Source organism: Hyaena hyaena, unplaced genomic scaffold (assembly GCF_003009895.1).
Source record: "Hyaena hyaena isolate Hyena2069 unplaced genomic scaffold, ASM300989v1 scaffold_406, whole genome shotgun sequence".
NCBI classification, from domain to species: domain Eukaryota; kingdom Metazoa; phylum Chordata; class Mammalia; order Carnivora; family Hyaenidae; genus Hyaena; species Hyaena hyaena.
Window position 1 is genome coordinate 224,332 of NW_024081038.1, and position 141,810 is coordinate 366,141.

The 141,810-nt window shown below is 51.0% G+C and overlaps 1 protein-coding gene across 2 annotated transcripts; it reads left to right on the forward strand.

Annotated features, from left to right (window-relative positions):
* The first annotated feature begins 904 nt into the window (after positions 1-904).
* PDE2A (phosphodiesterase 2A) lies at positions 905-94,181 on the forward strand. Of its 2 annotated transcripts, none has more exons than XM_039252062.1 (31): positions 905-1,163; positions 28,788-28,857; positions 62,103-62,192; positions 65,995-66,083; positions 73,268-73,377; positions 74,214-74,269; positions 79,707-79,766; positions 80,352-80,505; positions 80,665-80,717; positions 80,908-80,982; positions 81,084-81,125; positions 81,661-81,729; positions 81,967-82,097; positions 84,800-84,911; positions 85,388-85,427; positions 85,568-85,631; positions 86,059-86,131; positions 86,281-86,458; positions 86,691-86,803; positions 87,457-87,534; positions 88,407-88,529; positions 88,977-89,047; positions 89,328-89,450; positions 89,800-89,887; positions 90,144-90,191; positions 91,188-91,262; positions 91,405-91,504; positions 91,745-91,857; positions 92,256-92,294; positions 92,431-92,537; positions 92,757-94,181. In XM_039252062.1, exons 1-31 carry the CDS (start codon positions 1,093-1,095, stop codon positions 92,965-92,967), a joined length of 2,826 nt encoding a protein of 941 aa, XP_039107993.1. In that variant the 5' UTR covers positions 905-1,092; the 3' UTR covers positions 92,968-94,181. The 2 variants fall into 2 exon arrangements, with proteins under 2 accessions (XP_039107993.1, XP_039107994.1); XM_039252063.1 differs by lacking the exon at positions 905-1,163 and adding an exon at positions 40,020-40,081 and having other exon boundaries at positions 28,784-28,857.
* The last annotated feature ends 47,629 nt before the right edge of the window (positions 94,182-141,810 follow it).

The window sequence follows — 141,810 nt, forward strand, 5'->3', positions numbered from 1 at the left end:
TTTCAGCTCAGGTCATAATCTCACAGTTCGTGGGTTCGAGCCCAACATCGGGCTCTGTGCTAACAGTGTGGAGCCTGCTTGGGATTCTCTCTCTCTTTCTCTCTCTCTCTCTCTCTCTCTCTCTCTCTCAATAAACAAATAAACTTAAAAATTAAAAAAGAAGTTTTTAAACTGCATGCTTCAGCATCAACTCCCACAGTGTCCCAGCTAAGCAGAGCCACTAAGGTAGACTCTGTGACAAGGCTCTGAATCCAAAGCCCGGAGAGCCTCCTGTGTACCCACTCCATGCTGGGGATGCACCGCAGTACATGATACTTGCTCAGTAAGGGAGCCCAGCCCTTCCTTGAGGAGGATGAGAAGCGTCCCTCGACCCCGAGAGCCTCTGTAATGGGCTAGCATTGTCCATCTGTCCATCTGCCCCTCATCCCTATTCTAGTCTGTGCACAGTGCAAATCATTCATCCTCATACCTCTCTGGGTTCCTCTAACTCTCTCTCGCTCTCTCACTCTCTGTCTCTCTCCCCTTCCCCCATTTCTATTTCTGCTTTTTTTTTTTTTTCCTTTTCTTTTCTGTCTTTGTTCCTCTGTGTGTGTTTTCCCTATGTCTCTCTCTGATCTCTTTATATTTCCATCTTGATCTCTCTGGAGCTCTGATCCCTTTCTTCTCTCCTTCATGTATTTCTCTCCTTCCTGTTTCTCTCTGTCTCTGTTTCTGTCTCTGTTCCTCTGTTTGTGAGTCTTTCTTTTCCTCTCTCCCAGCCAGAGTCTCTCTACCCCTCCCTCCCTCTCTCCCTCTCTGTCTGGGCCTCTCTGTTTCTCCTCCCTCCTCCCTCCCCCTTCTGCATTAGCAGACCTGCTCCAACCTCCTCCCAGAGCCAGCCTAGCGGCAGAGGCAGTGGCAGCGGGAGAGGTGGGAGCAACTGGGGCAGCGGCAGCACTGGCTTGGGGTATTGAGTCCAGGCTGAGTTGGGGACAGGCTACTGCTCTTGGTCCCTGTGCCCACTGGGCCAGGCACCCTGCCTGGAGCCCCGGGCAGGGTGGACAGGGCGAGGTGCCACCTTAGTCTGGCTGGGGAGGCAGACGATGAGGAGCGATGGGGCAGGCATGCGGCCACTCCATCCTCTGCAGGAGCCAGCAGTACCCGGCAGCGAGACCGGCTGAGCCGTGAGTACTATCGAGGGGCTGGGGTTCGGATGAGCCACTGCAAGACATACTGGGGACAAGGGTCTTGGGAGTGCCTCTGAGGAGCTGGGGTTGGCGTGGAGCTGAGCCACGTGGGAGAATCGATCCTGCTTCTGGGAGCCCGGTTGCTGGACTATAGCCTGGGGGGTGGGGGCGGGCTATGCACAGGGTTGGGAGTATCTGGCATCGACCTAGGGGGTGATGGGGATGGTGTCTCATAGAGGGGGCTGGGGGAGGGGTTGGTAATGAACCTAAATTATCCTTTCAGGGGCTGGGGGTGGCGTGGGGTCTACAGGGAGTTCCAAGGAGCTCTGGGGAGCTGAGATAAACTGATTCAGACCCCAGAGAAGGATAAGATGTCTGTGACCCTGTGTGTGTGTGTGTGTGTGTGAGAGAGAGAGAGAGAGAGAGAGAGAGAGAGAGAGAAAGAGAGAGAGAGAAAACAAACATGAATATGAATAAGTGGACAACTGCCTTTCATGAGACTGGGATTCACAGCCACTAGTTTAGGCAACTTTACCCCAAAACATCTGTCCCAGAGAGAGCCATGGGGCTGGTTGAATGAGGCCCCTGTGTATCAGCCTTATGTGCATCCACGTGCATGGGTACATGTGCAGATGAGTGGAGTAGGGGGTTCTGTGGAGATGCCCCTCCACCATCTGAGGGCTGCTGAGGTGGGTGGCAAGGGATGTGGGTCTCCAGGTCAGTGGAGGAGCAGTTCTATGCCTGCACATGAAGGTGTGTGTATGTGTGTGCAGGTGTGAGGTGCAAGGGGGACTTGGGGAGTGTGCAAGGGCCTGAAGAGTCCTTGGTGGCTGGATGTGCAGCAGGCTGTCACGATGTGTGAACAACCCTGTGTGACTGTGAGAGGTCATCTGCACACGGGTGAGTGCAGGTTGTCATATGTGTAGGTGTAGGTGGGTGTGTGTTTGAGTTTATATGTTGGCATACATGTTAATATGTGTGTTGTGTCTGCAAAATAAAATGAGTCAATATTGAGCACGGTGTTTGATTCCATATGCATTCCTGTTTGTGTGCTTGTTTGTTAGTGTGTGAATATTAGTGCTGCGCTGTGTGTGTGTAGCATAACTGTTTGGGTGTGGGTGGTGTGCATGAGTGTACATCGGTGCTTGTGTGGCTGGTATACATGTGTGTGTCTTTATGTGTATGTTCATCCAGCTATGCGTGGGTGGCTGTTTCCTTCCCCTGGTGGTTAAGGACACAGCTGGGATATTGTGGCCCACTGAGGCAGGGCGGGGATGGCTGAATGTGCGACCACCTCTGTGAGCCCAGGACAATTCATTCTACACCCTGTGGGGAGATGCAGAAATGAAATAGGCAATAATGGCTCTGCCCTCTGGGGCCTCCTAAGCTTCCTAGACATAAAATGGCTTGAGAATAATTAAGCATAAAGATCAGGATCAAGCTAACAGGTGGGGGTGGAGTGGGAGCAGCATAAGCAAAGGCCCTGCGTAGGGATCTGGCATATCCCTGGAGCAGTGAGGAGGCTGAAGGGGTAGGCAGCAGCCAAGTCCTACAGGACTTTGAACTCCAGACCTCTTGGGCTTTATCCGGAGGGCCCTAGGGAATCTGAGAAGGTTCTGTGTGATGGAGGGACAGAATCCTGTGGGTTTTAGAAAGCTGCCTCAGTGGCACTGTTAGGTTGAACTGGAAAAGAGAGATGGGGTAAGGAGGCTAGGGTGGAGGCCAGGCCACCGTGGACATTAGGGAGGTCTGGGGACAAGTGGGCCAAGGGGCAGATGACCCGGGCCTTTCTGAAGGGAGAGGTTGGAGGGCTTGGGTAACAATGGGATGGGGGACGTCAAGGTGGCTTGGCTTGGACTCAGTGAGAGATGCAGTGGCAGGACCTCAGAGAGTCATGATGTTGGAGGGAAAAGCTCTTGGAAAGCTGAGGCCAACAAGGTAGCAGGAGAAATTCCCCCAGAGTGTGCAGAGGGTTGGGCATCATGAAGCCACCTGTTCCCAGATGGGGAAAATGAGGCCCTGTCTTTGTCAACCAGCTCTGGCTACAGGGCCGAGGCTGAAGCTCTTCATCAGATACAAACCTCGGCCTCTTTCCTCAGACCCTGCAGGGGACCTGTTGGTTGCCTGAGCTGGGTCGGCTCAGTGAGGGTTAATTGACTTTATACTCTCCACAACCCCCAGTTGCCCCTGCCCACCAAGCAGCTCCTGCCACTCTTTCTGCTTCCCACTCCAGCCTCCTGTCCCCAGGGACTGCTGATGGCTTGGCTGGGATCTAGCCAAATAGGGGAGGCAGAGCTCCCAGCAGTACCCGCCTTCGGTCTTAATGGCCTGGGAGTCTCACCCTGAGCCGGGCTGCTGTTGGATCAGGCCTGCGCTCCCCAGGCTCCTACTGCTTGGGCCTGTACAATCTACCCACCTGGCCTACTCCTATTCCTGCATTTCTGCGTCCATCCATTCATTGATTCAGTCAACGACTCTCCAATGCCTGCTTGGTGCCCATGGGGCTAGTCACTGGGGACACAGAATGGGCCCAGACCCAGACCCTGCTCTCAGGGACCCCTGGTTTGATAAGGGAGGCAGAAGTGGAAACCTATAGCCTTGCAGTGTGAACAGTGCTGTGAGGAGGGAAGCCCCGGGAAGAAACTGTGGGGCCCACACCAAGCTGGGGCTTCAGAGGAGGAGGCGCTTGAGCTGCACCTTGAAGGATGGATGGGAATTGCCCACGGGAAGAGCAGAGGGAACAGCATGGAAAGATGGGTAGATGTGAGAGAGTTCTGTGTGATCAAGGGACAGAAAGGGGTTGGGCTGGCAGGATAAAGAAGGGAGTAGAGAAGAGGAAGGAAGGGCCAGATTCTGTAGTCTCAAATTCCAAAGAGGCTTGGGCTTCTCCTCATGGAATTGGTTGCTGAGGAAAAGCTTCTGAATAGGAAGCCTCCCCTAGGAAGCCCTCCTTGGTCCACCCTCCCTCTGACCCCATAGCCCACCCTGAAGTCTCCCTGATAGTACAGCATCAAGAATATGGCCCAGTGGTGGGGCACCTAGGTGGCTTAGTAGGTTAAGCGTCTGACTTTCGCTTAGGTCATGATCTCGCGGTTCGTGGGTTCGAGCCCCACGTCGGGCTCTGTGCTGACTGACAGCTCAGAGCCTGGAGCCTATTTCAGAGTCTGTATCTCCCTCTCTCTCTGACCCTCCCTGCTCACGCTGCCTCTCTCTCTCTCCTAGAAATAAAAATATTAAAAAAAAAAAAAAAAGAATATGGCCCAGTGGTGTCTGGCTGGCACAGTCAGTAGAGCACATGACTCAATCTCAGGGTCATGAGTTTGAGCCTCATGTTGGCCATGGGAGCCTACTTTAAAAAAGAAAAAAATGTGGCCCAGACTTGGTCTTTCCCTGTGATGCCCCTGTGTGGGGTCCTTACCCAGCCAGGTAAGTAGCAACTCTAAGATAGGAGTCACCTCCTCATGGTTCCCAGCACAGGGCTAGGTACCTAGACTCAGTGCAGCCTCCCAGTGGGAGAGGACATGAAGAACATCTGGGCCACCTTCTAGCTGTTGCTTTTCACCTTTCTACAACTTGCCCACAAATCTATCCAGGCCTGCTTACATACCCCCAGGGACAGGATGCTCATCCCTTCCCTCTCGGGCAGCCCTTCCCTTGGAGTGGTTACATCTGCCCTGGGCTCCTTTACAAGGCCTGGCTACTTGGCCTTGTGTCCTTTCTCCATCCTGGGTCACTGTCTTTCCCCCTAAGCAGGGCCAGGCTGGGACATAATGGTTCAGGAGTGGTAAGAACACATCGTGGGCAGAGAATGGAGAGAGATAAGCAGCCCTTATTCCAACTACAGATGGTAAAACTGAGATGATCCAGTGCCTGACCCCTCTCCAAAAGGAACAATAAGGAAGCAGGCGTGGCTAAGAAAGGGAATGAGGGTAGACAACAGGAAGAACTTCCTACCAGCACAGAGGGGTGTGGAATCTCCTGACTTTGTGAGAGTGGGCTATAGGCATGAGGGGGAAGTCTTCCAGGACAGGAGGGAGAGCTGGAGACTGAGGCACTCTCCACTTCTGCCCCTCCTGCAGGTGAGGGAAGTCATCTAGGGAGAGGGGGACTGCAGGGCTGAGAGAAACAGGGGAGGGAGAGGGGGATCAGGATTCATTCATTCATTCATCTGGCATTTACTAGGTTGCTACCCACCCAAATGTACCAGCTTTGCGGGGAGATAGACAGAACAATGACCACATGGAGGGAGGCCCATGATCTCCCCTACCTCTGCCAGTGGCAGGGGAAGATATTGAAGAGGAGGGGCTAGGGGCGCCTGGGTGGCTTAGTCGGTTAAGCGTCCGACTTTCGCTTGGGTCATGATCTCGCGGTTCGTGGGTTCGAGCCCCGCGTCGGGCTCTGTGCTGACTGCCAGCTCAGAGCCTGGAGCTTGTTTCGGTCTGTGACTCCCTCTCTCTCTGACTGTCCCCTGCTCATGCTGTCTCTCTCTCTCTCTCTCTCCTAGAAATAAATAAAACATTAAAAAAAATTAAAAAAAAAAAAAAAAAAGAAGAGGAGGGGCTATTGGAGCTGGCCTTAGAAGGAAGAGTCACTTCTTAAGGCAGAATTGACAGTCCCACAGAAAGAGTAAATACCATGTGCAAAAGGCCTCGAGGGGAAAGCAAGCATGGTTTCGTTTATGTGAGGACTATAGGAGTTCAGAGTGGCCTAAGCATGAAGTGCAAGGGTAGGGGAAGACGGGCAGAGGAGGAGAAAGAAAGAAGTGAGGGAATTGAGGTTAGACTATAGGAAGCACTTTCTGTAGCCAAGGTGCCCCCAGCACCTTTGACATGTAGGCATCATTGTGAATTTGCAACTTCTTGGTCCCTCCCAGTGCCCCCATCAGGGCCTGCTGAGTAGCTCCTCCTTGCTTGAGAATGGGGTGTTCAGTGAACAGAGACTCTGAAAATCGGGGAGAGGCAGCAGTTGAATGTGAGCCCCTTCCAGAAAGTGGCATGCAAATGAATGCAAAGTAATATGCAAATAAGCCAGCTTAGGCTTGGCAGCTTTGTCTGAGAGGATGAGACATCACCCCCTTCCATGCTGGCCTCCCACCCCCTCTGCCCCAGCCCCCCAACCAGAACAGCCTCATCTGCTGCTTCGACTGCCCTAGCTTGTCTGAGCCACAAGATTATGGCCTCTCGGTCGGGGATCATGGGCTCCCTGTCAGCAGCCCCATCTTCTCGGGAAGTCGATATATTTAGTAACGGATGTTTTCAACACATTTATCTCCCATTGTTCAGCTGCCCGCTCCCTGGGAAAGGCCAGGTCCCCAGTGACATGACCCACTTCTTGAATTCCCTGAAGTCACCCTTCTCACTGCCCTTTCTGAAAAACAGGGGGCAAGTGGGGCTTGGTGCAGCAGAAGGGATTTAAGTCAGACATCTGGGAGGACTTCCCAACAGTGTAGTTGCTGAAATATGTGGACCCTGAGGCTTCTGGGTTCTCACTCTTTAGATGGCTTACCTGGGTTCAAAGCCAGAGGAGGCTTTGAGAATAGACAGAGAAGGCGGTAGACAGGTGGAAGTTCAAATAGCAGCACCAGTACTCTGTAGCTGTGTGGTCCTGGGCAAGCTACTTACCTTCTCTGAACCCCACATGAATAGTGGAGTGGGAATAATAATGCTGTCTTGGCAGGATCACCATGAAGAATCTGGAAGTGGAGAGCTTCATGGCAGGCATGCAGCAGGTGCTCATGAAGGTTAGCTGTTGCCATTATAAACCACCCACACTCACCTACACTTTTAGAAAGATTCAGTGGGGGCCTGGAGGGGGAGAGACCAGAGCTAAGAGCCCAGAAGCTGTCATCATGTGGGAGACACAAGGAGGTCTGAAATGGAGCTGCGGTGGTGGGAATGGTGAGCAGTGTGGATGCTCTGTGGGAGGGGCCAAGGCCCCTCAGAGACATGTGACCACCTCCCTCAGCTACCCTGACCGGTCTGGGACTAATCCCCCAGGGAATACAATGGCGGCAAAGCCCCCCGTGAGGAAGAGGTTAAGCCAGTGGCCACACCCATGGCACTCTGTGAGTCGTTCTGGGAATTGTAGTCTGACATGAATTTGCAGTAAATACAGTTAGTATGGTCTCCTTGCATCCAAATCCACACCCTGCTGCTGAGGCAGGCAGGAGACAGGCCCTGGAGGGTGCTGGGGGGTGCAGGGCCCAGGAGTCGAGCAGCCTCGATCCCACCTTAGGGGACCCCTCCGCCTGCTGCATGTTGGGGACTGCAGGTGGGGGTAGGGATAAAAGGATTAAGCCATAATTAGGACTCTTCACACATCTACACAGAAGTTTACAGCTTCCAGAACACTGTTTTCACATCTATGATCTCATTTAATCCTCACCACAAACCCAAGAGACTGCTGTTTTCTGGATGAAAAAACAGAGGACCTAGAGGGAAAATCACTTGTCCAGAGGTATTCAGCCAGTGACTGATGGGGCCGGGCTTGGAGCACATGTCTCTCTGCCCCCAAAGTTCCTGCTCTTTCCATGGATTATTGTTACAGATGGCAAAGGCCAGGCACTGAAGGACAGGCAAGATATAGACAATTAGGCATCTCATCAGAGGACCAGAGGAAACAAGACCTGCCTCGAGGAACAGAAGGCAAAGGCTGAGCCCCTTGGGATATGAGGCTAAGAGGTGGACTAGGCAGACCCCAGATAATTAATTCCAGGCTGAGAATTTGGACTCTTTACCATGGCCCACCAGGATCTTCCCAGGACTTTTGAGCAGGGACAGGCCTGATTAGAGCTTGACTTTGGAAAGATTGATCTTGCAGTCTGGGCTGAATGGTTAGGACAGCCTGAGGCTTCCAAAGTCCATCCATGGTGCTCTTAGCACTTTGCTCACACTTCTTCCCAACTTCTTCCTCCTCTTCCTCTCCTTTCTCCTTCTTCTACCCTTCTCCCCTCCACCCTAGCCTGGGGAGTGAGGACTATGAACCTTAGAGCTGTGCTGTAATGCCACCTGTCTCCAGTGGGGGGTGCTACCACACGCAGTCAGTTGCAGCCTTGGTCTTGTGTTTGAAAGGCCAGAGGGAGGGAAAGGCTGGAAAAAGAACAGAGGTGAAGGGTGGAGCAAGGGTAGCCCATTGTTCTTCACCTCTACCGGCCCAGGGTGAGAAGGCCCTACTGAAATGGCACAGGGAGGAAGGAGGGTTGCGGACAGACTGGACTCCACACAGCAGGAACAGACACTTTGAAGGTATTAAGCAAGGGGACAAGATATTTTCTTTTCACAGTTCTGGGACAGGCTTAGTTGGAAATGGATCTAGAATGACAAAGCAGTTGGAGTCTGGGTTTCTATTGGATTGTGATTTGCTTGATCCTGAGATGAGGGTAAGATTGGTTGGTTTTTCTGTGTTTCTGTGTGTATGTGTGCACTTGTGCCTGAATGTGAGCTTCCAGTTGTGCATGTGTGTTTATGGATCTGAGAGTGTAAGAGTGTGTGGGTCAGTGTTTGTATAAAAGTGTGGACATATTCATATGTATGAATATGTGAATGTCTATTTTTATGCCTGGTTATTGGTAAATGGTTATGTGTACATGAGTGTGTGCACCTATGTATATAGTGTTATGTACACGTTCTAATAAAACTCTATGTGAGTGTGTATCTCTGTGTATGTGGCTGTCCATGTTTGAGTGTAAAGGCACGGATGAGTGAATGTGTGTGAAGGCACTGACCTGGCAAAGCCACGCCCAAGGTCTGGATACTCAAAACTCTCTCCTGAGTCCTCTGCCTGAAGGTAGAGACAAGACGTGTGTGGACTTGGGCTGGAGGGGCTGTCATGTGGGGGCTGGGCTTCTGTCAGGAGAGGCTGGAACCCCCTACTAGCAGTCAGGGCCCTAGAGGAACATGGTGTCTTGTATTAAAGCTGAGGCTGAGCAAGCCAGGACCCAGGACCCATCTCCATCACATGGAGATGCTGGATATGGCCATACCTGCACCCCACTAAGCTTTCCAGGGACTCCCAGCCCAGTCCTCCTGTATAGATGCAGCTCCTGAAGTCCAGAGAGGGGTAGTGCTTGACTCGGCATCACACAGCAGGATCCAGGGTGAGATGGCAAGTCTTGGAGCACAAAGAGGGGTGTGTCTGGCCTAGACAGCCTCTCTCTCTCCAGCATCTGGAGCAGATGGGGAGCTCAGAGTAGAGATCCAGTTCTTTGGCATGAGGCCACCTCCTGCACCTGGGCATTTCCACTCCTTCTAGGCCTCAGATGCTTCCTTTGAAGTCTCTAGCAGAGTGTCTGCCTGCTGTGAGGCTCCTTCTGGGAACTTGTGAAGTCTGTCGTTCCATGGAGCATGGTGGTTCCATGGAGAGGAGTACAGCAGTGGAGTGGGATCCGGGGAGGGGCCTCATCTTTGCATCAGATGCTTTTTTAGGTTTCTGCTATTGTAACATCCAAGGCGTTCCCCATAATCCCTCCTTGGGCTTTTAGTACTGGAGCAGAGCTGGGGTTGTGCAGGAGTCCTAGGAGCCCAGCTTGGCTCAGTGAGAGGGCGCGGGCAGTCCCACAGGGAAGGGGCACCCCTAAGGGGGAGGGATGAGCTTCCTGTCCATAGTGCAGGGAGGTGTGAAGGAGGGGAGCCGCCGGGCAGCCTGGTTGGGGAGACTGCAGGAGAGACTCCTGTCCTGGCAGAGAAGTTGGCTGCGAACTCTGAAGTCCCTTCAAACTGTAGCCGTCATGGAGGCACCAGAGAAGGCATCCAGTTAGTATGGGGAAGCTTGAGCCCCCACAGTGCTTGACCTGGGCAGAAAGTGGAAGCAGGGAGATCCACTCTCCTGGGAAACTGGAGAGACATTGTGTTCCAGGAGGTTTGGGATGGGAGGCAGGGGGCTGGGTTTGAAGACACCGGTGGGGTTGGGTGTGCCATGGGTTGGAAACGGTGGCTTTGCTGGCATCGCTGGCAGAAAGGGAGCAGACGGGCAGCTAGCTTCCTTTGGGCCGAGTAGTGCAGGGCTCTAAGGCTGGAGACCCAATGAGAGGCTCAGAGCTGGGCTCTGGGTGGCACAGGGGCAGAGGCTTTCTGGTGCTGTGGGCTGGGCAGAGACTGGGGAGAAGAAAGGAGAAGCGGATAGCTGGGCACTGCATCCTTCCAATGCCAGAGAATTCAGTCATCTTAAAACTCCAAGTAGGGAGCAGTCTGTGGACTAGATGGAGACAACTAACGATTATCGAGTGCCCTTTATATTTTTCAAATTACCTTGTTTAATCACCTCAACAATCCTTTAAGGAGCTCGCACTGTTTTGTAGAGGGGAAACAGATGACACACTTATGCAGTTTAATTGAAGGCAGTTTGATGAAGCAAGCATCTTGGAGACAGAGCAGGATGAAGGGAAGCCACAGGGCCCAACGAAGTCCTTTGGACTAGCGTCCATGAGGCCCATGGGGCAAAGAGAGTGCTGCAGATCTGGGAGCCAGGGCCATGGATAAAGGGCTGCTCTGCAGACCTGTCAAAGGAGACGATTGGAGGTCTGGAGGGACAAGGGACAAATGGGTGATGGGAACCTGAAACCCAGAGAGGGTGCCAACTTGCCCAAGGTCACACAGCTAGTCAGTCTCAGAGCTGGAGCCAAAGCCAGGCCCTGCTTCCGCACATACACTTTGTTGTGTTCTCTGAAGCTGGGTGGGACCCAGCTGCCACTAGTGCTTTCTGAGTGCATCCCCAGGCACCTAGCTGTCTGTTCTTGGGTTGGAGCTACTTCTGCCATGACTGCCCTGCTCCCTACCTGATCTGTGCTAGGGCTGCTGAAGAATGTCATTCTCAGGATTCAGTGTGCTGAGCCATCTGCTCATTGACCCCACCCCTCCTCAGCGGTGCCCTCGTATGCCCTGCCCTGTGCTTGTCACCCTGCCCATGGAGATGGACCAGACAGTCCTTGCCCTCCCCTTTGTTAGAGGCAGGCAATAACCCTTATGGGGTGAGTGCAGGGGAGGAGGAAAGCCCACACTGGGGCTGCTGCTCAGAGACTTCCTGAGGAGGTGGCACTGGGTCTCAGCCCTGAAAAATGAATGTGAGTTTTCCAGGTGAGGGAGGAGAGGAGGGTGATTCTAGGCAAACAGCCTGCACAAGCCAAGGTGTGAAGAACAACAGCAGGAAGTCGAGGTGGCAGGGCCAGTGCTGCTGGGCTGGAGGAAGGGCCCGTGGTGGGGGCCCAGCTCATGCAGGGACACCAGGGACGGCGTAAGCAGGGTCATGGCTGGCTTTGGATTTAGGAAGTCCCAAGTGAAGGGTGAATTAGTGAGGAGGCTGGTGTGGAGACCCAGGTGAGAGGCAAGATGGCTGCATCGAAGGTGTCTGAGGACAAGTAAACAGTGTAGACAGGTCAGAAGAGGAGTGAGAGTCCCCAACCCTCTGCTCACCCAACTAGAGCTATGGCCCTAGTTCTGCAGTATCCACCCACTAATGCAAGGATGGGTGACAACTCTAGACTCTCTTCCAGGATCACCCCTCCCTGCCTCATCCTGCCTGTGGCTTCCACACCCCAGAGCATCTGTCCATGGCAGCTATAAGCCACGCTGCAGACCGTAGCCCCCAAGAGCAAAGCTGTGGCACTGCCGCCTTGTCTCTTGATAATGCTTATGACTTGCCCACTGCCAAGTCTAATAAAATCCTCCCTTTTAAGACCTTCATTGTGGGGCGCCTGGGTGGCTCAGTCGTTAAGCATCTGACTTCGTCTCAGGTCATGATCTCATGGTTCTTGAGTTTCAGTCCCACATCGGGTGAGCTCAAGTCCCATTCTGGATAAAAAAACACGAGCCCGCTTTGGGTGAGCCCCACTTCTCTCTCTCTCCCTCCACCTCCCCGCCCTTCCCCCTTGTGGTATTCTCTCTCTCTGCCCCTCGCTCATTTGTGCCTTCTCTCTCTCAAAAAAAAAAAAAAGAAAGAAAGAAAAAAAAAAGACCTTTATCCTGGAGTTTGATCTCAATTCCTCTTGCTGTCCAGAGCCCGGGCCTTAGACCCCCTAGGAAATGAGTGGATGAGATGGCTCCCTCCTGGTGCTGGGGAGCAGTTATGGGCTTTGGCCCAGCCAACTCATCCATGTGCCAGTGTGCCAGTGGGGACCCACTTTCAGCCTCCACTGGGCCTCAGGTCATTGACTCATTATCAGCATTAATTGGCATCTCCGGTGCAGCCTTCCACTCCACTAAGTGCTTGACAATCATGAGGTGCTATTGTGTACAACTAGACTTCAACTCTAGCACCCTCCTGCCCCAGGCTTCTGGTTCTAGCTGCCTGAGCCAAGTGACCAAGTGTCCCAGCCACAAACATACAGCTTCAGGCATGGAGAAACAAACAAGGAGAAAAACACTCAGCAGACACAGAAGCCCACATACAAAGAAGCAGACCACAGTACAAAGCATGGAGAGACCCACAATGAGCACACATATAACACAGACATCAATATATACTGAGGAACAGAGACTGGAGAAATCTTTTTTTTTTTTTTAATGTTTACTTATTTATTTTGAGAGAGAGACAGAGTGTGTGCGAGCGCACGTAGGGTCAGAGAAAGAGGAGAGAGAAGGGGCTGGTGGCTTGGTTGGCAGAGCATCAGCTCAGGTCATGATCTGGTAGTTTGTGGGTTCAAGGCCTGCATTGGGCTCTGTGCTGACAGCTCAGAGCCTGGAACCTGCTTCAGATCCTGTGTCTCCCTCTCTCTCTGCCCCTCCCCAACACATGCTCTGTTTCTCTCTGTCTCAAAAATAAATAAACATAAAAAATGTTTTTAAAAAGCCCTGACATTTCAACCCAGGTATACACACAGATGTGGATTCAGCACACAGAAACGCACACACTTGGCATAAATACAGACTGCCCATCAGGAAGCCAGACGCAGCTAACTTTGGTTCCCCTCACTGTGCAGCCAGCCTCTCTGACCTCTGGGCATATGCTCTTCCTTTGTCTGGAACACTCTTCCTGGATGCTCCCTCCCTTCACAGGGTTAATTCCTATCATTCTTTAGGTCTTGGCGTCTCTTCCATACTCCCCAACCTTGGAGCTCTGCCCCGCTACACAGCATCCCTGTTTTCCAACCAGTCTTTGACAAGTTTGGGGATGAAACTTTTGCCTGTGCCTGGTGAGGTGGTGACTGTGGTTGTGACAGGCGATTGGGGCTGAGAAACCAAAGACAAATGCTGGGGGGCGAGGACTAAGTTAGGAATAACAACAAAGAGCCCTGGCTGCTCAGAGCCTGAGCAGGCATTTTAGCCAGATGTCCTCTGCCTCATTTTTTTTTAGACTTCTGCCTGATTTCTTTTGTGTTTCTTCTAGGTTTGCTGCCCAACCCAGTTCCCTCCTTCCTAAAGCCAGCCCTGGGTCTTGCCACCTCTTTGCACTCACACATGCTCACTCATTCACCCTCTTCGCTTGGATGTACCCTGTTTATGCTTCTAAGCCTAGGGAGAACCTCAGATTCAAGGCCTGGGTTCAGAGGCACATCCTCCATTTCGTGGTCTCCTAAGCCATGTCACTTAGTTTGATAAAGGGAAGTGTAGAGGGGAGTGGTTATGAGCACAAGCCTTGGGGACACTCTCCTGGTTCAAGTATCAGCTCTTCCACTTATTGGCAGCAGGACATGTGTGAGTTCTGCCACCTTTGTTCCCTCATCTGTAAAAGGGGGATGCTAATAGAGCCCACCTCATTAGGGCTGCTGCAAGGATTAAATGAGACAAGTGTGTGATGTACTTGGCATGTAGTTTGGCTCCCCTTTGGGCTGTGTGAGAGCTGAGGGAGAGCTAATGAGATCAAGGATGTGCAAGTGCACCCAGGAGGTGCTCAGTGAGTCCTTGCTAATTGGAACTGAGTGAAACAAACATCCCTGTGAACACCTACTATGTGCCCTCCCTGGCTGGTTCTTTGCACCTCCCCTCCTCAGTTTCTGCATGGCTGCTGAGCCTGCACTGCTGGTATCTATGGGGGGGAGAAGGTGGGGGTGTGACTTCTTTTTTTTAATTTAATTTTTTACGTCCATCTTACTGAAGTATAATTTACATACAATAAAATCGCCAATTTAAAGTTTATGATTCGATGAGTTTTAGTAAACATATATAGTCATAGAACTACCATTTCAATCAAGAATAGAATAGTATTCCCCCAAACTTCCCTGTGCCCTTTGCAGCCAATCTCTTTGGGGAGGGGTGACTTTTTACAGGGCCATGAGAGGTCCTGGGTTTTCCTTGAGCTGTCAACCTGGGCACATTGACTGGGGATGCTTCTAATATGCTGGGAGATGCCAAGGAACTGATTGCCCTTTCTGGGTCTTGGTTCCTGTGGACTGGCAGAGGTAATGAGGCCAAGGAGGGGAAGGGATGCTCAGGCCATGATCTCCTGAGGGCAGACTCTGGGTCTGAGGGCTGGGTCAGTTGGGAGTGGTGGCCTCAGAAATGCACAGAGTATGTGACAAAGTAGAGAGTTGGTGTTCCCACACACCTGCCTCTTGATCAGGTGAGCCCTGGGGCTCTGATGGGAATGGCTATGTGTTGGTCCAGACTGCAGCAGGGGCCTGCCAGAGAGGACTCCACATCTCTTCCTATCTGGGGGCTATAAACCCCTCCGTGGATTAGCAATTCCTTGAAAAGAAGGGGGCACTTTTGTTCCTCAGTTCTAGAACCAAATATTAAAGCAATTATGTAACTAGCAATAAATTACTTAAAGTAGTGACTCACTCAGCTTAATTAGAGCGAGAGCAGGGAGGGATTAAGGTATTTTTAGAGCACACACCTCATTCTCTCCTAGGGGGGAGGCCTCTGTGCAAGGTGGGGGTGGCGAAAAGGCTGGGAGCTCATGGAAGCACCCCAGGTGTCTGCAAGGAGATGAAAGCCGATCCTCCACCCCACTGAGATCTCAACAAAGAGAGGCCAAGTCAGAGCTGCGCAGGAGGGATTCAGATCAGACTCAAGGAACACTTTCCAGAGGTGCTTATTGGAGAACTGGGGACAGGTAAATTAGATTACAAACTCTTTGAGGTCAGGGACTGGGTCTGTGATCCGCCTTCCTGCCTTTACTGATTACTGGCTCTGTGTTTCTTTTGTCACCCCAAGCTTCAGTTTCCTTCACTGTCAAATGGGCATAATAACATCGCCTTCATTCATATTCTAAGGATCAAGTGGGTTAATGTGTGTAATGCAAACTCCAGTGCTGACTTAACAGGACAAAAATCTCCAAAAAGACAGGGACTAGGTCTGTTTTGTTCACGATTTTACGTGAAGAAGAAGCTCTCTTCACAGGGCCATACATAGTAGGTGTTCAATTAATGTCTGTTGAGTGAGTGCCTATTAGTTTCATTCCCATTCTCCTACTCCAAATGGGTCCTTGTTTCAAGGTTTGTGGATGAAGGAGTGGAGGGCAGGGGTGCCTCTCAGGTGGAGACTGGCCTCTCTCCCCCAAGCTGAGGAACAGATGACTTAGAACAGAGAAAGACCAGACTTCCAGAGACTGGCTGGGGAGAGTTCGGGACCAGGGACAGCTCCAGCCTATCCTAATAGACTTGGTCTTCCTGTTGCAGGAAGCTGTGCCGGGATGGGAGGGTCCACCCAGTCTACGTTCCACAGCTCTAGGTGGCTGGAGGAGCCAGCAGTCCAGTCTGACTGGAGAGACCAGGACCCTCACTCACCATCATTGCGAGTTCAGGGGAAGGAGGCTGAATGTGGGATGGGGCATCCTGAAAACTTCCCGGAGGAGGGAATGGGATTGGCTGGGAAGATGTAGGCAGAGAGAATATCCAGGTGTGTGTAAAACGGAATAATAATTTTGATCCTATGGGGTTTCTCAGAGGATTAAATGAGTTACTTTTAAGGAATGCCTGGCACTTGCCTGCTTGGAGAGGGGACAACGTATGGGCTCATTTCTTCCTGCTTCCCTCCATCCCTTCTCAGCCCCTGTGATTTGAGGAGGGACATTCCTCTGCCTGTTTGGGGACAGCAGGACCTGGATAACTGCTCAGAGATGCTGGGGTACGGGGCTTCCTATTCTGGCCTTCACTGACCCCCCGCTCTGAGGTTGGACTGAGCTGAGCACATAGTAGGTGCACAGGACAGACTGAGGGAAGATCTGTGATTCTCCTTCCTATCAGGGCATTGGGAGGCTGAGGGAAGGACATGGCAGGATTGGGGTGATGGAGTTTAACCCTGGTTCCCGCCCCCCCCCCAGGCCCATAGCCCCAAGACTCCTGCCCCTAGTGGCCGCTCTGATCAGTTTTGACCAGCTCTCCTCACACCTCGCTGGCCTCCCAGGGCTCTGGCGATGAATTAGTGATGACAGCTTTGCACCATCACTATGACGACCGGGCATGTTCTTAGCCTCCAGTCAGGGTGCAGTGGCAGAGGCCAGAGACCCCTTTGGCTCCAGGCCTTTGTACTGTTGTGTGTGACAGGGCTGGGGTCCAAAGGGAGGGCAGTGGGGAGGGGAGCAGCGGATGGAGGAGGGACCAGGGCATCAGGGCTCCATCTGGAGAATTCCTTCAGAGTGTTAGATCCAAAGGAACCTTAGGGACAGTTGTTTCTCTTCCTCCCTGCTTTCTCTTTCTTCTCATTCCTCCCTCCCTTCCTCCCCCTTTCTTTCCTTCCCTTTTCTCTAAGCCTCATCCCTGTTCAAAGCCTTGAGCTGCCCACCTCTTCCCCCTCTCCTGGGAATCAGGCCCAGCCCAGCCCTCACTCTGAGGAGCCCAGAGTGAGATGGAGACAAAGACCCATCCTGGTCTTGGCTTCAAGGAATGTGTGTGGGAGCCCCCACCCCAGACGCTGTGCAAATAGCTTTGCAGAGGGAGTGATACTTCTGGCCCTGTTGAGTGAGGATCTTTTCCAGTGCAGAGGCAGAGGATCAGAGGTGAACAGGTAAACCATGAGCCCAGAGGTGAAATATAAAGAGGGATAGGAGACTGACAGAAATGCAGAGCTGCCTACACGCAGGAGGTGTAGCAGGGCACAGAGGAGTACTGGAGCCTGGGGAAGGACAGGGAGGGAATGGCTGCAATGAGCAGCTTGCAAGCTGTCCCGTAAGGAAAAAGGAGACCCTGAAGAATTTTTGTTCTTGTTGCTTGTGTGATTTTAGGGTTGGGAAAACTGAGGCCCAGAGAGAGAAAGTGAGTTGGTCAAGCTCACTGAGGTCCTTAAAGGCAGACTGAGGCTGTGGGCTCTGTCAGGATCCTACTCTATAGACCCCAGCTAGGACCTCTTGCACCAGACTTGCTAGCCAGGAGTTTTCCAGGTAAACCACCACCTCCAAAAGGGGAGGAAGGCCCATGGGTGACTCACCCTTAGTTTGAATGAAATTTGCAAAGGCAAGAGCTGTGCTTATGACCCTCCCTGCCTCTTGTGTGGTGGGGTTAGTGGGGGAGGGCATTCAAGGAAGGACCTAGGAAGCCAGGGGCTTGGCTGGGGTCAGCAAGCAATCAGGGTCAGAAACTTGGGTGTTTGGGCTCCCAGCCCAGGCACTGTGCCATATCCCCTTACTTGTATCCTCAGGCATCTTTGGCTGAATTGTGTACCAGTAGGAGGTAAGGGCATCTCTAAGGCCCTCACATTCTCCCCAAGGCTCTTCTTGGTCCTGGAACCTGATATTGGGCCTGATGTGGTTGGAACTTACCAGGGCAGAGAGAGCCATTTTAGTCCTATTGTCCCAGGGCAACACTCAGGATTACTGAACAGGTCCGTGCTAGGCTGGGCCTGGCTGCCTGGCCCTAAGCCTGTCTACACACCCCCCACCTTGCAGCTGTCCCCTTGCCTCTCTTTCACCCCCCTATGCAGCATTGCTGGGCCTGCCAGCTTTGATGGATGGCCCCACAGCTCAGCCTCCCTCCCATTCCTTTCCGGATGCTGGGCTGTTAGCCTTCTAATCACCAGTCCTGCCTGGTAGACGCCAAGCCATCCATCTCCCCCCGCCACAGCTTCACCCAGCACAGGTGGGGTTTTGTGGGGGGGGAGAAATACGGCAGTTCCCCCATCTCGGAGGTTGGGCTGAGAGTGTGGCTGAGTCAAGGGTTAGGGAGCAGCCCACACCCCCTTGCTGGAATATCAGATATCCCTCCTTCCAAGGGTACCTGCACATGCATTCATGCATACATGCTCACAGTAATGGTAAAAAAAAACAACAACAACAAAAAAAACTTTCATGTATCAAAAAAATACTATATACTCTCACTTATCCTATTAGTTGGGTACTATTGGTAACCACACTATACAGATAAGGAAACTGAGGCTCAGAGAGGTGAAGGGACTTGGACAGGGTCACATATCCAGGAAATGGAGGAGGGGATTTGAACCCAAATTGAATAGCTTACATTGTGTATTTGCAACTCCTCTGCTATACTGACTTACTTATTATTCATGCACACATGTACACACAAATACATGTACACGTGCACACGTGTACACGTATGACCACAAACCTCAATGTTAGCCCTTGCACTACCCATCTACCTGGACCAGGTTCCTGAGGAGTAGAGGGAGTGCTGGGCTGAGGGAGAGTTGAGGAGTCCCTGCTCATTGCCCCAGGCTTTCCCCAGACTCACCCTGGCAGCGACATTGAGCAGCTGGAGGGCTGCATGGAGGAGGCAGCCCCCAGACATCAGGAACAGAAGGCTGGGAGGCAATCAATCGATAATGCCTGCAGCACTGCCTTCCAGGAACTGGGGCTCGAGGGACTGTGGTGCCGTGGGTCGATTGTCTGGGCTGCAGCCCAGGCCCAGCATGCCTGCATGTGTATATGGAGTGTGGCTGGCAGCCTGCCGCCTCTGTGTGCCCCAGCTCCATGTCTCTCCCTTCTCCCCTTCTTTGCCCTTCGCCCTGTTGTCCCACACCTCACCCTTACTCCCCTGTCTGCCACTCATCATGGGCACTGCCGCTGAGAATCAAAGTACCAGTTCCCAGGCACCTATGTTTCACCTTCTGCTATGGGGCCACCCTCACCCCAAGAGAATGTTTCCAGGGTGGGTGCTGCGAGGTGTGAGGAGGGCAAGCAGAAAAGCCAGAGGCCAGGAGCTGCAGGAGTTGGGGACAAGCCCTCAGAGCCCTAGGAGACAATTTAATGAGATAATGAATGTAAACTGCTTCACACCACCAGAGGCACATAGTAGGAGCTTTAGACTTTGTCTTGTTCCTCCTTCAGGAGTGTGGAGAGAGCAAGGCTGGTGCCGGTGGGGGTGGATGGGGCGCTTCTGAAGGCACATGAGCTCCCACAGTGGCTGTCAGGTGCAGCTGACAGTGTTAACAATCCCAGGAACAATTAGCAGTGAGAGAGAGGGGGAGAGAGAGAGATTAGTACCTGACACCTGATGTGGGGGACTGTTACCCATACGTGGGGGGAGGGTGTCTGGTGCCAGGAGGAGTGGTAGCCAGAGCCGGGCTTGAGACCTTCTCCACCCTCCTTCTGGGAAGGGCTGCTGAGCAGGCCTTGGTCACCATCCTCCCCCTCCCTTCCTGGAGTAACTGCCTCCTCCCTGGGAGAGAGGCTTCCACAAGACCCTCCAACTTGACCTGACTCCAAGAAACCTGGGGTCAGGCCCCAGTTCAGGTGCCTGCTGGCTGGTGGTGATTCGTTAGGGTGAGTCACTCTCCTTTTGGGGGCCTCTGTCTTCTCCTCTATAACAGGTTACGGTGAAGATCAAATGAGATGTCGCCTGTTAAATGCCTGCCACTTCCCTCTCCCCAAGGAGCCAGGCCACTTCGGGTTCCCCGGAGTCTGCCTCGCCTAGTCACAGCCCTGAGAGGGACAGGCGTGGGCCGTCTCTCCACCAGATGCTGTCTGTTCCATGCTTGGGTCCCCAGTGCTGGGACACAGGGTTGTTGAGGAAGAAGGAAATAAAAGGGGTCCCATCTTAGGTTCTGTCATCTTCTTCACTCTGGTGGGGGGACACGTGTGCCTCTCCGTACTGACCGTACATCCATGGGTAACCAAGGAGCGGTCAGGTGAGGGTAGGAAGGAGCTCTGGACGGGGATTCCCAAGGCCTGCCTTCCTAGAGTTTCACATAGTGCCTCACTGCCTGATCTTGGGCAAGACCTGTCCCTGGAGCATCACAGGGACCTGGGACCTCTGACCAGCCTCCTTCTTGAGGGCCCAGACGACTCTGTGTTCTGCGGGAAAGGCTGGGTGATGGGGTGGTGGTACAAGGCTGGTGACGCCCATGCCATGGATGGGCAGACCCAGGAGGAGGGGCCAGCTCAGGACTCTTGTGACTTTGGTGCCCTTGTCCTCATACTGCCCTGCCTGCCCCTCCATTCCTAGTCCTCTTTTCCTTTATTATCTGACTCTATATTGCCTCCCGCCTCAGGCTTATCTCCTCCTGTCACGCATCCATCCATCTCTGTCATTCCCCGCGGCTTCTTCCTGCTCTCCGGCACACTGGCTCCCTTCCCCAGGAGTCAGGCCTGTCTGGGAGTCGGTCTTTTCTTGCCAACTGTCTGAGTAAGTGGTCTCTGTGACTCTGACCAGCTCTTGTCTTCTTCCACCTTCCCACATCTTCGTCTCTCAGAGAAAGCATCTCTGCCTTTCACTGTCTCTGGACTCCCCTTTGTCTGTCTGTCTCTGCAAGTTTCTCTCTGCCCTTATCTCTGAGCCTCTGTTCTTTAGAGTCCTCCTGGTCCCACCCCTTCACCTCCTTCCCTGCATGCCCAGCCAGGGCAATGGTTCCAGCCCCCTGCCTCCCTGCCTGGAGATCGGAGTAGCCTAGGCCCCCTCTTTTGCTGGCTGCCTTGGAAGCCCCTGACAATGCCCTCCGCCCCGCCCTGCTGGGCCCCGTTGCTAAGCCTTGGGCAAGCAGCACCTGGCTTCCATAGCGACCGGTGCTTAGATACCAAACGCCACATCTCCTGGTCCCACTACGGAGTCATTGCAGGAGTCTTTGCAGATCGAGAGACTTTCGATCAATCCGGGCAGGAAATGTGGCTGGCTCTAGGCTGCCTCCAGCTTGGGGAGGCCAGAGGAGAAGGAGCCCACAGCCTCTGCCTTCTGGAGCTTAAGGCAGGCAGTGGGGCCCTGGGCCAAGGAGGGACCCTGGAAGGAGGTCCCCTGGGCTTTTCTCAGGAGTCAGCCTGCTGCTGGGAGGCACTGGGTTTGCCAAGGACCCTGTCTGGATTACTGTTCTACTATTTCTAGCTATGTGACTTTAGACAAATGACCTCATGGCCCAGGACCTCGGTTTTATCAACTGTAAAGTAGGGCTAATAATACCATGAGGATTAAATGAGAATCAACCGGGTAGTCCTTGATGACAGTCCCCTCCCTTCCTCTTTAAAGTTGTCTGAGATTTAATTAGCAGATAGGAGGGTGACACACCGTGGTGTTGGCAAAAAGGTGGAGGCTGGGGTGCACTTCATAGGTGCAGGGATTCGCCGGGGCCCTCTCTCTTACCTGATATTCAAAGAGACTCAAGCCCGTGCACCATCAGGCTCTGAGGGGCGTGGAAGTCCTGGCTTATCAGGCAGTTAGCATAATAGAATCCTGGACTCCTACATTCTCAGATCTCCAGGCTCCTGCATTCATAGAATATAAGAAGCATAGACTCTTGGAATAAAGGGACATTATAATAAAGACTTGATTTTCTTAGAACACAAAGCTCTGGGAGTTCTTGGAACCTCAAAGCCACAGATAGGGGCCTCCCTCTATGATGGTTTCTGATTGGCAGGGAGTTTTCAGAGCATGGGGCCTTGAGTCCCTGTTACTTTGACCTTTTTATGCCTCACTATCCCTCAGGGGCTCATCTCTGAGCAGCCCTGGTGTGTGTGTACATGTATGTGTATGTGTGTGTACATGTGTATTGGGGGCTGGGGTCAGTGATCGACTGCACCCTGAGGCACCTCTGGAGCAGGGCCAGCCCAGGAATAGCCAGCAGAGGGAAGCTGGGCGGCTCGTGGGCTGCAGCTGTTCAGGCGGGGCTGGGTGGGCGTCTGGGCAGCCATGGCTGGCTGAGGACCAGGCTGCCCTCCTTCATCCACCTAGCCTGCAAGCCAGGGTTCAGGAGGAAGCATCTCTCTGTGGCACTCCTAGGGCTTGAGTCAGAGCACCCCTCATGGTCCTGCAGACTGGAAGGCAGAAGGCTCCAGTGAGAGGAGGAGATGGGGTGTGGGTAGGGGCATGGGGGATGAGAGGAGGGACTCAGTGTGGGGGATGGGGCTTAATGAAGGGATGAAGCTTCAGGTAAGGAGAATGGAAGTTCAGTGAGCGGGATGGGGCTCAGTGAGGGGGATGGGGCTCAGTGGAGGTTCCTAAAGAGTTTCTTGGCACTGTACTGTCTTTGCACCTCCCCAGGCTCCTGAGGATGGTTGTTGGCGGTAGGGGAGCCTGAGCACCGTAAAACCACTCCCCTTTCCCCAGGGTAGGCTGAGAGCCAAGAGCTCCTTTTCCCACCTCTACCCAAAGCTGGGAAGGTTGGTAGAGCTGCCGAGAAAGCTGGGATCTGCCTCTTCTTTTGCTCATCTTCCTTTCTGGTTTCCATGGGAATCGTGGCTCAGGATGATCAGGGTTTAATAGGATGGTGCTGTGGGAGGAGTCAGCATCAGGCAGAGCCATCCATCCCACACGAGAAGGGGCTGGCTGCTAAGAAAGTGAGCTCCTTGTCCCTGGGAGTGTGCAAGCAGAGCCTGGATCACCAGTCAGGGTGACTTTAGAAAGGGGCTCAGATGAGGGAAGGCGACTGGGAGGCCTCTTCCCTGGGACACATAGGTTTTGTGTGATTGGCCCAGACGGCCCCACATTCCAGGCAACCCTGTGCCTCATTGAGGGGGTCATGATGCCTTGGGCTCTGCCCCCCAGATCCATCCCCTACACCTGCTCTCTGTGCCTGGCCCTGAGCTGGACATACACACACGAAGCTGAATCAGACCCAGTCTCTTCCTGGAGGGGCAGTGGGTCTGATTGGGGAGGCACACAAGAAAACAAATCCAGTTGGGTAAATCTTACATAATGGGGCAGACCAGGCTGAAAGGAAGGTTCTACCATTGGTTTGTATGGTCAATAGATGTCTTTTTGAGCAGTTCCTCTGGGTTGAGCCTTGTTCTAGGTCCTAGGGTCACAGCAATGAACAAAACAGAGAGTCCTGTCCTGTGGAGTTGACAGGATAGCGGAGAGGCCAAGCACCTGGCAAAGCGAGGAGCCATGGGAAATGCTGGTTGGTGGATGGATCTGCAGTGTAGGCGTGGCCTGAAAGGAAGTTTGTTTGGTGGTTTGGTTAAGGACCTTGCAGGGCTCCAGCTTTATCCTGCAGGCTGTTGGGAACCCTGCGAATGTATGTGAGGCTGAAGAAAAGATGATCCCAGAAGGTATGGAGCTCGGGAAGAGGGAGGCACAGTGGTCCCCAAAGGAAGCCGTGGGGCAGACTTGCCCACCTGTGCCTCTGTGTGTAAGAGTTGTGTGAGTGCATTTACAGGTATGGGAGCCTGTGTTTGTGTGTAGGAACAGCAGGAGTGTGTGTATCTGTGGGAGGATGATGACTGTGTATGATGATGGTGCCCTGGGGCAGCCTGGTGTGGGGGATGGATAAGGAGCAGACACCAAGGCCTAACATGTGCCAAGGCCCAAGTCCCGTGGACCTCAGCCTGGCTGTGAGCCAACACATCCTGTGAGCCTCAGAATCCTATGGGTTCCCTTACCCCTCTAGGGTCGTGGGCCTGGCCACCTGCTGCCGACAAGATAAATGTGCAGACAAATAACATGGAAATGGACAAGACCTGAAGATGACCCACCCCTACTCCCACATCCCCTGGGCTTGAGTTACTCAACCTGTGCTCTTCACCCCTCAGCTGCTGCTGGGGCTCTGGGAGCAGGCCCTGCCCACCCAAAGCCAAAATCCATATTTCTGCAATACCTGCCTAGGGCCAGATTCTTTCTCTGTGAGGGCTGCCCCCACATCCGGGGCCACAGCCAAAGGACACAGAGAGCTGATCCAGGCTAGTGACCACGGCAGCACCTCTGTTAGGTGTGAATTTGAATATATCCATACTCATGCACTTGCACACACATTCACACAGGAATGCACATATTTGCCACACTTGGACCGGTGCACACACCTACAACTATTCACACATACCTGCGTGTGTGCATACACACTCACACCTGCATACATGCACCTGTGTACATACACGTATGCACATTCCATAGATACACACACACACACACACACACACACAGAAATAAACTTACAGACCTGTAATTATACCCTCTCCTGCCTTTATCCATACCATGCTCACAGTCCTGGGTGCAAGGCCTTATACACCTGTGCACGTGCGCACACCCACACACACACACACACACACACACATCTACCGAAGGGTGGCCTATACCCATGTTCTCTCCAGAGCTGAAGCATTGAGGACAGGCTGTAGACGGACACAGAACCCGTAGAGATGTCAGATTCCTCCAGGACACTTCTTGGATTGTCCCTTTGCAGGGCCCCTAGGATGGTAGAGCCCTGTGGTCTCCGCATCCCAAGCCATACTCTGACTGAGTCATACACACACTCTCTCCTGAGGAGCCTCCCATATTGGGCTCTGGTCCTTGTTCACAGTCCTTGGGTCTGGCATGCCCAGGAAAGCTGATGGTACCCAGCTAGGCCTACCTGGATCCTGTCCCCCTCCACCTGATCTGCCTGAGCCTTCAACGAGAACCAGGCTGGCCTCTACCGTTGCCGAGGAGTCTGAGGCCAGAGAGGGCCAGAAGCTTGCCTAAGGTCACCCAGTATATCAGGGCAGGGCTCAGATTTGGACCTGGGCTTCCAGGAGTATGACCATGGTTGGCAGCAAGAGGATAGATGCGTGTCAGCCACCAGACAGGCTTATGGAAGTAGGACACGTGGGCAGTGAGAGCAGATTTGGGGTCTATCGGGGGTCTGCCAGTGCCACTCTGTCATCTGGAGAGATGGTGAATAGGAAGTCTGCTCTCCCAGTCTGGATGAGGAAGTGCTTTGTGAGCACCGTTGCCCACAGGGGTGTCATTATTATCAGGAACAACAGAGGACCGGTTTCTGGACAGGGCCTGAGGTCTGGTGGGCCTGGTACCCAGGTTGACAGGCTGTCAGCTGAGTCACCTTTTCCTAAAATACCCAGTAGCTGGGCCACTGGGTAGTTACAGCAGGCGGTAAGGTGGGAAGACAAAAAGAAGTGTCTAGAAGGCTGGGCCAGGCATTCCTGGGGCTGGGCTTTCTTGTGGCAGAGATAGGCAGAGGGCTCAGGGACTGGGAGCATGGGTCCCTCAGTCACTGCATTGTTGGGGACAAAAGGAGAGGTGGGAAAATCTGGTTTTTTCACAGGCCTTTCCTCAAGATGTAGAGCATGAATTTAGGGCACAGATTGGAGCCAGATGGTCCGAGTTTGAATTTTGGCTCCATTACTTACTAGCTGTGTGACTTTGGACAAATTACTTGGTCTCTCTGTGCCTCAGTTTTCCATATCTATAAAATGTGGCTAATAATAGATCCAACTTTATACTGTTGTTGAGAAGATTAAATGTGAGGCACATAGTAAGTGCTTGTTAAATGTTAAAGCACCCCGGATACAGAGCCCCCCGGACACAGAGCTGCCCATAGCCCCTCAGCTCCAGATGTACACACTTAGCCTTTTAGCGGCCAGCTGTGACCCTTGATTCCGTGATGTCATCCAGGAACAAGATACATCTAATCCAGGGTTCCCAGCTTAGCAGCAAATTAGAATCACCTGGGAACATTTAAAAATATCTGGGATGGGGGAGTCCCAGGCATGATGAGCAAGGGGGAGAATCAACACAGAATCACAGAATGAAGACCTGGAACACAGGGACATATAGGGGAGTGGAGGAGTCCTAGCCTTGGAGGAAGGGTCACTGGCAAGGAGGATTTGAGCATGGCCTGTCACTTTGGCATCTCGAGGAGCATTGACTGCCTCTTCTGGGAGGGGGCTGGATGGAGAATTTCAAGGGTCACATGGGGGGGATGTTTTTGAAAGAATCTCTGTATCCTGCCAAACATCAAAAGAAAGAAGTTTGTATATTGAATCTAGCGTATTAACATTTCACAGATGGGAAAAATGAGGTCCAGAGATGTTCAGTGGCCTGCTCAGAATCACACAGCAAGTCTATGGCAGAATTAGGATGCAAACCCTCAGAGGAATGGTTGAATCTGAAGGGTCGATGCAGGATGAATCTCTCTGAGTTGAGGGAGAGACAGAGCATGTACCTGGGGCCCCAGCCACTGAACTGCAGTATAATAGATAACCAAGTAAGATGTAAGAAATAACTTACCATGAAGTGAATGCTGTGAAGGTCCTGCCTAGAGCCGAGAGCCCAAGAAGCAGTGGCTATGCCAGGTCAGGGTTGGCTCCTGACTGCCGGGTCTGAGATGGCTTCAGAACAAAGATCTCGCCAATGGCCTTAACAGATACCTCCTGGGTCCACATGTCCCATCCAGGCTATAAAAGCCCAGGACAGACAGGTACTCAGGATTTACCAAGAGATTTGTGCACTGGGCTCAGACTCCGTCCTTAGAATAGCCCTTACATCAGTCACCCCCTTTACAGAGCAGGAAACTGAGGCCAAAAAAGGAAGGGAGGCCCTTTTCTGGGTCAGAACCTTTACACCATCTTAGCCCATGTAGTTTTCTACAGTGTTAAAAAGTAGGCCACATTGCCCCTAATTTGAAGATAAAGTAAAATACATCAACTCGGCCTGGATCACTTAGTGACAGAAAAGCTTCCCAGTCCTCCCTGTGTCCCCAGGCATGACTTCCAGGAAAACATAAGAAGGAGACCCAGAGGACTAAGGTAGTATCAAGGGAAGGTCTCCCAAAGGAGGTGGGCCTCTGGCCCTTGAATGATAAACAGGTGGACGGGATCTGGAGGACATTGGGGAGGGGTGGTGTGGGTAAAGATCTGGAGGTGAGAATGAGTCTGAGTAGAGGAGAAAGTATAAATTTACGAAATGGTGGTGAGAGGGTCAACGCTGGATAAATACATCAGGGCTAAATTATAGAGGGTCTGCCATGCCAGGCTGAGGATTTGGGATCAAAGCCCAAATGTTTGCAGCAGGGAGTCTTTAAAGGTGTCTGAGTAGAGGAAGAAGTACATCCAGAGCCGGGCCTCCAAAACAGGGGTGGGAGAAATCCTGGCTTGGAGGGCCTCCTCCTGAGCTGATGGCACAGCCAGGGCTCTGCCCAGCCTGTGTGCCAGGTGCCTGGACAGTGTCCAGGACTGGGCTCAGTGACTCAAAGTTGAGGAAATCACTCCCCAGGGATAAAGGGTCCGGATGAATCAGCCCAGTGAGGTAGAGAGGCTGGGGGCTCAATGAGTCAAGTCCTCCAAGTGGGGAAGGGGGTTGTTGCAGAGAGAGGGGGGCCAGCAGTGCAGTGGGAAGGATTCAGGTCAGACCACAGCGAGGGCTGTCAGGAGACTCTGGCTGACTTCCCACCATTATGGGGGTTGATTGTCCTGGCAAGTCTTGTAAAAGAGATGGGAAAACTGAGGCCCAGAAAATGGGAGGGGATCTGACCAAGGCCAAGCAGCAAGTCGCAGGCAAAGGCCAGACATGATCCAAAGCGCACCCTCTAGTCCAGACATGTCCTACCACGCCAGCGGATCTCATGCTAAATGAGGCGAGGAACAAGGTGGGTCCAGGCAGGGAGCTGGCCCAGGTGACCCTTCCTCCCTCCGCCGGCCCCCCACTTCCCTCGCCCCGCGGATGGCAAATAGGCCCAGGCTGCGCTGCCCGCAAAAGGACAGCAGGGGGCGTAGAAGCGTCACGGCTGCCGCAGGCGCCTGAGCACAGAGGCCGCTCTGCGGAGAATTGCGCTCCGGACGCGCGGGTCCCACCGCCGAACTGTGGACTGTGTGGCCCTGGGGCCTGCACCTTCTCCGGCTTCCGGGGACGCCAACGCAGACCTGCCTGCCCAGTGCCGGGGGCCCGGCGCCCCTACCCCGCACTCAGGAGTGGTGCGCCTGTCCGTGTGTGCGCTCGTGTGTCCGTGCGCACGTGGCCCCCGCACAGATTGGCTCCTGCCCCAGGCCTGTCCGTCGCTGGGCGACCTCTAAAATTCTCCCCGACTTCCCCGTTTCTCCTGAAGAGGAGTCAGCCCGCGGCTCCTTGCATCAAGTCAGCGGCCCCTTGCTCCCTATCCCCCGCCTCCCCGCCCCTCCCATCGCTGCGCTGGTCTCCGGCTTGGAGCTCTGGCCCGGCCCCAGGACTTTATAAACGGGGTAGAGGATGTGATCTGGCAAGAGAGGGGTTCTGAGAGGCAAGGTAGCGACAGTAGGGGTGAAGGGCCAGAGGAGGAAGCGGAGGCTGAGAACCGGCTACCTGGTGGGTGATCCTAATAGCGGACAAGCTGGAAGAGTCTTGAGAGAAGGGAGGTGAGAGCTGGGGAGGGGGGCGCCCGGGGGTTCGCAGGTCAGACTAGCGGAGAGGTGTAGCCCGCCGTGGCGGGAGGGTAGGCGGGGCTGCGCGGTCGGGGGCGGGGAGTGGGCGGGCCGGGGCGGGGCCGGGGCGGACCCTCGCGCGGACCCGGCGGAGCTGTCGCGGACGCGCTGACCGAGCGCAGTGGCCGGGCCGGCGGGCGGGCGGGCGGCTGCGAGCATGGTCCTGGTGTTGCACCACATCCTCATCGCTGTTGTCCAATTCCTCAGGCGGGGCCAGCAGGTCTTCCTCAAGCCGGACGAGCCGCCGCCGCCGCAGCCATGCGCCGACAGCCTGCAGGTAGGGGGGCCCCCAGTGCTGGGCAAGAGGACCGGGCGTCGGGCGAGCGCCCGGCTGGGTCCTCCACGGAGAGTGCAGGCGCCGGCTCCGTGGTCCACTCTGCCCCTGAACCCTCCTCAAGGTGGGGCCCCCTCCCCTAGTTCTGAATTCCAGTCCTGTCCTGGGACTGCAGCCCATACCTAGAGCCCTTAAATCCCCAGCTCACAGTCGAAACCTCACCCCAGACCCCTTTCGGATCCGGGACTCCACTCCAAGCACGGAACTCCAGGTCCACAGTAGGGCCCCAGTCCCCACTGAGAGCTCTTTAAACTGGAACCCCTTGCCTTCCAGATCAGGTGATGACCCCTGCCCAAATCCCCCGAACACCCACTATATATTTCAGACTCTGGGTACACCCATAACACCTGAACCCCCAGCTGTCAGCCAGGACCTACCTCAGTGCTGAAGCCACATCCCAGCCCCTGAACCTCTACTCCACAGCTTCATCTGTGCCCCCACCCAAATTCCCACTCAAACATCTGGACTTTGGTCCTCACCTGGGACCCTACCCCAGGATCCAAGAGCAGCTTTTCCTCATAGCTTGTCTCCTTTTCTGCAGGACCCCCTCCCACCTGCTTCCTGCTTTCCTTTCCTCCCTCACTCCTGTATAGGAGGTCCCCTAGTCTTTTAGGGGTCTCACCCTCTCCTCTTGTTTCTTTCCAGGTGTGGTGGTCCCACTTTATTCTCTGGTTTCTCCCCTGGCTTCTCTGAGTCTTTCTGGGCCTCCTCTCTCTCTGCCCCTCCATGTCTCTCTTTTGGTCCCTTTTGCCATGTTCACCTCTCCCAGTCTGTCCCCCTGTTCAGACTGGGCCCCCTATTGCCCCCCCCCATTTCTTTAGGTCTCTCTCTTTGTTCTAGGGTCTCACTCTGTGATCATCCCCTCCTCTTATATCTGCCTCTGCTTTCCAGTGAGGAAGGGGCAGGCTCAGAGTGCTGGGCTGGTGTCCGCAGGACCTCCACCTGCCCCATGTTGTCAGGCATGGCATGGTGTGGGCGCTGATAGAAGGGACTAAACATGGAGGGCACAGCCCTTGGGCGGTGCCCAGGGATCTAAGGTAGATGGGGATTGTGCAGTGCCACTGGGGTTCATAACTTGTAAACCCCCCATCCCCACTGTCCTGGTCTTGACTGGGGGCAGCTGGGGGTGTGGGATGGGGGAGAGGAGAATAGACTGCAATCTGGTGTCAGTTACCTGTGGTGGGAGGGTTCCAAGGCTGGGTATATGTGTTTGTGTAGGATAGGCCACATTGCATGTTGGGTGTGCCTTGTGTGTGATCATGTGTGATGTGTCATGTAATGTGTGTGGCACCACCAGGGGGATTATTTGGGGGATTTGTGAGGGCTTATGGTGATTGTGAAGATTGTGGGTGTATGTCGTTGCATGCCATGTGCGGCTAGGAAGGCTGTGCTGTGAGTGTGGAGTGGTTGCTGTATGCATCAGTGTTGTATGTGTAGGGGACACATGTGTATGTGGTGTGTCTGTCTCTGTGGGGTGGAGTTGTTGTAGGGGCAGCCCGCACGGGGGATTGTGTGTGTGGTTGCGTATGTTATCGGCTGTTATGTGTAGCCCGGAAGAGCCACTGTGGGGGCCTGATGAAGGGTTTCATTGGACGTAGTGGTGGAGGCGAGTGGGCGCAGGGGAGCTGTGTGTGCCCGAGTGTGCTTGCGGCCTCAGTGGCTTAGACTTGCTGTGGTACATCCTGGGCTTCCTTGGGAAATGTTAGGACCTGTGCGTTGGTGTTTGAGTGTCATGGATGTTTTTGCAACTCTGGGTAGGGGAGAGTGCAGCCACCGGGGCCAAGGAGTCCCAGGCAAGGGGCTGGTTGACTAAGTGTGTACATGTGTGTGTGTGCCCACGTGCACTCAGTGGGAGGAGGCAACATGCAGGCAGGATTGTCTATGCTGAAGGGCTGTGTGTGGCTACAAATGTGTGACAATAGGTGTGCACATTATCTATGCCGGGTGTGTCTTGTCTAGATAGTGTGTGTGTTGAATTTAATTGGCGGTGTGTGTGTGTGTGTGCCTGTGGTTGGGGAGGTGAGTGCAGGGTGCATGAGGTACATGGTGGGAGGTGCGTGTGTGGTGTGAAGTGTGGGTGTGTGAGCTGTGTGACTTTTCAGTGTGATGCGTGGATTATGTGATCTTTTCTCCCTGTGAGCTGTTTACGTGCGGTGTGCGGTGAGGAGTGTGGAAAGGGTGTCCAGTGAGTTAGTGATGTGTGTGAGGGGTGAAACAGCGTTAAGGGCCGTGGAATGTGCTGCAGGGGGTAAGGAAGTGTGTGCATACGGTGCATGGGGCCGGCCATGTTTAGGGTGTGGGGTGTACAGCAGGTGTCCCATAAATGTTTGTGGAAGGATATGTGTGTGCAGGGAGGGCTTGGCTGCCATCTTGTCCTTGCTTCCCTCTCAGTTAAGTCCCCAGAGATGCCCAGTGACTTTCTCTCATGGCCCACCCCAAGCTAAGCTGCCTCTACCCTTTGCCCTTCATCCTCCTCAGTTTGACCAAGGCCTTTGTCTTGGGTTTCCGGCAGAGCAGGCGCTGGACAGGCAGGCAGCGGGTGATGTCGTGGTCTGGGAACCTTTGTTCTTTTCCTCTCAGTCTGTGTCGTGTTTTGGGCTGGGATTTGGAGGAGGGCGGGGAGAGGATGCACGTGTTGTAGGGTCACTGTGTTTACTACCACCTCACAATGCTCCCCAGCGGGGAGGGGTGTGAACACAGCCCATGAGGCCTGGGTGGTATCCCCAGTGGTGCCTTCTTGGCTCAAGAGTGGGCTTGGGTCAGGCATGAGGGCTTAGTCCCATGGGTGGTCCCGTGCCCCTTCTGGCTCATGTGTCTCCAGGATGCTGAGAAGCCAGGCGCCCTCTTCTGCATGCCAGCCTGTCCCTCTTCCCTCTTCTGTGTGGCCCTCAGGGAGTGTCCCTCCTGGGCTGGGGGTCAACCAGGAAGACCTCAATCTGTCTCCTTTTGTTGACCTCACATCTGATAGGAGGAAGAGTCCCTGTCTTCACAGAGACACTTATCTGAGAAAGGAAGCCTGGTCATACTTTGGAGACCCTCTAGTCTAATAGGGGAGATGCCAGTCAGGAAGAGGACCCAGGCCACACCCTCCAGAGGAAGCGATGGGGAAACCTTAGTGGGCAGCCTGCTGACAGGTATTTGGGAGCGTGAAAGGCCAGGGCTCCTGACAGTTGGAGGGCACAGAGACTACCAGAGTCAGTTTGAGGAGGTAGCTGCAGGCAGTACCTCAGCATCGCCTTCCAAAAGGCTCTCTGTGGTGAGTGGGCTTAATAAGCTGGGCCCTGACAACGGGGGTGTTGAGTAGGCAGAGAAATGTGGCCTGGGGCCGAGGAATATTCTCAACTGGAAAATTCAGCTGAAAAAACAGGTCTTGACGGCATCTGATCCTTCTCAAGCAATACTGTCTAGTCTTGGATGGCCATCCCTGGGCCTCCAGTCTTCTCAAACTTTCACGTCACCTCTTCCCATCCCCTTGTCTTTGGCCAGAATGATCATCATCGTTGTCATCATCTTTTAGGTAGCTCTTTCCAGATTCCAACCTCCTTTCACAGAAGTCTCATTTAACAGATCGACTCATTCGCTTCTCTAAAGCATTTACTGTGCACCTGCTATGCACCAGGCAGGCACTAAAGTGCTGGGGTCACAGCAGTGGCCAGACAGGCTTCCTGGGGCTCCCACATCCTGTGTCTGAGAAAACCCATCTTCCCAGCCTGGCCACACTGTCAGCCCCCCTAGGCCCGGGGCACATGACCCTCCCTCCTGTGTTACTCCGGCCTGATGTCCACTTGGTTCTATGAGGCTCCAGGTGTGCATCCTATGGTGGGCTCTGGCTCCCACCAGAATGCAAGCTCCTCAGGAACTGGGCCAGGTCTGCCCATCCCACGTGTCCTGAGCTGGGCTAGGCACAGTCCAGATGGCCACATTGATCATCAGATGTCCATATACCCTTGGGGGGTTGGCAGTCCCTGTTCTGTCTAGAGAAACTGAGGCCCAGAGCAGGGAGGGGATTTTAGGCAGCCTCCTTCTCAGACCCTCCTATTACCAGTGTTCCCAGACACCAGAGAGGTCAGGTGACTTGTCCAGGTTTCACAGCAAGGTGACAGGACCCAACAATTCTCTCTTTCCCAGAAAGCAGCTCTACTGGTCAGCAGGCTGGACTCCAGCCCCAGCACCATGCTGCTCCCTGGCTGGCCTCCGTGCCGCCTGTGGCGGGTGAACGATTATTAATGGCCCCCCTGGCAAGGAGACAGGAAACGTTTCCCAGCCACAGCTGGGGACATTCTCCCTGCCAGCCCCAGCCAGCCATGCCCACCCTGGCCCTGGTGTCAGCACGGATGTTATCTCCATTCTGCCCCGGCCTTCCTCGCTCCTCCTGCCCATCCGCCCCCTGCATCCTTTTCCTCTCAGGGTCAAAGGACAAGAAGAGACAGAGCTTTATGTTCCACATCTCTGTCCCACCACTTTCTCCAACTTGATTCATTTCCACCTTCTTCCCTGTCCCAGACCAGCCAGAAGCAGCCTCCTGCTGGAAGCCTTCTCTGAATGCACTGTTAGGCCCTCCAGCATCCCTGGCCTGGGCCATGGCCACTGAATTGCCCTCCCTACAGACTTTGCTCCCACTCTGATGACCCTAAGTCTGGGCTGGGGACTTCCTGTGGCCTGTCCTCAATTGCTGTCTTAAGACTGACACTTGAAAAGGTCACTTGAGTGGCTCAGTCGGCTAAACTTCCAACTTAGGCTCAGGTCATGATCTCATGGTCCATGAGTTCGAGCCCCGTGTCGGGCAATGCGCTGACAGCTCAGAGCCTGGAGTCTGCTTCAGATTCCTTGTCTCCCTCTCTGTCTGCTCCTCCCCTGCTCGTGTTCTGTCTCTCTGTCTCTAGAAAATGAGTAAACGTTAAAAAATTAAAAAAAAAAAAAAAAACACCAAAAAGACTGACACTTGGAGGATCCTCCCAGATGCCTCCTCCAAGAAGTCCCCAGCCCAACCCAGGGACTCTCACTTATCCCAAGCACCCCAGCCTGCCTGTCCATGCCACACACTGTGTACTGTCAGGCCTTCCCAAGTAGACATTTAGTGACTACCTACTACGTGCCCAACAGAGCGGGGAGGTAGAGGTGAGCACAGTGTGTGCTTTAAAGCTCTGCCACACACTCCCCCCTGTCCGAATAGCCATGTGTCTGTGTCATGGCAGGTAGGCAGACCCAGCTACCAGGGTTGATGCAGGCCAGGTAATGGGATGGTGGAGGAAGGACAGACAAAGACTGATGCTGGTAGGTGGTGTGGGGAGGGCAGTGCTGGAGGAGGCCATGGTGGGACAAAGCAGCAACCCCTGATTCAGCCCAGAGTCGGGGATGGGGGGGAGGGGCAAGTTAGGGAGCTTCCAGGAGGAGACATATCTAATCTGAGAGATAAGGGATGAACTAGGAGAAAGTTCTGGACAGAGAGAACGAGTTAATAGCAAAAGTGAAAGTTTGCTGGCGACAGACGGAGGGAAGTGTGGTTCTGCAGTTCTGTGTAGCCGGATCCTGGACTGCCAGGGTGGCTGAGTCCCAGGGTGGGATCTGGTGTGTGTGTGTGTGTGTGAAGCTAGTGACAAGGCTGGTGATGTTTGCAGAGGCCAACTTGTATAGGACTTTCAAGTGAAGGGATGTGTGGACTTTTTCCAGAAGGAACTGGCCTCGAGGTGGGGAATTGAAAGTGGGGCAGGGACTGCTCAGACTTGCTTGTTAGGAAGCCTCCTGGACCATGATTGAAGAGCACATGGAAGGGGGGCAGCGGGAGGCTGGGCTGGCCTTGCCAGAGGTGCAGTGTGGTCCAGAGAAGGGCGATGAGACCTGGGCAGGAAGATGCCAGGATGGGGGTGGGAGGGGAGACAGACCTGCGATGGGCATAGGAGGGAGCTGCTCACCTGTGGAGGCAGAGAGAGAATGCCTCCCTGGCATCTGGTTGGGCTCCTGAGGGAAGGCAGGGCTGAGGGCAGATGCCTGGGCCTGTGTCAGGGTCCTCTAAGTACTGAAAGGTCTCCAGAAGGTCTCCCGGGTCAGGGGTCAGGAGCTTGGAGGCTCAGGAGACCTGCCCCCCTCTGAGCAGCTTGGGGACTCAGGAACTGCCCTGGGCAAAGAGTGTTCAGAATTCAAAAATTAAAACAATCTGTGAAACATAATATTTAATAAAATTCAAATCCAAAACTGTATGAGCACATTCCAAAATGAGTTAAAATGTAAATTTATGAAAAAGCCAAACATACTTGATGGTTCTAATATCAACTGTAGTTCTCATTTGCTTTCCTGCACTTTGGATCTGACCCCCTGAAGCTGCTGCCTCAGGGGTGGCGAGAGCACCCCACCCCCCGCCCCCGGGCTTCCAGCCTTGGGTTCAAGGCACCTCCTCTGGGGAAACTGCCCTCTGGCTGGTAGCTTCAGGTGGCAAGTATTTTGCTTTTCCTGTCCTCCACCCTGATGGACATCTGTGGCCCCATCTGTGGTTGTCTTTATTTAGGGGGCCCAGATACAGACCTAGAGGAGGGAAGGGTGAGAAAGTTGTGCCCAGATTGGAGGATGGTAAGAGATATGGTGGCGCTGAGAGATATGGTAGTGGTGGCATCAGCTACAGCACCCAGTGGGGTGGGGTGGAAGCGCAGGAGGACTTGAGGAGCACCAGGAGGGGGCATGAGGGAAAGTGAGCAAAGACCACAGAGCGGCACCACTCTGCCATAAGCATAGCTATTTCCTAATGTAGAAGTGACACCATTTCTGGAACACTCGAACGTTGTGGTCCCATTTTGCCATCTCGGGGCTGGGCATTGCTTGGCTTGCACTCTCTGGTCATTTTGCACGAGGCCATTTTCTGGGCTGCGTTTTCTCACCTGGAAAAGGAGGAAGTAGCAGTCTGTATCTCCAAGGAGTGTATGAGCGCTAGCTCTGGGGCTGCATGACTCTAGGAATCCGGCATTGTCAGTTTGTGGGCTTCTAGCCTTCCACGACTCTTAGCTCCCAGACAGAGCTGCATGCAAGCTGGGCTGTGTGACTCCGACATTCTGCGACTTGAAGTTGCTGAGACTCCAGGAGCCGAATAGGCGGGCATTCTGTGAATCGAGGATTCTAGGATTTGATGATTTGATGATTCAATGATTCTAAATGGGGCTGCTGGGAAGAGCTGCAACTACCTTACTTGTTAATGTCAATGTTAGGTTATTAAAAACATAAGGAGAAGCTATGGAAACAGCTCAGGATGGAGGGTGGCCCCCACCCCCAGTGAGGGAGGGGAGGAGGGACTGAGCCAGTGTTGGGGGGCGGGGGAACCAGACCCTCTCTGCCTGGGTCACATGGGCAGACTCTTCTGCCACAACAGAAGTGGTGTCTGTGCATGTGTGAGACCTGCTACTCCCTAAGCTTGCAGGATAAGGGGTCATTTCCTTCACCCCCCTGCCTCCATTCTTCAACTCTTTCGGATCATGGCAGAGGGAGGAGTGCCCTTTCCTCCCAGCCACTCAGGTCTCTGGGCAGAAATGTTGACAGACAGAGGAGGAAAGAGAGGCCTGCTCACCACCTACCCCCCTTCCCTACCACCCCTGGCCTGAGAGGGAAAACAGGACATGAACACTTCCTGGACACGGACATGGAAATGCACAAACCCTTGCTTGTGAGGGCCCCAAGTACAAAGGGCCTCTGACTAGGGCAGAGGCCAGGACAGCCAGAGGAGCAGTGTGGGCTAATGACCCATCAGCACCCCTTGAGCACAGGCCAAGGAGGGAGGACTCTGCCCGTGCCCTGGAGGTGGCTGTGAGAAGGGCTTAAGGAAGGGAGACCCCAGGCCAAGGCACCTGGAGAGAGATGACCGGTGGGTGCTTCATTTTGGTGCAGGCTGGGCGGCTTGATGCCTCTTGGCTTCTGCACTTGTCTCAGCACCTGTGCCAGAGTTGGGGGTGGTCCCCTAGACAGGAGAGAAGGATCTTTGGCCTCTAGAGAGCTCTCTCCGGCTGGGTCTCTCAGAAGCCTGGTGCCACTGCGGGAGTCCCAGCCTGGTGGGCTCACAGATCAGGTGACTAGGAGCTGGCCCAGGTTTCACAGCAGAGCAGGACCTGAAACCCAGTTTCCTGTTTCCCAGTGCTGGGTGCTCCTCATTGTCTGCAGCTTCCCCCTTTCCCCTATGACACCTGGGGAACAGGAGCTGAGGCGGGACTCCTGTTAGGGGGTGGAGCCCTTGTCTGTCGCTCCTCCATCTTTCTCCTCCCACAGGCCAGAAGGCAGGTAGGGTGGCGACAGCTGCTCTGCTCGCTGCCATCCTCAAAGTTCCATTGTCTACCATATCCTTACTTGGCCCTAGGATAGGGTCCCCAACTACCCGACCCATAGTGAGCCTCCTGGGCTGTCCTGTGTCTTCACTTAGGCTCTCTCCCCACCCTGCAGGTCTCCATCTCTGGCTGTCTGTGTGTCAGCCTCTCTCTAAGATCGTTAATTAGATGGGCCCTAGGAGATCATCGAGTCCCAGGCTTTTATTCTTCAGATGAGGAAAGTAGCACAGAAAGGGAAGGTCCTATGCTGGGCTGTGTCACGGAAGCACACTGCCCTCGGTGTCAGGCGGCTAGCGTGAGAACTGAGGTCATAACCCACAGCGGGCTTCTCTCTTCAGCCCTGAGCTGTCATCCCTCTTCTTTGCCCAGACTACTCTCTTGTCTTCCACTGTGCCTGCTGCCTAGCTGACCCCTTCCTTGGGCAGAACCTGCTCTTGGGGACATAGACTGGAGTTCAGGACTCCATGACTGGATGACACCCATGCTCACATGGACACACAGACACATGCAGGTGCATACATGAGTACATTTAAGTCCCAAGTGAAAACCTATATCTCATAGTTAGGAGGCTGTTCTGGAATCTGGTGTTCTCTTCTTGTGAGGCACCACACACCTCCTCTAGGAAGCCCTCCAGGACCTCTCTGCAGATTGTCTCCATCTCACTAGCCTCTTTATGACAGCTGGGTTCTTTGATCCTAGGTTCCTCCTCTGTGACTCCAAGGTCATGGGTGAGTCTCCTCCTAGCCCTAAAGCCCCCCCTTCAGTGTCCCTTCCTTCTGTCTCCAGGAGGGGCTTAGCTTCCTGTGGCTGGGTGGGGAGAGCCCTGAAGTCCCCAGAGGACAGTGGGACAATAGGGAGGCGGTGACAGATGAGACATTGTGTCTTCTCCAAAGCAGGCTCCACCCTACCCTAACCTCCTAGCTGGTATCTAGGCACAGCCCTGGCTTGTGGACCCCTGAGGACGAGGGTCCTGGTCTGACCCCACAGCCTTGACCTGTCAGCATAGAGGTCAGAGAATCAGAACCACGACCCCACTCAGCGGTTAGCTAACTGGAGATTGTGAAGTTCAGGTCCCCAGGGCGCCAGCAGCATAATAATGGGTGCTGCAGACTCAGGAGGGGTGAGCCAGACTGCCCTGTGGGCAGTTGTAGGCAGGGGTGTGGTGAACGGTGAGGCTGGGTGGGATTTTGGAGGAGCTGTGAGTGCCTAGCTGAGACTCCCCCTTTGCAGCCTCCCTTCCCCGTGGTGGCAGCTGGTGCTGGGGAGCCAGAGAGCGGGGCCTCTCCAGGGAGATGTAGAGAGGTGGGAGGGTATTTGGAGAATCACAACTAGCACTGCTTCCTGTCATGGGAGGGAGAGAGGCTGGCCCAGGGTAGTATAGTGGGTGGACCATCGGAGGCCTGGGTAGAAAAGAAGGCTGAGGCCTGTGGACAAAAGGGATGGGCTTGGGGTTAGGTATTTAGCTCGGCCCTTGTCATTTCCTCTGCCGGACATGGCTGGGTTAGCAGGGTCATCGCACAGAGGGAAGGAACAGGCTGGGACCAATGCCCTATAGTAGACTCACGCATATGGGTGACCTAGTCACACCCTGGGCTGCAGTCAGTCCCCCACCAACCCCTGCCGTGCGGCCACAGTCACCCAGGGAGATGGCCCTATCTAGACCACAGCTCCACATGCAGACCCAGGCTTCCTGGGTGACACTCGGGTGCAGCCATAGGCATGGCTGAGTCGGGAGATCCCATAGGACACAGGGACATGTGGGACAGACAGACACAGCCACGCCACAAGCAGCCACATGCCAGGTGAAGCTCCTATCACCCCTATGGTGACACAAGGAGAGCCATAAATTCCAGCAGTCAATGGGTGGGCGACCAGGGCCTGGGAAGGAAGAGGGGACACCAGGCAGGGAATGCAGAGCTCCCCCCATGCCAGACTGTGCCTTCCCCCCAGCTCGCTGAGCACCCAAGGCTGTTTATTTCCTAGCAGAGATGGGTGTCTCATCCCTCTTCCCCTCCCCGTCCCCACCACACGCTTCCAAAGCTGCCAAATCAAATCAGCCCCTGCGCCCGCGCCAGGCTGGCATGGCGGCCAGCAGCTGACTGGAAGGAAGCCAGGCTCAGAATATCCCGCCGCCTGTGCCTGTCCAATGCTCGGGTGTGCTTGTTGAGTGGGGGTGGGGAGGGGCAGCCAGGCCCTGGGCAGTGCCTTCGAGAGGCTGGGGTTTCTGGAGGCCACCTAGGTGGTAGGCTTCTGGAGAATGAGTGAGCTGAGCAGCTCCCTGGTGTGTCTGCCAGCTCTATGAGGAGCCATGGCACATGGATGGGGGTGGGGGTTCAACTAGAGCTCAGATGACTAGGCACCAGGCTGGGGTTGGGGATATAATCATCACAGCGACTCCAGCTGGGAACCCAGCCCCATGGCTGTGTGAGCTAGATATTACAAACCCCACTTTATAGATGGGGAAACTGAGGATTAGAGAGGGGTAGTGAAGTTCCCTGGAGAGAAGCAGAAGTGGAGGGGGCATCAGACAGGGTAAGAATGTGGTTATTCCCCTGCTGAGAGGCCCTGGCTGAAAGAAAGAGCTCGACTCTCTTCCCAGAGAATACACCAGAGTCAGAGGTGTCCACTTGAAATAGGGAGCAAGAAGGGAGTGTAAGGGGAGAAATCAGGCAAGGCTTCCTGGAGGAGGCCACTTGCAAAGAGGTGGCCCTGGGCCTTCTGGGGACTGGGGTGGGGGGAGAGGGGCAGACTGGGAAGAAGGGGAGAAGGCCCGGCAAGCCTCAGCCCCTGGCCTTCTTGTCTCTGCAGCCGGCCGGGACATCCTTGCACAGAAGCCAGTCCCCCCAGGGAGTAGAGACGCCCGACTGGAGGTGAGAGCTCAGCGGAGGAGGGATGGGTGGGCTTGGAGGGGTGGGGACACAGACTGGGGGTCAGTCTGAGCATTGTCCCCACCCCTGGGAGGACTGGGAGGCTGGAGCGAGTCCCAGCCCTGCCCCCACCAGCCGAGGGTCACCCCACACCAAGATCACCTTCCCTGCCCTATTCTTGCCTGGAGTTCTCTCCCATTGAGGATTCATCCTCCTCCCAAGTCACTGGGGAATCATTTCAGACTCCTCTCCACCCTCACCCAATGATTTGTGTTTTCTGAATTCCCCTCCTCCTCTCCACTCCTACTGCCTGCCCCGGTCCAGGACTGGTCATTTGTCCCCTGGATGGCTCACTGGCTCACTGCTTTCAGTGGCTCCACTCTCCATGTGGCTGCCAGGAGGCTCTTTCTAACATGCATACCTGAATTTGTCACTTTTCTGCTCAAAAATCAATGCTTCCCATCCTCCAGCTCCCTCTGCAGCCCCACCAGGCTACAGCCAGCCCCCTGTTTATCCATCCTGCCTCCTCAAAACCACTCCTGCCACTCTCTTCTCCCTCAGCTTCCCAAATCTTTCTGGGCTCAGCTCTAGCCTCCCCTCCTCCGGGAAGCCCTCCCTGCCCCTCGTGCTTCCTCCCCTGAGCTCTCCTGCCCAGTCCAACGAGGGCATTCTGGTGTCTGTGCCATTAGCATCGTATTTTCTCCATCATATGACTCTGTAGGTCTTCCCCTCTGAACTGTGAGCTCCTTAGCCTGGGAACTGTGCCTTTTTCATTCCTGAGTCTCCCACCACCTTCCGAAGGGTGCCTGGTGAGGGCTCAGTGTGTGCGTTTCCTTTGATATGAGGGATGTCATCCGCAGCCCTGACAATGCCTTTGGGGTGCCTTGTAGGACTATTCAGGGCTCAGAGGGGCCTTGAGCAGCAGAAATGGGGTGGGCTACAGACTGTGAAGAGTGGCATAGAGGAAGGTTGTGTGTAACATCAGACCAAGCAACAAGACCAGCATGAGCCTTCTCTTGTGCCCGGGCCTGGCTGAGAGAAAGGGGAGGCTCCTCTGTGTCAGAAGCCTTGGACACACTTCCTTGTTCAATCCTCATAACCTCCCCGCCGCCCCCCCCCGCCCATGAAACAGCAGCTGTTATCATTCTCCTTTGAGGAAGCTGAGATGCAGTGGGGTTACACAGTGAGCAAATGGGGTAGATCTGAGTGTGGATCCCAGATGTGTCTCATGGTCGACGCTTGCTCTCTCCCTGCCCTCTGGTAAGATGGGAAAGGAGACGCTCACACATGGCCGGGTGCACAGCAAGGCCCCGCATGGACTCATTGCAGGAACCCAGGGGCCAAGCCCTGTGACTGTCCCTGCAGCTGGGAGTTGGGAAAGGGAGAGAGGAGGGGGCACCTAGAAAATCATTATTAATTTATTTATGATCATGGCATTCCCCATGGGCAGGGGCTCCCCCCAGAGCTGGGACAGATGGTGTTCCTGGGAGCCAGCAGTGTCTCAGCAGTCACTGCCACCTGCCAGGAAAGCCTGGATTTGTCATCCTCCCAGGAAGCCATGGGGGGAGAGGGCTTCGGAGAAGATGAGACCCGCCTTGGTGATAGGAGCTAGGCCCCAAGGGAAGGAGCCAGGTGCAGGCTCTGGTTTATACCTCTGTGTACCACCCCTTTGCCTAGACCTGGGCGCAGATCCCTATAAGGGCAAGCCCCACCCCCCCCACCTCCCCATCCCCCCGACCCCCGTCTGGCCACACCAGTCCTTTGCAGGAGGCATCTCTGGATCATATCCAATTGATCCTTTTGCTTTTGTTCTGTCTCCACCTTTACTTTGTCTGGGTCCTGCTGCCTCCTCCCTCGGATGGAGAGTCTTAGGCTGGGAGCCCCTCAGCTCTGTCCTGTCCCCCAACCCCACATTCACCCTGAAGATGGTAGCTGTCTGCCTGGCCTCTTGGCAGAGCCTGCTCTATCTCTGGGCTCACTTAGCACCCCATCCCAAGTGTCTAGGCCCATGCTCAGCTCTGCTGGGAGAGTGTCAGGTGCTCCCCAACATAAAAAGGACAGGACTGGAGAGACCAGAGACCCTAGGATGTGGCTTATACTATAGGGACAGCAGATGGGAAAGAGGGAAGAGGGATGGGATGACTGAGAAGGAGCCCCTCCCCCTCCTCCCATCAGGGTGGAAGCTGGAGAGACAAGGCCTCATCTGGTAGACTGACTGTGGGTCAGACGGGCATGAGTCCAAGTCCCAGTTGCACCCCTTTCTAGGTGTGTGAGCTTGGGCCTGTCCCTCAGCCAGCCGAGCATCAGTTTCTTCACCTGTCAAAGGGGATGGGAAGATCCATCCTTATTGGACGTAACCATGGCAGAGCTGCTGGAGCAAGTTACAGAGTATGTGGGAGGTGCCTGGCCCAGGCCTGGCCCACACCAGGTCCTGAGATGGAGCACCCTCCCTGCTTCCACGAGGGTGAGATCCTTGGAGCCGGGCCTAGGCTGACAGGGTGCACGCTGGGACTGGGCCAGGGTTAATGGAGGTTCTGAGGGCACGGCACGTTCTCCTGGCACCGGCAGCATGACAGCCAGGGGAGCAGGCCTGCCAGCACCCATCTCCATGGCGGGCATCTGTTCAGCACACCCTCTTGGGATGGCTCCTGGCCCCTGTGCCAGCCGGCCGGCTTGGGGGAGGGCCCTTCAGGCCCAGCCTGGAATCCTCCTTTAGGGCCAGGGCTATTGCTCTCTGGATGGAGGTGGTGCAAGTAGTGAACTGAACACATTGGTTTCATCCCCTCTCTGTGCTGGTTCTCGGGGCCCAGACAGAGACCTGGGAGCCGTAGATAGGGCACAAGCTGGGGGAGGGGCGGCGAGGCAGACAGGGACAGTGGCACAGGTGTCCACGCTAAGCAGGCTAATGCTCTGCCCAGCACTGGCTCGTCTGTTGCTGCTGGGCCCCTCATGTCTACCCCCTTGCTACCGGACACAGACACGGCAGTGCTTATTACTCCCCAGGCCACCCGCTCTTCCTGGCCTCCCTGCCTTTGTCTGCACTGACCCCTTTCTCTAGAATGTCTTTCCCTTTTTCCTCTGCCTACTCCCTTTTTAAGCCTCAGATTAGAGGTCACCTCTTCTGTGGAGTCCTCTCAGATTGCTCCCTCCACTCAGGTCAAGTCAGTCTCCCCTCTTTCCTGTGCACTCACAGCTCCCAAGCTTCCCTGAGCTTACAGATGTGTAACTTGTTAGCCCATGTGGTTATATATCCTTTCCCACATACTTGTAAACACATGGGGAATAGGAACCAAGGCTGAGTCTCCTTTGTCTCTCCTGGGCCCACATGGGACCTGGCAAGGCCTGGTACATAGTAGGTGCTCAATCCATAGTTCTTGATTAAATGAGAATGGTTGTGTGATGTGTTGTAGTAGTTCCAAGAAAGGGGCAATTGCTGGATTGGGGGGAGTCTTGGAGACATCCTGGAGGAGGTGGCCTTGGAACTTTGAAGGATGAGGAGCGTGAAGGCCATGGACTAATGAAGCCAAAGATCAGCTAGATAGTCAGAGAGGTCCATGTGGCCAGCTTTTGAGTAAACCACATGAGGACTACAGGGCCCAGCCCAGGACTGGGAACAAGCAGATCGAGAGCCTGAAACAAAGACTCAGCCCCAGAGGGGGCTGCAGGTGCTGGCTTGATGCCAAGAAGCTGGATTCAAAAATCTCTCTGCCCCTGGGCCCTGGACTGAGGAATGCTTGGTCCCAGAGTGTGGGGTGAGGCTGAGGCCACCAATGGTGAGTCAGTGGGCCCAGTGTGGTAGGCTAGTGACATACAGGGATAGAGATGGGGCTATACAGGAGCTGGGGTGATCCGGTAAGGTAAGATTGCCATGGGGGCTGAGAAAGTCTTCACAAATGAGAGGAGCCGCTCGTGCCAGGCTGTGTGGGCAGGATGCCCTAGGTTTCCGTGAGAGAAGGCCTGGCATGTCAGTGGAGTGCAGGCAGTGGGCAGGGAGCACCGGGATGAGGCTGGAAGGGCTGCTTTCCAGCAGGCAACACTCTCTGGCCTGTTTAAAATTCTTCAGTGAGTGCTTCTGACTGGCAGATGTGCCAGCCTCCTCCTGGATTCTGCACGTCAGGATTAAGTGGCCTCAGTGATGCCCTGTGGCCCGAAGGGAGTTGCCTCCAGCTAGTTGGCCATAGCATCTGGCATCTATAGGGGCCCTGAGGCCCTGCCATCTGTCCATGCCCACTTGTTGGATTGCACAGGCTCAGGCTGTGCAGGGATTTGGGGCCAGGGAGGTGGTCTCAGCTGCTGCCCAGCCTGTCTCTCTCTCTCTGTCTGTCCATCCATTTGTCCACACCCCAGCCCAAACAAGGACCAGGTGGAGATGTGCAGGCACAGGTCCTGCAATCAGAGAAGCCTGGTATCTGAAGGAGGAGGCATCAGGTACCTGGGATTTACACCCAGAAAAGACTCAGCTCAGACTGTGCTGGGCATTAGGCAGGCCAAGGCCCAGGGACGTCCAGCCCCCTTGAAGGCTTGGAATGGAGGCTCAGAGAGAGGCGGAGACTGGCTCAGAGGCACACAGCAGGTCTGAGGCAGTGTTGGGGGTAGATGCTGTGAGCCCCAGGACAGGTTCCTCAGGCGGGCCCCTCCCCCACCACCCTGCCTGGTCCTTGGCTGTAAACACTGAGAGAACAAGTTCCGTTTCCCGGGAAATATTTATCTCAGGCCGTGTGGGGAGCGTGTGCTGGCCTCCCCGTGTCCTTCCTGCAGGCTGGCCTGGGGCGGGAGGTGAGGGGGCCTGGCAGCCGAGGGGAGCAGTCAGCGGGGCTTGAAGGCAGGGCCAGGAAGGGAGTGGCCCGAGGCTCCTCTTGGAGTCAGAATCTAAATGCTGGAATGGGGGAGGGGGGAAGGCTAGGAGAGAAGCCTGCCTCTCCCACAAATCCCACAACATAACTTGCCTCTCTCCCATGTTCTTGTCTTCATCCCTGGCAGCCCTGTCTCCTCTTGGTTCCTACCTCCAAGCATTTGCTCAGGTCTGGTGCCCCCACCTCAGATGCATTTTCTTCCTTGTTCTCATATTTGCCAGCTCTCAGCTGGCTTCCCTCTGGGAGGGATACCCTGATTCTCTAACCCCTAAGCTTTTGTCCTCCCCTTCCTCCTTCTGCCTTTCTCTTCTGGCTCCCAGCAGCTTCAGACTGAGCCCCATAGACCAATGTAGACAGCCTCTTCCAGACGGCCCAAGAGTCCCCTTCCTGGGCATCCGGGAATGGGACGGGACCCAGAGGCCACCTCCTTTCAGTAGAAGGAGCTTGAGCCCAGGCACGTAGAGAATCCAGGTTGATTGAATGGGGGAAAATCCCGTGGGGCCCAGCCAGAATGATGGGGGGGCAGGAGGCACAGGGTTCCCACGGGGAGCCCTTGGGCTTTGGGCTGTGTATCCCAGGCTGGGCCTGGCCTGACTGGGACCCTGACAACAGGAAATCCTTGAAGGAACAAGCAGTGGCTCAGGACTCTGAACACAACAACAGGAAACAGCCTTGACATGGGGCAGCAGCCCTGGTGACTGTGCCCAGTGGGGTGGGGTGGGCAGAAGCTTATGGGACCCAGGGTGACACTGAGATTTTGATTGTGGGGCTGTGCATATTCTACTGAATATGTGACGCTGAGCTTATGATGTTATGTGTTATTAAGTATGTGACCTCAATCTTGGGATACTGTGTGGACAGCAAGTGAGTCACTGAGTGTGACACTGAGCGTGTGACACCGAAGGATACCAAATGTGTGACACCACTTGTCAAAGACTGTGAGACAGTGGATGTGCCACCAAGTGTGTGACACTGTGATACTGTGTGATATTGACTGTGTGATGCTAAGTGATACCAAGTTTGTGACACTGAAGCTGTGACAACATAAGGTTCAAATGTGTAAACACAGATGAATGACATTGTGCAATGACAGGTGTGGTCCTTGTGGCTCAAGCGTCTGACACTGAACTGTGGAACCAAGTGTGTACCCCAAGCATATACCGTAGTGAGGCTGAGTGTGCAACCAAGGGTGTCACATGGAGTGACACTAGGTGTGTGAAAACCTGTGTGTGATGCTGTGTGATTCTAAGTCCGAGGGTGAATGTGTGATAATGTGAAATGTGGCCACATGACACTGTGTGACGCAGTCACAGGAAGACTCCAGCGGGGTCAGGCGGGAAAGTGACACAGTCCAGTGCCTGATTTTGAGATTGCTATAGCTGTAGAGTGTTAGTGGGGGCAGGGGGCAGTTGGAGGGTAAGTCAGGGGCAGAGAGGAAGTGAGCAGACAAACTGGAGGCCGTGGCAGCCACCCAGGCAGGAGATAGTGGTGCCCAGGCTAGGGGGATGGCAGATGAGTTGCAGAGAAACAGAGGAACTTTGGAGATATATGGGAGGTTGCAATGACAGAACTTGCTGATGAATGCGAGGATGAGCCCGAGGGAGAAGTAGAGGGTGGCTTCCAGTTTCTGGTTTGAGGAACCAAATAACGGATAGTAGAGTCGCTACTGAGATGAGTGAAGAATAGTGGGAGATCAAGGTTAGGGGCATGAGAGAGGGCAAGGAGGAAGAAATGAAGAGATCTGGTTTGGACGTAAGTCAAACACCCAGATGAATGTGTCCAGTGGGTGGCAGAGGCCAGGCTGGGGATATATTTGGGAGGCAGTAGGTGTGGCTAGGATGACCTTGGGAGAGAGCTCAAGGAGAGTAGAGGTGAGGACCAAGGACTGAGCCTCCACCCCAAACCTGCAGACTCCATCAACTAGAGGACTGGGGGTGGGGTGGGGGGGAGCACCAAGTAGACAGAGGAGTGGCCAAGGGGTGGAGGATACTGAGAGTGTGGAGAAGTGGGAGGGGAGAGGACTGACAGGGAGGGATATGACTGTGCTGTCAGGTGAGGGAGACAGGGAGACACTGCTGGACTGGGTCCGGGCATTAGTCAGCCTGACAGGAACCAAGTCAGTGACAGGGTGGGCCCCGAAGCCAGCAGGCCTGGGTGAGTGCTGAGTTGAGCATGAAGACAGAGCATAGTCAACACTTTGGAGACCTTGGGCTCTAAGGAATATGAAGGGGTGTGGTGACTGGAAAAGGTGTGAGGTCCATGGAAAGTAAACTTTTTAAATTATGGAATAGTTGAGAACATGCAATAAGTAGAGAGAATAAGACAATAGACTTGCCATGTACTCATCACCCAAATCTAACAGTTACCAAGATTTGGGCACATTTAGTACATCTATCCCTCCCCACACCCACCTTTTTTTTTTCCATTTTTCTTTCTTGAAGTATTTTATTTTTTTGTTTTTAATTCTGAAATATATATAACATAAAGTTTACTCTTTTTTTAAAAGTCTTTTGTTGTTGTATTTTGCTTTGTTTTGCTTGTTTGTTTTTAAGAGAGAGAGAGCATGGGTGGGGAAGAGGCAGAGAGAGAGGAAGACACAGAATCCAAAACAGGCTCCATGCTCTGAGCTGTCAGCACAGAGCCCGAGTCGGGGCTTGAACTCGTAAACCGCGAGATCATGACCCGAGCCAAAATCGGCCTTTTAACCAACGGAGCTACCCAGGCGCCCCATAAAATTTATCATCTTATTTAGTGTATCCTTTAGTAGTGTTAAGTATGTTCACACTGATGTGCATCCATTCTCTGGAACTTTTTCATCTTGAAAAACTGAAACTTATACCCTTTAAACAACTCCCTATCCCCTCAGGCCCTGGAAACCACCATTCTGCTTTCTGTCTATGAGTTTGGCTACTCTAGGCACCTCAGATATGTGGAATCATACAGTATTTGTCTTTTTGTGACTGGCTTATTTCACTCAACATAATGTCCTCAAGGTTCGTCCATGCGGTAGCATATGTCAGAATTGCCTTCCTTTCTGAGGCTAAATGATATTCTATTGTGTGTATATGCCACATTTTGTTTATCCATTCACCCACTGCATTGGACACTTGTGTTGCTTCCACCTCTCGGCTGTTGTGAGTAGTGCTGCTGTGAGCATGGGTGTACAAGTATCTCTTCAGGATCCTGCTTTCAGTTCTTTTAGATACATACCCAGAAGTGAAATTGTTGGATCATATGGTAATTTTTATTTTTAATTTTTGAGGAACCACCATACTGTTTTCCAGAACAGCTGTGCCATTTTTTTAAAACATTCATTTATTTTTGAGAGACAGAGACAGAGCACAAGCTGGGGAGGGGCAGAGAGAGAGGGGGACACAGAAACTGAAGCAGGCTCCAGGCTCTAGGCTGTCAGCACAGAGCCCAATGCAGAGCTTGAACTCATGGACTGTGAGATCATGACCTGAACTGAAGTCAGATGCTTAACAGACTAAGCCACCGAGGCGCCCCAGCCATACCATTTTATAATCCCACCAACAGTGTACTAGGGTTCTAATTTCTCCACATCCTCGCCAACACTTCTTTCTCTTTCCTTTCCTTTCCTATCCTATCCTATCCTGTCCTGTCCTGTCCTGTCCTGTCCTTTCCTTTCGCCTCTTTCTTTCTTTTTTAAAAAATGTTTTTAATGTTTATTTACTTCAGAGAGAGAAACAGACAGACAGAGTCAAGCGGGGGAGGGACAGAGAGAGGGGGAGACACAGAATCCGAAGCAGGCTTCAGGCTCTGAGCTGTCAGCACAGAGCCCGATGCAGGGCTCAAATTCACAAACCGTGAGATCATGACCTGAGCTACCCAGGCACCCCATTCTTTATTTTGATAGAGATAGAGCACAAGTCGGGGAGGGGCAGAGAAGGGAGACAGAATCCTAAGCAGGCTCTGCACTGTCAATGTGTGCAGGGCTCAAACTCAGGAACCAGATCATGATCTAAGCTGAAACCAATTAAAAGTCAGACACTTATCCGACTGAGCCACCGAGGTACCCATCTTTCTTTCTTCCTTCCTTCCTTCCTTCTCTCTGTCCCATCTTAATAGGTGGAAGACTGGGGAAAGGTCGTGTCTTACTGTGGTTTTGATCTACGTTTCCCTAATGATTAGTGATGTTAAACATCTTTCCATGTGCTTGTTGACCATTTGTATATCTTCTTTAGAGGAATGTCTATTCAAGTACTCTGCCCATTTTTGAATCAGGTTATTTATTTTGTGGTTGAGTTGTAGGACTTCTTTATATATTCTGGATATTACCCCCTAATCAGATACATGGTTTGCAAATATTTCCTCTCATCCTGTAGGTTGCTTTGCTGAAGTATTTTAAGGCAAATCTCAGACATGATGTCATTTCACCAAAGGTGGATTTTTTTTTTAAATGTCAGAAGGTCCCAGATGATGCTGAAATGTGACTGTGCAACATAGAGCCAGCTTGGAAGTGTGTGTGTGACCTTAGATGAGGGTGACACTGTGCAGCATTGGGAACATGGTATATGACACTGAGGATGGGCCACACTGAGTGAGGGTACAGTGATAGTTTCACTGTGAGTGGCCCTGGGATGCTCAGTGGTGTGTGACACTGTAGAAACCATGGAATTGTCTGTGAATCACTGAGTATGTGAGACATACTGAAAGTGAAAAGTGATGGTGGTCCTGTCTCTGTGTGTCATCCTGGGGTGATGAGTGTGACACAGAACAGGACACCACACGGGAGTGAAAGGGTCATGAGTGTGCTGTGGCCAAGGGGAGTGTGTGTGATCCATGTGGGATCAGCCCCAGCCTCAGCTGCTGGCCATCAGAGAGAGGACAGACATCATAGTGTGGACAAGGAGAGATGTCCTATATGGACAGAAATGCTGTCCGGGCCAAGTGTGAGCTGGTATGAGGCCTCCCCTGTTCTCCAAACTCCCTAGGAAGGCTTCCCTGAGGCAGGATGGTAGCAGTTCCGCAGGAAGAACAGGTACCAGTTAAGAGCAAGAGCTGTGGTGTCAGACAGTCCTGTCTGGCTCCGACATTTAGCAAGTCATTTTATGTCTTGAGCCTCAATCCCCTCACATATAAAATGCAGCTGTTGGGAGGATGACATGAAGCAGTGCTTTAAATGAATGCAGTACCTGGAACTAAGCAGTCGCTCAGTGGTCCCCAGGGGAGCACCGCTCCTCATGTCCTGTGCCCAGGCACCTAGTGATCCTGCACTTATGGGTGTGCACAGCAGGTGTGCTGAATGAGTGATGTCCTGTCCTCCTGTGCCCACGGTCCTCCCCGCCCCTTCCTTGCTCCTCTGTCTCCTGCTTAGTGCTGCCAGCCTGCCCCCTGCATCTCGCCCCCCAACTCCCCCAGCTCCTGTGTCCTCACCCACTGTCAGCCTCCAGCCCAGACTCCTGCAGCCTCATTCAATTAGGCCGATGCAATTTTCTCAAGAAAAAATCCCATAATTTGCTTAATCGCCCGAGTAGGGGATCTGGCCCTGGGTGGGGATGGGCAGGAGGTCTACACCAACAGCTGAGGGCACAGGTGTAGTTGTGCCTGTCTCTCAGCACCCCCGCCTCCTCCCTTGGACTCCATTCAGTAGCCAACAGAGTCCAAAGCTTGGGTCTCCCCAACTGCACCTCTACAGAGGTCCTGAGATGGGAGCTTGGCCTGACTAGGTTCGCTTGTGTCGCTGGGAGGGTCCCCGACCATCTCCATGTCTGTCACCCTCTCCGATAATGGAAGCTGGGCTGAGGGTGGGGGTGTCTCTGAGCATCTGGCCAGCCTTGCTGGTCTTTGCCAGCCAGGTCCAGTCAGTCCCCCTTGCGGCTTCCATAAGGCCTTCTTTTGGGCTTTGGAGAGGGAAGGCTGGTCAAGGGGACAGAGCCCCAGGGGAAGGGGAGGGAGTGGGCATCCTCAGAGCCTCAACTGGAACATGGCCACCCCAGTTGCAGAGTCAGAGACCCTTTAGTCCCAGGCGGCACACCTGGAGGACGGGCTGAGGAAAGGTGGCTGCTGTTTTTTGGCCACTTGCAGGGCCCCTGCCTCTCACCTCATGCCTTGTACACAGAGGTGGGGCGGTGCTGACACCAAGCCGGTCCTCATCCACTGATCCATGCCCCTCAGAGCTGCATCTGCCCAGAGAGTTGGGGTCACCTCTTTCTAACTTGCACAGAAGTGGCCTCACCCCCTGCTGGGAGCAGGCTTAGGCAGGCTTTTATGGGACCGTTCAGTCCTCTCAGCAGCTCTGGCAGAAGATGCCACCCTATAGATGGGAAAACTGAACCCAGGAAGGTGAAAAGACTGGCCCAGTGCCACACAGGTGACATGTGGCAGGGTAGGGAAGTGAGCCCTGGTCTGGCATGAATGGTGGAAGCAGTGATGGGGGTGCACGGAGGCAGAGAATCAGACCCCTCACAAGTGCAGACCCCAACCCTCTCTGTCATACACTCATTCAGAGACCAAAGCAGCCACACACTCACTGGGCACAGGCAGGCTCACATGACACATGCATGGACACAGGCCGCAACGTACACCCATGCATGCAGATGGCTCCTCAGGCACAGACGTGGATGCGGGGGTGCTCACACGTTCACACTCACACACACTGCCTCACAGAATCATAGATCCATGTGCTTTCACACAGACATTCTCCTAGTGACCCATGGGGCAGAGTCTGTGGTGGTCACACGGTGGGTGACAGGGACATGCATGATGAACGACTAATGGGCAGGCCACACACCTGCTTATGTCACTGGCAAAGTGGGAGCTGCCCACAAAGTGAAAGAAAAAAATTAGTTTTTTTTTTTAAGTTTATTTATTTATTTTGAGAGAGAGAGAGGGAGAGACAGTGAGTATGAGCGGGGAACGGGCAGACAGGAGAATCCCAAGCAGCTTCTGCTCTGAGCCTAGAGCCTGATGTGGGGCTTGAACTCCCAGCCATGAGATCATAGAGCTGAAACCAAGAGTCAGATGCTTAGTGGACTGAGCCACCCAGGCACCCCAAGAAAAGATTAGTTTTTATGAGTATATACAAAATTTCACAATCAGAAAAATCACACAAAAACGATTTTAATTTTTTTTCCTCAAGATAAAATTAATATAAAGTCAGGGGTAGGGGCTCATCATCTTTTTAGGTTTTTGGATCACTAAAGGACCTGCGCACAGTCCCAGGAGATCTGGGCTCACGTGTTTACCCAGGCCTGGGCTGTGTGTGCATGTGTGTGCACACGTACTGGCATACCCTCTTGGTGGCTCCCGGATTCTTGGGATGTGAGAAGAGACAGTAGAAGTTCCAGAGACTCCGGATGTTTGTTTTCTGGCTTCCTGGGCCCTCCAAAGGCAAATAGCTTTGGATGCCAGCTTGCCTGCCTGGGAGGGGGCGGGGGAAGGGTGGGTGGGTTGTGGGGAAGTGCCTGCTTCTGCCTTTAGAGCCCCGCTGGCTGGGGCCTTGTGAGACGATTCAGAGTGACTGAGGCCCATGGCCTGTGGCCAGCTTTCCATGAGCTTGCAGGCCCATCATCTCCCCTCTCTGGGGCTCAATTTCCCCATCTGAGAAATGGAGGCAGGGAGGAGGTGAGACTGGATGGGCTTCACCTTGGAGACTGATATTGAGAGAGACATTCCAGGACTAGGGTGCAGAAGAGAAAACTAAAGCTGGGGACAGGAGATGGAAGGGCCAGTAGGCTCCAGGATTCAGGGCGGGGCATGGGGGCCCCAGAGCTTGCACTGTTTCCCCACCAATCTCTCCTTCCCTGGAGAAGGGCTGCACCTCTGAGCCTGCATCTGCTTGGGGGGCTCCTGTGGCCCAGCCCTTGTTGAGTTGCTGAGGGGAGCAGGGTGGGCTGGTGGGGACGAGTTGTGAGCAGAGTAGAACTGGGTGGGGCCTCGAAGGACGTGAGGGGGAAGAGAGGCCTGGAGGTGGAGGGACTTAGGGGTGGAGGGAGTAAGTTTGGAGAGCTGGGTAGAAGCTAGAGCCTGGGAACCGGTAGGAGCAAGCAGTGGCCCCATTATGAGATGCTGAGCACTTGATAAATAGCTCCCAACAGGCCTGGGAGCTCAGAGCCTATCCTGGGCCCAGAAGCCATGGCAGTATTATGCAAGGGAAGGGAAGAATACAGTCAGGTTCCCGTTTTAAGGAAGCTCTGAAGCACCGTGGGTAAGGCCCTGGGCAACTCAGAAAGGCCGTGGACAGTAGATGGGAGCCCAGAGGCAGGGGCATGCCTGAGATGAACCCAGCCCAGAAGATTCCTCACTCCAACCCCTAATAAAGAAGAGCTATTTTTAGGAACAATGAAAGTGCTCACACATTCCTGCAGGGGCAGGGGAAGGAAGGGGGTGGGCAGAAGCCAGTGCAGAGGGAGAGGGCTAACACCCGTCTTCCCTCCAACTCTGACTTTGTCTTCAGGGTCTCCCCCTCAGTGGCTGGGGAGGCTTTATAATCCTGCCAGCCCTGCCTCCCCAGCCCTGTCCCCTGGGTCCCCTCCTCACTCTGTGTCTGTCCCTCTGCCTCTGAACTTGTCTCAGTTCTAGTGTCTTTCTCATACCCCCTCACTGGGCCCCCCCCGGGGATCTGGGGAACAGCTGGGCTGGGCCAGGCCCTGAAGAGTGAGCCAGATACAGTCATGGGACCAGCAGTGAGGCTGTGGGAGAAGCACATACCAGAGAACAGACAGACAGTAAGAGGGACAGACACAGGGAGAAGCACATACCAGAGAACAGACAGACAGTAAGAGGGACAGACACAGAGAGCCTGGGGAGGCTGGAGGCAGGGAAGGAGCCTAGGAAAGAATCAGGGAGAGCCCCAAGGCAGTCCTCAATGGCGGTGGCAACTGCTCTGTGTCCCACTCTCTGACTTGTCCCAGAGGAGAGCTCTGCCAGGCTCACCCTCTCTCCACCTCCCACCAGCATCCTGCCTCCACAGTCCCGCACTAACCCTGTATGCCAGGCTGATGCCACCCAGGACTTACCTCCCCCTCCGGGCACCGCGTCTGCCACAGGAGAGATGAGAAACCTTGCCTCTGGCCTAGATGAAGACACCCAGCCCCACCCCACATTTGAGAGGGGCTCAGCTCATCCTAAGTAGGGACCTGGAGGGGCCCCAAAGGCAAACAGTGCCCAGAAGGGAGGGAGCCTAGTGTGTCTTGAAGTCCCTGAGGTGGGGCATGGATCTCCTGACTCCATGTGAGGCCCTGGGCAAGTCCTTTCTTGCTTCCCCTAGCCCTAGGCTACCCCCATCAAGTTGGGGATTAGGCTCCTTGAGGCCTAGGGCCCTCTAAGCACTGGTCCTGCAAGAATTCTCAGGAGGCCTGGGAGGAGGACAGTGACCCACCCAGGAAGGCTGCCTGGAGGAGGTGACCTCAGTCATGAAAGAAGGTGACAGCGATAGTGGTCCTCTCAGGGAAGAGCCCCTCCATCCTGACCTGCTGTCCCCAGCCCCATCTGCACTGGGAGATGGTCCTGAAGCATAGAGGATATTCTGGCCCATGGAGTTGCCTTAGAGAGGTTTCCAAAAGCTGTCAACACAAGGCACCCTCATTCCTCATCCTCCTTCTTCCTCTAGGACAGTTACTGTGCCAGACTTGGGAAATTTTGAAAGCTCTCAGCTATCTCCCTGGCCCAGGAGGCTTCACAGGTCATGGGGCCACCATCTACTCGTGATGGCATGTGCACCCTCCCAGCCCAGTAGGTCTGGGCACTCAGGAGCCCAACAGATGGTTTCATAGTGCAGCAAATATCCCTCACACCTGTGATGAGCTGCACGAAGCTGGGGACGTGGGGAGGAACAGGACATGACCTCTGGCCTCTAAGAGTTCCCGGTCTGATGGGGGGCCGATGGGAAATAGTGGCAATGCATCAGCTCATGCCATGCCATGATGGGAAGAGCATAGGACTGTGCAAGTGCCAGGCGGGAGGGTCAGATTTGCCAGGGAAAGGGAGCAGCAATGAGAAGTTCCCGGATGGAGGCTCAGCGAAGGGAGGTCGGTCACTCCTTGTTAGTACATCCTTGGGGACAGGGAGCTCACCCTTCCTCCTGCCCAGGCCTCTCTCCTATGGCATAACTGACTCCCAGTGAGTTTACAGCTGCTTCCTTTTGATTCCCTGGCTATGCCCGGAGGACAAAGAGGCACCAGGTAATCATAATGATGGAGACCGCAGGGGGCCTGGGTGGCTCTGTGGGTTAAGCCTCTGACTCTTGATTTCAGCTCAGGTCATGAACTCACGGTTGGTGAATTTGAGCCCCCTGACCAGCTCTGCCCTGATAGCGCAGAGCCTGCTTGGGACTCTCTCTCCCTCTCTCTCTGACCCTACCCTGCTCACACTTGCTCTTTTTCTCTCTCTCAAAATAAATAAGCATTAAACAAAAACTTAGAATGACAGGGACGGCTGTGATGAGGGGGACACTGGCGCTGTGCCGGGGAGCAAGGCTGTGGCGTCATGGAGAACTTGGGCCATGAGGATGGAGGTCACTATTGACCCTGCCGTGTGGATGAGGCAGTGAAAAGTAGGGAATCCAGAGGCCTGTCCTGGCCCCCCTCGGTCTGAGGTCTGCCTCCCAGGGCCATCTTCCCCTCCACACACTCAGCTTTTGCCTCCCTCCCTCTGCCTGCTCTGGTTATTCCCTTAAACTCTCCTTTCCTGCCCCCAGACCCTGTGCTAGAGACTGAGAGGTTCCTACCTTCTCTTTCCAACTCCTTCTGTCCTCCCATCCTTCATCCATCGTCAAACCTAGCCCCTGAGGGATGGGGGAGGGGGGTCTGGGACAATTGGAGGGCATGTCGGAGGAGGCAGGAGTAGAAGCTGAAACTGGCTTAGAAAGGGTGAGGGACCTAGGAGGAGCTGGTTGGGCATATTGGAGGGGAGGAGCCAGCAGTAGGGGCCGAGCTCATCGGGGAGGTGGGGCGCCCACCGGGGGGGGGGGGGGGGGGCGGCGGGCGCCAGGACTGGGCTCAGGTGTATTCTACAGTGCACGTGTCTCCAGTGTGGCTCAGAAGCTGGAGACGCGGCCCTGTTGGAGTAACAACTGAAGCCAGAGTCTGCAAAAGCGAAGGCGGGGGTGGGGCGTGGGGTGGGGGGAACAAAGCGGAAACAACGGAGAAAGGTGAGAACAGGAAGAGAGGGGCGGAGGACAGGCCTTTCCTCTAGGTAGGGTTCCTGAGCTCCAGGCGGCCCTTGTCTCTAGTCACTCCTCTGTCCCACCTCACTCTCTCCTTCCAGCAAACCGTTCTCCCCTCGTTCCTGAAGGGACCTTCCTGAAGAGTTCCACTCACTTGGCAGAAGGGGCAGGAGCCACTCAGAGGCTGCCCTCAGAGGAGGGGCGGGTCTCACCTGAGCAAGGCCCCGCCCCTTATTCTCCCTACCAATAAAACAAGATGGTCAAAACAGGCACCTTCCATAATATTGTACTAACATAGTGTGGTGACAGATGGTGATTACACTTATCGTGATGAGCATTTTGTTATGTATGTAATTGCCGAATCACAGTGTTTTACACCTGAAACTAATGTAATAGTGTATGTCGACTATTCAGCACTAAAACAAAACAAGCCCCTCCCAGGGCTCCCAGGAGGATTAGTGATAATGTATGCCCCTGGGTCTCAAAGTGTGGTCCCTGGGCCAGCAGCAGCCACAGCCACAGCCGCAGCTATAAATGTGTTGGAAATGGAAATTCTTGGCCTCATCCCAGATGTACTGTATCAGAAGCTCTGGGGGTGAGGCCAGCAACTGTGCGGTAGCCAGCCCTCCAGGAGATGCTGGTGGGCACAGATGTTTGACAGCTAGCACACAGCAGATGTTTGAGAAAGGTGCCATCCTTTTCCCCAAGCCTGAAGCCCCAGTCAAGCCAGGCTCTGACATTTGTGCTCATCCAAGTGTGGCCTGGGTCTCTGTCCTGCCTCTTCCTTCTGATCAGGTCTCCCAAGGATCACCAAGCCTCTTTTCCCTATTCTCATGCTCCTGGTGCAGCTCAGCCTTGTTGAAGAGAGGTCTGGGGGTGCAAGACCTAGCATGCATGGGCAGCTCTTCTCTGAGTATTTAAGGCATGAGTGTCTGTTCCTTGGGCAGGCAGCAGGCATGAGTGGGAGCCGAGGAAGGGAGGAGTTCTTGTTCGTCCTTGACATCTCTTAACTCTGCAGGACCTGGCATGCTGTGAGGGCTGGGAGGAGCCACAGAGTCAGGTTGGGGTGCTGGAGCTCAGGCCAGGGTCGGAGGCCCAGCCAAACAGGCTTCCATGCTCTGAGCCCCTGGGAGGCTTCCTCTGGGGGAGTTCTGCTGGTCACCCTCATTCAGCAGCTCGGCTGGTTAGTGCTGGGCACAGAGATGGACAAATTCTTCATTGCCCTAGAAGGGCCCCATTCCCCAGGAAAATAAGAGACTGGATAAGAGACTGGATAAGATCAACAAAACAGGGGTCAGGAAGCAGGAGAATGTAAATGGCATCTGTCCTGGCATTCCCAATATCTGCCATCATGGGCTGTCCCCCTGGATCTCTCCCCTTCTGTGGGTACTCATCATGGGGCAGGTGCTGTCTCCCCAAGTTCTCAAGGGAAACTGCTTGAGATTTGCAGGAGGAGTGGGTGGAGGCTGGAGTGTGCAGGGGAGAGATGGGAGGAGACGCCATCTGAGAGGAGAGAGGACTTGGGGTGGGAAAAGATGTTGACACTCATGGGGATATGACAGGAGAGCAGCCTATGACAGAAATGGGCGTCAAGTAAGGGAGGCATGGAGAGAAGAGAGATCCACTTAGAGAGACTGGGAGAGACAGGGCCTGAGAGAGACACACAACCCAGAGGGAAGGAAAGAGGGATAGAGGCAAAGAGGGGCTCCAAGGCCCTAGGGATCTTGAAGGACACCCATGCTTCAGAGAAGGGGATACCAAGGCCCACAGAGAGACACCCCCTTGCCTCCAGGCCACACAGGAGACCTAGCACAAGCAGAGTTGGATGAATCAGTCCAGTCCCAGTAATACAGCTTGAGTCTTGGGAGGGATTTGGCTATTGGATTTGATGCAATTGCCTTGTAGGCCACCAAGAAGGGCACTGTGAGGCTTCCTTCCACAGGTGGAGGGGTGGGTTCTAGGTTCCAGGCAGTGGAGAAAGCAATAGAAGGGTTTAAAGAGGTGGGAAAAGACATAGAGACTCATGAAGATGAGACAGGAGGGCAGCTTGTGACAGTGACGCTGACCGTCAAGGTGGGCATCAGTCTCTGCACAGGTAGCACCAGAAGGGCTAAGGCCAAGGTCTCTGGCTTTATATAATTCTAGGCACTAAGAGTCAGAAGTAATTTAGTCTAGATGCTTCCGTCACTCAAACAAGCGCAGAAATGCCAGTCTAGCCACAGTACTGGGTCCAGAGGAGCCCTGACTCAACAGACTCCCCTTTCTTGGTACCTGGGTTGAAAGACTAGTGCTCCCAGAGCGGCACTGTCTACGGTGCTGACTGGCCTATCTCCAACCACAGAGCTGCAGGTAGGAAGCCAGTGAAAGCAGGAAGGCTCCATCCATCCATCCATCCATCCATCCATCCGTCCGTATATCCATCCACACATCCTCAATAAATTAAACTATAAAACCATAGAACTATATGTTGTAGAGCTGGAAAGACCCATTTTTACTAATGAGGAAACTGAGACTCAGATGAGGAAAAGGGCCTGCTAAGGCCACAGAGTTTCTGTAGTCAGTCTGGGACAGGACTGGAAATTGTTGCTGTTTTCTATACACCACAAATTCTCCCCTGGGGTCTGGGAAATTGCCTGGTTGTTATGCTGATATTTATACTGGTGTTTGTTCCAAAGAAACAAAAAAAAAAAACCTGAGAAGGCAGGAAATGTGACCTCCTTCACTCCACTCTGAGCCTGGTCTCTGTGTGTGTGCGTGCGTATGTGTGCATTGTATATACGGCTGTGTTTTTATCTGTGTGTGTGCTTGTTTGTACAAGGCTGTGTGCATGCATGTTGGACAGAGGCGTGCGCATTCTCAGCTGCTCCATGGATTCTGTCCTCCCTTCAGAGACTCAGCAGCTCTGCTCTCTGAGCCCTTGCATGATGGGTTTTGGAATTTGAGCTATTTCCTTCCCTGAGTGGATGCAGTAGAGGTGAAGTTGCTTGGAGACCTGGGGGGGATTCAGGGAGAAGGTGTCATTTGAAGAAGGCTTGAAGTCCCCTTTATGAGTCAGGTATGAGAGTAGTTTTCCCAACACCCCCATCTCTGGGTCAGGCTGGGTGGGACTGGGCCAGGAGGTAGATGGACACTTTGAAGGATGCCAGGCAGGGAGCCATCGTCCATGTCTGCTTCCTGCCCACTCTGGCCAGGGACACTGGCCAAGGATGTGAAGCCCCTTTCTGTCACTGCCCCAACTCTCCCCAAGTTTCCTTTTCTGTGCCCCCATCACCACCATTATCCTGCACTTAATCTTAAAAGTCATAGAAGGCTGACCAATCTGAACAAAGGCCAGACAGGCACCCACCAATTCCAGTAAAGGACAGGTCAAGGCATCCCCCAATCCAAGTAAAGGGCAGGTAGAGTTGCCCACCAATTGGAACAAAGGACAGACTATTCTCTCTAAGCCCCCTGGGGAGGGAGCTGGGAGTCGGGTGCAGAGCAGGAGCCAGATTGGGGCTGGACAGGCAGAGACTTGGGCTGTGGACCTGGCTCTGCCTGATGGGCTGGCTGACCATGAATGGGACATTGCTTCTCTCTGAGTCTTGGTTTCCTTATCTGTCAAATGGGAAGACTTAGCTGTCCCAAGACTGTGGCTTTGAAAAATTCTTCCTCCACAGCAGAGCTTGGCCCCTCTTCTCCAACTTCCATGGCATAAACTTAATCAAACTGCACTGGAGGTCAAGGCCCCTCGGGGCTCAGCTCATCTACCCTCCACCCCCCAACACTCCCACCTCCAGGCAGGAACAGACCTAAACCAGCACCACCTTCTGGGGTCCTGCCCTCGGAGCCTCAGCCCTTAGATCCTGGGTGTCAGACTTAATTTGGGGATTATTTGGGACATGAGCCCTTTCTCCCTTCTTTAGTCTACAGAACTGACCTTGAGAGGCCATGCTAGCCTACGTGTATATTGCATGTGCAGCCCTGGCCCTGTGAATACATAAGGAAGTAGCTGCACCTATGTGCGTGCCTGGAGCCTGTCTGAAGGCATGCTGGGTGTTTCTGCAGAGGTGCGGAAAGTCTGTGACTGTGTGGCCGGGTAGAGGTGGTGCTGAGGGTGTGTGAGCTGGGGTGAGAAGTGCCTAAGGGTTAAAGGACAATCAATCCAACTTGGGGATCATAATGTTTGGAATCAGCAGCTTCTGATGTCCAAGGACAGAAACAGATCTCAGTGACCAGGATGTGTCTTCATCCTTGAGCAGTGGAAGGGAGTGGAAGCAGAGGGAGGCTGGGGTTTAGGAGAGCAATGCCAAGTGAACATTCAGGGAGAAAGTCCACTGCTGCTGCCCATTCCTGGGAACACAGGACTGGGTGGCCATGGGGTTGAGGGAGAAAACCAAAGCCAAGAACATGCAAGGGTGAAACCTGTAGCTGATGCCTGGACCTCAGTGCAGGACTCCCCTCTGTGGTTTCTCTGAAAAATGGGCACTTAGTCCATTCTTTCACACCCTTAAGGATAGGCAACTCACTTCCTCCCTCTCTCCTGGTGGCCAAGGCCTATATAGCATGGCTCTGCCTAGAAAAGTTCCTTCAAAGGTGCCTGGGTGGCTCAGTCAGTTAAGCAGCCGACTTCAGCTCAGGTCATGATCTCATAGTTCGTGAGTTTGAGCCCCACATCAGACTCTGTGCTGACAGCTCAGAGCCTGAAACCTGCTTCAGATTCTGTGTCTCCCTCTCTTTCTGCCCCTCCCCTGCTCACGCTCTGCCTCTCTGTCTCTCAAAAATAAATAAATATTAAAAAAAATTTTTTTAAGAACAAAAAAAAGGTCCTTTTTTTAAGAACAAAAAAAAAGGTCCTTCATCCCACTGGACCAAGGCCAGCCTCCTTTATACCTGTGGGTCTCCAGGCTGTCCCTGGGGCCACGGAGTCCAGTACCCCTGCTCAGGAGAGCCCGACAGAGTGGAGTCAAAGATTGTGACCCATGGGTCCACTCTTCTGTAGGCTGGGCACCCCCAGGTTCTCCAGTCTCAGTCACGTGAAAGACTTGGTTTCTAGTTCCCTCCTTACATGGGTCACCTGTGAATGAGTCTCCTCTTGTCCTCACTTGGGACACAATGCTCTGGCATGATCTAATCAGACAGTAGAGGTGGGGGAACTGTCATCTTCCCTATTTAGGTCAACAAATCTTTTTTAACATGGCCTGCGGTGTCCGCATTTTAATTTATTACCAGCCACACATATACTATGGGCTCATGCTGACCTTGTATTTCACTAAGACCCTCAACCTCATAACATTTTTATATGAGTGGGGACCAACCCATGTTGCCTTCCTCCTACAGTTAACCATTTTGCTTTTTGAACACAGACCCAGCCATCCACAGAAAGGAACTTCAAGGTCTTGTGGGGAGGGCATGGCTGAGTGGACAGTATGAGTCATGAGTCTGCCTTGGCCCTGGATCCCCTGTTCCGTTACCTTTCTTTTTGATCCCTGTGGCTTGGCCAAGTTAATAGAGTAAGAAGCGTGGCCCTTTCCTCTGTTCCGGCTCTCCAAGGACAAGGCCTGTTGCTGGGATGGGAAAGCTGTGAGGCATTCAAGCTGACTTCTTCCCCCACTCTCTTGCCAGGGGCTGGCCCAACTGTGTTTCTCTCACCTTGTGGGCTCACGCACCCCATGGGCTCTCACTACTCCCAACCCAGGATTCACACTGAGGTTTTATTTGTTTGCTTTGTTTTAATATGGAAGATTGTGCTTTCCCTACTGTGCCAGAGTTGTCCTTGGCTAAAGGATGAGAGGCCTGGGAGCTAATCTGAACTTGACCTCTTGACTCACTGTGAGCATTTGCTAAGCCCCTGGCCCTTTTCCCATCTGTAAGATGAGTGGACCTGGATACTCTAGGGTCTTAAGGCTTGTTGGATTCTGAGATTTTAAGATCCTGGGATTCAAGTGTCTGAGGGCCTTGGGCTCTGGTTTAAGCTGGGAGTTTGTGCTCATAGCCGCCTGGGCAGATGGGGCTGCCCCGGCCTGCCTGGACAACGCCCTCACTGCCCCTTTCTCTCTTCCAGGATGCTTTGCTGAGCCTGGGCTCTGTCATCCACATCGCGGGCTTCCGGCGGGCTCTCAAGGAGGCCCTCTCAGCCGTGCTCCCCAAAGTGGTAGGTGCTTTGCCTCACACTTCCCCCACCCCCCAAACCTTTGCCCAGCTTCTTGCTGTGCACCTCACACAGAGCTGAGAAGGAAGGAAGAGGCAGGGTCCCTGCCCAGAGGATTCTCGCAGGGAAGGGAAGGGTTTGGGTAAGTGTTCTGAGATGGCATCCTGGAAGAGAAGGGCTGAAGCAAAGTCCCAAAGAATGAACTTACATAGGAATTCTGGAATGTCAGAGACAGAATGGGACTTGGAGTTTAATTGGAAAGATCATGTCTCAGATAATGGAAAGGATTCTCCTAGGATAATAGCTAGAACATAGTGGAGTCAAGTGGGCTTTGGAATATATAGCTGGAGGGGTTAAGGGTAGACATGTGGAAGAACTTGATGCCAGGTCCTGTCCTAGAGTTGCTAGAATGAGGCTCAGCTTTATTGAGTGAGTCGTGTGAAGTTAAAGTGTCCTATCCTGGAGATAGGAAACCTTTAGGCTTCTCTCTGATCTCCCCCAATACCATGGATGATTGCTGATTGGGGGCAGGTGGAGGGTTGCTGCTTGGGGCCCTGGTCCCCTTGGTTGCCTGGGCTCAGAGAGCCTTGGTAAGGGAACTGTGCCCCTCCTGAGCTTCCCCCCAGCCATTCCCCAACCTTGCTCCAGTGGCTACTGCTCATACCACAGGCAGTAAGACAAGTAAACTTGTCCTCAAGACCTGAAGCCGCACTGTCTCAGCTGTCAGTCTGGTAGGGGGAAGCGGGGTGTGGCCTGAACCAGCCAAAGGAGCACTGAAGACTTCCTGGAGGAAGAAATGCCTCGACTAGGTCCTGTAGCCTGGAATCCCCTCTCCTTTACTCTAGACACTAAACAAAGTCAGCCTCTGCCAAAATGTGACACCCTCCGCCCCCACCTCCACCCCTGCCCCCTATCATATCTGAATGAATCTACCTGATGGATGAAACACTAGAGGCCCAGAGAGGGAGGGCACCTCACCTGAGGTCACACAGCATGACAGAGACAAATGGGGTTTGGCACCTAAGCATCCCCATTCTCTCTCCTCAGCTCTGCCTTCTCAAACCTTCTAGAAGTTCAGAGCCCAGGAGGAGGGCTAATGAGTGAGCTTTATTGAGTGTGAAATTGGTAGGAAGTGGGTGGTGTGTTTGAGCCCAAAAATAAATCCTGACAGAGAAGGATAGGACTGAGGCAACATCTGGCCTGGGGTGGAGAAACATCTGGAAAGGAGGGGGTGGAGAGGTTAGCAGGTCAGCATCTGCAAGGCTGCCCTGGGCCTCTCTGTGACCACTGAGGCTGCCCCCAGAGGGATAAGGAGGAGGTGACTGGCTAGATCTTCATAGGCAGGGTGCCTGGTGGTTGTGCCGGTATAGATGCCCTGTACTGGATTAGCTGTATTCCCAAAGCTGGAGGCTTGGAAGACAGCTGTGGTCCAGACAATTAGGTTCCTGGGACAATGGGACATATCTCATGCAAGAGACCTGTATGAGCTAGGGAAGTCCTGACTTTGCGCAGCCCTGGTTTAACTGCAAGGAGGGTCTCAGTCCCTCCCACATCAACCCAAGAGGGGTGGGGAGATGGGAGGTGTGATCTGCACCCAGGGAGGTGGGGAGGTGAGAGGTCTGGTCTGCCCCCAGGGAGTGGGGGCAGGGATGGGGGGGCATCTGGCCTGTCCCCAGGAAGTGGGGGTAGATGGGAGGGTCTGCTCTGCCCCCAGAGGATGGGGGCAGGGATTGGAGAGGGTGGGTCTGGCCTGTCCCCAGGGAGTAGGGGGCGGGGGGAGGGGATGGGAGGTCTGGTCTTCCCCCAGAGGATGGAGGTGTTGGGGGTGGGGGAGATGAGAGCTCTGGTCTGCCTTCAGGGAGTGGAGGGGGAGAGGAGATGGGAGGTCCTGCAGCCCCCAGAGGAGGGAGTGGAGATGGAGGTGTCTGCTCTGCCCCCAGGGAGGGGTGCAGTGGCGGGGGAGGGGTCTCCATACTCCCCCTCAGTGAGGAGAGCCTCTGGCACCTGGCTCCCTCATCAGCGCCCATTGTGGCAGGCAGCCCCGAATGCAGATGGTGCTGATGTGTCTGAAATGGTTCCCTCCTTCTCTCCAATAAACTCAGCTAATTTTAACCCAGAGGGCTGAGAGTGAGGGGGTGGGAGACCGAGGGACATCCAGAAGTGATGGGGATCTGTCCTCCTGGGCTCCCCACCCCATGTGCACCCACCTCTCTCTGCCAAGGCAAGACTCTATGTGACCCTGCGTGCAGGGTGGTCTCTTAACCTCTTTGAGCCAAATCCCTCAGCCCTCACCCCCGCCCCCAGGCTGCTGCAAGGATTGGAGGACAGGAAGGAAGCTGGATATAGATGAGGAAAGGCCTCCTTCCCTGACCTCCCAGCCTCTAGACCCTTACTCTGGAGGATGAGGGGCCTCCAGGCCTGGCCTGTGCCTGTCCCTGTCCCTCTTCTCAGGCCCTATCATCCCAGCCCACACCACCAATGAACTGGCTCAGCTTTTCTGGAAGCAGGACTGGAACTGGGGGCTTGGAGGGTGGGGGCAGCCAAAGACAACAAGAGTGGTTGGCAGGAAGGACCACTGCTTCAGCCAAGAGGGATTCCATGCTTACCGGCATACTTACTACGGGTGGGCCTTCAACACCTTGCTCCAGTGTCATCTCCTCCAGAAGCCCTCCCTGATAGCGGCAGCAGAGAAGAGAGCCCTCCCTCCCCCCACCAAGAAAACAGCACCTCTCAGGATACTTAGCTGGGTGTGTGGGTGCCCTGCGGGGTCTTCTGGGCAGCACTGGCCTCTGGGTCTCCCTTCCCGGCCCCAGAGTGCAGATGGTGGGGCTCTCAGTGAAGCTGGGCTGAACGAGCTGGTTATGGATCCCTCAGGGTGGCCAGTCCTGCCTGGAGGAGATGTAGATTTTTCTCCCTGGGTCAGTGAGGGCAACTACTTCTGCCAAGACGTGGCCTGAAACCGAGGCCAAGATGGCTCTGGGCCCTTGGGGAAGGCAGATTGACAAGCTGAAGACTTGACAAGCTTCAAAGAGAGCTTTGATCTCACTCTGGGGAAGATCACTCCAAAATATGCACCTGCTCCTTGCTCTCAGGGCTCACAGCAGTCTCCTCCCCATGTTTATAGGCACTGCTGACCCTGAGACAGCCTCCTGTGCCCACTGCCTCCACTGTCCATTCCACAGACGCTCTGTGCTAGCCTGCTAGCCTGCTCTGTGGCCTAGAAGCCACTCTTCTATGCCTCACCCACTCCCAGAATGTGTTTAATTTTTACTATAGTTACAGCTGTAAGGTCACTTCCTCCAGGAAGTCCTTCTGGCTTGAGTCACAGTGTGTGGTTTCTTATAGAATTATTTCTGTCTCTGAGGTAGGAGGGAACCTTCCAGGGCATTCTGAGCCCCTCTTTCCATATAGCCCTGAGAAGATCACTCAGTTATTTGCGGAGGCTGGAGTCCCAGCAGGAAATATCTTGGGATGGGTGGTGGATGGGATTTGTCTGCATCTCAACCCTTTAGACTCTGTCCCCAACACTTTGGATTTGGAGTGATAGACAAGGAAAGCCTGCAGGGTCATGGGTCAGTGCCTCTGCCCCAAGAACCCTCTCCAAGAGGAGAGGGCCACGTATAAATTCATAAGGGACTTTTTCCACCCTGGCTACATGTTAGAATCACCTGGGGAGTAAAAACAAACAGATGCTTGAGCCCACTCCTAGAAGGTCTTTGACCTTGTCCCCCAGATCCTTGTCTGGGCTGGGACAGGGCAGCTGGGAGGGCTCTCCACAGGGTCTCATGAGTGCCTTCTGTCCTAGGAGACTGTCTACACCTACCTGCTAGATGGGGAGTCCCGGCTGGTGTGTGAAGACCCCCCCCACGAGCTGCCCCAGGAGGGGAAAGTCCGGTGAGCCATTCTGCACCCCCTTGCCTCTAGCACAGTCGAGGATCTCAGGCCTGGGGGACCTTCCAAAGTCATCCAGTCTGATCTCCCCCACCTGACCTTGACCTCAGCTTCCCTCCCAGCTAGGGTTCCTTGGCTGGGTCACTGACAGCCCCCCAGAGGGGATAAGCCATGTCTTTTCTCATTTTGTGCTGGGGCAGTGGATGGCTCAGGGAAAGTGCCAACTGGTAGGTTTTCTTCTAGAAACCTGGAGAGCTCTTCTAAATTGCCGCAGCCTCCTCAGAGCCCAGTCTCAGAAGGTCAGGGCTGCAGTTTATCAGTTAGAACCCAGCAGGCTATGAGAACTGCCTGTAGAGTTCTCATAGAATCACAAAATGCTGGACCTGCCGGGAGCACATGGTGTCAACCTGGTATCTGAGAGCAGGGAGATGGAGATCAGAGACTGAGTCCCGCTGTGGGTTTTGAGCCTGACCGTCTGGGTTCAAATCCCAGTTCCTTTTTACTGACTGTATAACCTAGGGCAAGGTACTCAACCTCTCTGTGCCTCCCTTTTCTTGTTTGTAAATGGTGATAATAATAGTACTTATCTCATAGGGTTGTTGAGGGAGAATTAAATGAGCTTACCACAAGCACTTAAAACTGCATCCATAAGAAATGCTAAATGTCTGGTTTTATTTTTATTATGATAGAATGTTGGAATCGCTGACTTTAGGAGCACCAGGTTCAGGGCTCTGTGGTCCCCTGATACCTCTGAGCCTGTTGAATAAGATAAGCCTCCTTATCTTCCAGATGAGCAAATATCATGAGACGTGTCCAAGGCCACATACCTGGTGTGAGACAGAGGCAGGCCTGGGACACAGTCTCCTGGCTCCTGGCCATTCAGGAGACAGCGAGGGGAAGTGGAACTTGTCAGATGAGAAAGTGTTGACAGGCAAGAGTGCTGGTCCAGAGCAAGGCAGGCCACGGAGGACATGGTCACACTGCCTTGTGAGCACTGCAGGGCCATTGTGGGCCCAGGGAGTTCTAGGCCAGGAGCTAAGGGCTGAGTGGGTACCATTGGGGGTGTTACTAGAAGGGCAGGGCTTTCCCAGCAGGCCAAGTGGTCCAGCAATGTGGCTTTTTCAGGTGGTAACTGAGGCTGGCAAGACACGCTCCTTTCACGGAAGCCAGGGAAAGAATTGCTGTTTAGGGATGCCAGAGGTTCCTGAGGCTGGGGATGTGGGTGGTTTTGAGGACCCTCCTGGTACTTGGGACCCCAGATTCCTGGATGCTGGCCTCTCTCCAGCCCTTCCCCATGGAAGGGGCTGGTGCCTCTCCAACAACCCAAGAGCTTTCCCAACTCCTGTTCTTCCATTTGGTCCCCGCATGGGGTGGGTGGTGGGTGACACTGTCCCCTTCAGTATCTCCTGACAGTTCCTCCCTTCAAGACTGTGTGAACCAAGCCAGCCAAGCCCCTCTCTGGCTTCTGTTGTCCCTTCTGTAAGACTGTAAAATAGGACTGGAAGTTTCTTTGGAATCTTAAGGAAAAAGAATGCTATAATGCTATAATAACCCCTTTTCTCCTCTGAGCCAGCACACCTACTGCTAAGAGCTTTGCTTCATATGAGCTTGCTCTGTCCAGGAAGTTTCCTCAAAGTGGCCTAGGAAGGCCTTCCTGGGAGAGGGATGCAGGATCATGGACTCAGAAAGCAGGAGGGGAGCATCCCGATGGGTTTGCTCTGCCCCTTCTGAGCCCACAAATGGTCCCCTTAGGCTTTCTGCTGTGAGATGGGGTGGATGGGGGTGTCTGTGGTCCAGGCATCTTGGAGGGGTCTCAGATCTTTGGCACTGGCAGCTCTTTCAGTATTCCCTGACCCCCTAATCCACAACCACTTCGTACTTAGTAAAGCCTTTGGAAAAGGTACCAAAGAAAAAGAAAAAGAAAGAAAGAAAAGGCAATTAAAAGTGAATGTTCTAATGCAATTGACCCAGAGTTCAGTGGAGATGGGGAGGTAAGCATCTGCTAGGAGACAGGGTTCAGAAATCAGAGGAGTCAGAGGAGTAGAAGCTAGTAAGGGGCAAGAGGGGTGAGGCCGCACACATCTCAGGGGATACAGAGATCAAAGCTCCTTCGGTCCAGTAAGGATTGGGGGTAAAGGTTTAGGTCAGTGCTGTCTTCTGAAACCTGTGCTATGCTTGCCTCCTCTGTGTCTGGTGTTAAGCCTATCCCTTTGGCAAGGGCTAAGACCTACCTAGGTATGTGGAAGAGGAAAGAACACTGGAACTGGAGTCAGATAGGCCTGGATCCTACCCTGGCCTGATTACTGCCTCCCTGTGTCTGCTTCCAAGACTATTTTCCTTTTTTTTTTTTTTTTTTAATGTTTTATTTATTTCTAGGAGAGAGAGAGAGACAGCGTGAGCAGGGGAGGGTCAGAGAGAGAGGGAGTCACAGACTGAAACAGGCTCCAGGCTCCGAGCTGGCAGTCAGCACAGAGCCTGACGCGGGGCTCGAACCCACGAACCGCGAGATCATGACCTAAGCGAAAGTCGGACGCTTAACCGACTAAGCCACCCAGGCGCCCCTCCAAGCCTATTTTCTTATCCCTAGAGCAGAGATAACAGTAGGACCTGTCTTTTGGTGTAATGAAGTAATGGCTGCCCAGTGCTTAACCCAGTGTCGGACACACAGTCAGAGCTCAGTGGTTGCTGGTTGCCCTCCACCCCCAAGTCTCAATTTCCCCATCCGGGTGACCTTGAGAAAATTACTTCCCTTCTTGCTTCAGTCTTTTTCTATAAAACGGGTGGGGCTTGGTGCAGGGTCCTTCAGGGGTGACCTCTGCAGTTCTGGCCCCAGCAGGACACTGGGGACCTGCCTCAGGCTAAGGCTGAGGCAGTGCCCAGTGGAGGGGGCACCACTCCAGGAAACGCTGGAGGGCTGGCAGGGCTGGCAAACAGCAGCAGGTGTGAATAGAGGCGGGTCATAAAGACAGATAAGAACAGGAGAGAAGGGGTGGAGGAGGGGTTAAGGTGGTATGAGAGAGGCAGGGGAGACAGTCCAAGGGGCAATGGGGAGGTCTCCTACCCCTCTGTGGGCTCGCAGATGCCCAGTGTCATCCTCACAGTGTGTTTTGGGTTCCCTGCCCCCTCAGGCCAGCCCATGCCCTCTTCTCTCTAGCAGAGCCCTTTCCTGCGTGGCTCCCTCTCAGCCAGCCTCACTTCCCTAATCTCCCGCAGCCCAGTGGGAGGCACTCTAGGAGGCCTGCTCCACAGTTCCTGGCACTGAGGAAGATCCAATTTCAGGAAAAGCTGTCTGGCCATGCTGGCTGCCCTCAGGAATGGGTCTTTCCACAAGCAGAGACACAGGCTGGGAGTCAGGAGGCCTGGGATCCAGGAGGGCATCCTGCGATTGTGCCAGGTCTCTGTCCCCTCCTGGGAGACAGTAAGACGGAACACTGCCATGGCTGAGGGCTGGTCGAGCTCTGCATTCCAAGGGCTGGAGGGGAGAGCCTCCCGGAAGTCTTTGTCTCCCTCAATCTCCCCGCCTATTTCAGTCCCCAGCCCTGCCACCTTCTTCTTCTCATTGTGTCTCCTGCCATCTCAAAGCCTCTCGTTACCCAGTGCTGAGTGCGGTGGAGTCTGAGGCCTTTCGGCTGCCATGGGGACACCACCCACACCCGCCCCAGCTGCTTGTCTCCCTCCACTAACATTTGGGGGTACCAGGGCCCAACCTTGACACGTTCCTTCCTCAGAATGGACCTGGTCCTCTTTTACCACAGAATCTGTGTGTTCCTCTGATTTGTCTCAAAGGACACAGGGAAGAGTCTTCCCATCTCCAGTCTTATATTCTGGGAGAGGGAAGGGGAGGGGAGGGTCCAGGCTCTGGCCTGAATCATAATTTGTCTCCAAGAGAGATGAAAGGTCAGAGAGAGATTGAGGCCCTGGGAGGTGGGAGGTGGGGTGGGTGCTCAGTAAAGGGGATAGGGCCTCACCAAAGAAGGGGCTCAGAGGAGGGGAAGGGGACCTGGGCACTCAGCTCTTTCCAGGCCATTGACCGTACCAATAGAGAGCCTTTTTCTCTACTCTTGCCACTAAACAAATAATTGTTAAAGGGACGGAACCATCATAAAGTCCACGCCCGTTCCTCTCTTCACTCTCTGCCCATCTGTCTTTATCGTCACTGGGGCAGACATGACCACCCAGGCACCAGGACTGAGTCATTAGCCTTCAACTTGGACAGCTGGCCCCTGCGTGTGGAGTCCCCTCACCCCCACCATCAGCCTGGCAGGGGGAGGCAGGAGGCTGGAGTCATCAGGAGGGAAGATGAGGCAGGGCAGAGAGTCCTAAATTGAAGAAGGAGCCATTGGGATGGAGCATAGACAAAGTCCCCACCCTCTTCTGGGTGGAGGAGACTCAGCTGGGGCCCACCCCTTCCCCTTGCAGTCTGTGGGTGTCTTTAAAACCTCCAGGAGGACAATAGTTCTGGGAAGGGTGCAGCAGAGGAAAAGGGCTTGCATGGGGTGGGCTGAGGTGAGCATGGCCCAGTGCAGACCTGCCTGGCTGGGCCAGGGAGGGCAGGTTGCAGAGCAAGGTGCCAAGGTCAAGGACTCCTGAGGGTTTAATCTTAGGACTTAAAACTAGGAGGACTGGGAGGCCCCAGTGTTCAGTGAGAGATCGGGGCTCAGTCAAGGTTGATCTGCCCCAGCCCCACCTCTCCTCCACTGACCAGGGACCACTGTGACCAGAGGCCTTTCCTGACAGGAGGTTTCTAGTCTCTCAGATTCTCCCTGTGTAGTGAGAGTTTTACTCAGCAGCTAAACTGATCAGCCTGAAAGCAAACCTGACCTTTACCTTCCCCTATTCAAGTCCCTCCTGGAGCTCCCACTGCCCTTGGGATCATGCCTAGCTCCTCAGGGCTCTCTCTAGCCTCGCTCCAAGCTGTCCAGACACACTAACTTTCTTGCAGTTGGGCCACCCAGCAGACATACGTTCTTTCTCTCCTCTGAGCCTCTACACATGCAGTTCTCTTTGCTTGCACATCCCTTCCTGTCTGTCTTGACTCAACTTAGCATCACCTCCTCCAGGAAGCCTTTTCTGACACTAATTCCACGGGAAACAGTTGTGAGAGATGCATGGGGGTGATTCGCTCATTGGATGGGGGAGGTGAGGAAGAAAGAGGTAGCTAGGACAGTTTGTAGACAAGCCACAAGGGACCCGGTAGATGGTTGTGCCACTTTATGGTGATGGAGAGAATAAGTTCAGATTGGGTTGAGATTGGGTGCCTTTGACAACCTCGGGGACATCCAGGGAAGGCTACTGGGAGGCCTTTGGGTATCTGGGGTTTGGAGCTCATGAGAGTGGGGGCTAGAGAGTCATGGGGCCATGAGCACAGAGGACAGAGTTTTGTGCAGAAAAGAAGAAAGGCTGAGGGAAGATTCCTTCATCAGGTTCCTGGGTTGTGGGGTAGGGGGCAAGGCCAAGGGAGCCCCTGGTTGGGGCATGGCTGGGGGAAGAAGGGTGTCAGGGGTCAGAGAGATGAAGCTGCAACACTTAACTGACCAGCAACGGAGGGACCATCGCCACCTTGTGGTTGTCCAATAAATAGACGCTGCGAGGCCAAGCGGCTGAGTGGGTTCAACAAGAGGGGATTTGGCTGAGGGTCATCAAGACCTGGCCCCTGTCTCCATGAAGACCCAGCCTTTATCAATTTAGTCACCAGCAAACACGGGTGCATTGCTCTAATGCTGCCCTAGGTTTCTATTCCTTCCTGGGGTGACTGGACAGCGCTGGGGCCTAGCACTCCAGGAGCCTAATCCAGAGTGTGAAGGCTAGACTAAGGTGGGAGTGACCACTGGTTCTTGTAGATTCTGAACCAAGAGGCCAGGAGTGAATGGATCCAGTTCAGAATGCTGCATGGCCTTTACCCAGAAGCTCAACCTCTTAGCCCTCAATTTCTCTAGAGGCCGTGACCTTCTAATCAGGAGACTTGTAGGCTGCCTCCTCTCTTTTCCTCATCTGGCCTTTGCTTGGCTCCCCTGCATGTGACCCCACATGCACACACTGGAGTCCCAGCCCCCCAGGCTTCTCTCATCTTCAGGCCAGGCAGTCCCTACAAACACAATTAAGTGGAGGCAGCATGAGGGATGAGGAACCCAGGACAATTAATCATCAGGGAGTGACAGTTGGTAAAAAATCAGGCACTTAATTAAGCAGGAAGAGCTAGAGGTGGAGGGGGGGGGGCTTATGTGTAGTAAGGGCAGAGAGAGACTCATTCTTCCTACACCACCTACCCCCCACTGCTCCTCCATCACACCTGCACCCATTCATACCAATCGCATTGGAAACTCACATCCCCTCAGGTCGTGAGGAAGGTTTCAAACACACCAGTTAGGAGTATGGGCTCTGGTGCCAACTGCCTCGGTTCCAATGCTGACTCTGCCACTTATTAGCCATGGGACCTTGGATTGGCTCCTAATTCCCGGTAACTTAGTGTCTCCACCCGAAAATGGAAATGATGATAATATTTAATTCACAGTATAGCTGGGAATTCTGAGTTAATCTCTATGAGTTGCTTGGACTGTGCATTGCACATAGGGAATGGAGCATAAACTTTAGTTATGACAATTACCTCTGGAGCCCCCCTGTGCTTAGCACCGACAGTTGCTCTAGAATGTTTTTCTTCTTTCTTCTTTTAATTTAGTTCTTTAATTAATTTAATTCTTTTAATTAAAGCATAGTTGACATGCAGTGTAACACTGGTTTCAGGTGTATAGAATGGTTTTCTGGGGATTGAGATGGTTAGGATTCTCCTCTCCGCTGCACTCTTTCTCCCTGGGAAGCTCAGAGAGGTAGACCACTTGCCCAAGGTCAAGTAGTAGCCACAGCAGGATTTAACAGAGGCAGCCCAGCTCTGAGCCCTTGCTTTACTTGCCCTGGGGGACCTGCGCTGGGCCCCAGGGCACTTTTGCATACCCACCAACAAGAGGCACTAGAGCCAGACTATGGCTGCCTGCCCCTCCACATGGGAGGTCAGGGTTCCTATCTCTTTTATTTGTGTCCTCCTCGTGTCCACCCTGTGGCCAGTCAGCTTGCCTAGATTCTTGCAGACATGCAGAGCCCAGCCTGCTGTGTGTCCCCAGGTTAGGGCCTGCACCTTTTTGATCCAGGGACTGAGAGGTGGGACTGAGAGGTGGGATCACATTCTCTTTTAGAGAGGCTGTGACCTCCCGGAAGCGGCTGGGCTGCAATGGACTGGGCCCCTCAGACCTGCCGGGGAAGCCGTTGGCCAGGCTGGTGGCTCCACTGGCTCCTGATACCCAAGGTAAGGGCTGTGAACTGGGCAGGGGCAAGGAGGGACTGTGCCCCACCCCCCTAGACCCTGTCTGTCTTCTATCCCTGTCTTCATCTCTCTGTCTCCTTCTTTCTCTTGCTCTGTGTCTCCAGCAATCCCTTCATCTAATTCTCTCTCTGTTGTGCTACTAACCTCTCTGAGCCTCAATTTCCTCATCTGTAAAATGGGGATGAGAGAACCTACCTTGAGGGGGTGTTTTGAGGAGGAGCAAATGAGATAACGCATGTTAAAGGCCTGGCACATACTAGTGCTTCGTGGCCAGTGGCTGCCGTGGTCATGTGCTTGTGTCTATTGCTAGATGGGCTGTGTTGTTGTCATGCTTTCTCTGTCACTGTCTCTGTTTTTCTTTCTCTTCATCTCCACACCCCTGTCCGCCATGTCTCTCTGCCTCGTGTCTCAGTCTCTCTAGGTCTCTGTCCTCTGTCTCGATGTGGAAAGTGCACAAGACTGGGAGTCAGGAGACCTGACTTGCTGTGTGATCTTGGGCAAGTCACTTCCCCTTTCTGGACCTCAGTTTCCCAATCTGTAAAATAGGGTGCTCAGCCTTACCTGCCTCCTGCTCTCTCAGGGTTGCTGGGGTGGTCACAGGAGAGTTGTAAAATGAGGGGGCTTCCTTCCATGCAAGGGACATTGCTGTGGTTGTTCTGTTGCCGCCTCAGGACCCCTTGTCTCTCCGGGTCTCTGGGTCTTTCTGTGTCTCTGTCCCGGCCTTTTTGTCTGTCTTTGTCTCCCTCCCTGGGGCTTGGCTCCATATCTCTGAGCCTCGTTAGCCTCGCAGGACCACCTCATTGCCCTCTCCCCCTCAGTGCTGGTCATGCCGCTGGTGGACAAGGAGGCTGGGGCTGTGGCAGCTGTCATCTTGGTAAGAACAGTGCGGGGTGGGATGGGGGAGTGGAGACCAGGGGAGGGACAGCGGATGGAGCCTGTCTAGCGTGTGTGTGTGTGTGTGTGTGTGTGTGTGTGTGTGTGTGAACAGCAAGCTGGGCTGGAGTCGAGGAAATGTAGTGTAGGAGGAGTCTGAGCTTCTCCCACACCCCAGCACCCTGCCCTACCTTGAATGGGCAGGACGAAGTCACTGGCCCACTCAGCAACTTTCAGAGACATGTACAAGCCCTTTTTGCACTTCTCAGCTACATGGAGCTGTTGGTGCAACCCTGACCTTACTTCCTCTTTGGCATCCTCCCTGCTGGGTTAGGAGCCAGGAGCTGTGTCCACAGAGGGCCTGAAAGACACTGAGGAATGATGGGTGGACATGGCCCTGACAAGTAGAGATTGTATGGGAAGGTCAGTCAGATTCCGGTGGCCGGAGCTCAGGAGCAAGAGAGGAGGTCCACCGGGAGGGGCTGCCTGGGAAGGCATCCAGCCCCATGGCTGACCAGGGCGGGCTTCTTGGAGGGGGAGATGGAGGGGAAGGGGCTTTTGTGATAAGGGGGGGATGCAAGGCCTGGGCAGGGGTGTAGGGTTGGGGGGTTCAGTCAGGCAGGGAACCCAGGCCAGGACTCCCCTGCCCTCTGCTGCCCCCTGGCGGAGCTCACCAGGTTTCTGCTCCACCAGCAGGGGTCGGCTGAGCTGGTGGGGCTGGTTCAGCCAGTCGTTCCTCTCTCCCATGGGCATTCAAAGTCATTGTCCTGTCCTAGAAACCCACGGTTAGCGCCCCCAAATCGCCACTGTTGGGGGCCACTTCCACCGAGGCAACCATCACCGCAATAAGGCACAGACGAGGGGGCATGGACAGATAAAGAGTGGGTCCTCGTGAGCCCGTGGGACTCCTCCAGAGCTCATTAAAATGGAATTAAAGGTTTCTGAGGCTCCTGACCTTTCCCGAGCTGCTGGAGGCGGGGCAGTGGTGGGAGTGGGGGGCGGCCGCGGTGGGGGGCAGGAGGAGAGGAAGGAAGGAGTGCTTGGCTTGGTCTCCTCGGAGCCCCATCTGCCTGACTGAGGGAGCCGCCGGCCCCTCGGTTTCTCCGGCAAGCTGCTCCCCCACCCCCAGCTTCTGTTCCCGCAGGGGACGGATCTGCTGTTGGCACAGAGTTCTCAGCGCCGCTTCCCTCCCTCTTTTGGTCCCAATCTGTGCCAGAGCTGGTGGCTTGGAAGAGGACCAGGGCTGGGGCCAATGTGCAGAGGTGGGCAGTGGGAGGTGGTGGTGGTAAATCGGTTCCCCACCTCTGCTGAGGGAAAAGAGTCAGGGAGTGCCAGTTTCCTGAGAAGGATTGGCTATGGAGGGGCGGTGAGGGCTGGGTCAGAAGGGCAGCAACTCCATGGGGCGCCTGGGTGGCTTAGTCGGTTAAGCTTCCAACTTTCGCTTAGGTCATGATCTCGGGGTTCGTGGGTTCGCGTCGGGCTCTGTGCTGACTGCCAGCTCAGAGCCTGGAGCCTGTTTCAGAGTCTGTGACTCCCTCTCTCTCTGACCCTCCCCTGCTCACGCGCGCTCTCTCTCTCTCTCCTAGAAATAAATAAAAAACATTAAAAAAAAAAAAAAAAAAAAAGAAGGGCAGCAACTCCAGCAAGCGGGAGACATTTGGAGTTTGTTCATCTTGGCCCAGGTTGGGCTGGGAGTCTAGGCTTCTGCCTTCTCTGAGAGGGGGAGTGGGGAGAAAGGCCTGTGTGTACATGTGTTGTGTCCTGGGGAGGTGGAGGGGCCACATTACTTAAATTTAACTCACCCTAGCAAAACCCTGGCTAGGTATTCCGGCAGGGTGCAGCAAGAGGAGACAGAAAGAGGAGTGAGACTCATTTCTGCCTTCTAGAAGCTCAGTCTGGGGGAAGGCAGGCACAGCCTCACACTACAACTGGCCAAATGAAATAAATGCTGCTAGCAGGTGCTGTGGTGGCAGAGGCTGGAGCAACAAGGGGTGCCTTGTGGTGGAGGCAGCATTTGAGTGGGGCTTTGGAGCATAGGGGAGGAGGTTGACAGGCAGAGAAGACTGGAAAGGATATTCTAGGCAGAGGGAACAGCATGGGCCAAGGCAGGGTGGGGAGAAAGGTGGCTGGAAGAAGAGCTTGATCCTGGTGAGGCTGAGGTGTGGAGTGCGTGCTGTTGAGCAAGATGCTACCTGGGGCTTTGGCTATTAGGTGGAGTTCCTGACAACTCTCTGTCCACCTCCTCAAATACCCTGAGCAGTGAAGAGCTTTTTTTTTTTTTTTTTTTTTTAAGAGCTCTTGAAAGGTATTTAGATTATTCATAGTCCGCCTCTACTCCAAGCCTGTGCCTTCCGACTCAGGTAGAAATGAGCTTCCCCAGGGCCCCCTTCTCCCACATGCATACACATCTGATGTGGATCTCACATCCTTCGAGAGGCAGCCCAGGCAGCCCCAGCCCTCCTAGCTGCTACCAGATCCTAGGGGCAGAGGATACAAAGGGTAAAAGGAGTGCCACAGGGCAGATATTTTGGGAGGGCTGACTCACCAGCTACTTCCTCAACAAGCCCCATTCCCTTCTCTGAGTCTTTGTTTGCTCTTGGTATCCATTTATCCATCCTCCAGCTGTCCTTCCATCCACCCACCCATCCGTCAATGGACGACAGATTTCTTAAGCACCGCCAGGCATTGTGTGCTAGGTGCTGTGAACAGCAGTGACTGACCCCTGCTTTCATAGACCACACAGTCTGGAGGGGTTGGGAGACAGACATCAAACAAGTGAGTGAAAAAAGGATAGAATTGCAAATGATGGCAAATGCTAGCAAGGAAACAGAGAGCCCTACAATATTGGAGCCTGATGGAGACATGGTCAGTGGAGAGCTCTCTGAGGAATATGCCAGCCAGGTGCAGGGCTGCCTGGCTGAGTGCTGGGCCTCTGCACCTTGCAGTTCAAGGTGCCTTGATTGTAGATTCTTTGCGTGGAAAGAGGCTTTAGTTCTGTTCTTCAGTTCTGGGATAATAAGTCCCGGGAGTGGGTGATGCTTGGTCTCTGGCATTTGATGCATGGTTTTTGCCCCTTTTTCTCTCCAGCTGTGCCAGTCACCCCAGCTCCTTATGCGAGGATGAGGTGTTCGTGCAATTAGGCCTGTTGAACTTGGTGAGGGTGAGGGGTGTATGGGCTGCGCTGGGCTCTCAACCCTCTCTACAGCCCCCATGCCCGCTGCCGAGTTTTCCACTGGGCCCCAGACACACTCCTTAACTACCAAGAGTATGTTGCAAGTTTGTGTTCCTATTGGGTGAGCAAAAAGCCATGTGTGAACATTAGTGACTATGCGTTTGCATGAGGGGGCCAGAAGTGGGTGCATGGCTCTTGGGTATGTGAACCCAAGTATCCTGTGTTCAGGTATGAATGTGCACATATGGATGGTGTATATGCTGTGAGGGTGGGTGTGTGGGTGTCTTTGAATCTGCGACTGTATTCTGTGTGTGCGTGTGTGTGCACACATGCCTGAGTATCTCCATGGCAAAGTGAGTGTATGGGTGGTGCTGAGGATTTTCATGAGACTGTTTGTGTGTGCGCTTATGCAAATGCTGGGTGGGGATGGGCTGAGGCAGCCCAGGAGTGTGTGTTGGGGCAGGGTGGGGTCCAGTGGCTGGGGGTGGACTCTGTGATTTCTTCCTTTACTCCAGCCCTTCTGAAGCTCTCCTTCAGTCTCCCAGCTCTGTATTGGCACCAGGCTGTATTGCCAACCCAGGAACTAGTTGTCCCCACCACACTAGAGGGGTCCCAGTCTTCCCTTTCCCTGAGAGATGGGTCAAGGCAGAAGGAACAAAAAGGATAACACAGTAAAATACCAACATGTTTATGTAAGCATACACAAATGAACCATGCGCTCAGTCTCTTTCAGCTCCCCGTTCTATGGGAGTCATTGATGGTGCTTCATCCAGAGCTTAGCCTTCAATACCATCTTTGGTCCACAGATGCTAAAGTCTGCCCCATTGGTCCCCTGTACAATTACGCTGAAGTCCAATTCCTTAGCCTTGCACTCAAGACTCTTCCCCCTGCAGCTCCATGGACCGCACCCCTACCCTGGTCCTCATATCCCCAGGCGACCTACTAGCCAGGACAGCCCCTGCCTGCAGTGTCATCTCTCTTCAGGCCTCACATTTCCTCCCCATACTTCAGTGCCAGTTCTAGAAGCCTCCCTGATGCCCTCCCCCTCCAAGCTCCCACAAGCCTTCAGTTCTCACCCACACAGTCTGCCCTCTCCTACTTCCTCAGGTTTGAGGTTCTGCACCCACCAATTGCATCCCCCACTCCATCCCACCCCAGCCAGACTGTGAGCTTTCTGAGAACCTGCTGGGCTCCTCCTCTCCATCTGCTCCAGGCAGGGGACCTAGAGCAGAGGCGGGCAGGGGCTGCTGAGTGGGGAGCGAGGATGAAGGAAGGACCCCATGCAGGCACCGTGGGGAGCCCTGCAGGTGGCAAGCAGCCCTGAGTAGGCGCAGGAAGCTGGTGACGAAGGTGGGGAGCCTAGCTGGCAGGGCCTGCAGTGGGGCCCCAGACTACCACCTCGCTCTCTCTCTCTCTTCTCTTCATTTTTCTTACCAAATGCCCAAGCAGGGGTGGGGGAAGGGCCTTCAAGAGATAAGAAGGTGGGCTGAGAATATTCCTGGTGACGGACACAGGGAAGTTGGAGATGGACAGGACAACAGGATGGTGGAGGTTGGGGATGGGAGGGGTGAGGGTGGATCCAGACAGGGGAAGGTTATGTGCAGAAGAGGGAAAGGAGTGGGTGGTGCTGTCCCAACTCTGCCACTTTCTGCTGTGTAACCTTGGGAAAGCAATTCCACCTTTCTGTGCCTTGCTTTATATGCAGGGTAGAAGCTTGCCTTGTGGGCTAGTGACAGAATCACATGTAAGACAAGCACTTTATCACTCCTTTCATTCATGCACCCATCTTCCTCTCACATTCTTTAGGCACAGCAGGTGCATCATAAATGTTGAATCTCTTCCCTTACTCCAGACTCTGGGGCAGCTCAAACCCCAACTCAGAATAGGTGGAGCTGGAAGCTGACTAATAGCATTGATTCCATAACAGGCTGTTAAGGTTTCCATGGGCTGGGAGATGGAAAAGGGCCCAAAGTCACCCCCCTTCCTCACTAAACACCTGGACTGTATTGTTGATGGGACAGTGACTGAAAAGACAGAAATCAGAAAAATTCTATTTCTTTGGCTTAGCCCCAGAAGGCTTCCTGGAGGAAGGAATTTTCTTGGAGCTGTCTGCTTTGTCAGAAGGATGGGCTTATCATTGAGGCCTGGAGACTGGAGTGTGTATGTGTTGGTGGGGACAAGTGTGTGCTGGGCATGAGGAGGGCACTCTGGCAGGGACAGGAGGCTAGGGGAGGTCACAGCTGGCCCCCCTCTCATATTCCTCCAGGTGCACTGTGGCCAGCTGAGTGACAGTGAAGAGTGGAGCCTGCAAGCCGTGGAGAAGCATGTGAGTGGGGGTAGGGCTGGGGTAGGATGGGGGCTGATGAACACCCTCATCATAACTGGTGGGAAGATGATCTGGCCAGGGAGCTGGACAGGCCTGGGTTCCAGTCCAGCATCTTTGGGCTGTATGACCTTGAGCAACTCACTTAACCTCTCTGAGCCTCAGTTTCACATCTGAAAATGAGGATAAGGATCACAGTGGCCTGCTTATGGTACTGGTGAGATAAGGCACCACAAATGCCTTGTCAATACTTAGGAAGGACCCTTCCTAATATTGAGGCTCTTTCCTGGGATCTTACTCCCATGAGTGCTAAAGACACTGAGAAATCTGATCCTCCCCTGTATTGTAAGAGCCTGGTGGCGGGCGGGGGACACAACCCTGTATTTAGCTGTTCAGGACCAAAGGATGTTCCTGGGACAGTGGGAGCCCAAAGGTGGGTGGAGCGCTGAGGGCCAAGTTGTTTGGGACCGGGATTGGGGCGGTGGCTCTGCAGGAGGGGAGAATGGTTTGAGCAAAGGCGAAGGTCCCCAGGCAATGTGTGTGGTAAAAGTGTGACGAGTGTGTCGCTGACCGGTCCGCTCGCCCCAGGCTCTGGTGGCCCTGCGAAGGGTGCAGGCTCTGCAGCCCCGTGGGCCTGGCGCGGCCTTGGAAGCAGTCCAGAACACCCCGGCGGGGGCGGCGGGAGACCAGAAGGGCGGTGTTGCGCACACCGACCAGGACCGAAAGATCCTGCAGCTGTGCGGTAAGGACCCAGCCTGGCGGGTCTAATCAGGAAGAGAGGGGCCAATGGGAGGGGGAGCCAGGTGGCAATGGGAAGGGAGGTCTATGGGCTAGGCGGGCAGGTGGAGCACCCTGGGGGCGTATGTGAGCCTTCTCTCACACCCGCGGGTCGCCACTGCAGGGGAACTCTACGACCTGGACGCCTCTTCCCTGCAGCTCAAAGTCCTCCAATACGTGAGTGCCCGTGCCTCTCCCCCTGTGATCCTTCAGGGACCTAGGTCCCAGTGGCCCCTCCTTCTAGGTTCAGATTCCGACGCCCTGCCCCTATTCTCTCCTCCTACCTGAGGAACCTCAGAGGCGAGAGCTGGGGAGCGGGGGGTGGCCCTAGATCCTCCGTTAGCCCCTCTCGGTCCCTGCATTTCAGCTGCAGCAGGAGACCCATGCGTCCCGCTGCTGCCTCCTGCTGGTGTCTGAGGACAATCTCCAGCTTTCCTGTAAGGTGAGGGCCCAGGGGCACTGTGGGGCTGGGCAGGGGACTCAGGTCTCTGAGGGGAACAGCCTTGCCCACCCTTTAACTGGTCCCGCCACTCTGCCACATAGGTCATTGGAGATAAAGTGCTGGAGGAAGAAACCAGCTTTCCGGTGAGTCCTGTGTCGGTCCTCAGTGTTGGAGCCTGTGGGAGCAGTTAAGGCCAGCTAGGCACTCCAGGGATCTGCCCAGAAAGACTGGGGTCTACTAGAATCTCTTGGAATCTGATAGAATTATCTGGATCTTGGGATCTAGTTAGAAATGTTATGAGAGATCACAGTCTTTAGTGAACAGGCTCCATTAGGAGAGCTCTCTTATAATCTATAGAAAGGCATACTTGGGACCAATTCACTTCTGTTGGAATATTTCTGGATTTGGCTCTTAGAATTTTTGAGATCAATGGGAATCCTTGGGGTTTGCTCCTCTCTATCCTAATTAGGGAAGACCCTAAAGTCTTTCAAAAGGGATTCTGGTCAAGAGCAGATCTTCCCCCCACCCTCACCCCCACCCTCCAGTGTTGACTCTACCCACCATTTGGACTTACTAAAGAAGTTGTTGAAACTTCCAGACTTGGGACAGAGGTTGAGTCTGAGGTCACGTGACCTTAGAGAGAACTAGGCCCTGACTCAGCCTCTCTTCACTCTCCAGTTGACGACAGGACGCCTGGGCCAGGTGGTGGAAGATAAGAAGTCTATCCAGCTGAAAGATCTCACCTCTGTAAGCCATGGCCTGGCTGGACCAGGGAGGGAGGCAAAGGGACAGGGTCTCTGGGACAAGGCAGCCTGGGAATGGGGGAGACAAGACCCAGGGACCTTTTCCCAACCCGCACCCATGTCCTAGTGTTTCCCATCTTACAAAGGTCCCTTAGAACTGCCTGTTGCAGGGGTGATGGAGGGCAGAGGAGGGAAGCATAGTCCCTCCTTCCCTGCCCTGGCATGCCTCCGCCCTTTGCAGGAGGATGTGCAACAGCTGCAAGGCATGCTGGGCTGTGAGCTGCAGGCGATGCTCTGTGTTCCTGTCATCAGCCGGGCCACTGACCAGGTGGTGGCCTTGGCCTGCGCCTTCAACAAGCTTGGAGGAGACTTGTGAGTCTTGGTGGGGTGAAGTGGATCAGGAGCTGAAAGGCTGGGCAGGGCTCTCTACTAGGGTAACAGGGAAGGGTGCCAGGCAGGGGATACTGTCCCAGCAGTGGTGAGTCAAATGGTTTGTTGGTATAAGAGACTATGGGATTGTGAAGGTGCTAGACCCTTGCAGCTGCTGGCTGAGGCACAGGTCATTGTTGACTCTCCATCCCCCATTTTGGCTTATTTAAAATCATGCTGAGGTCCAAATGAGTTCCCCTCCTCTCTGCCCACCTCCCCCAGTCTGGGTTATCCACTGCTAGAGTACTGGCCTTTCCCCCACTTGCCATCACCCCGTTTTGGCTTTTCTGTTGGGAACTGCCTGATGGAGGAGTGGTAAGCTCTGGGAAGGGTGAGCTCCTTGGGTTGCACAGAGCGCCCCTGACAGTGTAGACAGGGGCTAAAGGGAACAGGCTGGGGGGCTGGGCTAAGCTAACGGGTTTTAGAGACACTGATAGGGCTGCTATAAGAATCTTTTAAAACAGAGGGGCTGGGAAGAATCAGGTAAAGAGGCTTAGGAAGTATTTCTCAAGAACTGAGGTCAGATTGAGGTCTAAAGGTAGTATCATAAATAGATTTGGTGTTCTGCGCCAACTCATTACTTGTTAGTAGCTGCCTGAAACAGTGGGTTGAGAATGGATAGTAGTTTAGTGAGAAACAGTGGTGAGATTGATTAGCCATGTCTGTCCCTGATGCAGGTTCAGTATGTGAACAAGTAGCAGTTTGTGCCTGAGTCATACAGGTAGGGAGGAGCAGGCAGGTGAGGGGTGAGTCCCGATTCTGGGATGCAAAGAGATACTGACAAAAAGCTTGGCCCATGGGGCTCAAGCAAGCAGACTGGGTTTAAGGGCCTGGAGGTCCTGCAGAAAGTGGAGACTGGGGATGTTTGGGACTATAGAGATGTCAGCAGCACAGGGACAGTATCTGCAAATGTGGAGCAGAGATCTGAGAGTCATAGGCCTGTGTAGCAGGATCTGACAGCACAGAGCTCTGTAGGCAGTTGGATAGGCTTTGGGAAATGAAGACAGAGATGAAGCAGAACTCGCTGAGGCATGGAAGATGTGGGACCTGTGTCATCTGTGGCTGTCCTAGCGGTGGGAGTATTTACACCATTCAATAAACACAAGTTGGGCACTTACTGTGTCCAGCCCTGCCATTGGTCAGGTGGCCGTGGAAAGGCCTTTGGGGAGGGGAGTAGAGAGGGAAGGGGTTCAGTAGGGGCTGCTGGCTGTGGGACTACGTTCTGAGATGACCCTAGACCTGGAAAAGAGGTGTTATCAGAAGAGAAATGAGATGGGCCCTTGGTGACAACTTTGTGGCCATCTCTGGGTCCCCTGTATTTCAGGGGGTAAGTGCTGAATGATTGTATGAGCCAAGGAGGGGTTTAGCTCAGAGCAGTGACTGCAGACAAACTGCCTGGAGCCCAGAGAACAGGGACTCAGAGTCCCTTGAGCTGGGCGTGTGATGGGGCTAGTGGCCAGGGCAGAGGTAGAGGATAGTTATAACATTCAGCAAACACCTCCCATATCACTCCCTGGTACCAGGCTCTGCACTGGTGATACTGTCAAAGTCCCTGCCTTCAAGATTTGGAGTTTATTTTCAGGGTCCAGAGGGAGGAGGGTGGGAAAGGTATTCTAGGCAGAGAGAACAGTGTGGGGAAAAGCGTGAAGGTGTGAAAGAGCCTGAGGTTTTCTCAGAATTTGAGGATCTTAGTATGGCTTAGTATAAGATACACCCATGGATGAGGGGAGAGAGGTGAGTGGGACCAGACTGAGGGGCCTCAAATGTCACAATAGGGAAGGTGGAGAGACAGACACAGACTGGTGGGGATGGGGATGTTGACCCAAATAATTGGGCAGCAAGCATGAGTCGGGGATAATCCTGGCAGAGGAGCACTGAGACCAGCCAGAAAATGGGGAGAAGCCGAGGCAGGGAAATCTGGGGGCAGAGAAAAGGTCAAGGTCTTTTAGGCATGCTCCCTGCTCCCCTCACTCCAAAGACCCCCACATGGAGAGGCTAACCCATGTCCCCAGAGCAGGTCCTGCCCCAACCTGGTCCATCCAGCCCCACAAAGCTCCCTGGTGACAAGTCATTCAGTGGCCAGATTGAATGACCTCAGCAGGATTCGGGGCTATCTTTTTAGAAGAGAGCTAGCTCTATGAGTACGATGGGCACTACCCTCCTCACAAACACCTCAGGATTTATGGAGGCACCAGATCAGGGCCTGCAGAGTCAGGATGAGTGGGACAGTGACAGGAGCTGGACAAGACAGGGTAGTACCTGAGGCCAGAGGCGCCCCTGGGGAAGGGGAGAAGAATATCCAACTCTGGCCTGGGCAAGTCTCTAGTCTGAGAGAGGAGACCCAGCCTCAGTCAGAGTAAATCTAAAGTCACAGGAAGGAGACATGGCTCTGGCTTCAATGAACAATAGTCTGAGGAGGAAAACACATTCTGATCTGAGGAGGATTAGAGCCTTCCCCTCAGGGAGCCCCCAGTCTGAAGGGAAGCCAGCCCAAGCCGCCTCTGCAGGAAACAGCCCCCCAGAGGGGAGTGATAGTTAGCTGATGCATCTCTGGTTGGGCTTCCTGGAGAAATGGAAGTAAGGAGAAATGGGGAGAGAAGTCCATTGTCCTCTGCCTCTCCAGTGACCTCTGCCCTCTGCCTCAGGTTCACGGACCAGGATGAGCATGTGATCCAGCACTGCTTCCACTACACTAGCACGGTGCTCACCAGCACTCTGGCCTTCCAGAAAGAGCAAAAGCTCAAGTGTGAGTGCCAGGTGAGTGACCTACTAGGAGCCTGTCTTGGCGATGAAGTCACCCAGCTCTTAGCCCCAGAGCGTCATCCATAAGGGAAAAGCCCATATCTTTCTGGACCCATAGCAGGAAGGTTGCCTAGTGCCCTGGAGGCCTCTTGAAGAAGGAGTTCAAGAGGGTCCTCAGGACAGCGCCACTGGCTGCAGGCACAGTATACGATTGTCCTCTAGTGTTCAACTTGGGTACTACAGCAACATCTGGGCTACTAGAGCCAGAGGTGAATCAGAGACTCCCTATTACTGTGCACATTCACTAGGGCTATACCTCTGCCCCTTCACTTGGTAGCCAAATGATATAATTAGACTATTCCAGTCCACAGCCTGTCCAGAGAGCCCTAAAGGGGGAATGAGAAGACCTTGGGGCTGTTGGAAGCAGGGGGATGGAGGAGGTAACACCTCTGCAATGTGAACCCCTATGATTTTCATTTCCTCCATTCCAGGCCCTTCTCCAAGTGGCGAAGAACCTCTTCACTCACCTGGGTGAGTGAACTGTCCTCCTTCATGCCTGGCTGTGGGGTGGAAGTGGGGACTGGCATATTGGGGAAGAGAGGTTGGGAGGGCTTTGCCTCGGCATTCTAGCCTGGTCTCACCGCTGCCCTCCATGCTTCTCCCTCCCACAGACGATGTCTCTGTCCTGCTCCAAGAGATCATCACAGAGGCCAGAAACCTCAGCAATGCTGAGATGTAAGTCAATCTACCTCAGGGTAAGGTGAGAGAGGACCCAGGACTGGGGCCCTTCCTTCCCTTTCCTTCTTCCCCTTTTTTTCCCCTCCACTGCCTTTTTTCAGGACCCTATCATGTTTTGTGTGATCCTTTATTTCATGCCTGTGACCCTCATTAATAACGTCCAATGACAGCAGGAGCAGGGCTCACTTTGTCGGCCATGGGTCCCCAGCTCCTAACACAGTGCCTGGCACATAGTAGGCACTACAAGAAAAAAAAATCATTGGGATTAACTAATGTCTGGAGTCAGCCAGCCCTCAGGAGGGTTTCTCATAACGGATAACACCTTCCAGGCTTCAGAAATCTAGACTTTGCCTGAAGTCATGAGGAGTGGGGGTGGTCGGAGAGGGCTGGCAGGGACCTGTGGACCGTGGCTGCCTCCCCACAGCTGTTCCGTGTTCCTGCTGGATCAGAATGAGCTGGTGGCCAAGGTGTTCGACGGGGGCGTGGTGGATGATGAGGTGAGGCAGGGCGCGGGGAGCGAGTGTGTGGCCGTAGTCCTGGGGGCTGGGAGTCTGCAAGGCGCCCAAGGAGGAGGAAGATGGACAGCCCATGGTCCGTTCTGTGGCTAGCCACTGACTTCCTCTCTACTCCATCACCGCCCTGGCAGAGCTACGAGATCCGCATCCCCGCTGACCAGGGCATTGCGGGCCACGTGGCAACCACCGGCCAGATCCTGAACATCCCGGACGCGTACGCGCATCCGCTTTTCTACCGCGGCGTGGATGACAGCACCGGCTTCCGCACGCGCAACATCCTCTGCTTCCCCATCAAGAACGAGAACCAGGGTGCGAGCTCCGGGCAGCTCCGGGAAGTGGGGCGGGCTTGGGTGGGGGCGGGGCCTGAGCAGGATGGGGCGGAGCCGAGCGGAGGGTCGGCGACCCTTCCCCACCACCTTAACGTCCGGGAGCAGAATGGACGGGATTATCCCGGCTGGGACGTCCCCTGAGGACACTCTAGGAGGGCGGACGCCGCCGGACACATCCAGCAGCCGGTCCTAGCCCCTCTCCGGCCCCCCAGAGGTCATCGGTGTGGCCGAGCTGGTGAACAAGATTAATGGACCATGGTTCAGCAAGTTCGACGAGGACTTGGCGACAGCCTTCTCCATCTACTGTGGCATCAGCATAGCCCATGTGAGTGGGGACGGGGCAGGGCCGCTGCAGAACCCTCTGTTCTCCTTCACATTGGCTCTGTCCAGACGGGCCGTGAGTCTGAGCTCTGTTGCTGGGTTGCTGTGCAGCCTTCAGTACCTGCTGGTCACCTCTAGCCTCAAATTCCCATCTGAAAATTGGTGATACTATTTCCTATCTTGCCAAGTTAGCCTTCTGGAATCAGGGGAAACCCCACTTGTCATTAATGCCCACCTCTTTATGAAGCAACCTCAATCCGAGCCCCCGGTCAGCTTCTTTTTGGGAAATGTTGGGTCTCATTGTCCCGAGTTGGCAGCTCTGAGCCAGGAATGCAACCACTAGGTTCCTGAGGCTAACCCATTCCTTGCTTTTCTGTCTCTGCTATGGGACTCAGGCCCCATGACTGAAGACTGGGGCAGGTTCAGGAGGCAGTGCAAAGGACCTGGGGAGGAGGAGCAAGAGGCGGGGAGGTCTGGGTGAAAGCCAAAGGAAGGGGGGTCCCTATTCTGGGCTGGAGTCTGAAGGCTTGGACTAGGGCCAGCACGGGACAGGAAGCGGGGGGGGGGGGGTCTCTATGATCCTTTTGTCCCAGTCCTGTGCATTCTGAGATTTCATAGCCACCTAGCTTAAGCCCCATCTTTCCCCCTCTCTCCTAGTCCCTCCTATACAAGAAAGTGAATGAGGCCCAGTATCGCAGCCACCTAGCCAACGAGATGATGATGTACCACATGAAGGTGAGGCCTGCACGGAGCTTCTATCCTCCTTCTCAGGATCCCAGGGTCCCCTGCAGCCCACGTGTTTCTTCCCTGCCTCCCAGTTCCTTGGGGGCCCAGGACCAGCCTGGGTTTCCTGATCACCCTTTCCTGAAGATAAGAAGATAGATTCAGAGCAATGCCTGGCCCTCCTGCTCTCCTGCTCCCCTCTGGGGCAGCCTCTTCCAAGCAGTTTCTGGTTCAGCCCTAAGGCTGGCAGCAGGACCCACCCTGGGGAAGAGTTTGGTTTGGCCAGGTGTTCCCCATGTCTGGGAATAGCTCCCATTTTGAGAACTACTGAAGGCTAGGGAGCTCACTCAGGGCCCTTCCCACAGCTCGCCTGCATTCAGTGGTCACACAGTTCTCTGTAGTCTGCTGATATTCTGTCTCGTTCCCAGACCCTGTTTCAGAAAAGCTGTCCTGGCCTTTAGTTCCGAGAGTGTGGTGGTCATTTTCCTCTTACCTGTGTCCAAACTAAAAGGTCCCAGACTTTGTAGATAGGGTCGAAGCTGTGGTAGGAAGGATTAAGGTTAGACTCTGGAACGTTACCCTCAAAAGAAAGAATCCTCAAGTTAGTGTCTGCGAAAGGCTGGCATTGTTTGGTGGTGTCATGAAGGGATGTTTCTCTGTCTTTGCTGAGGACAGGCTGTTAGAGATGAGGGTTGTCACAGGCGAGGAGGCACAGTAGGTGGGCTGTACCCCAGGGATCTATTGCCAGTGACACTTCATGGATTGGATGGCCTGCCGTGGGTGCATTCTGGGCGAGGGCCCCCCTCCCACTGTGGGCTTTTGAGGGTGAGGACCCTGGATGGGGGTGGAGGCCATCTTCTGATACTCTGGTTGCTCCCCTCTAGGTCTCTGATGATGAATACACTAAACTTCTCCATGACGGGATCCAGCCCGTGGCTGCCATTGACTCCAACTTTGCCAGTTTCACCTACACCCCTCGCTCTCTGCCTGAGGATGACACTTCCATGGTGAGCTGGCCCTCCCCTCTGTGACTGCACAGGTGGAGGGTGTGCAGCCAGAGATTTAAGTTAGATATGGATAGGAATTTCCTGGCAAGACAGGCTGGAGAGCTCCCCTCCGAGATGGAATTGTTGGCATGTGGTCGACCAGCGTGGGCCCCAGGGCCAGCCCAGGGCTCAGTGGCTGGACTGGATGATCGGCAAAGTCATGTGGCCTCAGGCTTGGCACCTCCCTAGCTTTCTAAGGTTTTGTGTGAGCCTGGTTCCAGGAGTTCTTGGGTCCCGTTTCTCAAAGTTCATGGCTCCGAGAATGCTTGTCTCTACCATTTTATGGTTCTCTAGTTCAGATCTAAAGTTCTAAGGTTCCAAAATATTGGAAGCTTCAAGAAAGGGCAAGGCAGGGGACCCATCATGAAATGGACAGTCACTCTGAACCCTCCCTTCTGCTCTCTCCAGGCCATCCTGAGCATGCTGCAGGACATGAATTTCATCAATAACTACAAAATTGACTGCCCAACTCTGGCCCGGTGTGTGCCCCAGCCCTCCCTTCCACGTGCAGGCAGCCCTGGTCTTTGCCTCCCTCTGTCCTCTACTCTCACATCCATTGCCCCAGCATTCTGGGAAGGGGTCTCTGTGGACGACTAGGAGTGGCCCAGTCTGTGGGAGTGGAGAGGATCCGTGAGTGAGAGGCAATTCACAGACTCTGGGACCATGAGTGAAGGGAAGGAATGGGGTAAGGCAGAGCCTGAAGGGCTTCCTGGAAGAGGAGAGCCTGAGGCCCCTCTGCTGCCCTCTCCCCTCCCCCAGGTTCTGTTTGATGGTGAAAAAGGGCTACCGGGATCCCCCCTACCACAACTGGATGCACGCCTTTTCTGTCTCCCACTTCTGCTACCTGCTCTACAAGAATCTGGAGCTTACCAACTACCTCGAGTGAGTGTCTGCACTGACCCCTAAGTGTGGCAGCTGTTAGCGTCCGCTACTTTAGGACAGGAGAGGCACCTAAGTATGGCAAGCACTTTACATGCACCACCTCCCACGATCTTCTTAACAGTTCCGGGAGGAAGGCTGCATAGCCCTATTCTCCAGGTGGGACTTGCCCACAGTCACAGACTCATGGAGCAGTGAGCCTGTCAAACTCCAAATCAGGGCTGCTTTCCAGGAAGGAGACCCAGGTGTCCCAAACTCCTGTCTGGTGGTTCCTGGACATCTCACGCAGCCGTTCTTCCTCTGGATGTGTGGGAAAGGCCTGACCTCCCTCTCCCCTCTGCCTCTCAACCAGGGACATCGAGATCTTTGCCTTGTTTATTTCCTGCATGTGTCATGACCTGGACCACAGAGGCACAAACAATTCCTTCCAGGTGGCCTCGGTGAGATTCTGCCCTCCTCACAGTGGGCACCCTCCTCAGGGCCTCTGCGAGTCTCACCCCTCCGGCCTGAGGAGAGGTGGGAGCCAGTGGGACCAGGAGCCAGTTTAGAGATGGGAGGAGGCTCTCCAAGGCTTTGCATGGGCTCTGAGTTGGGAGGGTGGGGAGGGGCAGGGAGGACAGGGCAATGCCTCGCCTAATATGGCTGGCACTTGCATCTGGTTGTGAGGTGTGATGGAGATTTCCCGGGCTTTTCCAGAAATCTGTATTGGCTGCACTCTACAGCTCCGAGGGCTCTGTCATGGAGGTACCACCATTCTGCCCAATATCCCTGTGCCCGTTATCCTCTTAAGACCGATGACTTACGTAGTTCCACCGTGACCCAACTCCTCCCATCCCCAAGGTGTGCTCTCTCTGTGAGAGCTGTAGCCACCCCCAGGGCATGTTGGGCTCATTTTGCTGGCTGGGCTTGGAGGGGTGCAGGGGTAGATGGGGATGTGGGTCAGCCTGCAGGTCCTGCCCGAGCCCAGGTTTGACCAGGGAGAACTTATATTTAGCATGTTTCCACCCCCACTCCACCAGTCCTGGGATGGCTCCACCCCCATCACACCCAGTGCTGCCTTAGGTTGTTTGGGTTGCGTCTGCCCACCCCCAGATGGGAGCTCCTTGGGGCAGGGACAAAATCTGAGACCTCTCTGAATTCCGTGCACTTGGCATAGGGTCTGGCACAGAATAGGAACCAAACCTGGAGCAAGGTCACCTTGCCCTTCGCTGACCCCCCACAACACCCCTCTGGAGACTCTCCTGCTTGCATGCTCCAGTAGATGAGGGGCTCACTCCCTCCCACAAGGCCTTGTGGCAGCCTTGCTTCTGCCCTCTGTGCTCTGGGCTCAGCCTGCTCCTTCTCTGAATGACAGCCCTTCAGCATCTGGAGACAGGGGCCTTGCCCTCACCTCATCACTGCCTTTCTTTGTCAGCAAACAAATGTTTGCTGCATGAATAAGTGTCTAAGACTCCAGGGGATCACTTCAGAATCCTTCCAGTTTGAGAATTCCTCAGAGCTCACCTTGTCATGTCCCTCCATGTGACAGCTGAGGGATCTGAAGCTCAGAGCCTGCGAGGACTTGCCTAGCGTCACACAGAGGGCCGAAACAGAACCCAGAAAGGAAACTAGGACCCTAACTCCCCGTTTCTGCCTGCTCTGCTCACCTTGGGGGCTGGGGCTGCACCGGGCCTGCACAGGGGTCAGTGGTGAGCAGAGCCCCCGGCCCCAGCTGGGCCCTCATCGTTCCTCTCCTCACAGAGGCACCACTTCGCTCAGGCCATTGCCATCCTCAACACCCATGGCTGCAACATCTTCGACCACTTCTCCCGGAAGGTGATGGGGCTGGGGTTGGGGGTGAGGGACTGGGAGCTCAGAGCTAGCCTGAGGCAGGAGAAGAAGCCGAGTGAGTGGATGGGTGGGGGTGACTGGCAGGAGGCCCTGATGCCTCCCCACTCCCCTGCCCACCCTGGCCCAGGACTATCAGCGTATGCTGGACCTGATGCGGGACATCATCTTGGCCACTGACCTGGCCCACCACCTCCGCATCTTCAAGGACCTCCAGAAGATGGCCGAAGGTACCTGCCTTGGGTTGGGGAAGGACCACCAAGCAGGGGAGGTGCCTGGAGGGCACCCCCTGGGGTTCAGACCCACTCCCTCTGGCATCAACCCACCAGATCCAGGTAGATACAGCACCAGCCCTTTGGCTCCCATCCAGGGTGCTGAATTTCATGGACCACATAGGCGGGCCCTGGGGACCTTGCCTCAGAGAGAGTGTGTGGGGGCTCCTTTCCTTGACTGCACCCTCTCTCTAACAGTGGGTTATGACCGAACGAACAAGCAACACCATAGCCTCCTCCTCTGCCTCCTTATGACCTCCTGTGACCTCTCTGACCAGACCAAGGGCTGGAAGACTACAAGGAAGATCGCAGTAAGTGCTGCCCCTCCCTGGGAGGGTGCAGGCTGCACAACCCTGCCAAGTTCTGTGTGTCTCCTGCATCCTGCTCTCCGTCTCTGTGCTGAGCTCAGCCTGGCTACATTTTGGGGAGACAGAAACCTAGACCACCTCAGGGTAATAGATGGGGAGACTCAGAAAGGGGCATGCATTCACCAGGTCACAGAGCAAGTCAGTGGCTGGCAGGAGGTGGGTGAGAACCCAGCCACTCCTCCTGATCTGGGCCATCCCTCTGCCAAACTGGGGATGGTGAGGACAGACCCAGAAGTGGGGCTGGGGGATGCCTCAGTTTGCCACCTTGGGAATGGCCTGTAGAGGAGCTCAGATGGATGGATCCCACACATGAGGTGTAACAAGAGTGTTGGCCTTTTCAGGAGCTGATCTACAAAGAGTTCTTCTCCCAGGGAGACTTGGTAAGTAGGGAGTGACTGCTGGTGTCAGGATGTGGGGAGAGGGCTCCCAGCCCAGGGCTGGGAGGGCTGGGTTAGCTTCATCCTTGTGTCTGATGGAGGGAGGAGGGGGCTAGGTCTGACGACTCGCTGCCCGCAGGAGAAGGCCATGGGCAACAGACCGATGGAGATGATGGACCGGGAGAAGGCCTACATCCCTGAGCTGCAGATCAGCTTTATGGAGCATATCGCAATGCCCATCTACAAGTGAGAGAGTGCTGGGGGCCTGCTGGGTGGAGGGGGTGCTGTGGCAGCCACAGCAGATCAGTTGCTGTCTCCTGCGGGCCCATAAATGGCCCTATGCTTCATGTTCTCCTTGAGCATCCAGTCCTATGCCTCACACTCTCATGGAAGTTCTAACTGTGGTAGAGTCCTAATCCTTCTTGCTACTCACGGTCTGATTTGTAACCCTGTGCATGCCCCTAGGCTGCTGCAGGACCTGTTCCCCAAGGCGGCAGAGTTGTATGAACGTGTGGCCTCTAACCGTGAGCACTGGACCAAGGTGTCCCACAAATTCACCATCCGCGGCCTCCCGAGCAACAACTCACTGGACTTCCTGGATGAGGAGTATGAGGTGCCTGATCTGGATGGCACTGGGGCCCCTGTCAATGGCTGTTGCAGCCTTGATGCTGAGTGAGCCCCCCTCCCCAGGACCCTGCCCTGCCCAGGCCTCCTCTGACAGCCCCCCACTGGCCTGGCCAAGTGCCCTGGGACCAAAGCCATGGGTCCTAGGTTCTAGACCAGGACAGACCGTGTGACCCTGGGCAAGTACCAGCCTTTCCAGGCCTCAGCTTTCTTGTCTGTAAAATGGAAGCAAGACTTCCAGCCTCACTGAGATTTTGTCATTTGTCCTCCGGGAGCACAGAGGTGACTGATGAGCAGTGAGCCCTGCTCTGCGCCTCTGAGCACGTCTTGGCAGATCTTCCCCAGCCTCCCTTCTCTGAGGCAGCCTAGATGGCTGCCCCATCAGATCTATGCCCTCTTCCCTCTCCAGGGTCCTCATGCAGGGAGAAGGTGGGACATGTGAATGGGCAGAGAATGGGTCTTAGAAACAGTTATTAGCTCTGCTGGACAACTAGAAGTAGCTACAGGGCCACCAAAGGTGCCCCTTGGGGTTGCCACTCTATTTATGGTGGGCATGGAGACCTGGGAGCTGCAGGGGCCCCACAAGAAAGCTGCCAGAGGGGCACCTCAGTGCTCTGCACAGAGGGGGCTCAGGGAGAAAGCAGGATAGGAATGGTGGGCAGGAAGGATCCCAGGGCTGGAAGACAGGCTCCAGTTGAGTCAACAATTCTTCCTCCTGGCCGTGTGACCCTGGGTAAGTGACTTCCCCTATCTAGGTAAGACAGGAGAGTGGGACCATCTGTTTTCTAGCACCCCTTTTAGATCAGAGTCCCCATGGCTCTGTGGAGTCCCAGGAGAAGCTGTGGAATGTCCCTGCCACCCTAGGGCAAAGAGCCAGCCCTGAGTACTTCAGTGGCCCCCTGAGTGTCCCCCCCCCCAACTTAGCCCAAGCCCCTTCTCTATTCCTGCAGCCAGAGAGGGCTGCCTCAGCCCTGACAGGGCTGACTGGTAGGGCTCCTATCTTCTTCAAGGCCATATCTACCCATGCCCTGGGGCTTGGGAAACCCCCATAGGGCCGAGCCTCTTGGGTCAGCCCGGCTGCTGGCATCTCCCTTCTCTGTTTTGTTCTGTATGTGTTGTGGGGTGGGGGGAGGGGGGCCACCTGCCTTACCTATTCTGAGTTGCCTTTAGAGAGATGCGTTTTTCTAGGATTCTGTGCAACTGTTGTATATGGTCCTGTGGGCTGACCGCTTTGTACATGAGAATAAATCTATTTCTTTCTACCAATCCTCCTCCTCAGGGCTATTTCGGGATATTGTGCTTGGGGATGGGGGAAACAGAACTGGGGTACGCAAATGCCCTTTAGAACTCCCACCCCTTGTGCCTAGCCCCTCTCATAGGAGAGTCACAGACCTCCTGTGCCAGACTGTAGGGGCTTAGAGGTAGGTGGCAGATGAGGAGGTCCGGGCACAGAGCAGTGAGCGGACATGTTGGCTGGCTGATTGTAGTAGTCTGTGATTGTGGACTGGAAAGAAAAGAATTGAGGGGCTGAAGCAATCAAGGAGGCTGCCTGGAGAAGGCGGCCTAGAGCTCCTCTTAAACCCTCTGTCTGCTGGCCTGCTGGTCACGAGTGCCAATACAGCTAGGGCCTGGGTCTCTGAACCCCCTCCTGTCTTCCCTATTTTGTGTCCCCATGAATCCCTGAATCTGACTCTACACCAGATGCAGCCCTGGGTTGTGTCTATGGAGGTAGTTCCCTCCTCTTCTGGCTGTAAGAGTGTTTGCCTCTGCACAGACAGAGAGGGGCAGGCCCCAGACCGGACCATAAGGAGGGTCTGACTGGCAAAAATCTCTAGACCCCATGCCCTCTGGCACCTACATCCCCCTCCCCATTTCCTCTCCCTGCTCATCTCTTCCAGATCGGTAACGGTTGGTATGTTAAGGGCTGAACACTTACTAGGAGAAGGAGGAAAGAAGGACTGGGAGACGATGATTAGGGCAACCGTGTGACACCTGTGATGCCCCAGGTGCCAGCCTTTGGGACCACAGAGCCTGTTTCTCCTGCACCATAGCTTGTCACTATTTGGTATTGCTCTTCTGGGCTATGATCTCCAGGCAGCTAGCCTTCCCTTAGGAACTTGGGGTCCAGTCCCCTCCCCTGCCAGCCTCTGATCTGGGCTCCCCCAGTCTGTCTCTGTCTTCTCATGGTGCAGGACCCAGGCTGACCAGTGGGCCCTCAGTTCCTGAGAGGGTCCAAGGCTGACAGGGGATGGAATGGGGACGGCTATCGTAATGGTGTGTAGCTAACACCAGCATCGGTGTGGGTTGACATGGATGCTCCTCTGCCTGTGAACTGCCCCACCCAACTGCGAATGTGTGTACATGTCCCTCTTCTACCAGCCCTTGAACAAAGGAGAAGAACAACCCTTGTGCACACCTCAGGGACCTCACTCCCCTTCCCTGCATCTGTTGTCTGTCCCCATCACAACTCGCCCTTGAGGACATTTAATCCCACTTGAGGCCCATGTATGACACATCCTTCCTCGCCACCCAGCTGAATGATCGGCTCACAAGTATTTTCTCATGCATACAAGACCCCATGCCAAGGCCCAGAGCTAATTGTCCTTGTCCCTGGTCTGGAGGGTCTACCAGCCTGGTCAGGGAGATATGGTCACAGGACATGACACCCCCCACAGGATGCTTGGCCATGGAGCTCCAGGCAGAATTATAACCCTGAGAAGAAATGCAGTGAGATCTGGAAGATGAACAGGTATTGTTTTCCTGTGGGCAAAAGGGGCCAGGCACTCCTAGTAGAAGGAACTGCACAGACAAAGGCACAGAAAGGGGGAGTGGCCAGCACCCAGGGAATGAAGAGACAGAAGGAAGATAGAGCCAGACCAAGGAGAGCCTCGAATGCCAGGCTGTGAAGTTTGGCTTTACTTTGTGGGCAGTGGGGGGCCAGCGAAAGCTTTCAGTAGAGGAGTGACTTGGATGTGCATTTTAGAAAGATCCGTCCGGAGAGCAGAGAAAGGCTGGCAGGGTTGAGGTGGGCCAGGGATCATTCTAGAGCTGATGTTCTGTGCCGTGGGCTGGCTGAGGGAGGGAGGAATTCAAGATTTGAGGGAGGTGAGGGCAGAGGGAGGACTGGTAGGTGGCCTAGAATGTGGGTCCCCGCGGTCCCATGAACAGCCTTGGATGTCTGCTCTTTGCCGCTCTCACCTGCAACCAGGTGTGGGGAGGAGGCTCTGGCAGGAGGTTGAGCTCCCTGGGAAGAAGGAAGGAATAGCAGTTTGGGGCTGCCAGGGGAGGGGAAGGTTGGAGGAAGGGCAGGAGGATGAATGGGAAGACAGGTAGGAGGAGGGGGTCTGGGAACACTAGGCTTGGCCCCATGGTTTCTTGTAGCTGCCCCGCCCTCCCCACTTAATAAAAAATTTTATTTTACATAAAACCTTGTAATAATTCTGTGGAGTAGATACCATTATCTCATTCTGTAGCCAAGTAGTTTAAGATTCACAGAAGTAATCTGCAAGCTTGAGATGTGAGCCCCTCCCACCTGACTCCCCTCCAATGGCTCTTTCTCTGGGAGAGAGGAAGGAGATTCAGGAGGTCAGGGTCTTTGTCTCTGCAGGAGTGTGATGAAGGAGTAGGGGTGGTGAGCAAGTGGTTTGGAGCCCCAAAGAAGGATCTGAGATCAGTTCTATGTAGTACGTTGTGGAAGTGGGAGGGGCAAGAGAAAAGAGGTGAAGGGGTTGGTAGCCTGTAGTGCAGCTCGTGGTCACCAGATGGGGCTCGATCCCTGCTCTCCTCACCTACCCAGAGGTCTAAGAAAGGTGGGGGGGGTGGGAAGGGGGCTCAATTCATTCCCATCCACTCATATACGCCCCTTTCATACAGAGACACGTTATCACACACACACACACACACACACAGAGCCCCACTCTCATTCTCCTACAGGCAGACACACACTTCAGGGTGACTACACAGGCTCTACAGGGAGAATGGGAAATGTTTCTTAGGGGCCTCCAGACCCCTTTAGCTGTTCCCTGAACAGGACTGAGTTCCGTCAGTCTTACCTGAGTGAGATCCCATGTCTCCTGAGTTATCTCCCTGTTGAGTGGCCCCTCTTTGCGGAGAGATCCCTGGAAAGGTAGTACCAGCTTTGTGATCAGGCATAGGTGGGACCCCTCCTCTGGGTATAAAATAACTAGGAGACAACACTGCCAGGCTTGGTGCTGATGGAGCTGGAAAGCCAGAGCAGAAACTAGCGGGAATGTGCAGGGGACTCAGGGGGAAGCTAGGCTCCAGGGACTTGACACACAGATGAGGGGACTGGGACAGGAGGTGAGGTTACTGCAAATAGGCCAGGAAAGCAGGCTGGGTGGTGGGGAGGTGCAGAGGCTGTGCCCAAGGCCTCGGCCCTCCCTCACTGCTCAGCTTCTCAGAGCCCAGTCCACTTGAGACTGTGGGGCCTGGACGTGGAAGCACAAGCAAGCAAGGATGCCATGAAGTGGCCAACAGCATAGGGGCATGCATGCTACAGGAGGACTGCAGGGAGATGCTATTTTTTTAGCCTTGGCTGCGTTCTCCTGGAAGAAGCCCTGAGCAGGGAGTTAAAGGAGTTAGAGGCCTGCTCTGAGCAGAAGCTGGGCCCCAGGGGAGCAGGCCAAGCCATGTGTCCAAGGCTAGACTCTGGACAGTGCCCGGAAGAGAAAGGAGAGTGGGCTGACAGGAGAATGAGAGGAGGGAGGGGGAGGAGGCAGCATGGCTGATTTGGGGAGGATCGAGAATGTCAGGGGAAGCCTCCTATCTGACAGAAATTCACATTGCTATGTTCTCTCTCCTGAAACACAAAGCAAGAGTTGTCACTATGCACCATATCCCTCCTGGACTTCCTCTTCTCTCGTGGCAGGATGAGCACTTGGATTCTTCCTCTCTGGTCTCAGTTTTCCTGTCTACAAACTGGGATGATGGGGCCCCTCTAGAGGCCTTCAGGATGCAGGCCTCTGGGAGGGAAGCCAGCTCTACTTCCAAAGAGTTGTGTGTGAAATCTGCATATAGATGCTGTGGCCAGACTGTTCTCTGAGGGCTTGCAAGGATGGGTCCATGCCAGAAGCAGAGTACACCATTAAGTTTGAGATTGGTGGGACACTTGTGAGAATGGGAGGGGCTGCCATTCCTGCCAAGATGGCAGCCACTCTCCGTTCCTAAGTCATCACTGGAGAAACCACAGAACTGAGCAAAGAGCATGGGAATTCTGGGAACTAACAAAATAGGCTCGGATGCAGTGGGGTGGATAAGTTGGGGAGAGATAGAAGTGAGAAGCTGGATGGGAGGAAAGCACTTGCCTCACCCCATTTGCCTGGATGGTCAACCATTGCCTGTGCCCTCACCTCTGCACAAACCCGTGGTGCTTCCTTATCCCCTTCTGGCAGTGGCGGGAGGAAAAGAACAGTCTCTTCATTAGGAGGCTCTCTCAAGGATGGGTGAGAATTATTGTCCCCTTTAGAGATGAGGGAAACTGAGGCTCAGAAGCTCAGCTGGCAGCAACTTCCCTCAGATCAAAAGTTGCTCATGGAGCATCCCCAGGGTCAGATGAGCAAACAGACCCAGAAAGGGCAGGGACCTCTAAGATCATATGATACAGAGGCTGGACAGGGATGAGTACCAGCTCCCATTTCCTGGCCTGAGGTTCTCTCTCCATCCCAGGGAGGGTAGGATTTGCTTCCCTGAGTCACCAACCTTAGGCTTCACATAGGCCCCACCCTGCAGGTGTGGTCTTGGTGACCTGTGTGTGTGTTTCTCCCACATCTGCCCTGCAACTGCCTGGTGCTGGGGTCAGGGAGAAGAGAGGCAGATTGGAGCAAATGGTGCTCTTTTCTCTCCACATCTGCTTCTGAACATCCATCTGCATCTCAGCTTAGACTCTTCAGGCTGTGTGTGCCCTTTAGGCACATGTGGTTTCTTTCCCCCTTTAGACTGGGAGTCCCTCAAGGGCAGGAAAAGATCTGCCTGACTCTGGTTTGGTGCACAGTAGGTGCTCAAAGCAGGCATGTTGATTGATGGAAAGTGACGGAATCAGGATTCAGTTGTGCATTATCACAACTCAACTGAACACTTGAGGGACACCCTCTGAAAATCTCCAGAATTCTCTCCCTATGCAGCTCTTTCATCTCTGGCACTCTGCCTTGTAACTCTAGCCAACTGGGCTTTTCACATTCACAACTCCATCCACTCAATTCAGGGAGACCTCCAGACTTCACCGGGGGTCCCCCTCCCTGCACTGTAGCCTGGAAACTCTAGGCTGTAAGCCAGGCAATTGTAAAGCTTACCACAATTTTCCTTTCTCTTAGGATCCCATTCCTTGCCTGGTACCTAACCTCTTGAAAACCTTTACATCATACATTTTTGTCCATTTTGTTGTTATTTCAAAGGTAAACCTGGTCTTTATTACTCCATCTTGGTTGGGAGTATAAACTTATTTTTAACTTTTATTGAAGTTTAGTACTCCATATATGAACATTTAGTCATTTGGATATTAAATTTTGGCTATTAAGAACAATGTTCCCATGGACATTCTTTGTATGTATATGTTGTGAATATCCCATCGCATGAATATATTTATTTATCTGTTTCTACTGTTGATGTATGGTATATGATCTGGAACCCTTACTTTCTTCCTGAAAACACCATTTTAGTGTCTCCTTTTGTGTAGGTCTGCTGCTGCTGAATTCTTCTGGTTTGTACTAGTTGAAAATGTCTGTTTCTCCTTCATTCTTTTAGGATGTTTTCACAGCTGTTGAATTCTAGGTTAGGAACTATTTTCTTTGAGCACTTTGGAGATAATTCTCTTTTGACTTCCATTGGTTCTGATGAGAAGTCACCTAACGGTCTTGTTATTACTCCTTTGAAAGTACTGGAATGCATCTCTTTCTCTGGCTGCTGTTAAGATTTTCTCTTAGTTTTTGGTTTTCAGCAGTTTTATCACAATGTGCTTATGTATGGCTTTCTCTGAATATATCCTGCTTGAAATTCCTAATGCATCTTGAATTTGTGGTGATTTTCCCTTCCCTCAATTCAGTCTTCATCAAATATAGATAAGTGCATTTATCTTTGGGTTAAGTAATTCCCCAAGCATGCTAAAAAAAGTATTCTACAAAATTTTGCTGAAATCCTGTGATAACAAGAGAGAAATAGTGATGTAAATATGGAGAAATTATTTTATATCAACTGCTAGGTTCTTATCCTTGGTGTTCACACTCACACCCCTCCTCAGGAGAGAAGGGCCACCAGTGGCTGTCTCTCCTTAGCTCCTGATCTATAAACAAGGATGTATCCTTGACCAGATATCGCTACCTAGAATCAAGGCTTTCTACTTTCTGCCTAGTGGCTGGTGAGAAGAAAGAACTACTTTCTGTCTGTCTCTCTGGTTTAAGTTTGCCCCTCATCAGCACCTATGTTTTAATGCAGAACACTTCAGTATTTCATAGTTTAGAACTGCTCCATATCAGAATAGGGTTTTGGAACTGCCTACATGACAATAAGTAGATCCCTCAGTGCAGAGTTCCAGCCCAATGAACTATGGTAGCCAGCAGGCAGCCAGGATTCCCCTTCCCTGGTGGATTTCTCACTTTCTAATTCTATATGAGGAGTTAGGGAGGCATCAGGGAGCTACCTTCACACTGTGTCTCTATCTCTACCTGCTCATTTGCTGTTTCAATGGTGAATTCAGTGGTGAATTGAAGTGGAAGCACCTTTGTACCTGGTCTGGGTCACCATTCTCACCAATCTTTGCACCCAGGCAAACCCTCTGTGACATGGCCCAGTTCACTGGTCCACATATCTTTCCTGAATCCCAGATACAAATACACAATTGCCTGACCCCTTCTAGATTGCCTTTCTGTGGCATAGAGGCTGGAAAACATTTCCCATATTCCAGTACAGCTCAAGTCCCATTAAGAAGATGTCCTTGTGGGGCGCCTGGGTAGTTGAGTCAGTTAAGCGTCAGACTCTTGATTTCAGCTGAGGTCCTGATCTCATGGTTTGTGAGATTGAGCCCTGCGTCAGGCTCTGAGCTGACAATGGGGAGCCTGCTTGGGATTCCCTCTCCCTCCCTCTCTCCCTGCCTTTCCCCCTCTCGTGCTCTCTCCCTCTCTCAAAATAAATAAATGAATATTTAAAAAAAGAGAGAGAAAAAGTCCTTTAAAAATAAAGTGTCCTTGATAAGACACGGAGGTATAACTATGTAATGGACATTGATGACTGTATGCAGTTAGGCAGATCACCTGAAAAGCATCTGTGATAGAGGCACCCATGGAGGGGTTTCTAATAGGCAGCCATTCATATAGGCGCTAAGCAACAAGTGGCAGGGTGGTGATGTTTCCACTTGAAAACGGGTTGGGCGTTTTGGCTGGACCTGATCTTCAGCTGTGTAGCACTGAGCCTAATTCTCTTCTCCTTCTACTTAAGTGTAGACTATGGTGTATACAACTAAGGATCTCAACTGATAGCATGTTCTCTCAGAGCACTGGTCCCATTGGTGTAATTGCCTGTCTCCCCCAATAAAACATGATCTCCTTGAAGGGAAAGACTAAGTCTGGCTTATTTCTCTATCCTTTGTACCCAACACACAGCCCAAGACAGAGTAGGCACTCAGCAAAAAATGTACGGACTGCTTAAATGAAATGTTAGCTGTTGTAAATCTACTCTGAGTGACTGCATCCATCGAGGGACCTGGGGCTGGCCTGCGTGTCTTGAGGAGCGTCTCAGTAGTGATCACAGACGTGTAAGAGTTGCCTTGTTCAACGGGAGAAAACAGCTTGTTCAGTATCTCCATGCCTACGTGACGAACAGTCAGGCTTCCCTTCAGAGGAAATCATGTTCACAGTGGAGTCATGCTTGCATGACCAGCGCTAAACATCATTTCAAACAAACTGGCTTCCAGAACACTGGCAGGCTCCAGGATGCCCAGTGAGGGTCACCGTGAACGGGGCCTGCAAAAGTAGGACAGAGAAAAATCATTGAATTTATACCAGATCATCATCAAATGAATTTTAAAATATCACCAATGGAAAATACCTCCCTAAAGAAATGTCAGCCCAAACTTATAAGCATCTGTTTTCATCTCTTAATGCAATCCATGACTCCTTATTCCTGGGTCCTCCTAGCGACCGAACACAGGCCCCCAATTTTATGTTCTCTCTTATATTCCCTTACCAGTTTTTTCATGACCCTCTTCTAAGTTGCTATATGGGTTTATGTGCCCCCTTGGTAGCTGGTGGATAGCTCACCAAGGGAAGTATTTTGTAGAGCACAGTGGTTAAGGGTATGGTATCTGGCATCAGGCCAACCTGGATCAAATCAGTGTTCTGCCATTCCTTGCTGTATGACTTTGTGTAAGGACTTAACCTTCCCCAAGTCTCAATATCCTCATCTGTCAAGTGGGGATAATAATAAACCTTCTCAAGGCTGCTGTGAGGATTAAATGAGAAAAGGTGTGAAAGCCGCCAGCTGTGTGAACTGAAGGGTTCCATCAGGGCCCATTCCTGGGAACAAGGAGCATAACTTCATCTTTGGCAAAGGCTGAGGGGTCAGAGGAGAGCTCCCAGGAAGAGGGCTTTGGTCTCAGAGACAGAAAGTGCAGGTTCAAAAGAGTTTGGAAGAGTTTTTAACTGTGGCATTCTGGGGTAGTGTATTGAATTGTGTCCCCCACCCCCAAAGGTATGTTCAAGTCCTAATCCCTGATACCTGAGAATGTGACCTTCTCTGGAAGTAGGATCTTTGCAGAGGTGATTCAGCTGAGGTCCTTATAAGAAGGAGGAAATTTAGACACAGAGACACACAGAAAGGAGTTCATATGAAGATGGAGGCAGAGGTGGGATGATGTAACAAGCCAAGGATTGCCACCAGCACCAGAAGCTGGGATCGAGTCAGGGAAAGATCCTCCCTTAGACCCCTCAAGGAGAACATGACCCTGCCAGCACTCACTTTGGCCTTCTAGACTCCGGAACTGTGAGACAGCACATTTCTGTTATTTGAAGCCACCCAGTTTGTGGTGCTTTGTTTCAGCAGCCCAAGGACCCCGACATGGGTTTTGAGGAAGGGAGGGAATACCTCAGAGCACAGGGATTGGTGGAAGGAGGGGACATTTTTCACCTTGGGTGTCTTGGGTCCAGTTGGCAGGACAGCCCAATCACTGACCACCATCTGGAAGGGACACACAATCTGCTGGCTTCCTTGCCCCGAGAGGGGACAACTACTCCGTTGGATCTTTGATTTATGCTCCATATTTCCTTCCCCCATCAGACCAAGACTAGAGTTTCCTTAGACCACATCCATCCTCAGCTCTTTCCCCTCTATTGTTCTGCATGCCTCACTCCCTTATGCATTATTTCTGACAAGCAGCCCATAGGGATGGGGTTTGACCCTGTCAAACATGTAGTCACCATCACTCAGAGTGTTCATCACAAACTTCCCCAGGCCCAGCCTTGTGCGAGCTGCTGGGGTCCGTGTTAACACAGAAGAAGCTTTAAGGCAGGGCCCTGCCCAGAGGGAGCTCAGAGTAACCTGGGCAAAACACTGATTCATCAACCAGTTAATAGTGAAACACATTTGTTGAAAACATACTATTGATGTCCATAGCTGGGCATTGGAAACGCTGTAGAGAGATCAACAAAATCAGACACCCAACTTATAGGCTAATTAAGGGATAGACATTAATCAAACAGACTGACAGCAGGGGCATCTGGCTGGCTCAGTTGGTACAGCCTGTGACTTGATCTCAGGGTTGTGAGTTCAAGCCCTGCATTACTTTAAAAACAAAAACAAAAACAAGGGCAACAGGCTGGCTTGGTCAGTTGAATGACCGCTATTGATTTCAGCTCCAGGTCGTGATCTTGCGGTTTGTGGGTTTGAGCCCCACGTGGGGCTCTGTGCTGACAGTGTGGAGACTGCTTAGGATTCTCTCTCTTCCTCTCTCTCTCCTTCTCTCTTTCTGTCTCTCTCTCAAAATGAATAAATAAAAACTTAAAAAAATGAAAGTAAAAAAATTAAATAGACTCAAAAGCAAATGTAAAATCACAGTTGTGCCAGTGGGAGAATTAAGGAAAAGTAGGGGAGATAAGAGCCTCTGACAAGAGGATCTGACCTGGTCATGATGGTCAGGGAGCCTTAGCAGGAGAGCACCCAGGCAAAGATCCGAGGTGAATGAGAAGGGAGGGAAGAGCGTGTGCAAAGATTCCAAGGTAGGAAGAAGCTGGGGACTTAAGGAGGGACTTAAGAAAGGCCGGGGGAGGAGGTGGTTGGGAGACTATGGACCATGAGAGGGAGCAGAGACAGTGTAAGATGAGGCAAGAGAAGCAAGCAGAGGCCAGGCTGTGTTACGGAGTTTGAGCTTTATCCCAAAAGGAATGAACACCAAAGGTTTTGCAGCAGGCAGGTGAGACGGTCAGAAACTGAGACAAGCACTCTGGCTGCACATGGAGAAGAGACTGGGGGAGGGGCTGGGTGCCGTGGGCAGTTAGGGAGGTCTTGTAGCAGTTCAGGTGAGCACGTGACAGTAAGGTGGGCCGAGGTCACAGAGGACCGAGAGAAGTGTACAGGTTGGGGAGACAGCCTTGGCAATGGGCTGGAGATGATGTCTGGGAGGGAGAAAGAGGGTTGATGATGACTTCTAGTTTTATGGTTTGTGCAACTAGACAGATGTCGGTGCCATGTGCTGGGAAAAGGCTCCCTGGAAGAGGACCAGATTTGGAGGAGAAAACCCTGAATTCAAGCAAAGTTCTTTGTAAACTCTACAGTTGCAGGAATATCAGCTGCTACCACCTACTCATTAAAAATATATATATGTTGAATAAATGCTAGTTAAATGTTGAGCCTTGTGCCAAGTGCTGGAGATGAAAAGGAAGGAAATTAGCATTTGAGGCACAACTCTGTAAAGCAGTAGGCTAGAGAGATTAAGATGGGCATCATGGTGTGCGACAGACTTGGTTTTGAGACCTGGCTCTACAGTTTCCTAGCTGTATGACCTTGGGCAAATCACTTAACCTCTGCGTGTCTCAGGAACATCTGTAAAATGGGATCATCCCTATCTCCTAGAATGTTCTGTGGCTCTAGTGGCAACACACACAGCGCCTTTAGCACATTGTTTTGCATACAGTAAGTGCTTAATAAAAATGTTATTAAAGAAAGCTATTGTTGGTTCTCTTTGTAAGGCCTGGTCATATGTCATTTTATCTAACCTCTACCACCACCTCTTGAGGAGAGAATTATCACTGTATCTCATTTTACAGATAAGGCAGCCCTGCTGATTGCCTAGCCAACCAATAAATAGCATTTCCCCTCTTCCTCGTAGGATTTGTCTGGGTGTTCATCATTTCATATCCAGGGAGTCTACCCCCTCTCTTGCCTCAGGGTGTAAATCCTGGTTAGTCTAAACTAATCATGGCAATTCCATTCCCCTATCCAATGACTGACTTAGGCAGTCATGTGGTCCATTCCTACCCAGTTATGAACTTTGAAGTTGCCCAGGAATGTCCCCGCTCTACTATGGGTAGTGCTGAGTCCCTGGAAATCTCAGTGCTGGGCACACTAGGATGACTGGTCACCCTACTGGCCACTGAGACCTGAGGAGAAGACTTCTACAGGGATGGGAGGGGAAGCACATGGAAAACTTTTTCCTTGCTAAGAATGAGTGGTGAACAGAAAGAAAGAAAAAGAAAGAAAGAAAGAAAGAAAGAAAGAAAGAAAGAAAGAAAGAAAGAAAGGAGGGAGGGAGGGAGGGAGGGAGGGAGGAAGGAAGGAAAGAAAGGAAGAAAGAAAGAAAGAAAGAAAGAAAGAAAGAAAGAAAGAAAGAAAGAAAGAAAGAAAGGTAAAGACATACATGGGACAACACGGCCTCCTTTGCTGAATGTCTTTGTTTCTCTGGTGCTGTACTTGGAGTGCCGTGGCCACCCTGTGACCACCAGAGGAGATAAGCAACATGCTGAAGATGGTAAGGTAAAGAAATGGAGAATAGCTACGTCCTTGAGGACACCGCTGTACTGGAAGTGCTTAGCTCAGGAGCTCTTGCTATGACAGGAATAAACTATAATACTTGTGAATATCTGTTACTTTTGGCCAAAAGCATCCTGGGGTGCCTGGGTGGCTCAGGTGGTTAGCATCCAACTTGGCTCCAATCATGACCTCACAGTTCATGAGTTCGTGCCCCTGGTGGTTTGGAGCCCACTTGGGATTCTCTCTCTTTTCCTCTTTCTCTCTGCCCATTCCACACCTGTGCTCTCTCTGAATGAATGAATGAATGAATGAATGAATGAATGAATATTTTTAAAAACCCAAAAGTATCCTGATGCAAAATGGCATCCACCTGTAAAGAGGCAGAGCTGATCTAAACCCATCTCCATCCTGGTGCTCATATCTCAATACTAAACTATAGGACAGAAATAAGTATAAGTTCTGTAAAGAACTCTATTTGTCTAGGACAGTGTTGCTCCAAGTATGTTACTTCCATGGGATGCTCTCTGCACAAGGATTCCATGGTCAAATGGGCTTGAGGGACATGACATGCTATACTCTCACCAATACATGTTAATTTTGGGAAGTCCTGTAGAAAAGAAATCTGTTTATCTTGGGTTAATTCAGAGTCTCCTAAAATCATTTCAATGTGGAATTTTTATTTTTTATTTTTTGGTTTTGTGAATCTCCCAGGTGTTCCACAGAACACGGTTTAGGAAATGGTAAGGTGATGAACGAAGAGGCTGACTGGAGCTTTGGGCTCTGGTTAGGAGACCACATTCCTTGGTTTGTTTGTGGTCAGTTGTAATCACCAATAGTGGCCCCTCTCCCCTCTTCAGGGCGTTCTAGTTTAGGATGATCAACTATGTGATCACCTAGCTCCGGGAGAGGAGGGCTCCCTGAGAGCCATGTCTCCTCAGCCCTCAAGCAGAAAGGTATGCAGAAAGGTAAGCAGAAAGGCCAGCATATGCTGGCCGGGGCTGGGGCGAGGGTCCCACTTGGCCAGAAGACTGAGGGGTATGGAGTTAGGCTGTGGCATGTGCTGTATGTGTGATTCAGAAAGGGAGATGGGGGTGGTGGTACAGAGTCATTAGCCTGGATGGGCAGAGAGGAATGTCAGAGGCTTGCGGGCTGCAGAAACATGGGGGTGGCCTGGGCCTGGAGGCCATACAATACCCACAGCAGGTGTCCTCTTGGGCCAGTACTTCTAACTACTCCAGGAATCAGGGCTGTCTAATGAGTGGCTTGGACTATGGGAACCAGATGTATAGTCCATCTGGGAAGGCAGAGCCCTAAAGGAAGGGAAGGAAGTAGCCCAGTCCTGAGTTTGTTAATCCTGCCCCCTCCAGTCCCATGTTTTTCTTGTTTGTTGTCTGTGGCCCTCATTGGAACTGAAGCTCTATGAGGTCAGATACTGTGTGTGTTCTGCGAACACTTGAATCCGTGGCACCTGGAGCAGTTCCCCATCCATAGCAAAGGCTCAATAAATACGTGTTGAATAAATGCATGAGAGGGAGGAAAACATCTTTCTGAACCAGAAGGGCATTAAGACTTAATGAGCCTCTACCGTGCGCTGGGGGCTTGCCAGCAGGAGTCTCCTTTAGCTCACCTGCATGACAGAGATCACGGAGGGGCTAATGACAAGTCAGCACATCCCATTCCTTTTCTGAGGCCCTGTTTAAACCCCTCATCCTGGAGGAAACCTTCCCCATCGGAGCCACGTCCCCTTCACTGAGCTTTCTCTCCTCTGAGCTTTATAAAACCCAGTTCTCAACTGCATGCTGTTCAGTGTGGTATTTCATCAGCCCTCCTCCCACGTGACTATAAACACTCTAAGAACAGAGGCTACATCGCTGTTTCCAAGTCTCCCCCACAGCACCAAGAACTGAAGAGAACAAAAATGAAGAAAAGCAACACTGTGTATTCGTTATTTGATGGATTTATCTTTAACACCGGTTCCAGCATGACCTTGACTCAGAGCACTCTTCTGACAGTTAGTCCTGCCATTCTGTGTATTCTGCCTCAGCGAGGAATGCTTTCTGCTCTGCAATAGAACACCTGACAAGCAGTGTCTTAAACAATGAGGTCACTTAATTTTCTCACACGAGTAGAGGGCTGGAGGCAGGTGGGGCAGTGCTTTGACAATGGCAGCACAGCCTCCAACCCATCGTGCCTTCCAGCCCCACCACTTTAGCACGCTGGCTTGTTGCCTCATGGTACAAGATGAAGTTTTAGCCTTCACATCTATATTCCAGGCAGGAAGATGGGAGAAAGGGCCCATCTTCTAGCCCAAGTCTCTTTCTGATAAAAGTGAGGGGCACCTGGGTGGCTTAGTCGGTTAAGTATCTGACTTCGGCTCAGGTCATGATTTCACAGTTCATGGGTTTGAGCCTCACGTCAGGCTCTGTGCTGACAGCTCAGTACCTGGAGCCTGCTTCAGATTCTGTGTCTCCCTCTCTCTCTGTCCCTCACCTACTTGCACTCTCTCTCTCTCTCAAAAATAAAAAAACATTTTTAAAAAGAAAAGAAAAGAGAAGGCTTTCCCAGAAGCCTCTAGCAGACTTCTGTTTCATTTTACTGGCCACACTAAATAAAAGAACCTGAGAAAACGACTAGGTTTTCCAGACTCTATAGTTAAGGGGACAAAGGAAAAGTGATTTGAGAATGAGTGTTGCATTAGCCCACCATGGGTGATTGCTATGTAAGTTATAGAAGGAAAAGAGAGGAAAAAATAATCAGATTTGTCATTCACTCAGACTGGCTATTTTGAAATCTCCTCATCCCATGCAGGACCCTGCTTAGATTTATTTGTTCCCCAAGAGACACTATACGTTCTTGGATATACGTAAACAAGATACCTACAGACATAAAAGGCACAGTCCCTGACTTTCAGAGCCACACAGTCAGATGGAGAGGATATAAAGGGCTGGCAAGAGATAGAGCTGTCATCTCAGTAATGTGTGCTGTGGCTTGTACATAGAAAGATATGAGAGGAGGAGAATCTAACTGTGGTTGGGGGTGGTCAGGGAAGGCTGCCCAGAAGTAGTGACACATGGGGTTGGAATGGTGGTTAAGGGTACGAGAAAGGGCCTGGCAGGATGTTCCAGATGGCGGAAAGCACATGGGCAGTGGCACAGTGGTGGGAAGAGAACACAGTGCAGTCAAGGAGCATCACAAAGTCCTGTTTTGCTGCCATGTAGGATGCCTGATGGAAACAGAAGAGGCTGACAGGGCCAGATCATGAAAGGCATGATGTCTGCTGCTAGAGGCTCAGGTCTCTGGCTTGGGCACCTGGGGGGATGGTGGTACTATTTTGTGAGATAAGAATCACTGAACTTAGTTTGGTAATGTTGTCTTTGGAGACAGCGCGCTGTTCCTACTCCACTTAAATTTCCAGGACAATCTCATCCCCATCAGTTACCATTGTATGACTCCTAAATCTATAGGCCCTGTTTAGATCTCTCTTCTATATTCCCAGCCTGCATTTTCCAATGGAGCTTTAGCTGCACGGCAACCATGCCCAAAATTTAGTAGCTTAAAACTAGAACCATATATTTAGTTTCTGAATATATAGGTTGGCAATTTTGGAGAGCTCAGAAATTGTCTCCTTTAAAATTTTTTTTTAATGTTTTATTTATTTCTAGGAGACAGAGAGAGAGAGACAGCGTGAGCAGGGGAGGGTCAGAGAGAGAGGGAGACACAGACTCTGAAACAGGCTCCAGGCTCTGAGCTGGCAGTCAGCACAGAGCCAGACACGGGGCTTGAACCCACGAACCGCGAGATCATGACCTAAGCGAAAGTCGGACGCTTAACCGATTAAGCCACCCAGGAGCCCCAGAAATTGTCTCCTTTAAAGACTGAAAGGCATCTGGGTGGCTCAGCCAGTTCAGCATCCAACTTCAGCTCAAGTCATGATCTCATGGATCATGAGTTTAAGCCCCGCATTGGGCTCTGTGCTGATAACTCAGAGCCTGGAGCCTGCTTCAGATTCTGTGTCTCCCTCTCTCTGTGTCCCTCTCCCACTCCCACTCTGCCTCCCTCTCTCTCAAAAATAAATAAACATTTAAAAAGGTTTTTTTTTAAAGACTAAAAGGATAGAGGGTGGTGGTTCCCATTATAACCTCCATTTAATCTACCTGTATTAGTATCTGCAAAAATCATTTGGCTCATGTTGGATGAGGTGCTAACCATAAATGATACCTTCAAATGCAGCTCTCCTGCTGGATATAGTATCTTTATTGGAATAGATCAGCACAATGTCTGGTGCTTGCCTTTAATTCTGCTAGTGTGTTCTTTCCAATCCCCATTAGTAAAGAGATCCAAAAGCAGTTCACAAATAAATGAGCAGTAGTACTCATTTACAGTCTTGCTCCCAAGACTATAACTCTCCTTCCCTGTCACAAAGACCTTGCTCACCTTGACTTGCTGCAGAACATCACTCTGATCCACCATATTAATGAAGTCATGCTAATTGGACCTGGTAAACAGGAATATGGTGTCACCCTGAATGTCTGATTAAGATACATACATGCCAGAGGGTGTGAGAAAAACCCTACAGAGGTTCATTAGCCTGTTACATAGGTGAAGGTTTTAGGGGGGCAAGGTCTGAGACATGCTGGGACATCTCTTCTGGCACAAAGAACAAATTACTGCCCTTTATATTCCTTATTGCTAAGCAAGATATGCATGTTTGATGGGTCCTTTGGACTATGGAGGCAGTATATGCCACATTGAGAATACTACCCCAATCCATTTATCAGATAGTTAAAAGTCTAACAATTTCAAGTAAGGCCCAGAGGAAGAGAGGACTCTGCATTAGGACCAGGCTGCAGTATTAGCCACTCCACCCCTTGGCTATAGTGTTAGAGGTGTCCATGGAAATAGGATGCTGGATAGAGTCTCTAGCAAGCCCCATAGGAGATGCCTGGCATGGACCCTCTAGCTAGGCCATGCCTTCTGCATCAGAGAACTGTATATTTGAAAAGAAGTTCCTGACAGACTACTGGGCCCTGATAGAGACTGACCATTGGATGGACAGTAAATGATTAGGAGAGAGGAGCTATCATGAGCTGGGTATTAGTTAGATCCATTGAATCATAGGGCAGACAGGCACAGTAGTAACCCACTGTATGATGGAAATGGTATATTCAGGCCTAAGGAAGGCTATAAGACACACATGAGCATGAGTCATACAAGCAAGTGGCTCAGAGCCCCGTGTCAGTAATCTGTTGCACTGATATCTCTCCTGCCCTCAAACTCATGGCCTCATGGGGGCTTTCCTATGACCAGACAATGGAGAAGGAAAACATTCAGGTCTGGTTCACATAGGAGAAAGTCACCTGTAAGTTGATGTGAGCCGAAAGTGGATTGTTGCCACACTGTAGCCCCAGGCAGGCATGGCCCTGAAAGGTAGTATAGAAGGAAGATCCTCCCAGTAGGCAGAACTCCAAGCAGTGCTGTCAGCTTTAAGCATTATAAGGAGTAAGATTTGCCAAAGATAAAGATACACACTTCTGAGCAGTGGTGAATCACTGGCTGGCTGGTCAGGGGCCCAAAAGAAGCATCAGCAGAAGACAAGAAAGAGGTGTGTGGACCACCTAGGGGAGGGTGAAGGAGGTGAACTGTGAAGATGTTTGTGTCTCAACATCCATGTTCACTAGGAAGCATCGACCTCAGAGGAAGCACTTGACAGCCAAGTGGATAGGATCATTCCCTATGCACATATCAGCCAGCGTTTGTCCTTAGCCACTCTAGTGCCAGAGCAGTGGACCATGAATGGAGGAGTCACAGCAGCAAGGATGAGGGTAGGCACAGGCCCAACAGCATGGGCTCACACTCACCAAGTCCTATCTAGCTACTTACTGCCTCTGCTGGCTGGGTATCTAACTTTGCCACCAAGCATCTCCAGTGTAGCTCCACCCCCCCGAGATCAAAAAAGTTGGTTACATCAGATCCCTTCTCACCTGGGAGGGGAAGTGATTCTTCCTTAGAGGAACTCAAATGAGATCTGGGTGTGGGGGTTTGCCTTCCAGACCCATGGAGGCTCTGCTGGCACCAATTCAAGGTGACCTATACCTGATTTCCTGACAAAGCACTCTGCCTTGCACTGCCTTAGCCTAAGGGCCTCCTTTTGGATGACGATGTGACAATGGACACATTCCCACAAGATCCGCTGGACCTGGGGCACCTGGGTAACTCAGCTGATAAGTGTCAGACTCTTGGTTTTGGCTCAGGTTATCAGCTCATGGTTTCATGTGAGTTCAAGCCTTGTGTTGGGCTCTGGTGTAAGAAATAACCCACTGACCCAATCAAAGGAGGGACATGGAGACTCAGAGCACAGTGAAATAAGGCTTTAATCAATGGTCTTGCAAAAGCAGGTGTCTGATGGATGGGCAATTACAGTAAACAATCTATCTCCTAGCATGCAAATCCCTCCTCTGATTCCTCATTGGTTGAGTGCTCCAGAGGTCACAGCCTTTTCCTGAGGTGATGCAGACTTTCAGTCCCTCTTTTGTTCTTTGGTACATGTTCATTGCAAAGTCCAAGACCCTAAGCCCACAAAACAGAGAGGGAAAGAAAAAGCAGGAATTGAAGTGTCCAAGGGTTTGGGACTCCATTATGGAGGGGAGGAGGTTCATACATTTTTCCAATAGGTTGTAAACCTACTGTTAACTAGACAACACAGGTTTTATTTGGCATTTCTTTTTTTTTTCTTAAGTTTTATTTATTTCTGAGAGAGAGAGAGGAAAAAACAGCATGAGCAGGGGAGGGTCAGAGAGAGAGGGAGATACAGAATATGAAGCAGGCTCCAGGCTCTGAGTTAGCCATCAGCACAGAGCCCGACATAGGACTCGAACCCATGAACCGTGAGATCATGACCTGAGCCGAAGTTGGATGCCTAACCGACTGAGTCACCCAGGCGCCCCATGTCATTTCTGAAAATGTATCATCTCCCTTACTTTTCACAGTGGGCCTGGGGTTGCTACCTTGCTGGGTTGGGTGCTGTCCTGGAGGATATGAAATATGTATGGAACTAATGGCTGTTATGTGGTACTCTGTTTCCATCGGTTGGAATACAGAGGTCCAGGAACTAAAGGGTAGAAGGAGGAGAGGCCCCTCTTACCATTATTTTCAGTGACCCACTTGTACAAGTTTCACTTTGGATTCCTACAACTTTAGGCTCTGCTGGAAAGAAGTCCTGGTTTCCAGGGAGGAGCTCTTCCACCAAGAGACACAGGAGAGTTCCTTGAACCTGAAGCTATAACTGTCACCTGGTCACTTTTGAATCCCACGCCAGTGGTTCAGAAGGCGAAAATGGATTTACATTGGTGGCAGGGTATAATCAACTCTGATTTTCATGAAGAGGCAGAGTTGCTGACACTTAGTGGGCCAGAAAGGAGAATGTCTGGAGCTCAGGGGATTCCCTAGGATGCATCTTGTTGCTTCTGTGCTCAGCAGTAACACTGCATCAGCAACTGAGGCATCCATGGCCTACCAAAGCCAAGACCATCAAGAACTCAGATCCCTCAGGAATGAAGAGCTGAAGAGCTGAAGAGCTGGCTGAGGGCAAGGGAAATTTAGAATCACAGTGGCAGGGGGAGATGACAAGTATCAGTTAGATATGCAAATTCAAACTACACTGAAAGATTATTTCTCACCCAGCAGATGAATATAAACCCCACAGTTGGATAACAATTTCCTTGGGAGGCTTTGAGAGAAAGGCTCACTCACACATCACTAGGGAGGGTACGAAATGGCATGACCCCTATGGAGGGAACATGGCAACATCTAGCAAAATGACATATGCATTTACCCATTTCTAGGAAACTATCCCAAATATAGACTGGCAAAAACCCGAATTAACGTTGGTACAAGACTTCTTACTGCGATACTATTTGTATTAACAAAAAACCCAGAGGAATATCATCAAAAGAGCTGTACTTCTTCTTTGCGGTAGCTGTTGGGAAGGAGTTGGGATCCAGACCAAACATTGGGTGATTTACTTGTTCCTAACTAATGTGTACTGAGTGCCTGCTCTATGTTTGGTCGTTTACATACATCACCCTGTTAAACTCTTCAGCAACTCTGAGCACTTTCTGGAAACAAATTTTATCTGCGATCTTGGACACAGAAATTCTAAGAATACATCATGCAAACATAACCAAAAATGGCAACCATTCTTTATGCACAAAGATGCTTACTGCAGTATTATTTTTCAGAATTATTATTTTTTAAATTTTTTTTCATGTTTTATTTTATTTCTGAGAGAGAAAGACAGACAGCGTGAGCAGGGGAGGGTCAGAGAGAGAGGGAGATACAGAATCTGAAGACAGACTCCAGGCTCTGAGCTGTGAGCACAGAGCCCGACGCAGGGCTGGAACCCACAAACCATGAGATCATGACCTGAGCCGAAGTAGAACGCTTAACTGACTGAACAACCCAGGAGCCCCTCAGTATTATTTTTTATGTTGTATCAAAGTTACATAGGCACATAATTTTTTTAAAAAGCAAGCAATACAGAAGAGCTTATAATGGTATCAACAATCTTCAGCTCTGTACCTGTCTGTACCAGTCTGGTCTCTAGAGCCTATCCTTTTGAGCCATTTCTGGTTTTATATCTTTCAGGGGGTTCTTCTATATCTTTAAGCGATGTGTTTGTGTGACTCTGCCTTTACTAAGTTTAGGTATTGTGTATTGACTTCTTGCTATAGAGCAGACTGGGACCTCTTCAAGAACAACACTACTTTTTAATTCTCTTTAGAGCCCTAGGACCTGGCCGTGGGCTGGTAGGAGGGATTATCAAGTAAATACTTGTTAAAAAAAAAGGTAATAACCTGGGTGGTCAAAAGAGAGAAGGCTTTGGAAGCAGATTGAAAATCTTTGGCAAAAGGGCCACGGCCTCTTCTTCCTGACTACAGGACCCTGATCTAGTTCAGGGTGGCTGTGTCCCCGGCTCAAACTGCTTACCTCCCACACTCCCTTGTAGCAAGTAGAGACCATGTGACTTGTCCCACCCAATGGGATATAAGTGAAAGTTGCTGAGTGGAGCTTCTGGGCAAGGTTTCCCAAGGAAACCCGAGGTGGTTGGAATGTCCTTGAGTCCCTTTCAGCCTTCCTCATTCTTCTTTCCCACACCAAGGATGTGATTTCTGGAATGCCTACCAGATGCAAGATGGCTCGCAACTACATTCTAAAGATGGAAGACCAAAACAGTAGAAGGAACCCAATTTTTGAAGACATCATGTAGTTTTACAGCTTGGACTGCCTATGTCCAGACTTTATGTTATCTGAGACAAATAGTGCTTTTATTTGTTTAAGATCATGTAATTAATTTTTCTGTTGTTTCATATGTTCTTAACAGAGGGACATGGAAAAAGAAGGGCTAACGTCTGATGGCTACTGATGGCACAAGGAGATTCTGAGAATTTTCTGTAATAAGAAGTTTAAAAGAACTATGAAAATTTTATAAATAGATCAATCATCATTGCCAGTACAATTTCTGAAAAGTTTTGTAAGACATCTAGGCTTCAGAGAGTGCCACTGTCTTGTGGCAGTATGTTTTAACCTCTAAAGTCTGTGATGTTGATTGGCTATTGATGAGAAAAGCAACTTTTGTTTTTCTGAGTTGATGCCCAGCCATTTTATAGCATGATAACCCTGTTTACACCCAGAGTCTGGACATTTAAATAAGGACTTAAGTTTAACATTCCCACCATAAGTTCCTGCTTCGCTTTCCCCAGGACACCATCTAAAATAAGCATGTAGAGGAGCACCTGGGTGGCTCAGTCGGTTAAGCATCTGACTTTTGATTTTGGCTCAGGTCATGACCTCACAGTTCGTAGGATCGAGCCCTGTGTCGGGCTCTGTGCTGACATCATGGAGCCTGCTTGAGATTCTCTCTCCCTCTCTCTCTTTCTACCGCTTTCCAGCTCATGCTCTCTCTGTCAAAATAAATAAATAAACATTTCAAAAACTAATAAAAAATTTAAAAAAAAATAACCATGTAGAGCTAAGTGACCTCTGCCCCAACCACCTGATAGATAGTAAGTGCTTGCTACTCTGCTCTCCATCTCCACTGGAACCTGACCTGGGACAGAGGATGGCCCTTTGTGTGGATGTATTGACACTGCACCTTTGAGCTAAATGACACTGCCCTGGTTTCACTTCCCCAAAGTGGGAGCTTGGATATTGAGGGAGCTACCTGCTGACCGTGTAGGTGCCTTGTGTTATAATCTGCATATTCTCAATTCAACACACCAGTCCCACCTTCTCAACATTGTTGTCCTTATTATTATTATGGTGATGAAATTTTTTTAGGGGCACCTGGGTGATTCAGTCCTTAGGCATCTGACTTCAGCTCAGGTCATGATTTCACAGTTTGTGAGTTCGAGTCCTATATCAGGTGAGCACAAGCCCCACATTGGGTAAACATGAGCCCTGCTTCAGGTGAGTCCCTCTTCTCTCTCTCTTCCCCCCAAAACCTTGCTCTCCTTGTGCCTCACTCACTTGTGCCCTCTCTCTCTCTCAAAAAAATAAAATGAGATAATTTTTTAGGTTTTTTTTTAATTTTTAACAAATTGATTGACTTTTATTTTTTTATTTTACAGAGAGAGAGTGAGTGGGGGAGAGGGCCAGAAGGAGAAAGAGAGAGAGAATCTTTTTATTTTAATTTAATTTTTTAATATATAATTTATTGTGAAGTTAGCTAACATACAGTGTACTCTTGGCTTCAGGCGTTGATTTCAGTGATCCATCACTTACATACAACACCCAGTGCTCATCCCAGCAAGTGACCTCTCAATGCCCATCACCCATTTTCCCCACCCCCCTCCACCTCCAACAATCCTGTTTGTTCTCTGTATTTTTAAAAATTTTTTTAAACTTTATTCATTTTTGAGAGACAGAGCATGAGCAGGGGAGGGGCAGAGAGAGAGGCAGACACAGAATCTGAAGCAGGCTCCAGGCTCTGAGCTGCCAGTACAGAGCCCAAATGGGGGGCTTGAACCCACAAACCACGAGACCATGACCTGAGCTGAAGTTGGTTGCCCAATTGACTGAGCCACTCAGGTGCCCCTGTTTTCTGTATTTAAGAGTCTCTATGGTTTGCCTCCCTCTCTGTAACTACTTTTTTCTTCCCTTTCCCCATGGTCTTCTGTTAAGTTTCTCAAATTCCACATATTATTGAAAACATGATATCTGTCTTTCTCTGACTATTTCACTTAGCATAATACCCTCCATTTCCAGTCATGTTGTTGCAAATAGCAAGATTTCATTCTTTTTCATTGCTGAGTAGCAATATGTATATATATATCCATCCCACATCTTCTTTACCCATTCATCAGTTGATGAACATTTCGGCTCTTTCCATGATTTGGCTATTGTTGATAGCACTGCTATAAACATTGGGGTACATGTGCCCCTATGAATCAGCACTCCTGTATCCTGTGGATAAATTCCTAGTAGTGTTATTGCTAGATCGTAGGTTAACTCTATTTTTAATTTTTTGAGGAAACTCCACACTGTTTTCCAGAGTGGCTGCAGCAGTTTGCATTTTTACCAACAGTGAAAGAGGGTTTCCATTTTTCCACAGAGAGATAGAGAGAGAGAGAGAGAATATTAAGCATACTCCACACTCAGCACACTCAGCAAGTTCAACACAGATCAATGCAGGGCTGGATCCCACAACCCTGGGATTATGACTTGAACAGAAATGAAGAGGTGATGCTCAACTGACTGAGCCACCCAGGTTTCCCTCAACACAGTGGTCTTCTTTTTTTTTTTTGCTGTTTATTTATTTTTATTTTGAGAGAGAGAGAGAGTGCAAGCAGGGGAGGGGCAGAGAGAGAGGGAGAGAGACAGAATTCCAAGCAGGCTGTCAGCACAGAGCTTGATATGGGGCTTGAACTCAAAATTGTATTACGACCTGAAGCCAAATCAAGAGTCAGATGTTCAACTGACTGAGCCACCCAGGCGCCCCATACACAGTTGTCTTAATAATGTTTTACACTGGGGGTGCCTGGTTTTGGCTTGGTTCTTGGTTTTGGCTCAGGTCATGATCTCAAGGGTTTGTGAGTTCGAGCCCTGCATGGAGCCCTGCAGTGCGGAGCCTGCTTGAGATTCTCTCTCTCTCCCTTTCCGCCTCCCCCACTCATGTTCTTTCTCTTTCAAAATAAATTAATAAAACTTAAAAAAAAAATAATACTTTACACTGGTGATGACATTTAAATTACCTTGGTTTTTTGGGAGGTACAAATACCTGTGAATTTTCCCCTTTTCTTTGCCAGGAGGGGATCATTGGCCTGGCACCTTCCTCAATCTGCATAAGAGAAAAATAAAACCACTCTGGAGAATTACTTATTTAAACAAAGAATTTGAGAGTCTTATCTCATTTAAATTAATAAACTGAAGTGAAGCTAACAGCAGAGGTTGGTGACCTCACGTGGAGCTCAAATATGGGTCAACTGAGGAAGGGAGGAAGCAGAATTAACCTTCTTGGTTTGGACCCTTCTTTGCCCCACCTCACACCATCAGGCCAGTTTTGCTCCAGCCACTCACTGCTGCTGTGACCAGATCTGTGTAGGCGTGATTCCACAGCACTGGGCCTCAGCTGCATTGTGTTTCTGTGCTTTCTGCCCTCAGCTTCTCTGAAGCCACAGTGAGAAGCACCTGTGGGAACTCACTGGCACTCATTCACGCACGTGAGCCCTGACTGTGCAAGAAATAAGCACCCCAACTGGCAATGCTCATCTCCTAGGGGATGAGAACCTGTGGATAAATGCTCCCCAATTCTGAGATGCACCCCATGAGGTCCTGTGAGATCAAACCAATGCATCAGCTCAGACTTGCACTGGATTTCCCTCCTCTGGGGCTAGCTCTCCAGTTCCTTTAGGGACCAACTCATTCCAGTTTGCTTGGGACTTCCCCAATTTTAGCACTGAAAGTCTCACACCTTGGGGAGCCCTTCAGTCCCCAGTGAACAGGGAGGACTGGTCACCCTACTGGTTCCTCACGCCTGCACCATCTCCCAGATAAACCCTTCCGAGTAAGTCCTTGTCCCAGGCTCTGTATACGGAGGGAACCCAGGCAATGACAATCCATTTGAGTCTTGTTGGGGTATCTGCCTGTCTCTGAGATCTGTTTCTAACTGATCAGAAACAAGCACATTAAGTTGCAACTGACTAAGAACGTCTATAGAGCATTGGGAAGTGAACAAGGCAGTTTCTGTTTCCTGTTACTGTGGATTACTGTTTTGTGGCTTTTGCCAGATGTTCACTGGTATGAATCCAGACAATACAGGTAGAGTCTTATTTTATGAGCCTGCCTGCAGTCAGAGCAAATGGAAGAGCTCTTGTGCTTCTGTCTCCTAGAATGAATGTTTCTAGTTTCTAGGTTAGAATTTTATCCAATTCGAACCTGGAGTGTTTTCCTTCTGTTCAAATTAAGGCCCTAGCTTAGTGAATTTTCCCTAGAGGCTCCAAGTGGCAAAACTCAGAACTAGACAGCGTTGTTTTCCCCCCAGAAACAGGGAATTACCGCCCCCTAGAGGATAAATATGTGTGTGGTGGTTCAGGGAAGCTCAAGGCAGCTGTGTTTTTATGAATGTATGGACGGTTTCTTCTCCTTAGGCGAAAAAAATGCTGCTGGTTAATCTTTAGATTGCCTAATAATTTGAAAATTTCTTCGGTTGTTTGAGTGAGAGATTTTCTCCCCCGTGTAAAGCCCAGATGAATTATGTTTAGTTGGTATAAAGTAAAGGATCAGGAGTGGGGAATTCAAGATATTGGAACCCCAATAGATATTTCAGTTTGTTTCTGAAGGATTGGTCTGGGCATACTATGGGTGACACCAAATGAGTCTGATATCAAAGGGACTTTTGAATTAATTAGGCCTGCTCTGTAGAAAATAACTTCCATACTGTCTCTCGACCTCAATGAATTTCTTATTTGTGTTGGTTTTAAGAGATACTGAGCACTTATATAAATCTAAGATAAAGGGATTCAGTGTCTCCCAAGGGGAAAAATTAAGAAATCAAGCCATACATCCAGTACTTTAAATGTGCTCGCCTTCTATGAAAGGCCCTCCAGGCTGAGAGAAAAACAAAAGAGAACCATCCAAATCGCAGAACACCATGTTTACAAGAAGACTTAAGCTGTAAATCGCACTCTGTAATTTATGTTAATACATTTAAATAGATTAAAGAAATTAGTCTTCAAAAGGATGAATCTTTGAATTTTTTTTTTTTTTTTTACCTAGAAAAAATTACTTCCAGTGGAAAAAAATGAAACTGCTCAACTGAGTATTAAAACCTTTGGGTAAAAGGTAAATTTTACATTCTTATAAGAATCAAACAAAATATATGTAAACAACCTACAAAAGAAACGCGATTGTTAATACACATTGAAACACTGTTCCTGTTTTCAGACCTCAACCCTTTCTCCAAAATGTTTTCGGGTGGGAACCCAGGAAAATCTAACTTTAGTTTAATAGCTTCATGGTTCCTGCTGAGTTACAAAATACAAAATAAATATGCAGATCAGGCCCAATGATATGCAAATTCACAGCAGGCCAAAAATTACTAGTCACAGAGATTTTAAGAAACCCTTCAGTCCTAAGACTTCTTTCTAATCAAGTTTCAGAGAATTTCACTACTCTATAAAATAAATATAAGGAAGCCCTTGATCCCCTCTGCCAAGAAGCCTGTGTGCAATCACCACCCAGGTGCTTCCTCCCAAGGTCTGTGAATTATGGGACTTCCTTTTGCTGCTCTTGCACATGACATTACCACCCAGCTTAGATTTTTTTGAAAACAAAAGGATTTAGCATAGTCTTTTTTCAGTTAGTTTGTTTGTTTATTTTGAGAGAGACACAGACAGCGCAAACTGGGGGAGGGGCAAAGAGAAAGGAGACAGAGAATCCCAAGCAGGTTCCGTGCTGGCAGCACAGAACCTGACACAGGGCTTGAACTCAGGAAAACTGTGAGATCATGACCTGAGCCAAAACTGAGAGTTGGATGCTTAACCCACAGAGCCACCTAGGGCCCCCCAATTTAGCATAGTCTTCATTTGGAATCTCCTGTTGGGAACCCCCAAGCTCCCTCATTTTCTCTCCTGAGTTCCCTTTTCTTTAAAAAACATTTTTTTAAAATGTTTATTTATTTTTGAGACAGGGAGAGATAGAGAGAGAGGCAGAGACAGGGCTCAAGTAGGGGAGGGGCAGAGAGGTGGGGAGACACAGAAACTGAAACAGGCTCCAGGCTGGGAGATGTCAGCACCGGGCCTGACATGGTGCTTGATCATGACATGAGCTGAAGTTGGATGCCTAACCGACTCTGCCACCCAGGCACCCCCAGAGTTCCCTTTTTCTAAAGTAATTTGTCCCTTGTTTAATTTTCTGGAGAATATTACAAGCAAATGACAATGTATACACAAATCACTGACATTACTCTTTAGCGTCTTAGTTTTGGACTCTTCAAGAGTGTTTTGCTTCTTATTTTGATTTGATGACCCACCTCTTTCCCAAGTCAAGGGAAACAAGCTACTGGCCTGTCTGAGAGTTCCAGATCCACCCGGACAGATTTGTGATGCTTTGGGTGCTGGAAAACACCAGGGTTAACATGCAAGCATACCCCACCCCATGGCTGCATGTGGCCACCATTTCAGCTGATAGTGATAGACTGTTAAATGCTAATAAGAAATTTCAGTCGCCTGTCTATCCTGGAGGAGCTCCTAAATGTCTGGATGAGGGCTGGAACCCTCACTCCCCTGATTTGAACAACACGTGAGCATTTTCTTTTTTTTTTTCTTTTTTTCTTTTTTTTTTTTACAAATAGTTTATTGTCAAATTAGTTTCCACATAACACTCAGTGCTCATCCCCACAAGTGTCCTCCTCCATGCCCATCCCCCTCCCCCCCACATCCATCAGTCCTCAGTTTTTGTCAGCATTCAAGAGTCTCTCATGGTTTGCCTCTCTCCCTTTCCCCCACTATTTCCGCCCTTCTTCTCCCCCTTGTTCCTCCGTCAAGTTCCTCCTAATCCTCCTATACGTGCAAACATATGATATTTGTCCTTCTCTGCCTGACTTATTTCGCTCAGCATAACACCCTCAAGGTCCATCCATGTTGCTACACATGGCCAGATTTCATTATTTCTCATTGCCATGTAGTATTCCATGGTATAGATAAACCACATCTTCTTGATCCATTCATCCGTTGATGGACACTTAGGCTCTTTCCATGTTTTAGCTATTGTGGAGAGTGCTGCTATGAACATTGGGGTACATGTGCTCCTATGCATCAGCATTTCTGTATCCCTTGGGTAAATTCCTAACAGTGCTATTGCTGGGTCATAGGAGAGTTCTATTGTTAGTTTCCTGAGGAACCTCCACACTGTTTTCCAGAGGGGCTGTACCAGTTTACATTCCCACCAACAGTGTAGGAGGGTGCCCATTTCTCCACATCCTCGCCAGCATCTAGAGTTCTCTGATTTGAACACTTGAGCATTTTCTAACCTGTACCCAAAAGGGCTCTGCGGATAGGATGCCTTCTACCTTCTCCTGCACAGACACTTTAGCCACTGTATCTCCTGAATGTTTCTTATTGTATGACTTTCTAAGGAAATATCTGAAACAATTCAGGTTGAATTCTAAGAGAGAAATGTTGCTTTCTGCTGAGTCAGTATCTGGTGTTTTAGACCAGCTTTCCCTGCAGCACAGGCAAAGGGTAAATCTTCCAAGGACAGAAGGACCTTCACTGCCCAGCTCAGTGGTGTGGATCAACTACTGATTCAGTTCCAGCCACTCTTACCCTCACCCTTGGGGAGTATCTTCTGAATGTTGGTCTTGTTTAACCAAGAATCTTGCCAGAATCGTAAATCACGGACTCTTGATCTGTGTGGGTCCCTGAGAATCCTTGTGTTATGGAGGAAGAACGTGTTCGGGATTTGAATGTGCATTTTATAAAATCCTTCTCAGTTTTGGAATTAATCTTAAGCAAGTATAACAGAAGCCCTCTCGGCCAGAGTGCGGCTGGTTGGGGCAGATGAGGCTTTGAAATCAGTGGCTGTTTGTGATTTGGAATTGGGGGAGGAAAAGAGAAAAGAAGGAAGTAACCAGGCCATCTAATCTTGCCTGTGTACATTCTTTATCAGATGGAGTTCTGTCTTATTCCTTCAGGAGATATTTTGCCACAATGTGCCTTTATCAGCTAGGACTTTACCAGGCAAAGCTCTCAAATAAACAGATATAAAATGGAAAAATAAATAAATGCAGGGAAATTAAATGCTAATGTGTTGCTTTTAATATTCTCCGTCAAGGTAAATCCTCTGATAAAATAAATTATGTTGTGAGTTTTAGCTAAAAGATGATATAGATCTTTTCCTTGATTTTACCACAGTAGGAAATGAAAATCCACACGTAGTATTTTAGTTCCTGCAAGACTTTGAATTTTTCAATCTCCCCCCAAAAGTTAAATTAAGTGGAAATTTCAAATTACCTGATTATTATTACTTATACTAATATTTAAGACTATGCAGGGGTACCTGGGTGGCTCAGACGGTTAAGGGTCCGACTTCGGGTCAGGTCATGATCTCACAGTTCATGGGTTCGAGCCCCGCGTCAGGCTTTGTGCTGAGAGCTCAGAAGCTGATTCTGTGTCTAAGTCTCTCTCTGCTCCTCCTCTGCTTGTGCTCTGTCTCTCTCTCTCAAAAATAAATAAACATTAAAATTAAAAAATAAGAGTATGTAAATGTAAACACAAGTATTCAATTAAATTATTTTAATTTTTTTATTTAATTCTTTTAAAAAAACCAATATTTTATAAATTGTTTCTTGTACTATTGGAACTTATATAATATTTATGCAATATGACACATTATGTGACTACAGTTTTCACTTAAAAGTGTATGTTTAGTAGGGGCGCCTGGGTGGCTTAGTCGGTTAAGCGTCCGACTTTCGCTTGGGTCATGATCTCGCGGTTCGTGGGTTCGAGCCCCGCGTCGGGCTCTGTGCTGACTGCCAGCTCAGAGCCTGGAGCCTGTTTCAGTCTGTGACTCCCTCTCTCTCTGACCCTCCCCTGCTCATGCTGTCTCTATCTCTCTCCTAGAAATAAATAAAACATTAAAAAAAAAAAAAAGTGTATGTTTTGTTGCCATATGTCCCTTACAAATCCTTAATCAGCCTGATTGTTCCTTAATGTTAACAGCGTATTTTCTAAAACCTGTAAAAAATTTTGAATCACAGGCAATGAAATATTAAGCTAATTAATAAGTTATCATTGTTTATCTGGAGATTTTTAAAGAAATTAAAATCCAGAGAGACAGAGAAAATAAAGCATGTGGTTATATAATCCCCAGGTGAATTTCTAACCTATGGATTATTTTCTATGTATAAAGACATTTGATCTTTGAAATATTCAAATGAAGAGGGTAAATTAATCAATGTATCATAAACTTTGCTTTATAATATTATTGCTACTATTCATTATGATTTTAAAAATAGATATTCTCATTTAAGCATATTGTTTGGTATGATTATATGTGTTTGTGTGTTTAACCTGAGACACGGGCTTACACTGGAAGGGGATCATAGCATGCCACCCCCAAACATACAACTTGGGCATAGGAATTATTTTGAGCTGAAGGCATTTGAGTTCTTGGAATCCCTTATCTGCCTAAAAGCAGAGCCTCCCAGAAGAACCCAAATTGTTATAAATTCTGTCTTGGGAACAACTCTGTATAATCTTGCAGACTTAGAAATTGGCACCACACTCAAACAGACATTATCATGAGACTATCATGTCTCTGATCTATTCTCCAAAGACTCATTTATCTTTCTCAAAAGTCATTTGTTTTTCTGTAAGTGCCCTTTCCTTTTCTTCTTCATCTACTAAGTTAGATGAACTACTTACATCTACATCAGCCCCAACGACCATTTAGGAAGTGATCCCAGAGAGCAGAAAGGGCAGGACCTGGAGAATAGAAAGAGAGCTTGATGAAATGAGTCTCAAAGTCATCTGACTGGGGGGACAAAAGGGAGACATTGGCTGAGAGTTGCCCCATGGAATTTTGACTTCTCCACCTTTCTGAGTTGCATAGGTATGAATGCAAAGTGGGTTCTCCCAGGCTTTCTGTGTCTCTGCATGCAGGGAGAGGCAGGAAGGGAGAGGCAGTGTGCACCTGAGGAGAGGTGTGTCCCAGGAGCCGGCATGGAAGCGTTCGCTGTGGATGAGACTTGAAACTGTAAGTGAAGCTGAGAGAATGTGTGGTGCAGAAAAGGTGTTCTACATAATGCACATGCATGCAGAGCAAGGCAAATTAAAGTTAATGGTTATAAAAACCCTCATGAATAGTGACTGATTGCTCAGAGTAAAGAACGGTCTTTGGCTATGCAGTCTTTTCTCAACATAAGGTAGAAAATTTTCTTGTCTTTTCTGCTCAGGTAGCAAACGTGTAGCCTTCCCTGCACCTGTACTCTCACTTCCCAAACATTTGCATTTATATCCGTCCTCATGATGTTTTTGAGTACTTCATGATTGTAGGCAATTGTGGCAAAACACCAACATTTCCCCACTAATAAAGGAACCAATATTTCTTCTGGTGCTGTTGTTACCTTCTCGTATGTCTATCATAAAATGTTGTTCCTCTGAGGGGTAACCGAATAGGCTGTAACCAATTCCTGTTCTGAGGCACGTTCGTTCTCACTTTTAATCAACTGACATCTTACGGCATCTCTTTCAGATGTTGCCTTATTCTAAGGCTCCGTACTCATAGCCTTTGGAGGGTGACTAGGACGTCTCTTTGCCCACACCATCTTCACTGCTCCCTAAATGGTTGGTTGGCAGCACCAAGTGTTTTCTCTTTCACTTTGTACCTGTCACCCCAGGCATGGCACCCACAAACACAAAGGGAATTCCAGGAACAATTAGCATGTTTGGAATGCACCAGTTTTCAGAACTTTCCAATGGTATTGTAAGAACTACATGCTTTTAAAGATTGCAGTGTGGGAAAACTTGTCAAGATGAGAAGAGCAACGCAAGACCCCCCACCCCCCGCCCCCGGCTCCCTTGGAGGATGACAATACATTTTATTCCAGTTGCTTTTATTCAAGTGAAGTGTTGACCACATGAATAGATTTTAGTAAATTTATGCACTTTTAAAGCAAGCCCAAGCACAAGATTGATATTTTGTTGGCAAAAGAGTTCTAAAGGTTTCCTAAAAGTTTATTTTTAAGCTTGGATTACCCTTGCCTATGAATAGATGCAAAGCCTATTGATTCATAGATACTTTTGTGGCTCACATTATCTGGAATCAGGGAAAGTGGTGGAACTTCAAAATGGGATTCTAAAATAGAGAAACTGGTCAGGGTTTAAGCAGAAGCTGGACGAGAGTGACTAGATGCCCTTACCATAGCTCTTACGAGCATGACATGTACCAAGGTGAAAACTGTGACTCCTTAGGTGATCCACCATTTGTGGGAGGCCTGTATAATTTCTGGTTTCTTCCCCAAGGTCACTCTGGAAGAACATTTATGGGCCAGGCGATGTTGTGTGGATTATTTTACAGCACTAATGATGTGTAACTAAGTATTCTATTCCAGGTACAACCTACCAACTGATCTCCATAGACAGAGTGATGCCAAAGCTGTTGATTAAGATTACTAAGTTTTATCAAATGAAGACTTCACTGACACTTCATTGTAAAGAACTTTATCAAGACTTGCTAAGTATTCAAATGGCTGACAGGTGCCGAGGCTTTCAGTCGTAGATCCTGCGTTCTTACTGTTAAGAAAATGTACCCCACCCATTTGACAATTTCTTGCTACGATCTCTATTTTTCTCTTAAACACTGGGACCAATGCCTTGCTTGTCATTTGGGATCCAGGGAGGTATGACAGCTTCCAGGAAATTCTTGTTTCTACAAAGAAACCTAGTTTAGAATGAAATTGGGAGACAGCAGAGGGAACTCCCAAACCTCCCTTCCTTGTCAATTGCTGGCCCAACAGGTGGATACTTCTTTACCATTCCAGCAGGAGGAATAAAGTTCCACACACACACCCCCACCCCCAACAGCGCAGCCAATGAGAGACAGTCACAATTCAGCCAATGAAAAGCCACTATATTTCGAACTCCCAGTTTACACCAATGGACTTTTGGTTTATAATAGCGAGCTCAGCAAACCTCCCCCCTTTACTCAATGAAAGTGCATTTGTTCTCTGAAAGGGTGGTATGTGTAAAATGACCCTAAAACGTGGAATGCTGGAGAAAAGGCCCACAAGTCCAGCTTGACGGGAAATGGTTTGTTAAAGGGACTCACAGACAGACGTATGTCTTGTGGAGTGGCGTGACAAGTAGAGCTCTACAGTCCCCATCTCCGGTAAGACCTGCTTTTATAGCCCTAGAGGTTGAGGAGTACGTGCTGGTAGACCGCCCAGGAGAAAATGTCTGAGAATGGTTGAGTCATAGTCATGTCTCCAAGAGCAGATCAAGGACATTATGCCCCAAGGGCGTGAGGGTGTGGTTGGATAAAAAGAAAGAATGTATGTGTGAGGTGGGGGCTACACTTAAGAAGGCTTCAGGTCACAGTGCGGTCATCATGGTGGACCTGTGCAAGATGGTGTTAGTCTGGTTCACACAGTGTTTCTCTCCTTTGTTCTGCAGCTCGCTTGTCCCAGACTACAGTTTTCTGCTATTCCTGAATATACCCATTTTTGCTAGTAAAATAACTGGCAGTTTTATCTTTAAGGTTAACACAGAGCAGCAGCCTGATCCTCTGCTCTAACCCCTGACCTGTGGCTAACTGGATATTTATATGGAAAACAAAATTTGACTCCTCCTTCAGCCATACCTCAGAATTAATTCTAGGTGGGTTGGTGACCTGTTTGTGACAAAATAGCAAGCCTCCTAGAAGATACTGTGGGGAAGGAAAAATTCTTTCTCGAGCCTTCAGGGTATCCCAGCTGGACTAAGAATTAAATTTACCTGAGACAGTTTAACAGGAAAATACCCCAAACAAGCCCAACAACCCAGTTTTATTATGTGCGTTCAGAGGCCCAATGATAACACTGAGACCTAAGGGAATGACAGAGGCAGGCAGTTTTTATACATTTTAGACTAAAAGATAATACATTTGTGAAGAATTGACAGAATAAAGAAAACAGATGTTTGGAAGCTTTAATTTATAAAGAATTCTTTTTTTTTTTAAACTTTTTTTTTATTTATTTCTATGAGAGAGAGAGAGAGACAGCGTGAGCAGGGGAGGGTCAGAGAGAGAGGGAGACACAGACTCTGAAACAGGCTCCAGGCTCTGAGCTGGCATTCAGCACAGAGCCCGATGCGGGGCTCGAACCCACGAACCGCGAGATCATGACCTAAGCGAAAGTCGGACGCTTAACCGACTAAGCCGCCCAGGCGCCCCTAATTTATAAAGAATTCTAAGTGGAATTTGGGCTGAAGTAGTAGATTAGGAAAAAAGTGACACGCTTCACCAGCTTTCTCCACTTTAAAGTTCCCATCCCTGAGCTGGATGGCTCAGTTGGTTAAGTGTCAGACTCTTGGTTTTGGCTCAGGTTATGATCTCACAGCTTGTAGGTTTGAGCCCCATGTCGGGTTCTGTGCTGACAGCTCAAGAGTCTGGAACCTGCTTTGAATTCTGTTTCTGTCTCTCTCTGCCCCTCCCTTGCTCATGCATGCGCTCTCTCTCTAAAATATAAATAAACATTTAAAAAAAATTAAAGTTCCCATCTCTGGTGATAAGGATGTCTTTTATTTTGTACAGAGAAGATACCTTTTCTCTGGGAGGTTTATTTCCTGCTTTCAGGGGCAGAGAGGAGGGTTTGTTTGCCAGAAAACAAAGGCAAGAGAAGTGTAGCTTAAATCTCCTTGCAGCTTTCAGTCCACTGATAGACACCTGAAACTTGCAGAGTGTGACCTTCCTCAAGCAACTCATTGCTGGCTTACTTCCTTAATGTTTTTGTTTTATTAAAGACTAAAAGTAAACTTAACAGTAGCTAGCCCCTCAAGGTCCTGAAAGCCTTGGTTACAAATTCCTTAGAGACTTATACTATCTCTAACCCCCACTAACTTAAAAATATATAATCAGTTACTCTTCACAACCCCAGGGCAGCTCTTTCTGCCCACGGGTCCTGTCCCCATCCTTTAATAAAATCACTTTTTTGCACCAGAGATGTCTCAAGAATTCTTCTTTAGCTGTTTACTCAAGAATCCCATCACTTGCACCAGCTGTTTAAGTGACTTTTATTTAAAATAATCACTATGTCTTGGGGCGCCTGGGTGGCTGAGTTGGTTAAGCATCTGACTTGATTTCGGCTCAGGTCATGATCTCACAGTTTGTGGGATTGAGTCCTGCATCAGGCTCTACGCTGATAGCAGTGGAGCCTGCTTGGGATTCTCTTTCCCTCACTGCCCCTCCCCACCTTGAAATAAATAAATAAACATTAAAAATATGTAATTTAAAAATAATCACGATGCCAAACTGGCACATTTTTTGGCAGCCTGCCCAAATTTGGCCACTATGATAACATTGGCAAAATTCTTTCCTTGGGGTAGAGAAAATTTTCTTAAACTGGGCATAATAAACACCAATCATAAAGCACTCAATAAATTGGACTACATTAAAATGAATGATTTATCATGGATGGACCTTGAGGGTGTTATGCTGAGTGAAATAAGTCAGGCAGAGAAGGACAAATATCATATGTTTGCACGTATAGGAGGATTAGGAGGAACTTGACGGAGGAACAAGGGGGAGAAGAAGGGCGGAAATGGTGGGGGAAAGGGAGAGAGGCAAACCATGAGAGACTCTTGAATGCTGACAAAAACTGAGGACTGATGGATGTGGGGGGGAGGAGGGGATGGGCATGGAGGAGGGCACTTTGGGGATGAGCACTGAGTGTTATGTGGAAACTAATTTGACAATAAACTATTTGTAAAAAAAAAAAATGATTTATTTTTTCTATTTTTAAAAATGCCATTCAGAGAGTGGTAAAGTAAGCCACAGCATGGGTAATGTTTGCAACACGTATAGTCAAAGGGTTTGCTTCAGGAATGTGTAAAGAATTAATGAATTGGGGTGCTTGGGTGGCTTAATTGGTTAAGCATCCAGCTTTGGCTCAGGTCATGATCTCACTGTGAGTTCAAGCTCAACGTCAGGCTCTGTGCTGACAGCTTAGAGCCTGGAGCCTGCTTCAGATTCTGTGTCTGCCTCATTCTTTGCACCTCCCCTGCTCAAAAATAAATAAACATTAAAATTTTTTTAAAAAAAGAATGGATAAATTAACATAACCCAGCCTAACAGTTCACCACCACCACCCCTTCTCTGATATGTTCTCTTCCCTGTTTCTTACCTCTGTTTTATTCATTGACAACCATTTGGATAACCTGAGTGCCTCGACTGTAAATTTGGAAAATGACAGAGCTCACCTTGTAGGGTTATTATGAAGGGCCAAACGAGGAAACGTGTACAGTGCTTAGAACAATGAATGCTTGACACATTAAACATCTAGTACATTTAAGCTTATTACTACAATTTATTTTTCATGTGTTTTTTGGTCTTATTTAAGAAACATATCTCCAATTAGTATTATTGTCTCTTTCCGGGCGCCTTGTAAGGCTCCTTTTGAAGGTAGATGCAGCCGATGGCTTCATTTGATCTTCGTACTGGGGCAGAAGTGATGAGGTGTAGGGGTATGGCCACCTCTCAGCGCGCTCCCCTTTCCTGCTTCCAGTAACTGAGCATGTTCTGTCATGGGGCCTTCAGCATCCTGCTTCCCTGAGTGATGATGAGCAGAGCCCCTTGTGGTCTGAGTTAGGTATGAACAAGAAATAAGCCTTTGCCAGTTCTATTTTTTTTGTTTTTTTTGTAAGAAAGAACTTACTGCCCTGAGGATGAAAAAATCTATTCTCCCTCACTTTTTGGTAATAATTTTAGAGGTTTATGTTTCACATTTAGGTCTTTAGTTTCTTGAGATTTTTTTTTTATTTATTAAAACTTTTTTAAATGTCTATTTTTGAGAGAGAGAGACAGAGACAAGAGTGCGAGCTGGGGAGGGGTAGTGAGAGAGGGAGACACAGAATCTGAAGTAGGCTCCAGGTTCTGAGCTGTCAGCACAGAGCTTGATGCAGGGCTTGAACTCACGCTGTGAGATCATGACCTGAGCCGAAGTTGGACACTTAACCCACTGAGCCCCCCAGGTTCCCCGAGATTTTTTAATATATTTTTTTAATGTTTTATTTATTTCTGAGAGAGAGAGAGAGAGAGACAGCGTGAGCAGGGGAGGTTCAGAGAGAGAAGGAGATACAGAATCTGAAATAGGCTCCAGGCTCTGAGCTAGCTGTCAGCACAGAGCTCGATGCGGGGCTTGAACCCACGAACTGCAAGATCATGACCTGAGCCAAAATCGGACGCTTAACCGACTGAACCACCCAGGAGCCCCGAGATTATTTTTTAAAGATTTTGGGGGTGCCTGTGTGACTCAGTCGGTTAAACATCCGACTTCGGCTCAGGTCATGATCTCATGGTTCATGAGTTCAAGCTCTGCATCGGGTTCTGTGCTGACAGCTCAGAGCCTGGAGCCTGTTTCATATTCTGTGTCTCCCTCTCTCTCTGCCCCTCCCCCACTCGTGCTGTCTCTCTCTGTCTCAAAAATAAACTATAAAAAAATTTTTAAATTTTTTAAGATTTTATTTTTAAGTAATCTCTAACATCCAACGTGGGGCTCGAATTTATAATCGCAAGACAAAGAGTCACCTACTCCGCTGACTGAGCCTGCCAGGTGCCCCGAGATTATTTTTATGTATGGTGCTGCGTGATGTTGTAAATGTCAGAGTTCAGGACTGATGGCCAAGAAAGAATTCTTGAAACGCCTTCAGTGCAAAAAGGTGGTTTTACCTAAAGCATGGGGACAGGACTGGTGGGCAGAAAGAACTGCCCTGGGGTTGTGACTTGTGATTGATCATATACTTTCAAGTTGGGTGGGGTTAGGGATAGCATAAATCTTCTAAGGAATTGTGGGAGCAAGGTTAAAGGGGCTATTGTTAGAAAAGGTATTTATTCTAAATACTAAATACTAATACTAAACCTTAGTCATGAGACCCTTCACATGTATATCAGTGGGCCATATGCTTGGAGGATGATTGCCAACATATACTTGGGGGGTAAAGATAAAGGACATTTCCAAAGGAATTTCTATATGTTAAGGTAGACTTACAGGATCCTGGGGGGTCGGGCGAAGATTGCCTTTTGCCCTTAGCAGAGTGTCACCATCGAGGCAACTGAGCACCTAGAGGGTCACTCTGCCTGTCCCAAGGACTTGTCAAAGGGATGTATGTTATTAGGAAATTTAATTTTTTTCTTTTGCCTTTGTTTCCTACATCATTATATAGGAATCAAATTCAGTGTTTTTAATGTGGAAAACCACCAGTCCCAACTCCATTCATTGAGTGGTCCTTTTCCCCTGACTTGTGGCCCCACCTGCCATCTCCAGAGTGCCATGTCTTGACTCTATTCTCTCCCGTGATTTTCTTGTCTGTTATGATACCATTTTACCACATGGTTTTACTTATTTCTTTGTAACATGCCTCACTAGCTGGTAGGCAAAGGGCAAGGTAGTCTTCAGGCATGGAGAGTGGGTAACGAAGAGTGAATTAAGCCCTCTGCCTCTTCGCCAAACCCACCCTTGGTGAGTAGAGCGCAGACTCTGGGCCTCGACTTCCTGGCTATCTGCACATCAGAACATGTCTGGCCTGCCCATTTCCTCAGAGATAATCAGCATGAGAAGCAAGCAACAGCTTTGGGAGCTGTTATTAAAGTTAATTGACAGTGCTGGATAACTGCTTGGATTTCTGCTGGGGTAGTATAGGGAGAGGGATTTTTCCGAGACAGCTCTGGTATTTCTGGCCCAATCAATCAGGGATGCAAGGATATCTGTGAGATGTATAAGTCATGAATCTTCTGAACTGTGAAAATGCAGGTATCAAATCTAATGGCCTGGAGAGAATTTCTTGAGCAAATAATACAACATGTAGAAATAACTAGCCACAGAAAAGCAAGGTGTGATTATAAATGGTTTGTTTCATTAGATGATAACACTTATCACAATCAAAATTCTGCTGACAGTACATAAAAATATTGCTTTTTAATCATCCTGAAGTGTCAAGAGACTAGTAAATTTGAAGATAGAAACTTTGAAGACAAAGTGCATACTTTTGCAGTCAAGACCAGTAGTTCCCTTAGATGTCTTGGGCGGGGTGTGAGCATTAACGCAGCCGCAGAAATAATACCGTATTCCCACCCTTCCCGATACTGATGCTGGCCAGCCAGTCAGCCAGCTCTCTGCCCCTTTCCCTCCCTTCCATAGCCCTTCACAAACCCCATGCGGAACAAGGTGCCAGGCTGGGGAGAGTCACATAGGTCAGCAGGGAAGGGCAGCGGGATGAAGGGAAGGGCATTAGCAAGAGGAATGTAGAGCTTTCTCTAATTCCTGCAGATGGGAGGAGGAGAAGGAAGGGTTTCCCTATGGGATTCCTCAAGATATTGAGGAGCCCTCCTCAAACTTTTTGAGCTTCAACCTAGGGTCAGAAAACCAAGAGGATAGGCTCTCAGGGCTCTGAGAGTTGGCCGACAGTTAGACTCCTCTCGCCTTTCAGGGATTCCTGAAGTCTCAGGAGAGCTCAGACTGTGAGGGCAGATCCTTTGGTTCTCTGAATTTAGGGTCACCTCAAGTAGACTGGGCTTTCAGGCCTGATGGGCCCCTCAGCCACTCCCACCACCGCTTCTCAGGCATCTGTGCTCCAAGCTACAGAGGCCTCAGTAAGAGAAGCCTTTCCTATCCCGGGCCTACAGTTCCCTGACTACCATGGGAGTTCCTCCATGCTTGTCTTTGTCCACCTAGGAAGATGTTTCTGGGTCTCAACCTCATGGAAGTTCATCTTTTGCAGCAACATATGTATCTATTCCTTTCTTCACTAACCAGTGTTAACTGGTGGGATCTGGCTTCCTCTCTTGGGGTTCTCAGCCTGCCTGGATATGAATGAGTATCAACCCCTGGACCCAAGATGGTGGGTGGCAGCTTCCCTCTGCTGGATTGTTTCCCTGGCTGTCCTGTTTTCATTAGGCTTGACCCAAATTCAAAAGTCCTCTGTGTAAAAGCTCAGTTTCTTGGTAATCACTGTCTGTTGTCCCATTTTGACCCCAGACATTTCTCTTGTTTCTAGCACCCTCTCTTGTTTCAGAGCATGGTTTGGTTGAATCTTGCTGGATACTCCCTCCCTCTGCAGCACAGATCCATCTGGCTGGACCCTGTCATCTCAACTAAACTTACTTCAACAACTTGTGCTGGAGCCCTGAGTCAAGCCAGGCATTAATGACAGATGGAATGGGAAGACAAAGTCTCTGGCATTAAAGAAATCACCAGACTATAAACAAATGATTATCAAAGATGGCGGGCGAATGGCTGAGGTGCATTCCAAGGTTTTTCATGGAAAAAAGATGGTATTTGTTAAGCGGTGCCTATGTGTCAGGCAGTAAGTTATGAGCTTCTCTCTTTTAATTCTCACAGAAAAATCTACTGAGGTATTTATTATTTGTATCTTAATTTTATAAATGAGGTAATTGAGACTAAGATTACTCATGTAACTTGCTCAAAATCACAGAACTAGTGGTGGTTGAGCTTGAAGTAACCATCGAGGTCATCTGATCCCAAACTTGAGGCATGAAGCATGATACAATGTTTAATTTTTCCTGAAAGTATTGAGGAAAGCCTAACACTGGAAGTGATGTTAGAGTGAGGTCTTGAAAGATAATTACTGTACTAAATTGATAGTGTCTTAGATTGGGTGAAATTGGATATGAAATCAAAGGGACTTCAGGCCAGCGGCACTTGGGTGGCTCAGTTGTTAAGTGTCCAACTCATGATTTCAGCTCAGATCATGATCTCACAAACTGAGATTGAGCCCTGTGTCGGCTTTGCCCTGCCAGGATGGAGCTTGCTTGGGATTCTCTCTCCCTCTCTCTGCCTTTCCCCCGCATCTGTGCGTGTTTTCTCTCACAACATAAATGGATAAACATTAAACAACAACAACAAAACAAGGAGGCTTCCAGCCAGAAGGAATGATGGGTATAAATGCACAGAAACCTGAGAGCCTGGACACCTTGGAAAGGGTTGGGTAGAGTGGAGGCTGCCCCTGGTGGCACTTCTGTCATAGGGTTGGAGAGGGAACACCCTTCTCTACACTCCCTGTTCCCCTTCCAGCCACTACTCATACACCATCACTGAGGTTTGTGTCCTCTGGTTTTATCACCTGTGACCTTCGTCATGCTGGGCATCATCCTGTGCACGTGGTCCACCCTGAGTCCCACTCATGCAAACCCTTTCAGATTTTTTATCCCCTCAGCTCCCACACTATTCAGCTACTCTTCAATCTAGCGGACCACTTCTAGGAAAGGTCCTCCAACCTACTCAGCGTCTGTAGACTCTCCACATTGGAAGTCTCAAGGTCCACCATCCTTTCTGACACCTCAGCCCACCGGCTTTCACTCCCTTCCTGCTAGAACCCCTAGAGCCACTTAACAGAGAGCGCCAGCTCCCCAACCTTCCTCCCTTACCAGGACACCACGTCAGCTCAGGTGCCTGGATTATTTGCCAAAATTACTGCAGCAGCCACACCATTCTACTTGGAACCATGTCTCCCGACTCCCCTGACCCTTTCTATGGCCACATATTCTGGTATTTTCCATGCCTCCTGCTTCCTGGTGAGCCTTCTGCACAGCAGAAAGGTTGGGAGCTTGGCTAGACTAGAAGCTGCCTGAGCTGCTTTCTATTCTAGGATATCCGCCCTGTCTTTTCAGAAACTTCATACTCTTCAGCAATTGGTTGGAGGCCCTGTTGTGGCTTCTGGCATCAGAGCACCCCCTCTTCTAGTTCACCACTCCTGCCTGGAACACCATCCCAGACTCCGCTGAGATACCAGAGAAGCAGCTAAAATTATAGTCCTTTAAAAAAAATTGTTCCAAGTTAATATTCTTAAGGCTAATGTTTAATTGTATTTTTATTTATCTATTTTTTCATGTTGACATTCTAGAACACTTCACAACCTGGAATCAGCACTTCATCTTCACATGGATGAAAAACATATTCTTTAATAGAAATTCCTAAAAGGTTCTGATGTCAGAAAAGGAGCCCTCTCCACTAAAATAAGGTGCATGAGTAGCTATTTGTTGAGAAAAAGGTATAAGGTAAATTGCCCAAAATGTATATTTTCTCTTCCACGGTAATGAAACTTGGTGCAGAGCCCCTATAAACTGTAACATTTCTCTAGATTGAGAAGCTGAAGAGCTCTTGTCAAATAATAATGGAATGCATTGAACTGAAAGTTATGTGAATTTTGACGGAATTCTACAGTGCTGCTAAATTCTTGTGGCAACGTGCCCAATGTCGGTCACCAGGGCTGTTCTGGGGAAATCACAGCATTGCTTATACTAGCTTTCTTCTTCTTCTTCTTCTTCTTCTTCTTCTTCTTCTTCTTCTTCTTCTTCTTCTTCTCCTTCTCCTTCTCCTTCTCCTTCTCCTTCTTCTTTCTTCTTTCTTCTTTCTTCTTCCTTCCTTCTTCCTTCCTTCTTCTTCTTCCTTCTTCTTCCTTCTTCTTCCTTCTTCTTCCTTCTTCTTCCTTCTTCCTTCTTCTTCCTTCTTCTTCTTTCTATTTTTCCTTTTCCTTTTGGTTTTATTTTATTTACTTAAAAAAAGGATTTTATTTTTAAGCTCTCTCTACACCCAGTGTGGGGTTTGAACTGACAACTGCTGAGATCTAGAGTCATGTGCTCCACTGACTGAGCCAGGCCAGGCACCCCTTACTTTTGGCTAAAGTTTCCTTTTGCTACCAGTTCTTATAACAGCTGGAATGACTTTCCCTCCATTTCTTCAATACAGCCCACACACCAGTCATCGAGTATGTAGTCAACCACGTCCATGCATAGCCCATAACATGGACCTCTTGCTTAGCATAGACTTCCATGCATTCCTGCCACAGAGCTCATATATGCAACATGCATAACAAATACATACTGACTTACCTATGGAGAATTAAATTATATAGCTTTTATTTAGCTTTATGATTAAAAAGTTCTTCTGGGGCACCTGGGTGGCTCAGTCAGTTGAGCGTCTGACTCTTGGTTTTAGCTCGGGTCATGGTCACAGGGTTGTGAGATTGAGCCCTATGTCAGGCTCCATGCTCAGCATGGAGCCTGCTTCAGGCTCGCGCTTTCTCGCTCGCTCTCTACCCCTCTGTGCGCACATGCATTCTCCCTATCTCTCTCTAACAATAATTCTTCCTACTTAGGAGCCACAATCTCTAACAGACCCTAGTTATGTCTCCCTTCCAGGAACATTTTGTGCCATGAGATAGGAAGGGAGAATAGCTGCCTAGAGGATGTACACCCAGGACTGGAAAACATTATCCATACTGTTTGGCACCAAGTTGGGATCAAAAGGTGAACTGTTCCATCTAACGCTCGTATTACCTACAAGTTGAACAAGGACTACAGAGATGCATGAGACAGGAATGCTGGCACATCTTTTCTGTGCTGATGACTCTCAGCCTCCATCCTAGGATCCAGAACTGCAGACTCTCATTTATACCTCCATCCTGGATACTGTCAGTCTCATCTTCCACGAAAAATTTCTGAAGGGTGTGACCATTTATTGACTTTGTGCAATTGGCCTCATGATTTAGCCCATCTAAAGAAAATCCTTTACCTTTTGTTTTCTTTTTGGAAGATAGAAGCCACATCCCTAAGCAAGGCAAGTCAAGGAACTGCTTCACATACTGGTGTTTTCCATTTCTTCTTGTGCGGAGCATTTATTTATTTAAAAAAAATTTTTTTAACATTTATTCATTTTTGAGTGACAGAGAGAGACAGAGTGTGAGTCGCAGAGGGGCAAAGAGGGAGACATAAAATCCAGGGGCAGAGAGGGAGACACAGAATCCAAAGCAGGCTCGGCTCCAGGCTCTGAGCTGTCAGCACAGAGTCCAATCCGGGGCTTGAACCCCATGGACCGTGAGATACGACCTAAGCTGAAGTCGGACACTCAACCAACTGAGCCACCCAGGTGCCCCCAGAGCTTTTATTTAATAACAAAATCTTACTGCCAGCTTTGAATCTATGGTCAGATTTTTCCACCATGATCTGACCCATCTTGGACGAATCTGGAGTACCACAGAGCCCAAGAGGGTGGAGGGGCCCTGTCAGACCAGGACTGAGTATTCATGATAAGCCTCTTTATGGTCTGCGAATTCTCCTGCTCTCTCTTTCTGAACTGCTTTTGTGTCAGAAGACTTTGTCATTTCAGTTAGTGATCATAAACTGGGCTTTTCCGCTTTTGATATCTTTCCTATGTGACTTGTGAAAGATTGAGTTTTCTGTTTTTATCCATAGGCTAGATTGACCTTTCATAGGCTTTCCCCAGACCAAAGCTTATTTTTTATTCTTTTAAAGATTTTATTTTTAAGTAATCTCTACACCCAGCAAAGGGCTCAAATTCACAACCCCAAGATCAAGAGTCGCATTCCCCACTGACTGAGCCAGCCAGGCACCCCTCCCTAGACTGAAGTTTGAAAGGGAATTCCCAGGGTGCCTGGGTGACTAAGTCAGCTAAACGTCCAACTGCAGCTCAGGTCATGATCTTGTGGTTTGTGAGCTTGGGCCCCGCATTAGGCTCTGTGATGATAGCTCAGAGCCTGGAGCCTGCTTCTGATTCTGCTCCCTCTCTTTCTCCCCTCCCCTGATCGTACTCTGTCTGTCTCTCTCTCTCAAAAATAAACATTAAAAACGTTTTAAAAGTAAATCAATTAATTAATAAAAGGGAATTCCCACCTCTGTACATTTCACGTTAGATCACATGTTCCTGATTGTCCAGTTAATTTAAAATAAAATAATTGATATACCAGAGATAACTTGAAATTAGAATTTCTCTTTGATGCTTCCTTAGAAGATGATGTCCTGAAATATCCAAGAATCCACCTACCCCTTAACAATTAGGAATAGGTATCCCAGCCAATAGAAAACCCATGTCTGCCTGTTGGCTCGGTGTCATGAGGAGACCAAAATGGTGACTGAGCAGTCTCAGCTTCTAATTGTGTGAGACCATGACTGTGTTCCTTGTTGGAAGTGTCTTTTCACTTAGGAATTAAAACTTCTAAACCTGCCAACACCAAGATTGTGAGAACAAGAAGCAAATATTCTTTAACTGGATTGTTAGATGCACTCATAAGAGGGACTGTTCCTATCCATGTGTGTCTCAGCTATGGAGGAAACAACATCAAATATTGGTTGATGGTTTAAAATATGTGCTGGTCCTGGAGGATAGCTCCCCAGCTTGTTAGGGTGCCATATTCCTACTGCCACTGTAACTGAGCCTTTGGTACGTTCATTCCACTGTTCTTTAAGGCCAGCTGTGTCTGGGTAATAACATATCCAGAACCAGTAAATTCCATGGTATGGAATTGCCAATTGCAATTGTAGCCAATTGCCACATCCCTTTCACTATAAAATTAATTTCTTGGTCAGAATTTATGTTGTGTGAGGATTTCTTGGTGGTATTTCATAAAATATTCTTTGTAAGCCTTTGATGATTCTGGTGAAAGCATTTGAGTCATGGAAAGAAAATCTGGAAATATATCTATTCCTCTGAGGACACTTTTCTGTCCTCGATGAGGGAAGAGCTCCTGTGAAATAATTTAAAATCACTTGGCTGGCTGGTCTCCCCAAGGAATGGTGCTGTACTGGGGACTCATTGTTGGCTTCTGCTGTTGTCACTCACCAGTGGTGGTGGCCAAATTAACTTTGGTGAGGGGAATTTATGTTGTTAAGGTTATGCATAGCGTCTGCCTCTACCGCCATGCCACTTGTACCTGACCATTGGGCAGTCAGTAGGGTAGATGGGGAAAGGGGTTAACTGACCAGTCATCTTGTCCACCTATTATGTCTATCTGTTGAGTGACTTATCTACAGTATATGCCTCTGTTGGGCATTTTTGTGAGACATGATTGTCTTCATACTCTGTGCCCATTCTAGGATGCCTGCCTATATATCTCCTCTCCAGACCATCCATGTCATAAGGCCATAGAGTCCATAGAATGGATTAAATAAGAGATAATAAAGGAAGGGATCAGGTAACTAATGGAGGGATTCAACCAATGACCAAGGATGTCCACTTCGTATATATATATAGTGTGTGTGTGTATATATACATACATACATATATATATATATATATATATATATATATATATATATATATTCTCATTCTAACCTGGGTGGTATTTTGTACCCCCAGTGAATAGCTTCAATTAAGACGGTATCTGTTGGCTCCCAAAAGGTTTCTTCCCTCCCACTGCATAGTTATTTTAATAATTAGATGCAGGTCTTTCTAGGGAAGGCTTGGAAGAAAAGTTTATAATACACACAGCCACATTGCTGGGTCTTTCCTTGAAGGGAGCCAGACTTCCCCTTAAATGAGGGGCTCCAGGCCTGTGATCTGGCTTGGATTGATAATTGGATATGAGGCAGTTTTGTCCCAGTGTGGCAACTTGCGTCAGGTTTCTGTTTTCCAAATATATAGCTACAAATATATAAGCTACACCTTAGTAGACTGCCCATCTATTCATTCCTAAGAACCCCGTGATCATTTAGCTGCCACCACAGATCTCTGAAAGTGCAAACACTCTGAGAGACTTTCTGTCCCTGCAGCCTATTGTGGTAATTCACCTAACCTGACCCTGAAGTTAAGAGCCACCACCTGGCCTTTGCCAATCCAGAATTCCAGTCCCACTGAAATCAAAAAGCCCAGTTCTAAGGTAGTATCTCCCACTATCATATTTGGCCTTGCTTTTCAGGGTACTTCCATTACCTGTGCGTAGCTGATGCTGTGGGAATGGAGCAGCCTCTGGACCTTGCCACGGTTACAGGTGAGGGTGGCTGATACTACACTCCCAAAATGCCATCACCCTGAGATTTTGGACCTTTGATACTTTAACCTCATTGATTTCAGGCCACCACTGAGTCCAGGCTCCAATAAACTAACCAAGCAAGTTGTTAAGGCCACTTGTGGGTACTCAAGTTAAAGAGTATAGCCTAAATCCACGTTAGTAATTCACAACTTTATGCCTATTCAAACTCACATTTCACCTCTTTGGTCTAATGCACTTCGAATCCACTTTTATACATGCTTCCCAGCCTTTCCAGATTTAAGGCTACCATCCCAACTCATTCTGACCTACATACAGGCTAACCACTAAAAGAGAAATCAATTTTAGAACTTTCAAAATAACAGAGGGTAAATTGGGATTTCTTTTTTTTTTTTTTTTTACCCATCTAAAATGCTATTGGACAGGATACTTCTCTTTTGGCTCACTTTGATCCCCCCTTGTAGAAATCCTTCCATTTCTTTCTGACTCTCAAATCTTTCATGGTTATATTGAGGAACTCTCTCTTCCCCTCAAATATAGAAAGAAGAGAAAGAAGAGTGGCCTAGAAGAGTTAATGCTTTAAAACAGAACATAATGAATCAGAGTAGAAACATAGAAAATTGTGGGTGCCTGAGTGGCTCATTCAGTTAAGTGTCTGCCTCTTGCTTTCGGCTCAGGTCATGACCTCGAAGTCGTGAGATGGAGCCCTGTGAGTTGGGCTCTGTGCTGAGTGTGGAGCCTGCTGGAGATTCTCTCTCCCTCTGCTTCTCGCTCTGCTCACACACGTGTGCATGCATGCCTGTGGTCTCTCTCTCAAAATGAATAAACTTAAAAAAAATCATAGAAAATCATTCTAAATGGGTACCCAGACTGGCAGGACTTCACTTTGTTTCTATCTCTGGTTCTTAACCTTGTTTTGTTAACAAATCACTGGCAAA

Excerpts from the sequence above, each read along its gene's own strand:
- PDE2A (XM_039252062.1), top strand. The coding sequence starts at position 1,093 with ATGGGGCAGGCATGCGGCCACTCCATCCTCTGCAGGAGCCAGCAGTAC. Across the intron at positions 79,767-80,351 it reads TGCAAGCCGTGGAGAAGCAT|GCTCTGGTGGCCCTGCGAAG; the intron begins GTGAGTGGGGGT and ends CGCTCGCCCCAG. Across the intron at positions 81,730-81,966 it reads AGCTGAAAGATCTCACCTCT|GAGGATGTGCAACAGCTGCA; the intron begins GTAAGCCATGGC and ends CGCCCTTTGCAG.